General features: G+C 35.3%; 1 protein-coding gene across 1 annotated transcript; it reads right to left on the reverse strand.

The window, feature by feature from the left end:
• Positions 1 to 28,868: 28,868 nt before the first annotated feature.
• CCDC172 (coiled-coil domain containing 172) lies at positions 28,869 to 83,914 on the reverse strand. Its single transcript, XM_074374465.1, has 8 exons — positions 83,800 to 83,914; positions 83,527 to 83,612; positions 60,079 to 60,195; positions 58,646 to 58,811; positions 49,739 to 49,840; positions 49,284 to 49,386; positions 29,959 to 30,046; positions 28,869 to 29,135 (listed from the first exon to the last, which is right to left on the reverse strand). The coding sequence occupies exons 1-8, from the start codon at positions 83,876 to 83,878 to the stop codon at positions 29,094 to 29,096; spliced, it is 783 nt and encodes a 260-aa protein (XP_074230566.1). The 5' UTR covers positions 83,879 to 83,914; the 3' UTR covers positions 28,869 to 29,093.
• Positions 83,915 to 108,584: the final 24,670 nt, after the last annotated feature.

Below are 108,584 nucleotides of genomic sequence, written 5' to 3' on the forward strand. Positions count from 1 at the left end.
TGTACGTAGGCTTCATAATACACTTTAATGTAATACAAATTTGCCTTTTTGGCTACTCCATTAACTTAAAGAGATGAGCAATTCAATTCACAGTTCCTCAATTTTCAAATATTCACAGAAGATGGCTGAAAAGTATTTCTTGGTTTTTCTTGATTTTTTACTCTCATAATAGCATTAAAATTTTAAAGTATTTATGAGGCATTCAGACTTTTCGTATAAACCTTGTTACATTATGCAAGAATCAGACAAGAGAGATCATGAACAAGAGCAGTTACAGGTCTCAGGTGCTTTTTTGGTTGACACAGTTCCTGGAATTCATAGCAGTCAGTCCACCCTGGCATGCAGGCACATGGTGATTAGAGAGCAGACCCTCCAGCAGCACTGAGCTCAGAGCCTGGCACACTGGGTGTCCAGTAAACCCGCGAGAGAAAAGGCGTGCTCTAAAAGCTTCACCATTTACAAGTGGTCATTTTTCCCAAGTGGCATTTCAAGAATCGGTGTTTTCAGCCACATATGTGAGATCAGCATGAATAATATAATCATCAGTGGCAACTCTCAGAAGACTGCATCTTACTCATATCTGCATCCCAAGGGACAAGCACAGTGCCTGGAACTTAGCAGGTTGCTTAATAAACATGTTTATATGGAAAAATACAAAGATCTGCCATGATAATATAGGAAGTTAAAAAAAAAACCAAAAACATCCTCTAGTCCATGTTTTCACAGCTCTTTTCAATGAATCTGCTGTAACACTTAGCATATAGTAGATCTGTTAGGCAGTTACCCATTAGTCTCCCCAGACTGAACCATTCTGGTACATGGGCTGGTTTTTGTTCCTCTCTGGGACCCCAGCATCTAGAAATAGGTCTATCATGGTAGACATACGGTCAATATTTGTTGAAGGAAAAAAAATCATTAGATTTCATTGATCTCATATCATTCAAGGAAACGCTTACTCTAGAGAGATTATCATTCTGAGAGTTGAAGACTCGTTATACTTTAACAATTATGTTTAACGAGGATCAGATATTGGTGAATCCATAGATGCTTACTGAAAGCATGGCAGTCCTGCCTGAAAAATGTCACACAGAGGAGTTAACAATAGCTTTTAAAAGTTCATCACAAAGTCAAAGCTGTGCTTATATATGACAGCACACAAAAAGTAAGGAAAAACAGCAAATCAATTGAATTCATGGTTCAAGAGTAGAAAATAATTCAATTAATTTTGTCCCTGATATGACAAATTATTTTGAGAATTCAGAAAGGCAGAGAACCTTTTAAGACGTCATGATGAATGTTTCAGTACTAATTTTAGAAGCCCTGAATAACATGCCCAGGCTATAATATTTTAAATAACTTTTCAGGTTATTTCTCAATGCATAGCTCTTTAAATTATCCAAGATTTCAAGGAGGCTGGCATCATGGCCATTTGGGGGAAGCAAAAAGAGTGAAATAAAAAGACAAATGCCTGAGTAATCTTAGCACTCATTCATTTATTTACCAAATATTTGAGGGGCTACTATGTGCCAGGTACCATTCTGGTTTCTAGTGATACACCAATGAACAAAACAGATACCAAAGACCTTGACCTCTTGGATACTACAGTGGGGAAGCAGCCAATAAGAACAGCAAACAAGTAAATTATAGAGTATGTGAAAATGTAGTTTAAGTATTATGGGGGGAAAAAAAAGCAAAGTAAAGGAGATTGGGGCATTTGGAATTTGATTGGAAGAGAAGGTTGCTATTAATTTGGGTGGTCTAGGGAGGCCTCATTAAGAAGGTGGCATTTGAGCAAAAACTTGAAGGAAGTGAGGGAGATAACTAAGTAATTCTCCAGGCAAAGGGACAGGTAAGCCCAGGTCTTGAGGCAAGGGTGTGCCTCACATCTTTGAGGAAGAACAAAAAGGCCAGTGTGGCAGGAGCAGAGAGAGAGCCAGATGAGTAAAGGATGAAGTCACAGAGGGGCCTGGAGGTCAGAGTGGGGAAGGCCTTGCTGGTCATTGTAGTAACTTCAGCATTTCCTCTCAGAGAAAAGAAAACCAATGGAGGCCTCTCTGAGCAGAGCAGGGACCTGGTTAGACTTTGGTTGTAACGGGGTCATTCTGGCTGCTCTGCTGCCAATAAACTGTAGTAGAGGGAGGGCAGAAGCAAGAAGGCCAGTTGGGAGGCTTTGCACTGGTCCAGGTGAAGATGATGGTGGTCTGGACCAAGAAGGCAGCAATGCATGTGGTGAGAAGTGGATCTACTCAGGATACAGTTTGAAGGTAGAGCCAACAGGGTTTCCTTTGTTATTATCTCTATTCTTTGATTTAGTGCTTGAAGTTTGCAATGATATAGGAACATCCTCAGTGTATTTTGAAAAGGTAGAAAAATTTTTTCATTTTTTTCCCTGTTTTATTCTTTAAAAATGGATTTTCTTTCACGAGTATTGTCAGAATATTTCTTATGATGTCTGATAGGACAAAAGTATTTTAATGAATTTGTTTACCTTGATTGGTTTAAGGAATATAATTTTTCTCTACAAATTTTTGAAACTGTGTTTCTGAAACAGATTATGCTTCTAAAGCCTATTTTTTAGCAAGGTTTTATTTGTATGCACATTTTGTAGTAATACACCACTTGTATGCAGACATAAAACAGGCATCTCGTATGCATGTATAACCTCTACTGAGGAAATATTGTTGTAAACTATTACTTTGTGAACTATAGACTATAATTAGATAGTCATCACATACTTGTTAAGTTATACACAATAAAAAATGCACATAGCATCAACACAATTCATTATAATTACAAGTTACTTCAGGCTACTTGAAGTTTCCAAGTAGCACACTTTCCATAATAGCAATTTACCATACTAGGAAATTACACTTACAAAAATTAAATTTTTCCACATTCAGCAAAGAAGTCAGAATAATATAATATAGAAAAATATCACCATCAAAGAGGCAACTGAAAGGAAAGGAGAGGTTGGGAGGATTTATACCTATATCTAGAATTGGCAAATCATGTGTGGGATTTCAATACAGTCTGAAAATGCCTAAATTCTAGAAGCAGGCTCTCATGGAAGGAATGGTGACATGGAGCCTGGACTTCAGAATTGGACGTGGGTTCATAGCCAGGCAGGACTTCTTCAGCTGCATCATCTTTGACAACTTACTCAATTTTCTGAGCCTCAGATTCCCTCTGTACATTGACTAAGTAATATGTCTCATTATCTTGCTTGCACTAATTTTATTTTGAATGTTAGTAAGTTTGCCTTTTATTCTTATTCAACGATTCATTTCTTTCCCCTTCCCCCAGCTTTACTGAAGTGTAACTGACAAAACTATATGTATCTAAAGCATACAGTGTGATGATTTGATATACCTGTACATCATGAAATGATTACCACAATCAAGTGGTATTGGGATTATGTACCATGGAGTATTATTGTGAAAATGACATTACACTCATAAAAAGCTTAGCTGAGCACCAGGCAAACAGTAAATACTCAATAAATAAGAGCTGTAATAGTTATTATTACTTTCGTAGGTCCAACCCAGTCTCCTGTGATGGGTGGAGTGGCACTCAGTGGTACTCAACAACTGCTGTTCTTTGAGTCTCTGGCTGGACACATCAGCTTTGACACACTCAAGGCTCCTGGCTCCCACAGAGTCCTGGTGGGCCCTGTTGACGTTTCCTCTTTGGTGATTCCCTCATTTGTTTTCTCTTTTCACAAGAGAGCCAGTATTTGGACTGTTATAGACAGAATGACATGCTACTATTTGAGGTCCATTGAATATATATTCTTAAGCTCCTTACAGGATAAATAACAAAACACATTTTAACCGAAGCATGTTCTCCCTCTTGAAGATTTTATGTTTAGATTTTACATGTCAGTACATGATATAGAGAAGACAACTCAATGTGACATCTGAAGAGGGTTATATGAGAAAGCAGTCTGGACACAGAGAGACAACAGAAATAAAGGGTCCTGTTCTTTACTTTCCACGCTGCCACTAGCTAGCTTATTTAGGATAATACACTTTTTCTGAGTTTAAGTCCCTTGTCTATAAAATGAGGAAGCTGAACTTTAATATAATGTCCTTTGTGGTTCTAAAACAGTTTATGCTTTGAATTTTAAGGTTCATATTCATAGACATTTGAGTAAGCTCTTCTCCTGAGAGGAGGGAGGAACCTGACCAATTTGGCTTCCTCTCTCACAATAATTCTAGTGCTGTAACCAGAAAACCATCCTAAAGTGTGACTATTTCTTGCCATCTCTACTGACTCAGTGTTTATCATAGTCAGGAGGTGACATATGGCACCACCCGGAAAGAAGGGTGATGACTCCTGGCACTATGTGGAAAGGAGCTCTTCTCTTGGAGCAGGATATCATGAAGTAATTTTAAGAATGGAGAATGACTTTAATTGCAACTAAACAAACAAACACCCACAAAGAATCAGTGTGCTTTCGAGAGTAAAGGGATTGATTTAGGTCCAGTCAAATCTGAGACCTTGCAGTGGCATGAGGAAAAGTAACACCACTGTTATTAAAAAAACAACAACAACAACAACAACCACAAACCCAAAACCCATAAACTGAGATACACTTTCTCCCTCTTTGAGGAAGAAATAACAAGGAAGCAATAACAAGGAACAAAATACCTTAAAGCTAAATACCTTAAACTCCACCTTAAGGATGAAGCCCCACCCTTGGGTTGGGAGACTCTTCAGAAAGGAATGATCAGTTGACAGAAGTTGAAGAGTTCAATTTAAGTGGTAATCTTCTAATAAGTAGAATGTCCACAAATTGGTACTCATTAATTGATTACTCCAACAACACATTTCAGAACATTATTACAGGGAAAATACTTGTCATAAAAAGGATATTAGGGATTTAAATATTGAATCTGCCCCTCAAGGAGACTACAGTCTAGTAGAACTCATACAACGTATACATAAAGAACTCTAAAATCAGACATAAGTTAAAATTTATGAACTGAGTAGAAAGGTAATAAATCCAATGTCAGTGGCAATGTTCAAGGAGAGGCTGTATGACCATTTGGGATGAGGTAAGAGAGATTTATACATCTGGTAGGAAGTTAACTACATGACCTTCAAGATCTTTTCCAACAAATGCTTTGTGGTTTTATTAAAACTATCACTATAGTACAGATTTTTTAGAAAACAGGGTTGTCTGATCTTCCGTTCTACTCACAGCTCAGTTAGATGTTTTTAACTTGCAGAAATGTAAGAAATCACTTTTCCACACAAGCTCTTAAAATAAACATTCTTAATTAATTTACTTAAAACATGTCTGAGAATTCAATCAGTTAGAAAAAGCCAATAAGGGCATATTTAAAACTACTAGAAGGCAGGTACCAACATTTTTTCCAGTATGGTCATGATGGATTTTTTTAAAGGAAAACCTAATGATTTTATATAATACAAACCAGAAAAATGGGACTAATAAACTTACATACATCCGTAATTTCCATTCACTCTTCATACTATTTTAGTTTTAAGATTAATTGTTCAGAATCTTATTTCACAGTCACTCAACTTTTATTGGTTTCGATATTGACAGTCTTGGTACAAGTTATAAAGCCTTATGTGGCGTGATATATAATTAAAATACTTTGTCTCATAACTTTTATTAATGAGTGCCGATTCTCTCTGAGAAGAATGTAAACCCACATTAAATAATTTGTTGTAGAAAAGCCTATCAGGCCATCACCCTCTTTGCCTGTCCCCTGCCTAGTGAAGTGCTGGCAGTTGCAGGCCGTGGCTGGAAACCATGCAGACTCAGCCTACGATCGTCCTTAATGTGACCTCTGTTAACAGTAAGTTCATATTTAAGTAGCCCACTAGGTACATTTTTCAGAATGTAAAGCCACTGGATTAGATTAAAATAAAGAGAAAAAACCCCAGCATTAGCAGAAACATCTTTTCCTGGAACTAACCACTAGCAACTTTGATTAGCACCCTAAATAGTCCCAAAATGTCTCCAAAAGTCTTCACCAATGCCTGAGTGCGTTCATTTTAGGTGGGCTTTTGAAGATTAATTTTATGTTTAAATTATTACAGTAAGGCAGCCTCTCACTGTTGTTCCTAAATACTCATACACAAATGCAGTGGAATGGTAATGGGTATGGTCCAGCCACTTTTAGAATTCTGAGCTAAAAGTAAATAAGCAGCAGGATCTGGTCCATTGTTTACAGGTCAAGATACCTACTCTGTTCCTGCGCCCAAGGGTGATAAGGCTCCAGCAACTGGTTTAGCCACCCAAACTGACAAGAGGCTGCTATGAAGACTGGAACGCAGATTTATTCATGTGTAAGGGGAAAATCCATTTCTGAGGGGAGAAGATACTCTGGTGCCTGGTAATCACGGTCTCTTCCCCAGGCCAGATCAATAATGTTCCTGAGCTAGCTGAATGGTATTTATGGTCACTAGGAGGAGACTGATGCATCTGCCTCCACAGTAACAACATTCCTGAGGCTGCTGGGTGGGTACATTTTCCCCCTAAACAGTGCTGGAGACACTCTGACAAATTCATGCTCTTTGGAATCTCTGTTTATACAAACCATTCTCTTTAAAATAGTCTTTCTTTCATCAAAGGATGATGAAGCATCACACAGAGCCTTAGGTCAAGGCGGGGGTTACTCATTCAAATGCCTACACGGGCCAGCCAGTCACGGAAGTAGATGAAGCAGATGAGACGTGACAAAAGTCAAGTGTCAGAAAAACAACCAAATTTACTTTGTATTTCCTAAACGTAGTATAAACAGGTATGTCTGGTATTTTTAGAGATATCTGAAATTTTAAAATAGCAAACAACAGTGAAAAAATATAAATATTTCATTACTTAAGTTTTCTCTCATAATTTAGTACTTCTAGACATGTCATTGAACCTAAGATATCACCATCAGACCATGTAAACCTAAACCACGAATTCTGCAACTGGGGGCAGTAACTTCAAAAGCCAAAATGGAATTTACAAACACCAGGGCTACTTAACATGTGTAAACTCTCTTTACATGAGGGTTATTATTAGACACGTATTCAGTTCTGGCATTCTAACATCATTGAATTTAATTCTCAATTACTTATTGCTTTGCAGTTCAATACCTTCAACTGGTAGCTCTTTTTTCATATTATCAATATCTAATTATAAAGGTAGGCTTTCTAATGTTTCAATGTTACTTTATTTTCATAAAGCTTAAAATCAGAGAATCTTTTCAGAATTTCAATTCTACAGCTTTGGTAATGTGGTTCAAGCCATGACTTTCATTTCAGCAAAATGATTTCCGTGTAGGATAATGGGCCAGATTATTCCTTGCCAAATTAGTTTCTTAAAGACACAATTTCACTTTAAGTGAGCAAACTGAATTATACATTGGTGTAGCTGTTTGTGAAAGTCTTTGCAGAGACCTATTCAAAGTTGACAGGTTCTAACACCAACCCAAAAAGCCAAGACTTTAATCCACTTTTTATTGTGAGATATTGCATAAGGATTTTCTCTTGGATAACATAAAAGTGTCCAAAAATACCTCTCAACACTCAGCCACATAAATCCATTTACTACAACAGGCCACCACAGCTACATCTAATTCATAAGAAGCAGCCTTGGTGTATATGGATTTCATGCTATGGGAGTTTATCTAGCTCACACTGTTAATTACTGCACATTCCTGGTATTTTACATTTTAAGTTCTTTAGCACAAAGCAATTCCTGGCAAATGATCTAATCAGAAGACCTAAATTCCTTGTCTCTTGGAAAAATGTTACCTTCTTGAATTTAAATTTTCACATTAACCTTGTCTGTTTCAGGAGTTGAATCACATTAACTAAATTTGACTAACTGCATTACATTTTGCAAATTTTCCTACAAAGAGAAGTCATTTCCTAAACTCCAATCAGAGCCTCTCATCTTCTGACATACAAATTTTTGTCAATATCATCAATTTAATATAGCTGACTATGTGGTATCATTTATATCTGTGCTCTCATTATCTGTAATTGAAAACGCTACAACCAATTTAACTTTTTTATACAACTTTTCTGTAAGTGCTAAGACACGAATTTAATTTGCTGGTCAATAGTATTTCCAGTTAAGACTTAAATTTACAAATGCTTGTCTTTGTGTAGAACACATAATTTCTTCTGTATTCTATGAAGCTCTTTTATAAACCTGCCATCTATAAAAGCTCTTGTTGTCTGGGCAATTATTTTTTCACTTAATATATAACTTCATTTATAGTAGCATCAGACATTTTAATCATATTCAAAAACAACTGTTTGTTGACATTTCAGTCCTATTTCAGGTTAAGTTTTTTCATTTCTCACATTCTCCACATTGTAGTCCTAAATCTTATTATGGTTTATTTCCTGTGGTTTGAAATGGTTTATTTCATATTTCATGACCTTTGAAGTTGTGGCTCTTTCAATACAGACATCATTTCTTTGCATATTACATATGGGAGAATTTTTACTTATTCAAAAAAAGATACTCTCTTCCATTGTATCTGAATCAAGCATCTTTTCCCCACATTCAGTGGAATCAGGATATATAGAAGCTATTCTCTATTCTAGGAGAAACAAGTGCAAGTGGCAACTAAAATCAACTTCAGTGTTAGAGAGACAATAAGGAGTAGCAGTGACTGTGGCTAATGAAGGAGCAAATGTTCCATCCAAAGTGAATAGTTGCTGCCGCTCCATATAAAAAAAGGTGGCTGATTATTTTCATACAGGGACACTGGTTTAGTATTGCCAAAATCAGTTTTTTTTTTTTAAAGAGAAGCTGCAAATCATTGGCTCAATTAAGCAACAACAAAACAACAAAACACTGTAAGTCAATAGGCTGGACAGAATAGTTCAGCAAGATGAATTAGCCCCATAAGCAGTCAGTATGCAATCTCAGTGTTAGATATTTTCATGAATTTTACTTTTCTGAGACTACATGAACCATCATGACTGGAGTGCTATAAATTCCTCAACATTTCAAAACATCTGCAAAAAGTTTTATATATGTGAGTATACAGTGTTAATAGTGTGAATCTTTTAATTTTTGTTATGCCAGCAAGTTCTCCCTACTGGTGGGGATGTCTCTACTAGGTGGACGTACTGCATCCACCATCACGGAGAGGGTGTTACGTGCTACAGCCTAGCCACAGTTCTGAGATTTATGGATGAGCACATGACCCAAGCCAGGACAGTCAGAATCCTTCCCAAGTTTTTGTTTAGACAATTGAGATACTCTCTTTCCTTGGGGCTCACTGTCTGAAAGTACAATGAAGTCTAGAATTGCTTATGGTCACTTTTGTCATCACACAGGAAGAGGTGACTTCAAATTATACCAACGTGGAGGAAGATATCAGAGCCAAAAAAACTGCAAGAGACAAATTGGATAATATCATTTGAACTGCTGAAAAGTTTTCACAAAAAATACAGTCACATCATGTATTTTGGAAAATCAGTAGAAATTACTTAAGATTTAAGGAACTTGAGAAGGTCACGTGTCAATCTAGTTCTCTGGTCTCTTCTTTGTCCCTCTCTAATCTCTTTACAACAGTCACTCCTGAATTGTCCCAGGAACCCTCAACTTTTTCTCCTTCTGTTGTGCACATCAACTTTTTCTCTTTACAACTTTGTCCTCAAACTTGCGTATCAAAACCAATCAAGGTATCAGATGAACAGAGGGATCTGCCTTCCAAGTCCCCAACCTTCCAGGACCCATTAGTGATGTTCTCAATAGGTCACTGGTCTCAGACAACACACTTAAGTGCTCATTTTTTCATACATAAAATGGAGACAGTATAACCTACCAACTTCACATTTTTTCGAAAGTTTTACATGGATTACTGAATATATAGTATATATTCATGCATATACATATAGATAGTGGAATATATACATAAGCTCTTAACATTCTTAAAAATTTAAAACATTATTAATAAAGATTTTAGCAGTGTTCATGATAATATGTGTAAGGAATGTGATGCAGCCTGCTTTGATCAAATTTGTTTTAAAAAAGTAGTCATTTTAATGAAATTTCTCATCTTAAAATAAACTAGTTCAAAGGCTTTCTAAGAAAAAAACAACTACAACCAGGATACTTTTCATACTATATTTTTCTTAATTGATATTCTCATATTCAACTAATTTCAAACTGTTAATGCATGAAAATGAAAAATGATGACGTCTAAGTTTTAATTATATAAAAATAAAGAAAGGAACTCAGCCCATCTAAACTCATGAAATATGAAAATGTATCCTTTCGAATGTTTTGCTCTATAGAAACATGGATATTTCAGAACATCTTTTAAAATGATATTTTATTCTAATGGAATCTTTTTCTCTTTCACTAACCTGGAGGATAAACCTAGACTTTTAGTTAAAGTTAAGCATCAAATGAATAAAACAGCAATGTATTATCAATACACAACGCAGCAATCTTCAGTAATAGTATTCTAAAATTTTTAAGTCTTTCATATAACAATGAACAGGTCTCTTTTCCTCAAAATCATCTTTAGTGTGTTGCTTAGCTACTGTTGCTAAGAATTTTTCTTTTTCTTAAAGAAGAATAATACGCCATATAACCTATGGGCTCCTCTTTTTCTGCCTTAACATCTGCTATTTTATCTACACAAAACTAAAAATCTACACAGGTGGATCTTTGCTTGTGATCAATGTAAATTATATAGACATAATTGTAGACATAATTCTAGAACTTCTTGACTCTGAGACAGGATCAATCCCTTATTTGATCCCATTTTGAAGATGACATTGTCCTTTAAGAATGAGCATTTGCTCCCTCAGCACCATCTGACTTCCTAGTGTGAAGCAGAAGAAATTATGGCTTGTGCTTGTAATGTTCTGGCACAAATTCAAGCCTCAGTACCTGCTTGCTATTCTAGAAAGCATCCCTGTGATGGTGAATTTGGTATCATGGAACAATGTTTTTTTCTGGTGGGCTATGAAATAATTCAGCAATAATTCACATTTATGGAACAAAATATGGTAAAAAATGAGTAGCTTGTAAGCACTAAATATAGGTGCTTAGGTTCTTATTTGATGGATCACTGGTGGTCTCTCTACATGTTCCTGTAGTTTTATGTTCGGGACCTTTTTGAAGGGCCTTAGTGTAGTCCACAGGGGTTGTCCCACTAGCCTGAGACCCTCTTTTTTCATTAACTTAACTGGCATTCAATTTTTTTTCCCCTTAAAACAAGAGATACAAGGTTTTAGTTTTCAAGTACTGGCATAACATTTGAATCTGGGTGGATTATACAGGTTTCTTTTTAAAAGCTCCCTGGATTATCTTTTAGAAAATCTGTCAACAACTTGCTGAGGCCATGCTATCAGTTTATTATACCTGGACTACAAGAGTCCTTTCGGAAGTTTACTGATTTATTTTCCACACACTTCTGACTTGTGTGAGACTCCTCCCCTCACACACCGGTCATGGAGAACTATTGCTTTACCACCATGTTCTGCTAACAATTTAACTACAATAACAAATTCAGCTAAATTTAAATCTCCAGGAAACTGAGTTTTAATTACTCTAATCCAACTCACAGTAAAACACTGATACCATTTTTCATGACAAGCATGAGAAAATAATTTAAAATCTTATGACTCATCCTTGAGAACAAAATGTCCTCAGACAATGGAACACAGCTGTAACAGGTGTTGGTTAGCCTTGTAGTCACTGTCTCATACTCCCTAGATGAGTGTCCCTGGACAAGAAATGATGACTGTTGATGCAATTCACTGAATTTCCTGTGTGCCTTCTGCCACAAGGAAAAAATTTTGGTGACCTATCTTGCTTGGTTTGATCCAATAGGCTTCAATGATAAAAAGAACTTCTACAGGTGTCATTAGATAAGACAGACACTTTTTAAAAAAAAAGGAATCATAGGTTCTATATGAACCTAGATGAAAAAAGTGGTAAAGCTCCCAAGAGGAATCAAGAGAGTGTGAGATCTGACAGTTAACTACACTTGCAAACAGGCCTTTTGGGGGAGAGACTCTAATCACTCCTGTATACTCTTCTAATAATTCTTTTGCCTACCAAAGACACCTTCCTTTGGCCCAGAATAATTAAGCCCAAACCAGTTTTCTATCACTGAAATTGTTCGGCCATTGGGAGAAGCAGAAAGCTAGGGGAATAGTGGCCATACAATGATGTGTGTCATTACATGTCTTATCCCATCTTCAAGCAGCCTCATCTAAATTTACAACAAAAACAGCTCATTCAATTACTCATTTATTCAACAAATGTCTATTAATCATTTACGAAAGGTTTTTAGTACCTAGTACTGAGTCTGACACAATTATTGATGTTTAATAAACATTTATTTGACAAGTGAATGAATAAATGAATGAATGAGATTAGGTGCTGGGCAGTATAGACACGTTTTAATCCTTACCCTTCTTGACAAGTTGAAATAGTTGTCCATTTCCTCCCTCTTGAAAGCTCTACCCCGAGGCTCCTCCTGCATTCCTCCGGTCCCTCAGAGCAATCCTTGCTGTTCTTTGCTGGCTCCTCCTCCTCACTTGATCCTTTAACTTTGGTAACTCTCCAGAGTCTGTTACAGGCCTTCTTCTAGGCCTGCTCGCTTTCCCCAGGCCATTTCAACCGTGTACTCGGACAACACACTACTGTTTTGTTTTTAAAGCTAGGTTGAGTCAAATATCTGGTCTTTTGCAAGTAAAAAGTATCCTAGCTTATACAGTGCCATGGATAGCTCTTAAGATGTATATAAAGTTATCTGGCCGAAAATATAAGACAAGGTTCCAGGTCAAAGGAATAAACAGCACAAGGAAAGGAAGAAATTAAGTTTTAAACAGCTAGACAGCTAGATGTAACTTTTCTTAAAAATGGAGGAGAGTATAATATTCTCAGCAGCCTGCAGATGCAAGATTTTTGATGTCCCTTAAGGCCCCTTAGGCTCCTTCCTCATCTCTCAAATTGTCATACCTAAGAATCATGATACATTATAAAGGAATGATTTGTCCAGTCTTGTTCAAAAAAAGGTCATGCATTTTGTTCATGTTTGAACAAAAAGACTCAAGGTAACATTGCATAACTCATTTACTGTATCTATATTGAGCTTTTAGAATGAAACCTTACACCAATCATTATGATGTCATTCTTCTTGACAAGCATTAGGAAACAATTCCTATTCTTAATTTACAACCAAAAGATTTGCATAACCTGGGTTCTATTCAAACAACATGCGTTTTGACTAGAGCACTGCCAATTCATGATGACATGACTTCACTACCTCTTCTGCATTATCAAATTACACATCTAATAAATTAGATCTTCTCAACTTGTCTTCTGTAATTTCGATGTTGGCGAATTTTGTGTTGCACACAAAACCTCATTTGTTTCTTAATATAATTCAAACAAAGTCTGTCTCAGACAATCTTGTTTCCAGTATACCTATCTTTTTTTTCAAAATTGGAAATCCAAAATTAATACTAAAGAATTCCTATAACAAAAATATACAAAGGGTCACCAATTAGCTTTTGTAGCCTAACGTTTTACTAGGTTCTAAGTTAACTTCAACAGTTGCCAAAACGCACTCATTGACAGAGGTTCATCACAGACTTAATCAATACTGGTGCTCAAATTTTAGTTATACCTGGGGAATCCCACTAAATTTAAGCAACATTTCTGCTATAATCTAAACAGTTGACTAAACATAAAATTTGAAAAATAGATATGCCTCACTTTAAATGTAGCCTTGCCTAAATTTCCCAGTCATAGTCCCCAGTACCCTAAAATATCCCATATTGGGTATAAATGCTCTAATGTAGTGAATAATAAGTGAAAATTGAAGTAAGTTTTCAAAACTTATAAACTAGCTTGATAAATGAGACCTCATGGACTCCCAGTTAAAATAGTTAATGTGGCCCAATGCAAATTAAAAAAGAGCCTTCAAGGATAAAAACTTACAAAACCTTATTAACGCAGGGGTGATCATTCCCACTGCTTCTCCATTTAACAGCCCAATTTCCCCTGTTCTTAAACCTGGAAAAAAATAAAAGACATCCCAAGGCGGATTATTACTTACTGCTGTAGCCCCATCCATTAAGGCCCCATACTCAATATTCAGTATTATTCAACTTCTGACTTAATCAGTCAACAACTATAAATAGATTTGGCTATAACATGTTCTGCTTAGTGCGTACTTTAGCAGACTCTTGTCTTTACCTCCAAAGAGACAGCATGCCTTTTCCAGGCTCCCCATGAGGTACCTCAACAGCTTTGCCATAGCACACAGTCTTTGCAGAAAAGGTCTTAACTACATCTACCTTCCTCCAGGAGCACAGGTATGAGATTACATTGATGACATCCTCCTCTAAGGAGAGTCATTTGACACACTCACCTTTCTTTAATAAGAGATAAATTTGGGAGGGGTTACTGCAGAGGCCAAATGCAGGTCAGGATTCCAGGGCCACAGCTGCTACTGCTATACTAGTACAGTTTTTTTTTTTAATCCTTCCATACTATGAGGAACAAAAAACTTCATTCCTTGTTGTAATAGGTAAATGACCCTGACTAACCCTTTATCACCTATCACTAGTTACACCTAGCCTCCAGCTAAACTAACTAATCCCTTATCTTCATTTATCCCATGAAGCTGGGCAGAAAAGATCAAAGGACAAATATATCATGCTTTAATATTTTTCCAAGTTTTTAGTATGGCTGCATATTTAGTCATCCAGTCATTTTTTCATTCATTCACTTACATAATCACTCACTGATGCTGACAGTGCCGGGTCCAGTGCTAGGCCCTGGATTATGAACCTGGACGAGGCATCATCGATCTCTCTAGGAACTCAGCTTCCATTTGAAGGCTCTTCTCAAAAGACGCAATGAAAAGCAGACACGCTGGTTGTTTTTCCCTCAGTTTTTAGTTTTATCCAAATTAGAACTTAAAAAGTGAAATTCTTCTACACACTTCTGCTTCTAGTCATGAGAGAGTAGTGGGCACTGAGCTTGCTTTCCCACTGAAAACAAGGAGAAAATGGGACAAAATATATGAGACAGCTTTTCAGGCACTGAGGACAGGCAGGCAGGATCACCGCCTCTGAGACAGGAACCACAGGAGGGTTAGTCCAGGAAGGTCTTGCTTCTGTTGCACAGAGAGGTAAGCCTGAAGTGGAGGCAGGTGAGATGGGTGGTCTTCCTGAGCTGAGAAGGCATGGAACCAAGTTCCAGGAAGCTGAAGCAGCCGGAATTTGTGGGGCAGCTACCAAAGAAAAGGCTGCTACCCAACAGGGTGGGAGTAGAGAGGCCTGAGTGGGGGGTGCAGGGTGAGGAGTGGGGGTGGAGTTAAGATCCTCAGAAAGGCCATTCCTCAGTATAGGAACTACGCCCTAGAGTAAGAGGTCTGCCTTAAAACCAAGTTCAGAATGAAAACAGAACCACCCAACCAAAAAATACAACCAAGACTAACAGGATCAAAAGAATACTCCAGTAATCTAAAGGACCGTCAGGATAAAATGAAACACTCTTCAAAGGAAGATGTCAGTTCAAGTTCGTTGAACACGGCATCATCCACAATATCCAGCATAAAATCATTAATACCAAGGAGTATATACATCAGTGAAAATACTTGGGACACTGAATGACTGAACCACTGTGAAATACAACACAGGTGAGATCACAGATGTTGTGTGAAGCCAGATTCAAATGTGTATATATTATATATAAAGTTTAAGTACAGGCAAAACTACAGTAAAAAAATGATCAGAACATTGGTTACCTGAGGCAGAGGCAGGGGTAGGGGTACGACTTGACTGCAAGGAGACAAGGGGAACTTTCTGGAGTGATGAAGTTGTTCTATCCCTTGGTTGGGGTGGTGGTCACATGAGTGTTTACCTTTGTCAAAACAAAAATTAAACTGTCCACTTAAAATCAGTGCATTTTGTTGTATATGAATTATATCTCAAAAATTGATTTAAATTTAAAGGAAAAACAATAAAGAAAATATAGAACCATATTTTACATGGCAACACTGAGCTTTTCATGCAAGTCAGAGAATTTTTTTTTACTTAGGAAAAACACGGATATTTACTGAGGTCTTTATAAGCTGATTTACACTTCCTTGAATCACTTGAAGAGCTGATTGTTAAATTTTAGGAACTTTGCAAGCCTGCTGTTTAACTATTGTTAGCTCGAAACTGGCCGTGGAGGAAGTCTTTACAACACATTACAAATCAGGCCTCTTCAACCCACTTCCAGCCCAAGAGCTGGTTTATTAGCTCACCACTGGATTTACGATTTATATTAAAATAAACATCTGCTTTGCATGTCATGTTTAGAGTTATGGTCAATAAACAGAGCAAACTTTCCAAAACATAGTTTCACAAAGATTACTTGTATTAACAGAGACTACCAACACCTCTGTCCCTGCTCCCCTGTTGTTCCCATCACTACTTCCAGGCAATAATTTCATCAACTCTTTTGGCTGTTTATATTTGGATTTGCTTTCATGTCACTAAATAACATGTTCATGCTGCTACTTATTTTTTTCTGTTTGGCATTATCTACTGATTTCCCACTATGGATAATGTAAATTTAGTCTTCTTTCCCACAAAACATCAGCCACCATCACAAACACATTTCACATCACTCCAATCCTTCCAGCATTGTGTTATACTTTGTTAGACTAATATTCAGTGTTTGCACTAATGGTTATGAAAATATCCACAACTGAGTTGTCTAGTATTATGATTAATGTTACTTTTCCTTCCTTGCACAACTTTTTTTTTTCCTTTGGAGTTAGTGATACTCTTTCAGTTTGTTTCTTTCTTTTGCAGTTTTCATAGTTTATCACTGATTTATACCAAAAATTCTATCTCAGTTGTTTAAAATTCATCTCAATAGTTCCAACATGCCAGGTATTCACGCAATTCCATCTTCTAGGGAACATGTCTCAGAAGCTGCTCTCCTTTAGAATGGCTGCTCTCTAGGCTGGTACACAGTTACAATTCTGGAATTCATCTTACTTACATCTGTGCAATTCTCATCACTTCTCTCATGAATTGTTAAACCAATTGTTGGATTTGTTCATCCAAGTATTGTTGTTTAGAAGTCCAAAGCATTCTGTCTCCTGATCTCCGAAAGGTGACCTGTTTCCACCTTGGAAGTTTGTAGGATTTTACCTTTGTCGACTGAAATAAATGCGCAGCCTAAAAGTTGAGAGTGATGTTTTATTTGGCTGGAGGACTGGAGCTGGATGACAGCCTCTTAGATCGCTCTGAGGGACTGCTTCGAGGAGGTAGGGGAGGAGCTAGGATATAGAGGAGCTTTACAGAGCTTTACAACAAAGACCAGGTAGTTGGAACAACAAAAGATTACTTATTTTCTAAAGAAAACCAGGCATCTCAAGTTGCGAATTTAGTGCTTTTCTATGTATGAGAGGAAGCAAACATGTGGGCTCATTGAATTCATTCCTTTGACATGCATCTAGCTATCTAGGGCCAGTATCCTGTCCTTTATTATTCTGAGTCCCCTCAGGGTGCATTATTGTGAGCGGCTGCAGAGTCTGGGCTGCAGGCTTGTCTTCACTGGAGGGTGGCAGCAGCTGCTGATGACTTGATGGTTTCAGCATTCATTTACTGATATGGTTTGCAGTATTTTTCGTTCACATCTTCATCCTCCATACTCTGAAATTTTGTAATGATATCACTTGGACAGGTCTTTCGCATTCATTCAGCTGGGTCCTTAACTGACTCTTTTTGATCTAGAATTTAGTTCTTGAAACTTTTCTAAACTCTTATTTAGATGTTGAACAAAATGAACTGATTCTCTAATATTTCCCATTTTTCTTCTGTCTTTTTGTTCTACTTTCTGGGAGATTTCCTCAATTTTATCTTTTAATTTTTTAATTTTTCTTAAAAAAAAAACCTGCTAACACATTTTAATTTAATTTATTTGCATCCTATTATGGCATCTCATAAATACCTTCTTATCTTTCTGAGGATATAAGTGATTTTTTTAAAAGTTTTCATCTCCCTTCCTTAAAAAACTAAAAACAGAGCTACCATATGTTCCAACAATCCCACTCCTGGGCATATATCCAGAGAAAACTCTAATTTGAAAAGATAACGTGCATCCCAATGTTCATAGCAGCACTATTTACGATAGCCGAGATATGGAAGCAACCTAAATAAATGTCCACTGACAGATGAATGGATAAAGATACGGTGTGTGTGTGTATATATATAGGATATAGGATACACATACACACACAATGAAATACTACTTACCCATAAAAAAGAATGAAAAATGTCATTTGCCGCAACATGGATGGACTTAGAGATTACCAAACTAAGTGAAGTAACTCAGAAAGAGAAAGACAAATGTCATATATCACTTATATGTGGAATCTTAAAAAAAAAGATACAAATGAACTCATTTACAAAACAGAAACAGACTCACAGACACATAAAACAAACTTTTGGCTACCAAAGGGGAAAGGGAAGGATGGGATAAATTAGGAGTTTGGGATACAAACTACTATATATATATAAAATACATAAAATGAAAACAAAAATGTGTATATCTATCTATCTATATATAATTGAATCACTATGCTGTTCACCAGAAACTACCACAACACTGTAAATCAACTAAACTTCAATTAAAAAAAAAAAGTTTTCATCTCCTTGCACAATCTCTTTCTTCCAAGTTCCTCTTTCCCTTATTTGTTTGGATAGGTCCTCCTCATGTGAAAGGCATGTCTTGTGAATATGGACTGTGTCTATTTAAGAGTGAGGATATAAAAGGTTAATTGAAGCCCTGGATGCTTGGGTGATGCTTGTCAACTGTGGGCTTCACTCTGGGCTCATCTGGCACTGTTTGATTAAAAATGTTCTTCCTTTAAGACTTTTCTTTTGAGCTGGTGAAATGCCTCAGAGAAGGATATTTTAATCTTTTGCTCAGAGAAGTGTGGTTCTCAAACTTGAATGTGTATCAAAATCACCTACAGGGCTTACTAAAACATTGGCCTCTGGGCCCCACTTGTAGATTTTCTGATTCAATAGGTCTGGTTACAGGGCCCTAAAATTTGCATTTCTAACAAGTTCCTAGATAACACTAATGCTGCTGGTACTTCGAGAACACTAGCTAGTCTGGAGGATATAAATTTGACTGCCCAAAACAAGAACTGAGTTGAGTAAAGGGTTGGGATTACAACCTTCAGAATGTAAGCTTTTCTTAATCCCTCCATTTCCAGTAATTATACTCTGTCCTCAACACTGTCTACTTCCCTCTGTCCAGAGAGCCTTTGTTTTATAGTCTCCAGAAAATAAGCCTTAAGTATTTTGTCAGAGTTTGGGAGGGGATGTTCCCTAGCTTGAATGGGGAATAGGACCCGAGGATCTGTTTCTTAAACATTCATTCAGTCAATCCCTTTGTTTTCAGTCCCACCTTCACCTTCACTTCCAGAGGTCTGCAGCATTGCCAATTTCCAAGTGTTTTTACAATTCTTCAGGAGTAAATCAAGGTGCTTTTCATCTTTCTCCCATGAAATATCTTTGTTATAGGAATATAGGATCCTGTTTCCTGGGAAAGAAAAAAATATAACTCAACTACATTATGTTTTTACTTTATTGCAGGCCAGGAGATGGGTCTGAGAATCATAAAAAATAAAATATCATTAAGTGCTACTGAATTGTTCACTCAGTTTAAAAGGGACTTGTTAAGAAAACTAATACAAAATGTGCTGCACAATTTACAAGACAGCTTAATCTGCTTGAAGATGACAAATATTTCAACTACATGGTTGACAAAGATGTCCATGCCCTAATCTCCAAAGCCTATGAATACGTCCAGTTACGTGGCAAAGAGGAATTCAGGGTGCAGATGAACTAAGTCTGTTAATCAGCTGAGCCTCCAGAATTGCAGCCCTGACAACACCTTGCATTTAGTCCAGTGACTCGCATCAGGCTTCTGATCTGCAGAACTGGTAAGATAACAACTTTGTGCTGTTTTAAGCCACTCACTGAATTTGTGGCAATTTGTCACAGCAACAGCAGGAAACTAATACAACTGACTAGCCAATGTATGTAAACTCACTGTTAATCTTATATTACTCTCTAAAGCAAGCCAGCAGACCCTCATTTAACTTAGTGTGCAAAGTGAAACTAAAATCATCACATTTTTGTTAGAGCAAAAACTGACTCCATTTCTCATTATTTCAAATAAGTATATTCCCAGTTAAACCTAATTAATGAATCTTCACAAAAACAGAAATTAGAACTGAATTAAACAAGTATATTTATCCCGTTTAGCACAACACCATACCTGCAGAAAGAACACTGTTTCGGTTTGGCCAAGTCTACTTTCTACACTCGCAGAATGAAGGTAACCAAAACTTCCTTTCCCAAAAAGAACTTCTTCCATTGGTCCGTATGTACTCATTAATTCTTTAAGTCTGGCAATCTGCAATCAGCTATTCTTTCAAGATGCTTCCTCCAATTTCCCTTTTAACACTATCAACATGCTACCGTGAATAACAAACAGCAACTGGTTGTACTGAGTACAAATTTGAGTTTGGGGGTAAGATCACCAGAAGGTGAACTTGAGAAAGAAATAAAGGTGGGCTCCTAGCATTCAAAAGTTAATGTTAATTAGGTTATTTAAATCTTAGCAAACAACTTTTCTCACATGGAGTATTGAAAAGACTAGGCTTTAGGCCAGTCTGTAAATTCTAATAAAGCCATTAAATATGTGAAGTAGAATTAGTCATACGCATGAAGCCTTCCACATTTACTGGGTATCTGCTTTGTGCAAGGCACTTTGGTATGGATTCAATATGCAAAGGCAAATGAATGAAAATTCCTGCCCTCATACAGTTCACAATCCAGAAGTGACTAGTAACTATACCACTGCTGGATAATGCTATAATGCACCTTCGGAAAAAGTTCTATGGTGCACAGAGGGCATACTCAGTTTGCCTGGTGGTACCAGGAGACACTTGGCAGGAGCAGGAACACTTGCGCAGTATCTGAAAGGAAAAAATATTCCTATTCCAATTATCTCCACACTCAGTGGGAAGGAGGAAGCAGTGGCTTCCATCGGGGAAAAGGCAGTTTAAACATCCTTCGTACCCAGCTAACTGCTTTCTGAATCTATGAAAGAAATGGCTCTTTGCCGCCTTTCTAAACCCAGGCAAATCAGTCCGAAGGTATTCTGTACTGGGAAATATAGCATTTATTAGAAAGCAATGAATTTGGGTAGTCCTGGGTTTAAATCTGCTTTGAAACTGGCACTGTATTATCCTGGTAATTTGCTTAGCCTTGCAGCCTCTGTTTTCTTGGCTGTAGAACACTGATCAACATTCACATCTTTTAGGACAACGGTAAAAATTAGAGATGATTTATACAAAGGACCTAGCATGAGAGATCAAGGATGGAATTCTAAATTCAGACTCTTTAACATTAATATACATACAAGTCAAGTGTTTACACATCAGGAAATACATAGAACTCACGAATCATTACCAGGTTTAATGCCCTTCAGAAAAATAAAGCAAAATACAATAAAAAAATAAACCAACTCCTAGTTCACTGAAGAATAAATCTAGCAGCTCTGAGGATGAATTATTTTGTTATTTCACAATAACCCCTTAACAATCCTCAGGAAGAAGTGGTATAACTTCCATAAGCACAAGGACCACATCTTAGTCACCTTTGGTCCTAGGCCACAACTATCATGATATCCTGGTTTAGAAGGTGCTAATTTTTCACCGTAAACTACAGTGAGAGATAGTCAACCTGAGTGTATGTAAATTATAAGAAGGTTATACTTATTTGGACATTTTAATTTAGAGTTGATAAAATCTTCAAGAGTATGTCTTTACTAATGTAACAAAATATTTTCAGGAAGAGGAAAATAACTCAAAGCAAATCTATTTGTATAAAAATTAAGCTACATGGGTATATACTATGTGTCATGCACTGTTCTAGGCACTGGGGAGACAGCAATGAACAAGAGACAAAAATTCGCTACATTCTAGTCTGAAAGATAGAGAGTGAATATGACAGAATTCATAAATAAATAAAATACATAGGGTAAATGCTAAGAGACAAATAGAGCAGAAAAGAAAGACAGGAAGTATCATGGCAGTAGCAATGGTGTGATAAGAGGTTCCAGATTCTGTCATATTTTGAAAGTACAAACAACAGGATTTGCTGATGGTGGACACACGAAGTACTGTCAAATATTCAACTGTTAAGATATTCTTGGAGTCAACAGACATTCATCTCAAATTTTCCTTCATCAATAGCACTGTACTAGGAAACACCTCAAATCACTTAACTCATGAAACAGTATGAATTCTGACATCACGAATTCATGTTGTTTCATGTTAAATGATAAGGAGATATGAATTTTTAAGAAAAGCTTTAAAGAAAACTCAGACCTGGTGATAAAGCTGATTGGCAGGTCAATTACCAAAGATCCTAGGTAGAATGACTTTACTGTATTTGATGGATCAACATTCATGAATGAATCTTTGAAGACTAAAGATAAACACTAAATGATCAAGGTTAATACACTCAGAAGTTATATAAATAATCAACAACTTAAATTAACACCAACTTTTCATGTAGTCTCAGGGTGAAAGTCTGTTACTTATATTTTTTAATTTAAAAATAAAGAATATGTATTGATTAAACCAATAAGGTTTTTTAAGTTTAGCAAAAGTGAAAACAGTACTATAATACTACTAAAATTTCACTTTTACATCCCTTCAACTTTGTATTTTCTCTAAGGGTACATGTAATACTAATTTGAAAATAAGTATCAAATACATAGTATTTGAGAATTATCTATGAAATAACTAGAAATTATATAGAGAGAAATTTTAACTTTATACCTACCTAAATGGGGAAGGAAGGAGGGAAGAAGAGAGGGAAGGAGGAAATGTTACTCTTGTACAAGGATTTCTTATTCCCAAACTTCCTTGAATTTTGTTGTATCATCTTGTTCCAGGTGGTACCAGAGAAATCCAGCAGATGGCACTCATACATTTTTCTAAATATGATGCTGACTAAAACCAGAATTGCTTAAACTTTGTATTTCAGACCAGAAAGATTGAATAAATCATAGTCGGAAGCAAACACATTTCAAAATTTTCTATTACCATGGAGAAATAATGCTTATAAGCTGCTCTAATGTACATTCATAGCTTGCAAGCAACTTACAATTTTCACTTCTTCTTCTAGCAGCTGGTGGAAAGTAAGCATTCATAATCATTACCTGCCAATCAGCAGCCTGATAACAGAAAGCTGTAAGTTACCACTGAGAGACTCACAAACTTTTTCCATGATGGGATGTGGGATCATTACTTTCTTCTAGTTTCCTTTCAATGCTTTTATTGGTTGTCTATACAGATGGGTTCTGAAATTAGCAAACATTATTACTACCATTTTCAACTAAATGAACAGAGGCTCAGAGTAAGAAAATTAGGGAACAGGGTAACTCAGCCAAGAAAGAGGATCAACGATAAATGAATACAGTTTCTTTAACTGGAGAATCAATAATTTATACTTAATCCTCAGTTAAAAAATCTGGGTTAAATGAACAAGTTAATTCAAACCATACTTCAACACACAGTTTTGGAACACCTTCTACATGCTGAGGCTGTTCCAGGCTCTGAGAAAAAAAGTGGCACACAAGACAAATAATAACCCTGCTCTCATGGAACTCATGGTTTAGTAGTGATAAACAGAAGCAAACAAGTAAGAAAGATATCCGAAATCACACACAGTACGAAGAGAATTAAAGTAGAGTGTGTGATCATGTGACCATGTGACTTTCTTAGACTGACTGTTTAAAGGAAGGCTTCTCCCAGGAGGTGACATTTCAATGGACACCTGGGTGACAGCTCAGACAGCCAAATGGAGACCAGGAGGAGGAGCATCCCAGGCAGAAGGAAGACAGCCTCTGAGACGATCTCAAGGCCAGAGTGAGCTGGGCCTGTTTGGGGAGCAGAAAGAAGGCAAGGTGGCTGGAGAGTAATGTCCAAGGATGACAGTGTACAACATGAGTCCCAAGAGGTAGCCTGGATGGATAGACGGATGGAGGGAACAACAGAAGGGGAAAAGAAATAAAGGGTAAGAGTGCTAATTTTAGGTTAAGGAAAGATTCTTTTTACACGTTGATCTTTCTGGAAGTTCTCCATTAGTCCATATTCCTGCCTTAGCAAGTACTGAAGAATGAATATAACCCTTATTATTTCATGTTTTAAGAAGATGCCATCCCTCAGGTTATCACCTTAAGTTATCAATGACCACAGGGTAGCACTGAAAAAAAAAATCTGCAGAAAGTGTAACAAAGTGGGATGATTAGGTATTAATTTCAAGAGATACCCAGAAGGTGGATTTTCAGTAATACTTGATTTGAGTCTGCTTTGTGCTGATTTGCCCCTTTCTTCTCATAGAATATAAAGGATATTCTGAGTTAATTAAAGATTCACAGTCACTGATTCTGATTAATCAATGTTTTCTGGTACCAAAAGAGTGATTTAAATGATTCTCAAATTTCTCTTATCTTCTAATATTTATCTGTTATGTAATATTTTATTATACTCATATTTTCAAAAGCAATGTATTTTTATGGTTGTTGGAACTGAAAACTAAGCAATTAAATAGTAAATAATGAGGTCCACTGCCCTCTGTGACCTCACGGAAATCAGACCATCAATCAAAATTTCAGTTCCTCCTGCAAAAACTGGGATACATCCTTGGTCTCCACTAGAATCTCAATAAAGAGCTTTGATTTTATTGGACAAAGATATTTTTATAATTATAACCTTTATTTTAAAAATTTAAATTGGAGCCAGATTTTAAAGCTTACATTACACTGACTCTATGATTACTCTCATGTCACCCGTTCCCAACCAGCAGCTTCTTTGTCTAAAGTCCGCAAAACTGTCAACAACCACATCATGTAGCGGTAGTTTGAATTCACACACACTTTCTCTCAACAGTCACAATGCCCTGTCCAGAAATATTCATTAGTAATTGTCTTTGCATCTATCAAATGTAGATTAAGAGGATTTGATTTTAACAAGATTTTATTTACCAACTAATTAGAGTGACAATTTATTACAAGTATGACAATAATTAACTTAGAATTCATAGATCAGTATAGCTCTTCTGGTTATAAGAAAAAATCATTTTTCTCCCTTTCTATGGGCCTTGTTTTTGCACAGCTACTTATTATCAGTCATTGCTATTAATTTCACATTTTTACTTATTCTTTTTTTCCCCAGACATTTGAATTCTGCTGTTGTCAATTTCACAAAGGTCTTTTAAAGATAATTTCACTATGGACCAAAAGCAGTCGTTTAAATAAGCATTTGGTTCTGACAGCTTTGCTCTTGATACTTTTCACATCAGCAGCTAGGAGAGCATTTCACCATCAGTCTTTCTTTGTTATGCTTTCTTTTTTTCCTCCAATCAAAGTAAATATGTTCTTACAACAATTACCCTGCAAAATTTTCCTCATGCTTAATGAATGTGACCCTCAGTAAAATGAACAACAAACCAATGAAATCCTGATTCTCCCTTAAAGAACAGAAAGTTATTACGCTATTTCGTTCATATATTAGTCAATGCTGTCTCAGTATTATTCTTCTGTCAAGAAACTAAAGCTTCTTCACTGACATGATGATTTGATCATTAGCAGGCCAAGCAGAAACTTACACTTGAAAATGCAATGTTTAGAAAGCACAAATGCAACTAACTATACATTTCTACCTCCAACATTTTCAAAGATAACTTCACTCTTCTTATTCTTCCATTAAAAACAAAAAAATCTGTTGTCTTAAGATAAAAGGGCCACAAAACTCCAAGACTTAATCCTTGCTTCAGGCTAATGACAAAAAATATTTTTCATTTTTAGTTCATATCTTGAAAAAAATTCCCTTGACAGAAAATGTTCTGAACTAGACTCTGAAAGGCAAATGTATTTGCTTCATTTATGTTTTTCAGGATGACAAAGGAGAGAAGAGAAGTCAAGAAGAAACATAAAAAATTGAACTAAAATGTATCTGCCTCAAATATTAAAATTTTTTTTAGCATACTGAACAACTTCAAATTTCAAATTTTAGTAAATATTTGAATGACAGAACACCTTGCTGTTTTACACCCAGGGTTAAAAACCGTATCATATTTATTTCCAATCATGTCACTGAACTGCTACTGTTTTCTGGACTGCAAATAAACGACCTATTCATAATAATGTGACATAGTTATGTATGATTGATTGGTATGAAATAGAAAGGGACTTTGTCCTCGGCATGGATTAGAACAGGGCCTGTCCAGTGCATGCTGTCTGTCCATCTGCAGCTAGCCAGCTAAATTACTGATTGCCCTTCTGGTAAAAGACTCAACAGATTTTTCTCAGCATAATTTCCACTCTTCAATAAATTACCAATCTCAATTGACTCTGTTTTACGACATTTCTAGATTCCAATTCATTATAATACAATGACTTCAACCTTATCTTGAACTTTAATCTCATCATGGTTTTTCAAGTATCAGGGAATAAAAGATAGGCAGACAAAGTGCTCCTCAATTTCTGCTTCTTTTACAGAAGAAAACACTACTATTGACAAACCAACGAGTAGTTTAGAAATCTTCCTGACTGCACAAACCTTAAAGCTTTTCCTTTCCTTTGCTTTTTCCTCCCATTTCAATAATTAGGCCAGGGAATAAAGAAAAGAATTTCTAGTCCAGTAATCATGCTCCACATCCTATAATTTTGTTGCTGTTTCTCCCCTAGCCAAATAGCTCCATTAATCAGCAGGAAAAACATGCAGCAAACTATCTATACATCCTAGTATTATCCCCAGTGGAGGGCTGAGAATTAGAAAGTTGCTTCTAAAAAAACTCCCATTACAGTAAAGAACTATGGTAGCATGCCAGGGACTTCAGAGCTGTATCAGTGTTACTTTAGGTTAGTTGGGCTTTGGTTATAACTAAGCCTAGGGAAAATTTAGTGAATTTACCTAATGAATGAGCTTTCATTTAAAAATTGCCTTTCTGTTCAGCCAAAGTCTTGCTTCCAGAGTAGTTAAGGTCAGTCTGAGACACATTTTTACCTAGATAATTTCAGTTATTTACCCTACTTTTTTATAAATTACTAATTCTTAAAAAAAATTAAAAACAGATCTAATTCACTAATATATTGACAATGCACTTTATTTTGCACACTGCAATTTCTATTGATAGTTCTATTTCCTTTGTTTCATGAACTCGTCCTTTTGATCACATTGATTCTAACAGTCCCATTTTTTTTTTGATTAAGGCAGTGCTTTGTATTACTCTATACGAAGTGCTAAAATAATCATTCAGTTGTTTGAAAATTAGTTTAAATCTTAATATATGCATTTTAAGCATTTTGAAATAATGAAAATACATTCTGAACCTTCCATTTTTTCTCAAATTCAATTCACAGGAATTCTGATTTCATTACTGAATAATCTAGATATTCTATATGACAAACACATGAAAAGACTATTGTATCATTAAGAGTTTGTTCTGCATGTATACCATTATGTGTTAGTTATGCAAATAACTGGTAGCTCTCTAATTCACATTAATATTTTAGCTACAAAACCAATAATGAACAAAAATTACTAGTAAGTGAAAAAAGCTTTACTTGTAAACTTAGCCTGCATATTAATTGATATGATACACATTTAATAATAAATATTCACAAGACTTAGAACTTAGAATGTGGGTAAATAAATGGACTAAAATAAGGCAGAACTGAAGTGATGACTAATCCCAATAAAAATTTCCCACTCTATATCTGCATATAAAATAGATTGTAATTCCCTGGTGTCATTAGTTATTTTCTTCTTAAGCAAAAGTAATTTACTATTAAATATTTAAAGAATCAAAATAAAAATCAATTCTGAAAATGCAAATTATTTAAACAGATGGCAATTGCTACACATCTCAAAGGAGTTTTAACTTTGCTACTTTTTAAAAAATAAAGCTGTAAAGCAACTTATACAAATCTATGCCCAAATAAGACTTGATTTGAACCTAGGCTACCTTAACATCAGTAGATCTAAGACATTTGTATACATTTCATATTTGATTTTAAACTAATTTAACTACAACACAGAAGAAAACATTTGCACTCAGTACTTTGAGATATATCCTTCAACAGGTTTTGTTCCTCTCCCCTACCTACCACAATTTAGGGCCTTATTGAACAGTTTCAACACACTTTTCTTAGAAACTGATGAAAATATACCTTTCTTCCTAGTTAAGACTGCTAACAGCAGGAAGATACGTGATGTTGGAAATTTGGTGACAATACCAAGCTTGATCTAAACATGAGTACACTGTTTTCAACCGCAATATTTGAGGCCACCAGCAAATATAAATCCTGATGGTCATAAGGAGACTGCGTACCTCCCCATGTAGAGGACTTTCTTCATTCTAACCAACACTGGCAGTAGGAAGAAAACTAGCAGGCACAAACTACTGGAATGCGCTGCAGGTGCCCCAGACTTAACTCTATAAATACATTTAGAGAAAAGTGGAGAAAACTGGCTTTTGCAGATGAAAGGCCTCAGAAGGCCTCTGTCAAAAGACATCTTATGATTAGAGAAGGATTAAAATGAAAGTAAGCATCTTTGTTGGTGGAAATGGGCACCGACAAAATTGGGTCAATATTCTGAGCTTTCCTCCCTACACATGTCTCATTGGATCCAAGGTAAGCTGCAGCAAAGAATGAACAACATCAGAAAGTACAGGTCAGCTTATGGGTCAGGGGGACATAAGAAGCCCAAGAAAACAGTATCTATTTCTCTTTTTTTCTTCTTTTAGAAACACAATCAAACCACATAAGAACCCTCAAATTTCAGCAGGTAACAAGACCAAAAAAATTATTTTTTAATGCTAATATACCAATTCTAGATATCAACAACTTTGAACATTTTGGACCTCAAATTTTCCACAAGAATCTGTTGTAACGGGTATCATTCACGTATCTATCACAAAGACTTGATACTAAGATGCTCTGATCAAATCCTGGATAGATGATCAATTCTCTACAAGTCATTTGTTTCCTGAAGATCTTTCTGTGCCAATGTCTGAAATGAAAACATATATTAGTCATGAGAAAAATAAGATTCTTAATAAAGGGGTTATATAAAATTCATGTAAATTTAGTACAACAATAACTGGGCATTTCAAAATTTTATTTTTGAAAGTTTTTATAAATATATATTTCTTATAAAATACAAATCCTAACAATCTATTGGGAAATTTTAAACAAGAAAATGTTTACAGGAAATAAACATGGAACTATATCTTAATACACTTTAAAGCTAGCTATTTATGTCTTCTATTAAAATAGAGCATGACAAATACTGTGTTCATTTTATGAACAACCAAAGTAAGAGGTTAAAAGCAATTTAAAGTGCTCCCACACAATCTGAAGATAAGTTTCCAATAATTGAATCCAAAGTTCCTTAGATCATAAAAATCAGTAATAAGAAAGTTGTAGGATCAAATATAATAAAAATATAATTTATACTTACCAAAAACAAAAAGCTTTTAAGCACTATGATAGTTAAACTGTTTCAGTGCATTAATCCTCTAGTAACAGTTTTAGTCAAGGGGATGTTGTGAGGTAAGGTTTGAATTTTTTTTTAACTTAGTTTGAAATTGCACGTATTTTCTTTAAGTACAATTTGCTTTATGTAGCATCTAACTCTCCAGGACTCAAAACATTCCACAGATTTATATCCTGACCTTAGTTTTGTTTGTTGCCACTGTTTTGTGTTTTGTATCTAGTGCAAATCCATGTGAAAGGCAGAACACTAGTTCAAAGAGACGTATACCAGTAAAACCATTCCTACCGGTAGGTAAAAAAAATGCTGAACCAATGTTAAACAATCAATGATGGCTTACCAACTCCAAAAATTCTATTTCTGTTTGGAGAGCATCATAAACACTTCGCATGTCATCTTCCTTATGAAGTTCTAATTCTTTTTTAAGTCTGTTTTAAAGGAAAAATTCACACTATTAATTAGCTCAGCAATAAATGTTTATAATAAATTCTTTATTACATGAATAGTGGCAGACTTAGAGTTTCTATTACCAGAATTTCAAGTGAACATTTAAGAATTTGGAAAGAAATGTTAATTGTCTATAATTCTGTAAGGTCTATATAAAATTCTGAAAAAAAAAACCCTCTCATAAAGAAAATAAGGTAGACTCAATAAATAATAGACACAACAATTTTAGTTAATTAAAAGAGCAATATAATTTAGTGGGAAAAATACAGTATTATCTAAAAACTTCTGCTTCAGTCCTGGCCACTGACAAACAAATAACCTTGGCTGAAGTATCTAGTGTCTCTGAAGCTCACTTGAAAAATTTTAAGTATAGAAATAAGTGACTTCTTGAGATTTCCTCTTGCTCTAAAATTAAACATTAACTTTATGATACACATATATAATTAAAATATATTTTAATTTGAGAGTGAGAAAGTAATATCAATGCTTCTTTCCCCCAATTGTCTTTAACTCTTTGAATATTCTGAAATTTTTTTTCAACAATTATCTCATGCCTAAATTTAATGTAAAAAATAATGAGTAAATAGTCTTCCATTTTTAGCATTTTGACTAATATCCTTCTAAGAAGAAAAACATAAGCAAAAGCCATGAGCTGTGGCTGGAGAGGTAGAGAGCTAGGGCCTGAGATGGGCAGCTAGGAAGGTGAGGCTTCCCTGAGGGTAGATACTAAGAGCAGTATTACTCCACAAACCTAAGCAAGTTGACCCAGCTACCAGGTGAAAGTATGAATAAACTTGAACCTCAGCTACGCCCTGACCCTTAAGGAGTGGGTGAAGGGGTCCTAGGCCAGTGGCATTCTCCAAATGCTAGCAGAAGCAAAAGGAAATCCCCTCTGAAAGAAAGTTTAACATATTTAGGCCCATAGGCTTCCCACAGATTAAGAACAATGAGCTCACAATCAAAGATCACCAAGCACCCAATAATGCAAGCCACTGTAAGTAAAAATCAGCAGAGACAATAAACAATGGATTATATCCATAATATGAAGAACTACAAGTCAGTAAGAAAAAGACAACACAAAGGAAAATGGGAACATACACACACAAACACATTCACAAACTCTTATTAGATTATTCACAAAAGAAGATATCCAATGGCTAGTAAAAATACGAAAAGTTGCTCAACTTCATTAGTTATCAAGGAAACACAAAGGAAAAACACAATGAAGTGCTACTACATACCCACCAGAATAGCGAAAATGAAAAACAGGCAACTCCCAGTATAAACAAGGATATGAATAAACTAGAACTCTCAGACACTGCTGGCACAGGACATCGTTTTCCATTCTTTTACTTTTAACATATGTCTTTATGTTTAAAGTGCTATTTTTTGTAGAAACCATATATTTGTGTTTTACTCTTATTTAATATGATAATCTCTGTCTTTAAGTTGGTGTGTTTAGACTATTTACATTTAGTATAATTACTTATATGGCTGGATTAAAAACATAGCATTTTGCTAGTTGTTTTATATATGTTTAATCTGTTCTTTGTTCCTTTTTCCCTCTCTTTATGCCTGTTTTGGATTAAATTTTTTAATGATCGTATTTTATCTCCTCTGTTGACTTAATTTTTATACGTATTTTAAAAATTGTGTAATGTGTGCACTGGTTTTACTACTATGCACTCTCAAATAATATACTACTGCTGAGTTTACATATGAGAACTTTATAAATGTATATTTCCAATTTCTCCCTCTTGTTATTTGTTTCATTGGCATCACAAAATTTTCTTTTACATATACTGTAAACATAAAATACAATGTTACAATTTTTGCTTTAGTCATTTATCTTTTAGAGCAATTAAAAATGGAAAAAATAAGGCTTTTATATTCTCCTTTATTTTAACCACACTGGAGCTTTTATTTCCTTGTGTAGCTCCAAGTTTCTATCTGGTATTATATTCCTTCTTCCTGAAAAACATACTATAGCCTCTTTTTTTTTGTTATGTAGTCTATCATCAGGAAGAAAGTCTATAAACTCATATTTGTCCAAAAATATGGTCCTTTAAAATTTTTATAATAATCTTTATTTTGTATTTTATACAATTTTTAAAGGTTAAACTCTATTTATAGTTATTACAAAATATTGGCTATATTCTCCATGTTGTACAATACATCCTTGTAACTTATCTTACACCCAACAGTTTGTCCCTCCTAATCTCTTACCTCTATATTGTCCCTCCTCTCTTCACCAGTGACCTCTAGTTTGTTCTCTATATTTTTGAGTCTGCTTCTTTTTTGTTATATTCACCAGTTTGTTGTATTTTTTAGATTTCACATATAAATATCATACAGTATTTGTCTTTGCCTGTCTGACTTATTTCACTTAGCATAATGTCCTCCAAGTCATTTTTATGGCTGAGTAGTATTCCATTGTGTGTGTATGTGTGTGTGTGTGTATATATATATATATATACATATATATATATATATATATATATATATATATATATACACCACATCTTCTTTATCTATTCATTTGTCAATGGACATTTAAGTTGATTCTCTGTCTTGGCTACTGTAAGTAGTGCTGCTATGAAAACTGGGGTGCATGTATCTTTTCAAATGATAGTTTTATCTGGATATATGCCCAGGAGTGGGATTGCTGGATCATATGGCAACTCTGTTTTTAGTTTTTTAAGGAAACTCCATACTGTTTTCCATAGTGGCTGCATGAATTTACATTCCCACCAATAGTGTAGGAGGGTTCCCTTTCCTCTGTATACTCTCTAGTGTTTGTTATTTGTATTGTCTAAAAATATCTTAATTTGCTTTCCTTTGTGAAAGATTCCTTCACTGAGAACTAAGTTGATAGCTCTCACTTTCTATCTCCAAAGATGTCATTCCCTTATATTCTGGCCTGTATAATTTCTGATGAGAACTCTATTGTAATTCTTATCTTCATTCCTTTGTATGTAGCATCTTTGCATCTTTTTTTCCTTCATGATTTTCTCTTTGTTTTACAGACGTTTGCATATGATGTATATAAATGTTTGCTTCTGTTTTTTAATGTTGACTGGAGTTTTCTGAGCTTCTTGTATCTATGCTTTAAAGTATTTCATTATTTTTGTAAAATTCTCTGCCATTATCTCTAACATATGGAACAGTATAAATGAATCTCAAATGCATTATGCTAAATAAAAGAAGCCAGACATTAGAGACTACTTAAAGTTATAAGTGAACATTTAGTACCTGTTAATTAAAGGTGGCACCTCAAATCACTGGGAAAAAGATGGACTTTTTAATAAGCTGTGTTAGAAAAACTGGGTAGCTATTTGTTACGTGGCTATAAATGGACAGTCAAAGCTAACATTGGATCTGTATTTCACAGCATGTACCAAAATACACTCTAATTGGATCAAATATTTAAATGTAAAAAAATGGAACTATGTAAGGACAAAGTGAAAGCACAGGTAAATACCTTTATAAGCTGGTTGTGATCAAAAACTTTTTCAAAATATAAATGATATAAAAGAATATTAGATTCAATTACATTGAAAAAATTGCATAGAAAACACATGAGTAAAGTCAAAAGATGAATACAAGGGAGAAAATATTTGCTACAGATATCACAGATAAAAGCCTAATCTTTCTAAAATATAAAGAAACTTTATAATCAAAGGGAAAAAAAGACCAAAATTCTTTCTTAAAAAAATGAGGAAAAGTCATAAATAGGGAGTTCACAGAAAAAAGTTTATCATCCCTATACATATGAAAATGCTAAATATTACTCATAATAAAATCATGTTCAATTTCACTCATAGTAAAAGCCTGAAAATTTACTATATAGGGATATCATTTCTCATCTATCAGATTGGTAAAACTCCAAAAACTGGATAACATAGCTTTTTGATAAGGTTGTGGGTAAACTGGTGTACTCAAACATTGATAGTGGGAATTTAAAATGGTTAAATCTCAATGAAGAATTGGCAACAGCTAATAAAACTACATTTATATTTTTCTTTTGACTCTACCTTTCCACATCAGTAATACACCCTATGAATACAAAAGAATACATGCACAAAGTTATTTATTGCATTATTATTTGTAATCACAAAATCCTGGAAACAATCTGTGTCCCTTCTTATGAGACTTGTTGAATAAACTATAGCTCACCAATATAATGGAGTATATAATGGATAGAAAAAGCATGAAGATGATCTCTTTTAACTAACATGGAGTGATTTCTAGGATACATTGTATATATTGCTAACTGAAAAACAAGATACAAAAGATTATATATAGTTAACACATGTGAAAGAGAAAGAGATACAAGAAAAAATATATATATATATTTTGTAAAAAGAAACACAGAAAGGATAAACCAGCAACTAGTGAAAATGGTCAGCTACAGCAGTGAGTGAAAATGAGGTGGAACAGATATGAAATGGAATGAAACTCCTCTGGATGTATCTTTTTATATACTTTTGACTTTTGAATCATGCTAATGATTTACATGTTCAACAAATAAAATTAAATAAAGTTGAAGAAAAGAACCATAGTTTGACACAAAATAACACTTGAGTTAAACACCAACAGAAACAAACAAACCTAACTGCATTTCAAATTTATAATCACAGAGAAAAATAAAAAAGAATAAATTCAAGTAATTTTCAAACACAGTAGTCTATGCACCCTCAGCAGGACATGTTATAAGGCAATAAGAATTACAAAGGAGTCTTAAATTTTATTTACTACTTTTGTTGTTTAGTGTAGGTACACAGCTAATAATTCTAATGTTATTTTGCAATATTATACAAAATGGATAATTACACTGATGTTGTTAGGAACCAGAGTATTCACTAGAAGAAGGAAGATATGCATAGAAATGGAGGGAGGAAACAGAGAAGCCCTGACATTTTGGATTTGAATGGAAGGGATCAATATAAAAATCATAATTTTTAAAAAATGTTATTTTTATTTCTGTCTATTTAAAGTAATGGACATTCAGTAGCAATGAGCACATCTAGTATGCTAATCTTAGTTTCTAAAACCAGCACCAACTAAAAGATACCAGGACTCCTTGAAATAATTGGTCCCAAGGCTGAGGTAGGTAATATACAAGGTGAGCCTAGAATATTTTGCTGCACAAGAAGGAAGGAAAGTGACCAAAAACTGATGGAACATGTCAAAAGAAACAGAAATTGAGTTCAAAGGGCTGCCTCTAGTCAAATTTGGGAAAACGTGAGCATTAAAAATAATGCCAATAATAGATTATAACACATGAAATAAAACAGAAATCCATGAGTTCACAGGAAATCTTAAAAAGGAGAAATTAAAAGGGTGGGATGAGAGGAAGGGGAACTTTTGCCTTTTTCCCCCCAGAATTTTACCAACTAATAAATAAACAGGGAATTCCATTAGAGAAAGTTACTATTTTGCAACTACCGATGTAATAGTTGATTCAGGGAAAAATCATTACTGGATGCTAAAATGACTGCATGAAAATTTATTGGGGAAAAGGCTATACCCAAGGTCCCACAGTCACCCCTATATCTCTCAGTAAATATCCATGGAAAAGAATATCTTCTCACTGGAGAAATCTGGCAGACACCATCTTATCTAAGGGATCAAACCTAACATGACTGAAAATGAAACAAACCGACATTATATGCCTTCTGAATTAATGCTCTGAGAACAAAATATCACTTATGTATTATTCTTGCCCCAAAATATTTAACCTGAATCTAATCTCAAAGGAACAGATAAATCTAAATTGAGGGATATTCACAAAACAAATGGCCCAGACTCTTAAATTTAAAAAAAAAAAAGGTAACTATAAAGAATATACAAAGAATTCATACAACTCAACATCAAAAAAAGAAACTCTATTAAAAAATGGGCAGAGGACTTGAATAGACACTTTTTTCCAAAGAAGACATACAAATGGCAAAGAGTAACATGAGAAGATGCTCAACATCACTAATCATTAGGGAAATGCAAATCAAAACCAGAGGGATGTATCACCTCACACCTGCCAGAATGGCTATTATCAAAAAGACAACAAACAGTAAGTGCTGGCTAGGATGTGGAGAGAAAGGAACCCTCACACACTGCTGACGGAAATGTAAATTTGTGCAGCCACTATGGAAAGCAGTATGGAATTCTTCAAAAAATCAAAAATAGAACTACAATATCATTCTGAATTTCCACTCCTGAGTATTTATCTGAAGAAAATGAAAACACTAATTCGAAAAGATTTATGCACCCTTATGTCCACTGTTGTATTATTTACAATAGCCAAGATATGGAAGCAAACTAAATGCCAATCAACAGATGAATGGATGAAGAAATTGTGCTAAATATATATGGTATATACACATATATGGTATGTATATATGTATACACCCTCAGCCATAAAAAAGAACGAAATCTTGCCATTTGCAACAATGTGGATGGACGTAGAGGGTATTATGCTAAGCGGAATAAGTCAGGCAGAGAAAGACAAATATTGCATGATTTCATTTATATGTGGACTCTAAGAAACAAAACAAATGAACAAACACAGCAAAATAGAAACAGAGTTATAGACACAGAGTAAACAGGTGCTTGCCAGAGAGGAGGAGGCAGTCCAAAAGCTCCTACAAAGAAAACACTAGGTCCAAGTAGGTTTAGAAATAAGTTCTAAAAAATGTAAAACTTTCAAGGAAAGTTCTAATCTTACACAAAATATTCCAGAGAATTGAAAAAGAAATAATATACCCATACTCATTTTATGAAGCTTGCATAGTCTTGATACTGAAACTATACAACAAGAGTACAAAAAAAAAAATCATGTCAATCTCATTCATAAATATAAATGCAAAATCTTAAAATTCTAGCAAAACAAAAGAGCAGTACATTAAAAAAAATACACCATCACCAAGTTGAGTTATCCCAGTAATGTGAGAGTAGTTTAATATTTATATATTTATAAATGTTATTCACCACATTAACAGATTAAAGAAAAAAATACGTACCATGTTCTCAATACATGCAGAATACATTTTTTGATAAAATTTAATACCCATTCATGATCTTGGCAAAAACAACTCTTAGCAAACTTGGAAAAGAAGATAATTGTTTTAATCACATGAAGTATATTTATATAAAATTCTCAACAAAACATTCATAATAGGGAAAAAACAAAAGCTTTCCCTTTAAAACCAGTTATAAGATAAGGATCCTTTCTATTACTGTTCTTTTTTTTTTTTTTCCTGAATATCTAACTCATTGCTTTGGTGATCTCATGTACTCTTATGCTTGAAATACCATGTATGACTCCCAAATAGATATATCCTGGCCTGACTTTACCCCTGAACTTTGCACATCAGCCACCTGCCCACTCAATATCTTCATTTGATATTAAATAATTATCTCAAACTAAGATGTCTACAAAAATGAATTTCCCAACCTGCTTCTCTTTTAGCCTTCCCTCTTGGTAATTCAACATCGTTTTGAAGTTCCAATCCACCACATGAAGGCAAGGAAAGACGTTAAAGGTATAGTAACTATAGAGAACAAACCTGTTACTTACAGATATCACTGTAGTAGATGGTTTGCTGTTCAAGTATATTCAGTGTTCATCCCTATAGGATGTTACATTTCTGCCCTACTGAAGTCAGGTTTAGCTATGCGACTTGATTTCACCAATAAAATACGAACGTGCATAATTTATTTATCTTCTAATTCTAAGCAGAAGATTTAAGAGCAGATGTATGCTTCAATGTGATCTCTTTTATTTCTGCAGTGAAATAGCCTACACTCCAAATAGGGGCTGCTCCTTCACACTTAGTCACAGACTGAAGATAAGAAGGAAGAGCATGGCTAACTCTTCATGGACATGTAGTATGAGCAAGAAACAAATCTGTTGTAAACCACTGAGATCTGGGGGTTGTCAGCATCGTAAGCATAATTTAGTCTAGGCCATACTAAAAAGCATTAAAAATAATTAGAAAGTCACTAGGAATTGAGCATGAATGGCCATTAACATTGAAAAAAGAAAAGAAAAAAGAGAGAGGGACTAAGCATTATAATCCTAATGAAAAAAGAGACCACTACCTTTGATAGTTTTGCCCAAAATTTTCAATCTGAATTTGATCAAGCCTCTAGATTTAACTACCAGTTTATAGAAAATACAAGTGGAACGAACATGTTTAACCATAAAATGGGAACATATAATCAACCACATCCAAACTGAAGAACTATACTATATAGGATAAAAAACCTAATTTTCTCAACAAATAAATTACAAGTTAAAAAAAAAAAAAAACCAAAGGAGGAGGAGGAGTCATCTAGATTAAAAGAGATTTAAAATATCAGCTGATTGTCATGTGTGGACCTTACCTGGAACTTAATTCACAGAAACCAAAAAGATGACATTTATAAATGATTGGAAATTTGAACACTGATTGGACATTTGATGATATCAATTAATAGCTGTTAATTATTTTATATGTAATAATGAACTCTAGTTATGTTTTTCAAATTTTCTTTTTATAGAGATATAATAAGATAACAATATGATATGTATGATTTGTTTCAAGTACTACAGGAGAAAAACAGGTAGAGCTATAGATGAAATAAAACTGGCCATAAATTGGCAACTGTTAAAATTGAGTGACAACTACATAGGATTCATTATATTTTTCTCTTTTACTTTTGTATGTGCTTTTAATCGTCTATAATAATTTTTTAAGAAATAGAGTTTAACAAAGATAGTGGCCAAAAAAAATCAACATACAAAAATCTGTTTTATTTCCATGCACCAGCAGTAAATAGGACATTGATGTCATTTAAAAAAACCCCATTTACAGTAACATCTAAAACTAAAAGGTATCTAAAAATGAAACTCACAAAAGATGTGTTAAGACTAATAAACAGAAAATTATAAAGTTTTATTAAAAGATATTAAATAAGACAAATAAATCAACACAGCCAAAGTTCACAAAGGGAAGCATCAGTTTAATAAAGATACAAAATCTCTTAAAAGTGATTACAGGATGAGTAGAATCACAACAGATTTTCATGGATATGTAAGTTGATTCAGAAACATACATATAAAAGCAAAGGGCCAAGTATAGCCAAGACAATCTTGATGAAGACAAAGAAGGATAAAAGAAGGTGTTCTGCATTACATCGATTCATTATAAAGTAACAGTAATTAAATAGTTAACATTGCATAGTATGCATTCAGTAGTAATTAAGACAGTTTTAAAAGAAATGAATGAACTGACCAATGAAACAGAATAGAAAACAGAATCCTGAAATAGATCCACAAATATATTACTTTTAAATAAAAGATGTGGTATTGTAGATCACTAGAGGAAGGAGAAACCATTCAATAAATGCTGCTGGGACAACTACATATCACGTGGAAAAAATAAAAATGGATCTTACTGTGCATATAAGCAAAAATCAATTCTAAATAAACTAAAGACCTAAATATGAAAGGCAAACTTTAAAAATTATTAGAGAAAATATGGAGGAATACAACCTTCTGATCTTGAGTAGGGAAAGAGTTCTTAAACAAGACACAAAAATGATGACCATAAAAAGAAATGACTGATAATTTCAACCAGTAAAAGTAGGAACTCTATTCAATCATAACAGCATAAAAGAACACCAAACAAACAACAACAAAAATAAACAAATGAAAATAACCCAAACCTCATAAATTGGGTGAAGATATTTTCAATGCATAACAGAATCAAAGATCAAAAGCAAGAATTGTCAAAAGACTAAAAATAAAAAACTTCTAGAAATCAGTAAGAAAAAGAAAAATTACCCAAACAACCCAGTGGCAAAATAATTAATTTTACAGAAAAGGAAACACATGGTCCATAAACAGATGAGATGCCCAATCACATAGGCAGTTAGGGCAGTGCAGATTAAGATCACAAACACCATTTTATGTCCACCAGATTGGCAAAAATTAAGAAGTCTGAAAAGAAAGCATTGAAGAGGATGGAGATCAATAGGAATTTTTATAAGGTGCCAATGGAAGTATAAATTGGTTTAATCACTTTGGAAGATAGTCTGTTGCTATCTCGTAAAATTCAACATTTATATGCCTTATACCCAGCAATTCCGCCAGGCATATATCCTAGAGAAACTCTTGCACAGGTGCACCAGGATGATCATAACAGCACTGTTTGTGACAACAAAAACTGAAAACAACCCAAATGTGCATTAAAAAAACAAAAAATTGTGGCATCTTCACATATTTATACTGAACAACATGGATGAATTTTAGAAACAATGTTGAATAAAAAACAAGTCCCAGACAGTATGATTTATGATACCACTTTTACATAATTCAGAAACAAGGAAAAATAACCATTATTTTGGCATATGTATATATATGACAGGCATATCACATGTATAAATATGTGAGATAAATTTTAACAATTCATAATGTAACAAAGAAAATTATATATAAGCCAGAAATGAATCACGTAAGTCATATCTCACACACACACACACACACACACACACACACGAAAATGAAACACAATGTAGGACAGCACTTATATCTGAGGTAAAGAAGGGAGTGGAGGAATGCTCTAGTTTAGTTCACAGGTGCTCAATATATTGTAATACTTTAGAACTTACACATAGTTAGGGAAGAAACGCATAATAGTTTTCAGGATGGATAGGGTAACAATATCTTACATATGTGAAGTTCATTTTGTTCTGAACTTTTAGGAATTTAATAGTGAATGAAAATTCTGAAAGAATGCTCAAGTTGGAAAGATAGAAACAAGTTATTAATTTGGAGCATTAGATGTTTACATAAGCATAAAATCCCTTACAATAAATATTTTAAAAAATAAGTGGAAAGTTAAACGGAGAGTTACAATATACTGTGGATGCTGGTGTACAATGTATGTAAGGCTTCATTTTAACATATTTATCTTCTCAAATGCAACAGTAGGGATCTTTCTTCCCACCATGCCATCAATACTTGCCCTTCCCCCTTTTCAGTTCAAATAGACCACAGGTTCTCTAAAGCTTTCATGCCTATCAGCGTTGGGCAGTGACCACTTCCCCTTTTAGTTAGCAAACAATAAGAATGAGAGACTCCTGAAATTAAGGACAGCATTTAGAATGAATTATAGGAAGTATTTCACTATTCAGCATATAATCAAGCTGTAGAATTTAGAGCTGCACTTAAAGAAAAGATTACTGTTGCTAGCTTTAAGAGGCTAGATGCTAATGGTATGAATATTAATACATCTGCAGCTAGGCCAAAGCCATATAATTGTAAGCAGATCTCATGCTTCAATGCATAGACTGATTGCCTACAGGAGTCAAGAAGAATTCCTTCACCTATTGCACAATAACTAAAGGCAGTTTGCATTCGTTATTGTCACCTTTTTCTGAATCATCAGATAATGATGAGATGGGCCAACACTGCTAGTTGGTTTAGCAAAACTTATGTTCCATGTATTTTTATGATTTCCTGTACCATTCCATTTTTTACAGTTATCTCTTAAGTGTCATAGAAAAGCCTTAACAAAAAGAACACTCTTTTTAGCTATAGAACTGTAACCTAGTACTATTTAATTAGAAAGAAAGGTAATTTTCACCCAAAGTCCTAGTACACAAACTCAATGCTATTAAAATTTAGGTATACTTCCATCTAGATCTTTTGTTTCCATATAACAGTGACTATGTAATCTTGCCTCCTAGATTTTTCTTTTGCTTAATGCTCTCGTACACATTTCTCCCAGTTAACTACACATGCCAATTAACACCATTTAAGATAAATATATGGTAGTCCAAGTGGCTATACCACAGTTAACTTATTCATTTATGGTACAGCATTTCCGTTGTTCCTATTTTTTTCTACCACAAATAACACTTCTATGAACACTTTTGTGCATTAAGTTCCCTGTATACTCAGAATCATTTCCCTTGGGGTAGAGCTCATAAGCAGAATCATGGGGTTAAAAGGCATAAACATTTTAAAGATGCTTACAATAATGTATATGTACCAAACTGCATTCCAAACATATGCAACATTTACTGCCATAGCAATGTACGGATTATTTTTGTACCACACACTTGCCAATTTTGATTATGGTCATTTAAGAATGTCTTTCAAAATCTGATGGAAAATTGATAATCAGTAGTTTTTAATTTGCATTTAATTGATAGGCAGTATAACTAAATTACCTTGTCTTATTCATCTTGGTATCCCTCGTAACTTCCCAAGTGTATGGAACAAAGCAGGCATTTAATACATATTTGTTGGATGAATACATGAATGAAAAACTACTGATTTTTAGTGTTCTCTTATTGACTTTTAATCCATTAGTTGTTTGATAAACTATTATCCTTTGTTTGTCATAAGTACTATAAACCCAGATTATCATTCCAGGTTCATGACATTTTTGACACATGGAATTTTAAATCTTATGTGTTAAGTCTATTAATCTTACCCTTTTTTGTTTCCTTAATCACACCAGTGGTTTAATAAATAGTCCTTCCTACTTTTCACTAGTTTTTTCATGGCATGACTTTATATTATTCTTCTATAGTAATTCATATGAAAATTATTTTAGTGCCATTTAAACACAAAATATGATTTTTTAAAGATACATCTGTCACTTTTTTCATACACAATTTATTTCTGAAAGTAGCTTTGACAGTTGATTTTGTGAAAGTAGAATTTCAATTTTCTAATGATGCCTTTCCTCAGTCCAGGCTACCAGCTGACAGGTAGGAACCCTCACAGGTATGTAAGGCTGAACTAGAGGTCTGCTGAGAAGGAGGTAAACGAGAGAAGGCTCCTGCCAGAATCTCCATTGTTTCAAATCCTGGGTGACTGAATTAGACATCAACTTTTACCACACATTTTCTATCATGTTCACCACCCCCACACCAAAAGGGGTTGTTTATAAAGGTAAAAATATGAAAATTAAAAAATCTGTATTATGATATCAAAGATACAAATGAATTTTGAAAATAATTAATATTATATGTGGCTTATATAATAAAATGATTTCAAAGTTTGGGAATTTACAAATAGGCATGTTTACATCAGAATATAACACTTAAAATAATCAACTGATTCTACCATAAAAAATTTCCTTTATATTTATTTAGAAGCTTTAATAACTACCGTGTGTGCCAAGAATTCACAAAACAGAGGATCTCTGTTAGCTTGAAGGCTACATAATCAATGCTGTAGAGGCACTTCTGTTAGTGAATAAATGATGAAGTTTTCACAGAAATGATGCAGAGTAAACAGAAATATTCAATGAAACACATAGCTAAGAACGATCCTAGAATTAAATGGGGATTTTCATATTTTATAAATGTTAAAAAAGAGAGGTGATATGGGTTGGCTACAGGTATATAATTTTTGACTAGTGTTTTCCTGAAACTTTAGAATGGAGATCTTGTTACATTTATCCACTTTGAGTTCACTCTTGTTGATAACACAGAGTACTACAAAGTAAATGTGCATTATTTTCTCAGTATAGCCTGGATAACAATTCCTATTACTTTGCTAAATGATGCTTACCTTAAATGACATTACAGAAACACTCCCACAAGTATTTAAAGACCCATTTATAAAAACATTTCTAATTATGAATACTTAGGAACTCTTAAACAGCCATCAGTGGGAGAAAGTTTACAAAATATGCCACCTCCATACACTGGCATTAAAAAGAATGAAGTCCATCAGTATAAACTAGTTTGACAATGTCTATAATGTTTTCTTAGCAATAAAGCAAACTTAGACCATGAAGTGGGATCCCATTTTTTTGCTAAACACACTCATGTGCACACGCATGCACATACACGAAGATACATAAACTCTGAAAGGATATATGCCAAACTTTTACCAATGGTTACATCCCAAGGGTTTCTGGAGCAAGGCGATGAGGAGACTGATGTTTTACATTTCTGCAGTGTGTGAATTTCTTACTGAATCAACATAGCCTACTCTCATAATTTTAAAATATCTATACATATTTGGTAAAATAAAAAAAAGTGTAAATATACATATTTATCTGTATTTATTTAGAGAGGTTGGAAGAATTTTAATACTATCATGTGCTTATTTATACCTTCTTGTATATCTAAGGACCATCAATGTGACCTCTGTGACTAACTTAACTGGATGACTTTTTCACTGAAGAGGAAACAGCACTGATTTACTACTTCATATAAATGCATTTAGAGTCTCTCAGTAGCAGGTGTATATTAACTTTTGTGCAGTTTCCATTGCAAATATGCTCTTCATAAAAACCACACTATCTTCAAATGTTCAGAAAGAAAATCCCATGCTGTTGACTTTGCAGCTTCATTTCTGAAACAAACTTCCTGTTGTATTAAACAAGTACAAACACTGGTTATAAAAAATGTAAAACAATTCTAAGAAGGAGTATCATGGGTAAGGAAAATGCCTGAAATGTTCAAAGTTGTCTGGTATGTTGCTATTTGGAGTAAATAAAAAGTCATGATCAAGAACTGTATTTTGGTGACCCTGTTGTTGAGCAATGATAAAAAAATAGATGTTGGGAGTTTGAAAGGGTCCAATACACAACAGTATTCTTTCCTGACTGAATTCTGCCCAACTGAGAAATAAGAAAGGCAGAAGGAAGGCCCAGATGTCACATTTATTACTAACATAGCAGACACGAGAATGTGGCTTCTATCTGCACGCAAAGGATTTACTAATTGAACTCCAGAATTAGACTAATCTAGCTCACACCATTAAAGGCAGAACTGGATGCCACAAGCTTTCTCTCAATGAGTCCTATCACTGTAAAACTTAAGGGATAGAGGAACAGAGTAGAACATACACTCCCTGAGGCCAGCCCGCAAAGAGATAGGGAAAGGGAGGGGCTGCGCTCTAGTTATCCTTCCAAACTCATCAATAGGATTGAATCAATCCTCCTGCCCCTTAGAATAAGAAAGGAGGAGTTTTTGGGGGGTCAGCTAGGAGGGTTAAACCAGTAAAGCTTTTTTCAGTGGATCCATCCCAGTGGTTAATATATACCAAGTCTTTGCAAATAACATCGAAAATATAGGAAGACATTTTATCTTTGTAATAAAAATAAAATTATATGTAGACTCAATCACTGGAACAAATATTTATTTAACACTATGTGTCCTTGACGATGTTAGATGCAGACACTGATAGAAATATGTAGTTCCCAGTTCAGTGGGATAGACTGATACACATAACTATCATAGAATATAATCAATGATGTAACAGAATTATAAGCATATTCTCTATGAACACAGAGAAAGAAACAGTAGAGGAAAGCTTTCCTAATTTATTATGCTCTTCTACTCCTTCATTTATTTATTCAGCACTTACTATATGCCACACTCTGTACCAAGATATTAGACCATTAAGTATAAAGTGGTAAACCAAGCAGACAAGATCCTTCCCCTTACTGAGCACATGGTGGAGACAGATGTTAATAAAATAAAGCACATAAATATGTAGTTACAAAGTGGAATCTGTGCTATAAAGGAAAAATACAATGTTTTATTGAGAAAAATAAGAGGTTACAAAATTCAGATCCCAGGGATCCTTCTCTGAGGAAACATTTCCAGTACGATCTAAAGGATCAGATATGTCCCACCAGGTAGGAGACAGGCAGGCAAGGAGCAAACACGTAACTTGAGGAGAAGAAAAGGCATAGATAAAAGTCTTAGGCAGAAGAAAGCTTGGAGTGCTTAAGGGAGCAGAGTAAGAAGGGGACCATGGTTGAAAATAACACCAGGGAGGTGACCATACACCTATTGTGACAAGTCATAGACTTTAGGTTTTATTACGTTCATTATGAAGCCACTGAATTTGATTTGAATAAGGGGGATGACACGATTCAATTTACAATGCAATGAAGGCTGCAAACGTGGGGAGGGGAGAGCAGAAGAGATGGTTACTGTAATCCAGGTGAGACAGCGTGGTGCCAGAACTAGGATGTTAGCAATGGAAAGAGAAGTGGAAGGATTCAAGAAATATTCTGTAGGTAAAAGTAACAAAACTTGATGATGGATTGAGGTAGGGAGAGAAGGATGAGATTTGTGAACACATCAAATGTGCTTGCTACACTCTGGGTTTGAGCAATACCCAGAAAAAAATGACATGTGAGCTGGGCCTTGAGGACTGCATCAGATTTTAGCTAATGGAGAAGAAAGGGAAAGACACAGAGGTCTGAAGTCCTGTGGCATATTTGGAATTGCAAAATTGTATTCTGATGCACTAGCAATAGAGGGTATATGGCAGAAATGCAGGGAGATAGTGGATTATGCTTTTGTTTTTGTTTAATTGAGGTAGCATCACTTCAGATCTATTTCTATGTTTATATTAAATTGTTGGGAATTCAGGACTGGAATATAGGAAGGAGGTATTAGGGACAAAGATTTGGAAATTATCTATAGATGATAACTAAAACTTTAGATCAGATGAGATAGCCCATGGGGAGTACAAAGTAAGAATACAATCAATGAGTAACCTTTAGGAAGCCTCTGCATTTAAAGGACGGGTGGAAGGAAAAATGAGAAAGAAATTGAAAGGCATGAAATCCACATGGATAATATGAAATAAAAATGAAATCATAAGTAATTATACAATTATAATTATGTCTAATAATTAGAGCATTTACTGTGTACCAAGCACTGTTCTAGGGCTTCATATATATTAAGTCGTTTCATTTTTACTTTCATTGTGACGTAGGTGCCATTATTAACTTCATTTTATAGATTTAGAGAACGAGGCATAGACAAGTTAAATTTCTTGTCCAAGGCCACTAACCTAGGAAACAGCAGAGTTGGAATTCAAAGGGGTTTGTCATCTTAACCTCTATGCTTACTGTCTCTTGAGGCCCTGAGGTTTATCATTTCTGTCCTCCCTGGACTATGAGAAAAAACTAGCTTGGTCAGTTCTACAACCCACAAGGAGGCTTCTTAGAAATTAACTCAACCTGCAGCTTAGGTGTTAATCATAGCTTAGGTGTTAATCATGTTAATCATATAAGTTAGTTGCTTTAACATGTGTTAATTAATGACCTCATAATCTTCACAACAGAATCTTTTAAATAAACAAACATCTTATAATTTATAAACAGGGAAAGAGCACCTAAAGCTGAGACCATTAAGCCACCATAAATATAAAGTACTGGTTCTCTACAATGACGGAAGGCATCAAGATAGAGTCCAACAGGTAACCTGGACTTGGCAGAAGCAGATTAACTTAAAAAATCATTATTATAAAAGAATTTCAATAATACAGACAGAATTAAATATGTATCAAAATTTTCTGATTACTAAAAGTAGAAACAAGAAGCTCACAGAGACGAAGTAATATTAATTCTTTTATAACTGCTTTCTTACTGGCTAAAGTTAATAAAAATAGAAGTACAATTACAATAACCTTAAAATAAAACTGGTTCTGAACTAGGGACATTTTGCCCACCTATCTCTGAGCAGGGGACATTCAGCAACATTTGGAGACACTTTTGGTTATTCACAGCTAGGGGTGGGTGGTGCTACTGGCATTTAGTGGGTAGAGGCCAGGAATGCTACTAAACGTCTTACACTGCATAGGACAGCCTCCCACAACAAAGAATAATCTGGCTCAAAATCTCAATAGGACCAAGTTTGAGAAATACTGCTATAAAAATAGCATCTAAAAATAGCATCAATAAAAATACCAATAGTAGTTAATTCTGAAAATTTAAGAAAAAGGCAATTATAGGACACAGTATACATTTGAACACACAAATGAAGAAGACTATTCGATGCCAAAATGTATGGTTAAAACCAACTTAATTTGCCCTTAATGATGCTGAATTAATGTCATATCATTTCTCATCATCACCAGCTCCTTGTTATTGTGCTAATTATAACACTGATGGCCATCTTTTCTAAAATCTTTATACTCAGTACTTTGACACTGATCTTCACACTTGAAATAATTTTTATGGAACATACCAGAAGGGAAACTAAGCTACACATATTAAAGAATTTAAAGTGGCAACTGATAAATATTGGCATTCTGTTTAATAACTGCTAAAATACAAAGAATGGCCTAGGTAGAGAGATTGATGTTCCTTTCTATCCAAATTTCCTCTGTCACCATCTGTGAAGAAAAAAGCTCTCTCTAACAGACTTTGTGTGTTTAATTTTAACCCAGGGCAAATTTTTATGACTAAGTGATAAACCCACCAAACTGGAGTTCATACTGGAGGCCCTTATACTACTAACCATAATGATACCAGCGGGCATTACCATTTTTAAAAGTGTAAAAAAATCAATGAGCAGATTGTCATTACAGAAACTCATTCTGCATCAAACATATCACCCAAGAGATTGATATTTCATGCTTATAAAACTTAACATAAAATTAAATTGCAAATATTTTCTCACAATCTACTAAAATTATGGCCTAAGGCAATACACTGCTAATATGAAGCATTTGTTCAGCTCTAGTGGACATATTTCCTATATGATTTATGTGAAAGAAGGCTTCATTTGCCTCTTCATAGATTCAGTAATGAGGTTTCTGTTTCTTACATTAAGCCTAGGAAATATATGAACTTCTCAAAATTAAGCCAGCAAATATAACAGTGAATTATTAATAAATAGTGAAATTAATAAACTAGGGGGGGTTCTCCTTCTGTATCTGCCTATGTCATTTCAAACATCAGCCATTCTTTCATTATCCAAATACAGGAAAGCACCTAAATATACCACACAGAAAATACATTTTCATTCTTTAGACACAAAACCAGAGTGACAGATTTCAAGTAAAATAGTAGATTTTGATTTTTTCCCTGAAATCTATAAAGATAAAAAATAAATTCAATCATTCCCGCCCCAAAAGTTAGGAATAACAGAAAGGAGAGTTGTGGAAACAATACTTTGCCTTAATCCATTAGGATGTGAATAATATGGAGTCCATGAGGTATAGAGAAAGATAAAATTGATTTCAGTGTTATCGACTTGATGCATCGTGAAACTTATGTGTAGCACTTTCTAGCCAGTAAAGTGTTTGCTTATTAGCATGTTTCAGAATGCACATAAAAGGAAATAACTTCTTCACGTGGAACTTAAAAAACTATGCGTTTAGCTTTATGCCAAAATCTACTTGATAACTTGAAAAACTACCATAATTTATTTCAAAGTATAATAGGCAATTCTTACCTTAAGCATTCAGCATCATTTTGAGGCTTTTCATTGATTTTTATTTTTTCTGCCTCTAGGTGTTTGGTAGTACAAATGGCTTCATTTTTTTTATCTTCAAATCCTAAACAATTAAGAAAATTCTTACAATCTTTAAAAAATTAAACATAAAAGTTATCTTCATTCGTAAGAACAGTATTTTGGTTTCTGGTGCTTCATATAAAATATGTGTAGTAATGATTTTTATTTTTTTTTACTTTAATATAGCAATTAAAGGCATAAAAAGAATCTTAACAAAATTTGTGACATTAAAAATACCAGATTTAACACTCATCAATTTGGGGTTGCACTTATTCCTTTTTACACCAAAAATTGCACTATATCCCAATAGGTTAACACATTTTTAAAGAATATGACCCTATAATGTGTGTACAACTATACTTATCAGCAAATAAACTAACTCATAAAGATAATACCTTTAAGCTTTCTCTGCAAAGTACATAATTCCTGTATTAATTCACTCTTCTGTTTTTGAAGTTCATTTAACTGGCCACTATCATGTTCCATTGACTTCATTTCTAGAAACAAATAGACAAAAACACATTTTAACTATTTTAGGCTTTGCCTTATATGTGTCAGCAAACTTAACCTTCCCTGTGTAGTGAAAATTTAAGCAGCATATGGCCAATTTTAAGCCCCAAAGGCTTCCCTTGGCCAATTAGAAACTGTTCCTAATAAACTGACCAGGATTAGGTAAGCAACAACTGGATACGAAAGCAAGAGTTAGCTGATAGTTAGAGAATTCAAAACTGTGTAATGCCACTAAGTAAAACAAGCTTCTCAAAGAAATAAGAAAGCTATTCTTCATAACTAAAGCATATTTAAAATGACATTGCATAGTACTCACTATATGGCTATAAGATTTCAAAATATTGCTAACATTATTTCTTCTACCTAAATGCCTTTCCACCCTTTATTCCCACAACTAACTCCCATTCACCCTTTAAGATTCATCTTCTAATTTTTCAAACGTTTTTTCTCTTCCAGCATACCTTCTGGGACTTCAATTACACATTTATATGGACTAATGTTTATGCCCTCTTCCTGCCCCCAATCATATATGGAAGCCTAATCTCATGTGATAGTATTTGGAGGTAAGGCATGTATCAGTACTTCATCCATTTTCATGTCTGAATAAATGTCTATTGTACAGATATGCCATATTTTACTTTTTGCATTCTTCAGCTGATAGATATTTAGGTTATTTCTACTTTTCGGTCACCATGAACAATGTTGCTATGAACTTTCATGTAAAAGTTCTTATGTAGATGTATATTTTCAATTATCTTGAAATACTTAGGAGTAGAACTGCGGGTAATACAGTAACTTTAGCTTTAATATTTTGAGAAACTGCCAAACTGTTTTCCAAAATAGTTGTATAATTTTACAATCCTACCAGCAATGTATAAGATTTCCAATTTTCATCACCTCTGTTAACATTCTTATCGTCTAATTCTTTTATTACAGCCACACTAGTGGCATCTCATTATGGTTTTGATTTGCATTTCCCTAATTATTTTGAGCATCTTTCATTTGGCTATTTGTATGCCTTTTTTGGATAAATGCCTACTTACATTCTTTGTCTATTAAAAAATAATGTTTTTTTTTATTGTTGTGTTGTAAGAGTTCTTTATATATTCTGGATGCTAGTCCCTTACCAGATATATGATTTGCAAATATTTTCTGTAATTCTGTGAGTGGTCTTTTCACCTTTTTGATAGTGTTCTTTGAAACACAAGAGTTTTAATTTTGATGAAGTCCAATTTATCTATTCTTTATTGCTTGTGAATACCTAGAAAACGATTTCCTAATCTTAGATCATTAAGGTTTGCAACTGTTTATTCTAAAAGTGTTATGTTTTTAGCTCTTACATCTAGGTCTTAGATCCATTTTGATTTTGTTTTTGTGTACAGTATGAGGTAGATGTCCAAATTCATCTGCTTGAAGATATCCAGTTATCCTAACACCATTATTTAAAAAGACTATTCTTTTCCAAATGAACTGTCTAGGCATCCTTGTATAAATAAACTGACGATACACATATGAATTTATTTCTGAATTCTCAATTATATTCCCTTGATCTATATGCCCAAACTCAAACCAGCACCACAATGTCTTGATTAGCGTAGCTTTGTAGTTAAGTTTGAAATCAGGAAGTGTGAATATTTCAACTCTGTTCTTTTTCAAGTGATTTTGGCTATTATTGATCCTTTGCATTTCCATGAATTTTAGGGTCAGATTGTAAATTTCTGCAAAAAGCTAGCTAGAATTTTTGATAAGGGTTGTATTGAATCTGTAGATCACTTTTTGGAGTATTAACAATATTAGATCTCCCAGTCCATCAACTCAGGATGACTTTCCATTTACTTAAGTCTTCTTTAATTTCCTTCAACGGTGTTTTTTGTTTGTTTGTTTGTTTTTTGTAGTTTTGGTGTATAGGCTTTGCAATTTTGTTATATGTATTCCTAAGTATTTTATTCCTTTTGATTGTAAATTAAATGTTTTAAATTTAATTTGCAAATTGTTCATTGCTAGTATATAGAAATATCATTGATTTTTGTATATTGATCTAATAATCTGCAACCTTGCTGAACTTGTTTATTAGCTCAGTTTTAGGATTTCTATACACAAGATCATGTTATCTTCAAATAGAGATAGTTTTACTTTTTCCTTTCCAATTTATATGTCTTTCTTTTTCTTGCCTGATTTCCCAGACTAAAATCTCTAGTAAAATGTTGAATAGAAGTAGTAGGAGTGGATATTTTTGTCTTTTCCTGATCTTAGGTCAGAAATTTTCACTCTTTCATCATTAATAGCATTCATTACGGGTTTTTCATAGATACTCTTTATCAGGTTGAGGATGGTCCCTTCTATACCTAGTTCATTGAGTTTTTTATCATGACAGGGTGTGGGATATTGTTAAACGCTTTTTCTCAATCTTTGATTATATTAATATTTTTTATTTATCTCATTATATTCATGGTCTTGAATATATTTACAGTATTAAAAGAGTAATTTAAAAAGCCTTTTTCTGTGAATTGCATTATCTCTATGATTTCTGAAAATGTTTCTATTGACCTAATTTCCTTCTTGCTATGAATTACAATTTGCTTTTTCATGTGTAAAGTGACTTTTGATTGGATACTAGACATTGTGTTTACTATTTTGTTAAATAGTTTGAATTTTGCTATCTTCCTTTAGGCATGTTGATTTTTGTTGTTTAGCAGGCAGTTAGGTAATTTATGATTAAGTTCAAATCTTATTTTTAAGAATTTTTTTCAAGAGCGTGTCCAGAATAGCCTGAAGTCGAGGCTAATTGAATCCTACTACTAAGGCAGGACTCTTCTGTTTAATGAGAGCTTTCTATTCTGATAGAATGGAACATGAATGTCTCCCAGTCCTGTGTGAGCTCTTAGAATTAACTGTTGACCTTATGATTCCTCAGCAGTTTTTCTTTACTCAGCCTAGTGGACTTAAAAACATTCCTGAGGTAGAAGATATACTATCTTCCTTAGTCCTGACTTTTTGGTCTAAGTGGAAAAGGCATAGTTTCAAGACTAATTCTCCCAAGAAAAAATAAGACAAGCATTATCAAGTCCTTATGAAGCTTACAGAATAGAAAGAATAAATACTATGTTTGTAGTAATAACTTTTTTCCCACTTTTCTACTGCCTCATCTTAATTTTGTTTTTTTTTCTTTATTTTATAGCATTATTGAAGTATAACTGATGTGGTGATAACTTTTTACTTCCTCCCACTGCTTAAAACCCACAAAGTTCTAATCAATAGCTAGGTTTTATGGCTATGAATAGTAAACCAAATTCAAACAATGAAAACTCATTCCCATCTTTTGACATGTGAGTTGTCTTTCTCATATGATTGTATAGACATTGCCTATCTTTAAAGGATGCTAGCAAGCAAAGAGTGTAATATGCTTCCTCTTATCTAACAGCCAAAAAAATGAATTCAATAACTGGAAGAAATGAGTAAGTGGGACATCTGGAGAAAAATGTTATGACAATCATTATAGTCATTATTCTGAAGCCAAAAGTGATGGACCCTTTTCAATTACTTGATGTTCAAAGCAAATAATTACTAATTTTGCAAATACACATTGAATACCAACTACTAATACTTCTAGCTGCTCAGGCCAAAAAACCTGGAGTCAACTGTTAACACCTCTCTTTCTCTCACACTCTACATCTAACTCATCATGAAATCCTGCTTACCCATCTTCAAAATGTACCCAGAATCCAAACACTTCTCACCATTTCAATTCCTTACAGTCCTGAACTAAGGCAACGTTCTCTCTGTTCTAAATAACTGTCACTGTCCCTTAGGCTTCTGTTGCTGCCTTTACCTCCATTAAGTGTGTTTTCAATAGTGACCAGAGAAATCCTGTTAACGTATGTTAGACCTTTCACTCCTTTGCTCAAAATTCTCTAGTGGCTTCTGATCTCACTCGAGTAAAGGCCAAAGTTCTTAGAATGGCCAACAGGGTTTTAAATGATCTGGATTCTTGTCACTTCTCTGACCTCCCGACCTCTCCTACTCTAAAGACTCTTTGCTTTTCCTCAAAATCAGAGTAGGCACAATTTCCCTTTGTGGCTTTTGTATAAGCATCCATTCTGTCTGAAATGCTATTTCCCTAGAAATTCATGTGGCTCATTCTCTTACTTCATTCAGGTCTCTATTCAAAACTCATCTTATCAATGAGGCCTTACCAGGACATATACATAAAATTTTAATATATACACACGCATGCTCACAAGCACATGCGCGCACACACACACACATATGCACGCACACACGCACGCACAAGCACAGCATACCTATAAGATGGAGAAACACCAGGTTGTGTAGGGATGGCAAAACAAGTTGAGGAACTTGGTTTGCTATGTTTATCATGGTATTTTTAAACATAATGTAACTAAATTAAGAGGTTCATTGTAATAGTCCAGTACTAATAATTCCTTCTAAAAATATATGGGTGTTAATATTTTGGCAACTTTAAGGGGTGAAAACAGACCCCCAATTCTGAGGTTTAAAACTAACAAATCAAAGAGGATGTTGGGCGGTGGAAAAAACACTGAGTAGCAGAAAATAATAAAATAGCTACGGAGAGCTGAAGATGAAGATTATTCAAAACTCAATCTAACTGGCTGACTAACCATAGTTATGGGCAAAAAGTTCAATGGGAAAGGCCAGAAAGAAGAGCCAATGGAAGAAGAAAGAAAGAAGAGAAAAATCAAGTGTCAGGAAGTAACAGATGAGGTGGTACAAATTAGAAGAGGGAATGGAAGAGCAACCACTGATGGGACAGAAGACGAATGGAGACTAAAACTGCTCTGGGAAGAAAATGGCTCTGTTACCTGTTTAAAATTTTAGTAACTCCTTTCTCCACCACTGCCACCAGCAGGGAGAAAAAGTCACCATAAACACTTTCACAGGTGAATACTTTTGAACCTTGAAGGGATAGATAATTCCAGCATTTACATTTTTTTCCAGCTATAGAAAGAAGAAAGCTTTTACATTCTTTCTGTTAAGCCAATAGAACACACACAAAAAAGATTAATCTCACTTGTAAATATTGATGCAAAAATCTTAAAGAAAAAATGATCAAACAGTATTCAGTAAAAGATCAGAAGACTACGAAACCACAGCTAAGTAAGGTTAATGACAGGATATTTATTAATAATGTTCACTATGTTAATAGATTAAAGTGGGAAAAGCATATATGATCATCTCAAAAGCAGGAGGGTGGAAAGGAAGGAGAGAGGGGAAAAAAAAGGGCAGAGAGGGAGAAGGAGAAGAAAGAGAAAGCTTCAATCTGGAATCATGATTAATAGTAAAACTCAAGAAGTATTCACATGAAAATTAGTAATATCCAGTATTATCACTGCTTTAGACTGAATATATGTGTCCTCCCAAAATTCACTTGTCAAAATCCTAACCCCCAATGTGATGGTATTAGGAAGTAGGACCTTTGGTAGGTGATTAGGTGCTCTTATAAAAAAGACCCTGAGGAGCTACCTCTCCATCCCTTCCAACTATGTGAGAAAGAACACAGTCTATGAAACAGGAAACAGGTCCTCAACAAACACTGAATCTGCTAGAACCTTGATCTTGGACTTCCCAGCCTCCAGAACTGAGTTAATATATTTCTGTTGTTGATAAGCATCCAGTCTGTGGTATTCTGTTATAGCAGCCTGGACAGACCAACACGATCACTATTATCTTACAATATATCAGCCAACGATATTAGGTTTTAAAATGTAGTAAGTATTGGAAAACAAAGACAAAACTACCATTAGTTGAATATGACACAATTACATATAGAAAAACCAGTGAACTATAAAAAATTCAGTCTGGTACCATACTAGAAAATCAGAATATGAAAAAAAGAATTTTATCTGTAAATAACCAGCACACAGTAAGAAAAAATAAAAGGAAAATATCCCATTCACAATAGTTAAGAGTAATATTAACAAGAGAAAGACAAAGACTTAATTGAAATACATATTTGTTTTTGGACAAGAAGACTCAAGATTGTGTTATCAATTCTCACTAAATTCATCAATAAAATTAATGCAATTCTAATTAAAATGCAAGATTTTTTTAAACTTGGTAAGACAATTTTATCTAGGAAAATAAACACAGTAGAATCAATAATGAAGATTAAAAAGAGAGGATTGCCCTGCTAGATATCAAATCATACTATGAAACTAGAATAATTAAAAAACAAAGTAAACAGAGAGGATAAGAGTACAGAAAAACACATAAACACACGAAAACAGAAAGTATGAATTTGTATATGAGAAATGTAGAATTTCAAATTGGTTGGAAAAAGATGAATTATGTAACAAATACTGTTAAATAACTGAACAGTCATTTCGAAAAAGGTAGAGTTGGATCCTTGACCTCTTACACCAAAATTAATTCTCAGGTGGATATAAATGAGAAAAATGAAACATAAAATTACCACAAGTAAACATGGGTGGATGTTTTCAAATTAATGTTATACAGAGAAAAACTTTCTAAGCTAGAGACAAAATCCAGATGCCATAAAGGAAAAGACTTTCTTTGAATTTATCTTGTTTGGATTTGCTGAGCTTCTTAAATCTGTAAATTAATGTTTTTCAGCAAATTTAAGACATTTTCTGCATGATTTCTTCAAATACATTTTCTGCCCCATTCTCTCTCCTCTCTCCTTCAGAAACTCTAATTACTCGCATGTTAGACCCTTTGGAATTGTCCCACAGGTCCCTGAATTTCTATTTTTGGTTTCATTTTGTTTGGTTTCAATTTTCCCTCTCTTCTTAAGATTGATCTAGCTATCCTATTGACCTGGCTTCTTGCTCTTTGGCTTCTCTGTCAGTTCCATTCAGCTACTGAGTTTCAGTGACAATTTTATTTCAGAGATTATATTTTTCAGTTCTAAAATGTTCATTTGTTTCTTTTTTACATTTTCTATTTCTCTGCTGAGATTACCTATCTTTTTACCTTTTCAAACAAGCACATTTTCCTTAACTCATTGAGCATAGTTAATAAAGGTGCTATAAAGTCTTTAATAACTCCAATAATTAGATTGCTGTGGGTTTGGCATCTCATGATTTTCTTTTGACACTAGGTCAGATTTCACTGATTCTTCACAGGTTAAGAATTCTGGATTGCATCCTGGACATTGTGAATATCATGTTGCAAAAATTTTAAATTTTTAGAACAACAGTCATCCTAAATGGGTGTTAAGTGATATTTCATTGTGGTTTGGATTTCCATTTCCCTTATGACTATTTAGGTTGAACATCTTTTCATGTGTTTACTGGCCATTTCTTTAGGGAAATGGTCAATTCAAATTCTTTGCCCATTTTTAAATTTTTTGTTGTTGTTGTTGAGTTATAGTCTTTTTATATTCTGGATATTAATCCCTTATCAAAGATATGATTTGAAAATATTGTCTCCCATTCTGTGGGTTGTGTTTTTACTTTCTTGATAGTTCCTCTAACGTACAAAGGATTTTAATTTTGACCAAGTACAATTTACCTATTTTTCTTGTGTTGCCTGTATTTTCAGGATTCAAGAAATCATTGCCAAATCCAATGTCATGCGGTATTTCCCATGTTTTCTTCTAAGAGCTTCATCATTTTAGTTCTTAAGTTTAAGGCTCTGCTCCATTTTTCATTAGTTTTTGTATATAGTGTAAGGTAAGGGCCCAACTTCATTCTTTTGCATGTGGTATCCAGCACCATTTGTTGAAAAGACTGTCCTTTCCCACTGAATGGTCTTGGCACCCTTCTCAAAAATCATTTGATCACATACACAAGGCTTTATATTTGAGCCCTCTATTCTACTGCAGTATTCTATACGTCTGTCTTTTTCCAATATCACACTGTTATGATTACTGTAGCATTTTACCAAGTTTTGAAATCAAAGTGTGAGTCCTCCAACTTTGTTCTTTTTTTCAAGACTGTTTTGGCTATTTGGAATCCTTTGGGATTCCATATGAATTTTAGCACGGGTTTTTCTACACATGAAAAAAAAAGCTGTTGGGATTTTAACAGAGACTGCATTGAATCTATGGATTATTTGGATAATAATATCATCTTAACAATACTAAGTTTTCCAACCCATAAACATGGGATGTCTTTCCATCTATTTAGGTCTTCTCTAACTTCTTTGAGTAATGTTTTATAGTTCTCAGTGTACAAGTCTTTTACCTCCTTGGTTATTTTTTTTCCTAAGTACTTTCTATATAGCTGTTTATATTAATGAGTGATAGAGCCCTGTCATTCCTCCTAAACATCTTTTTAATTCATCTTCTCCTCTCTTTGGTAACTTCTTTAGTTCAGAATCTTATCACAGATTTGCAATAACCTACATACTAGAGTTCCTGAAAAGAAATTCTCCCCACCCCACTGTATAACTGTGTTTCCTAGTTTAAATCAAATTGATGGTAAAATGAGGATCACAGCAACAGTATTACCCCAATATATCATCTATCACATTGTACTATAAATACCTGCTAATGTATTTGATCCCTCCATCTTTTAGTTTTGTATCTCTGGGACCTTGAACAATGCCTAATACATAACAGATAGTAAACAGAGTCTGATTTTTAAATAAATAATGACCAATGCTTATGTCACATCTACTTCTAATTTGAGACTGCTCATGATAAAAGATACATATAAATAAAATAAATGTAAAAGAACAGCAGTGCAATAATCCAATTTACTTGTAAATAAATTAAATTTCTGGAAAACCCTTAATTCAAAGTAAGTTATTATCATTAATGCCAGAAAAAAAAATGAGGGAATTCATACCCCTTTTCAGAATATTTGCCTGGTTTTCTAAGTCAGATATTTCAATCTTGACATTTTCTTTCATCAAATGCTCTCGTTTCTTTGTTATTTCATACTCATTATTGAAGTCTGTAATTTCCTTAATAAATTTTTCCTCCTCCTCCGTCACTTTTCTCTTTGTAGCCTCCTGAAAAACAGAAACAAATGATCAAATATAGCTGCTAATTGCAGCAATATTTTTCTTTAGTGATTTAAAATGCAATGATTTGGAAATGTTAACAACAAAATATAAAATTACACTTCCTGCTATTAGCACAAAAATGTTATACTCCTCCAGCAATATTAATTAAAAAACTGATGTTATTAGATAATAACAACCAACTATTTTCACATGAAAGATTTATCCTTAATGTTTCAGGAAAATCACTGATGTAGAAATTCAACCACTCATCATTAAATATGTGTTTGCTTGTGTATTAAACTTATAGGTATATGCTGTTTTCTCATTGCAAATGGGTGGCAAAATAATTAAATGACCAAAGTTGAAAATGAAAATCTATACTCAAAGGAATTACATTGCAACTGGGTGATAAAATTATTAAATGACCAAAGTTGAAAATGAAAATCTACACTCAAAGGAATTAATGTCTTACAGAATAAAAAAGAAAAATGAACAAGAAAATTCAAGAAAATCTTTTAAAATGTAGACAATAAAGGTAAAATTACATATTCATTTCAAAATCACTTCTAAATAACAGTTTACATTTCATGAAATATCAATACGATGTAGAAATAAGAATTTCAAAAAACTTTAAACAATGCTAGAACCTAAACTTTTTGACAATGGTAGAACCTAAACATGCTGGTTTCTATTTCTTCAAAGAAATGTAACTAATTATCAGCTGGAAACCGGCCATGCCATTCGTAACCATCTGGTGGTTAATTTTGTTGATCTAATTTTTAGTATTTTTAAAAATGTATTTTTTTCAAGATGTCAATTAATACAAGTCATATTTCTAAACTGGCCCCGTCATTTAAAGCTATTGAGTCTGCTGGCTCTGACTTATGATAAAAAGGTAAACAAAATCTATCTCTTCACCCACATCCATAAGTATGTCTAAAGTGTGAACGTCTCTGCCTTTCAAAAGCATTGAAACCAAGGTCTTGAAGCCTGAGCAATTCCAATCAGTTTCACTGTTTCTTTTATGCTTATTACAGTTGCAAATAATTTCTATATTGCATCCTGCCAATAAAATTCTTTCAAACTATATCACTTTACCAACTGGTTTAAAATAGCACTTAATAATTTTCCATATCTGAACAGGACTATCTGCCAATATGCATACGAATAATTTTCTAAAAGTACACCTAAGTATATTTAAATACTTTCTGACACTTAAATACTTTTTGACACAGTTAGTGAAGTAGAGTTTTCTAAGTAGCTAGAGACTTACAAAGGTTTGGAGAAGCATATTCCTTTGGTTTGTAATTTCACTGCACTGTCTTTCTAAGGCACTTTCATGAGTTTTCAAAAGCTGTAAGAGGAAGGCTTTTTCAGAAAACTGCTGAACCTTTAAAGTAAAAAAAAAAAAAAAGAAATCAGAATGAAACAATTAGACATTTTAGGGTACCTTAGTTAACAGAACAGATCTGTGTAGTATAAACATTTTCTATATTAATCTTTAAAATGCAAAATAAAATTCACATTAAACATCTTACTTTATATACTCTATATTATACTATTTTATAAATGCTTTATAAGTACAATTTTTACAATCTTTTCCCCCAATAAGACTATAGGCACCTCAAGAACAAAGAACATGTTAGCTTCTTCCTTTCTAATACCTAGCACATTTTGTAGCTTAGGTACTGAAGCTTTTTGACAACACACTGAAATCTGCTTCTAGTTAGAAATCAAGCTGTCCAGCTTGTTTTAAAGAACAAGTTCTTATTCTCATCATTTACAAGGAAGATATGGATGAATAAATCATGTATACAATATGACTAATAAAATAATGACATAAAATCCACAAATCACAGACAAAAATTCAGTCCCGTGACTATAGTTAAAACAAATAAAACACAAACCTGCTAAAGTCCTCAAATGGGTTTTGAGAACTCATTTTCTATTTTAGTACCTCATTTGGTTCTAACTAGCAGAAGATATAATAAACATTACTATTAGATATGTAACTGTTATTTCATTTGGGCTGTAAAGAATAGCATCTCCTGAGACCATAAATACTGAAATGAAAATCAGGAAGCTTTAATATATAAAAGCTAAAAATGAAGCCAGACTGGAAATAATCTTTCTACCATTGGCCCTCATAAGAAAGCATCACTTCAAGTTTGGGGCTGTTCCTATCTCCACAGAGAAAAGAAAAAGGAAATAAATTCAACTTAAATTGCAGAAAGCAAGATTTATGTTAGCTATAAGAACCTCCTCAAGGTGAGAGACAGGTTGTGAAATCTCTGTCCCAGAAGATATTGAATAGTAAAGAGCTTGAGAATAGTCTCATCCAGAGGCAAAGGGTTGGCCTAAAAGACATTTTGAAATGATATGGCTAAAAATCCCTAGAAATATTGGCATTAAAAAAAGCAGCTGAAATAAAACAGGAAATATGATCTTAAATTTATAAAATATCATAGCACATCTGCCCACACCTTCAGCACTTGGTGATGATTTCATCAACTCTATCTTAAGAAAGACATCAACAGAGAAAGTTAGAGAGGTGCAATCTACATGATCAAAGGAATTCAGAAAATACTTTCAAAATTGGGGGAAGGGAGAATAGGGCAGTTAGTATTTTACTGTCTGAGAAGACAAAAATTAGAAAACATATGGCCTGATCTATAAAATCACATAGAAATTGGTAACAATGGTGAACAAGAGGATGATCATGAATTTTATCACATTTATTTTAAGTAAGAAAATACTTCTGAGCCATTTAGTGTTTATTATATAAATGAGAAGAAAATGAATTATATAATCTTAAGGTTATATAATTAATTAGGTGCAAATTCAGGACTAAAATTCAGGTCGTTTGACTTTCTTGCTTCTAAATCATGATGTTAACATGGAAATATCAGAACTATTTCAAAGTAATAAGAAGATATGTTTGGAACTAAAAAGGGACTTTGGTTTCTGACAATAGTATAAATTAAAAGGATATCAGTTTAAGAGAAAGAAAAACTACCAAATACTAGGTCCATCAGAACTTACTGAGAGAAGGTTGCCTGCAGTATATACCTAACTCTCAGAGTTGCTATTATGGACAATAACCATGAATGTCTACAAAAATGCTTTCAGACCAAATAGTAACGAAATAAATTTTGGTTTAATTCAATTAGGTATTTTGGTAATATGTCTTTCAAAATCAAAATTTCTGAATTCTGATTCTGCTTCTACCACTGATCTAGAGTCAAAACTGTGTTGAAAATCAAAAATGGAGAAAAGATTATCAACTAAGGAATTTTATAAGAAGACTTAAGCAAATTTATTACTCAAATTCATAAAAGTCTTATGTTAAGGACTTAGAAATTAAGGTGTTCTGTTCTGGCTGTCACTAAGGCCTAAAATTATTACTGAGTTCATGTTTTCTTTCTTAAAATAACAATTATTAAAGAGCTATTAGACATCTTGGCATTTAATTGGAATATTTTACCATAACCTGAAAAAATGAAATCTATATACCCCAAATGAAAATTAGACAACTTTTCAAAAGATTTATAAGAAGGGTAGAGCTATAACTTTCCTCTTCCCAAAATTCTACGTAAGTTATCCATTTTGAGGTCTTTTCTACTTCTTTGCTTTAATTCTTATTATTTCTGTAACTTCATTCTCACTTTCTTTTTTACACTCTATCTTTATCTTTTACTTACACAGTTTCCTCTTTTAATCAAGATCTAAAAAGTCCCAGAGCATCAATAACTACAGAAAGATTATAGTAACATTAATTTTTAAATTTACTTAGGATGTGTGGTGAAAACATTTAATACATAAAGGAATTGACAAGTAGGGGAAAGAGAGTAATAGAGAAAGAAGCAGGACTTTGGAAAAGCTCAATAGGAAGGTCAACAAAGAATAATGTCTCCAATACACTGACTCACAAATTGAGGACAGCAGTAAGTTTGGGTTGCAGAAGCTACATAAGGTCAAACAGTGTTAGACCGCCATATTTTTATGGAACTAACGGGACAAATGCCTTAAAATCCATCCAGCTTCTCTGTACCAAGGATAAGTCTTTCTTTTTTTTCATTTTTTTTTTCAATTGAAGTATAGTCAGTTTACAATGTTGTGTCAACTTCTGGTGTACAGCATAATAGTTCACTCATGTATATACATACATATATTTGTTTTCATATTTTTTTCATTATAGGTTACTAAAGTATAAGTCATTAACTCTTTACTATTAAATAGCTTTTCAGGGCCACCTATTTGCAGACTGTGTTTCTCATTGTTCCTTTTGTTCTTTCTATCATCACAACTTATCTCTTAAATTACTTTTCACATTCTTGCATTTGAAAAGCAGAACTACTGATATGTAAACATTCCAAATACAACCCTGAAGATATTGATAGGATTACAAGATGAGGTCATTTCACGGAATAAATTATTACCGTTACTCATTAGAAATCTCTCTCACCTTCCCTTTGTTGCAGAAGTGATGGGTAGGAATCAGAATTAGAAAGATACTAGAAGAGATGTAAAAGTGGGATTTAAAAATATATTTTTGAACTTCTCTCTGTGAGTCAGGTTTGAATTGAGGCACTATCTTATATCCATGGTAACTTGGGCATCCATGATAAATAAAAACTTTAGAAACTACTGGCTATATCTGCTAAATTACCCAGGGATCCCAAAGGGCTACAAACAATAAGAAGAAAAGGGTGGAAAGTTCCCAGGAGCAGCAATACGAATTTCTCTTTCTCGTTTCCTTCCTCTGACTACACACGAAATGAAAATATTAGCATACAGCCTTAAAGTTATATTCTAGAATCAAATAGCCAAGCTTTGTCAGAAAATATTTCTATTTTAGAAAATTTTAACTTACAACAGTGCCAACACTCTGGTTAATTTTACTCCTCTCAGCAATAAAGATTTTTTTCCTTTCCCTGTTTTATTCCTCCTAGGATATTAGATTTTTCAACAGAGATTATAGTTTTCCCAGTGAGCTAACTTATCTGGTCAACTAGGTCAGTTTTCAGTATAGTCATGATTAGCGACTCTTCACTACTCTTGCTGCTTGGGCGCCTTTAAGTATTTTTCTATCAGAAGAACTTGAAAACTGAAAATGACTGAGGATTTTAAATTAATGTTTGGGTCCAAGTAAGCATAGTACAAAGTATAAGCTACTCTTCATTGTGGGTGCTGTTGTTTAAAGAAATTTCAGCCTTTAGGAACTGACATTTTGCTGATTAAGTGCTCGGCCCAACAGTAAAATAGGCAACATTACATAAGAAAGCACAATGAAAGAAGATTTCACATTCATTAAGGTCATAGCGAACAAACTGATCACTAGAAATGAAGTTGAATTAGCAATAAAAAACCTCCCTACAAATAAAAGTCCAAGACCAAACGGCTTCACTGGGGAATTCTACCAAACATACAAAGAAGAACTCATATCAGTCCTTCTCAAACTCTTTCAGAAGATTGAAAAGGAGTGAATACTCCCAAACTCATTCTATGAAGCCACCATCACCCTGATACCAAAACCAGGCAAAGACACTACCAAAAAAGAGAATTATAGGCCAATATCACTGATGAACATAGATGCAAAAATCCTCACCAAAATATTAGCAAATAGAATCCAACAACACATAACAAAGATTATATATCATGACCAAGTGGGGTTCATCCCAGGGACACAAGAGTGGTTCAACATACGCAAATCAATCAATGTAATACATCACATCAACAACAGAAAGGACAAAAACCACATGATCATCTCAATAGATGCAGAAAAAGCATTTGATAAAATTCAACACCCATTTATGATAAAAACTCTCACCAAAGCGGGAACAGAGGGAACATATCTCAACATAATAAAAGCTATATATGACAAACCTACAGCCAGCATAGTACTCAACAGTGAAAAATTCAAAGGCTTCCCACTAAAATCTGGGACAAGACAAGGCTCCCTACTATTACCACTCCTATTCAACATAGTCTTGGAAGTCCTAGCCACAGCAATCAGGCAAGAGAGAGAAATAAAAGGGATCCAAATTGGAAAAGAAGAGGTAAAAGTGTCACTATATGCCGATGACATGTTACTATATACAGAAAACCCTAAAAGGTTCACACAAAAACTACTAGAGCTGATTGAAGAATTCAGCAGGGTAGCAGGTTACAAGATTAATGTTCAAAAATCAGTTGCATTTCTTTATACTAATGATGAATCAACAGAAAAAGAAAGTAAAGAAACAATCCCTTTTAAAATACCACCCAAAATAATAAAATACCTAGGAATAAATCTAACCAAGGAGGTGAAAGAATTATACACAGAAAACTATAAACCATTGATGAAGGAAATTAAAGAAGACTTTAAAAAATGGAAAGATATCCCGTACTCCTGGATTGGAAGAATCAATATTGTTAAAATGGTCACAATGCCCAAGGCAATCTACAGATTTAATGCAGTCCCTATTAAATTACCCAGGACATATTCCACAGAACTAGAACAAATCATAATAAAATTTATATGGAACCACAAAAGACCCAGAATTGCCAAAGCATTACTGAAGAAAAAGAAAGAGGCTGGTGGAATAACTCTTCCAGACTTCAGACAATACTACAGAGCTACAGTCATCAAGGCAGCATGGTATTGGTACAAAAACAGACATATAGACCAATGGAACAGAATAGAGAGCCCAGAAATGAACCCACAAACTTCTGGTCAACTAATCTTTGACAAAGGAGGCAAGAATATACAGTGGAATAAAGACAGTCTCTTCAGCAAATGGTGTTGGGAAAACTGGACAGCAGCATGTATATCAATGACACTAGAACACTCCCTTATCATATGCAAAAATAAACTCAAAAATGGATCAAAGACTTAAACATAAGACAAGATACAATAAACCTCCTAGAAGAAAATATAGGCAAAACATTATCTGATGTATATCTCAAAAATGTTCTCCTAGGGCAGTCTACCCAAGCAATAGAAATAAAAGAAAGAATAAACAAATGGGATCTAGTTAAACTTACAAGCTTCTGCACAGCAAAGGAAACCATAAGTAAAATGAAAAGACAACCTACGGTATAGGAGAAAATTTTTGCAAATGAAACCAACAAAGGGTTGACCTCCAGAATATACAACTTGCGCATACAACTTAATAAGGAAAAAACAAACAACCCAATCCAAAAATGGGCAAAAGACCTAAACAAGCAATTCTCCAAGGAAGACATACAAATGATCAATAGGCACATGAAAAAATGTTCAATATCACTGATTATCAGAGAAATGCAAATCAAAACTACAATGAGGTTATCACCTCACACCAGTCAGAATGGCCATCATTCAAAAGTCCACAAATGACAAATGCTGGAGAGGCTGTGGAGAAAAGGGAACCCTCCTACACTGCTGGTTGGAATGCAGATTGGTGCAGCCACTATGGAAAACAGTATGGAGATTCTTCAAAAGACTAGGAATAGACTTACCAAATGACCCAGGAATCCCACTCCTGGGCATATATCCAGAAGGAACCCTACTTCAAAATGACACCTGAACCCCAGTGTTCATAGCAGCACTATTTACAATAACCAAGATATGGAAACAGCCTAAATGTCCATCAACAGATGACTGGATAAAGAAGATGTGGTATATTTACACAATGGAATACTACTCAGCCATAAAAACCAACAATGTAACGCCATTTTCAGCAACATGGATGTTCCTGGAGAATGTCATTCTAAGCAAAGCCAGCCAGAAAGAGAAAGGAAAATACCATGAGATCGCTCATATGTAGAATCTAAAAAAAACAAAACAAAACATAAATACAAACAGACACAGACTCATAGACATAGAATACAAACTTGTGGTTGCCAAGGGGGCGGGGGTTGGGAAGGGACAGACTGGTATTTCAAAATGTAGAATAGATAAACAAGATTATGCTGTATAGCACAAGGAAATATATACAAGATCTTACGGTAGCTCACAGAGAAAAAATGTGACAATGAATATATATATGTTCATGTATAACTGAAAGATTGTGCTCTACACTGGAATTTGACACAACATTGTAAAATGATTATAACTCAATAAAAAATGTTAAAAAAAAAGATCATAGCAATTGGGGAAAGAATGTTTGTTATGACTATGATAAAAAAATTTAAACACTAGAGTACATTAGTGAATATTGTATGAATCGTAGATATTAACTTTTAAAAAATCTATTTTTTATAAATACATTTCTTTTCTTGTTGTTATAAATACATCTCTTAACCACAGATGCAATGCTTAAAGAGTAACTCACTATGACACAGTAATCCTAATATAGTAAGCAAGGAAGGCTCAATACTAGTAATCCTTACCACGGCTTACAAGACTTTACATGATTGTACTCCCTTATTCTCTTTCTGATCTTATCTTCTATCAGTCTCCTCCTCATCCACTCCTCTCCAGCCACACTGGCCTGCTTGTTATTCCTCAAACATACCAGGCACACTATCTCCTCAAGGCCTGTGCATGGGCTGTTCTCTGCCTGGAAATCTCTTTCCCCAGATTCCTCATGGTTTGTCCCTTCACCTCAGTCATGTCTTGGTTGATCTTGCATCTTTTCCCTTTAAGGATTATCAGGATGCCTGATAAGACCACTGCTATTTAGTTTTGTTCTAGTTCTTATTAATGCAGTATGTCAAGAAAAGTAATGAGAGATAATTATTTTAAAAGCTGGCATACAATTCTCTCTCTCCTGTTTGGTTGGGCAAGTGCGATTATTATATATCTAATAAATCCAAGAAAATCTACCGAGAAACTGTTAGAAATAAAGAAGAGTTCAGTAAAAAGACTAGTAACAAAATATATGCCAAAAACTAGTATCTTTTCTAGTTACCAAACATAAGTAGGAAACAGCATGGAAAAGGTCCCATTTACAACAGCAAAAACAAAATAAACAAAACACAATTAAACTTAACATGAACTGAGACCTATATGAAAAAGCCTCTACTGAGGAACACAAAAGAAGATATAAATAAATAGAAAGATATGCTGTATACCTGAATGTGAAGATTCAGAGTTGTAAATATATTAATTCTTCCCCAATTACCACATGAAATTAGTATAATCTTAATTAAAACCCCAACACTTTTGCCTTGTTGGAATTTGACAAAATGATCTCAAATTTATCTAGGAAAACAAACAAACAAAAAAAGAAATATGAAAAGAATCAGGAAAACTCTGAAAAAAGAAACTGTCCTTCTAGAAGGTCAAAGATATTTAAAGCTAATGTAATTAAGTGAACACTGGTGCCAAAACAAATAGATTAATAGATTAATATAAAAATATCTAGAAACAGACACAAATACACAGATATATATAAAGCTATATCATAAAAATGGAGCTTCCAATCAATGTGTGACATTTGCCCAGGTGAAAATGGCGAATCATTTTTATTTTAAATGTTAAAGAAAAAAACCTATAGAAGTACTGGAAAAAGATATTGTTTAAACAATTAATTTCAGAAGCAAACAAACAAGAGGATTAAAAATTCTAGTAACATAAACATTCTAAATTTTGACTAAAAAATTATACAATAGGAAACTACAAATAATAAAATTAGCAACAAATGACAAAGAAAGGATATTACCTATAACACATAAAAAGCTAGAAATCAATGAGAAAAAGAGGAAAAAGGGTATGATTAGGCAAATCATAAAGTAAATATGAACAATTTGAACAAATGAAAAATGTAAGTAAACAAAAAAGCTCAAATTAAAACCATAAAAGATACCCTTTTTCTTATATTTGAAAAAAATCACTAATTTCTATTGTACAAGTTGTGAAATTGTGGGAATATAAACTGGAACTTTTCTGTAGGATAATTTAGAAATGATCAAAAGCTTTAAAAGTACAGTTGATCTTTGAACAATGCTGGGGTTAGGGGCACCGATCCTCCTCCATGCAGTCAAAAATCTGCATACAACACTATACAGTTGAGGGGGGAGGGTATAGCTCAAGTGGTAGAGAACATGCTTAGCATGCATTAGGTCCTGGGTTCAATCCCCAGTACCTCTTCTAAAACAAATAAATAAATAAACCTAATTACCTCCCTCCCCCACCAAAAAAAAAAAAAAATTAAATAAATTTAAAAAAAAACTAATGTTAAAAAAAAAAAAAGTTGGCTCTCCATATCCACAGTTCCAATCTGGGCATTCAGTCAACCGGATCATGCAGTATTGTAGTACTTAGTGAAAAAAATCTGCACATAAGTGGACCCATGCAGTTGTTGTTCAAAGGTCAACTATATCTACTTGACATAGCAACTTAATTTCTAGAACTTTATCCTAAAAAAATAAGTCCACAAAAATGTATGAACTAAACTATCATCACAGTGATATTAATAATAGTAACTACTAATAGTAATAGTAAATATTATCGATAGAAAATCAGCTAACTAAAATAGGGTATAGTCAGTTAATAGAACACTACGCTACCATTAAATATTGCTTATTTAGATATGTATTTACTGATATATCCAGGATATAGTACATGGAAACAAGCAAATCATTTAAGAAAAATATACATGAACTTAATTCTGAAAGAAAATCTATAAAAATATTAACTATATGCCATAACTATCAGTGGTTTTCACTCTGCTTTTTGCCTTTCTCTATTCTTGGAATATTGCAATAAGCATGCATCACTTTTATGAAGAGTTAAAACAACAAAGCTAGTTCAATTCTGCAAAAAAATAAAAACAAACAAACAAAAACTGCATGTTTACCAAATATAATGGTAGAAGGTCCTCAAAATTTCCCAGGAATATAATCCACTCTTTCAGTAGGGACATGAACAAGCACTCTTAATAAAGGCTGAGAGGAGCAGGAGCTCATAACGAAGAGGAAAAGAGTAATTTATAGGAACAATCTGATCTATTTTCCCACTGTGGTGGTCACAGATCTCCCATTCCTTCCTCTTTTCCACCTTCTCTTGGGAGGAATTAATTGGAATTTTAACCAAGAGAAACTAGACTATATCTAAAGCTATGAAACTAGTTTGAATCAAAGAAGCTGAGGTAAGCAGCCTTTCAACTTACCTTGGCTTATCCTGAAATATTAGTTCAGGCAGTAACAATTCCTAAGGCCACACAAGCACCAAGGCTAGGTGAGAAATCCCTCCCAGCAGCTCCGAGACCACAGGCACAGCTGTAAGTAGCCAATTTGCCTTTGGCAGGATTCCATTTAACCTTTTTTCAGTCTACCTGGTGTTCCTAACTCCACAGACGATCTAAATCTACTCTTTTCCAAAAAACCCCCATTCTCCAAAATTTTTTTCTTCCCTTTTTCCTCAAATAAAACTCCCATTCCTAGAGAACTGCTGATTCAGCTAGCTATTAATCCGATTAGGGAAAAAGCAGCAAAGCACAAGTACTGCCAGGCCAAGAGCATTTTGTAATGATGCTTCTCAATCTGAAAGACTCTTGCTGGGGAGCTACTATGAAATAAGGTGACTTCTGTGCAAGCTGACCTCTTAGGAAGCAGACCTGACCTTACCTATCACTACATCTTCCTATTTCATCAGGATGCAAAACAATGGAATGCTGAGGGTAGTGATTTTTCATGTACTGCTTTTAATGGAAGAACTATAAAATGTCACAGATTCTTTAAAACATACATTTTCCTCCTCATAAGAAAACCTGGCACGTAAGCAAGAAAAAAAAAATCACACCTCAGTCAAGAAAACCACAATAGCACTAGAAACTGGGTTGGGAATATTCACATCAACTTGTCAAACAGCAGCTTTAGTTTCAAGAAGACAGTTCATTCTTCAAGAACTCGAGAAAGCAAAAATGGGACAAAGAACAATTTATATATTATTACTGTTGGCAAACTGTAAGTCTGAACAGTTTTCACAGAATAACAACATAAACTCTAAAAAAATGATGTAACAGAAAAGAAAAAGAGAATTACCTAAAAGAATTCAGTGAAAGAGTACTGTATATCTCTATAATAATTTTACTACAGAGAACAAAAAAGTCTTTTTTGTTAAACTACTTGACGTCCTCAAGAGGATCCACTAAAAAACAAGATCAAGTAAGGACATAAGAGAATAAGGTAAAAATACAAGATGATATAAAGACAGAAAATTAAAGGAATGTAAAAAAGATGGCAACACAGAATTTAAATTTGCAGAGTACTAAATAACAGACTAAGTACAAAAGATGGAATAAGTCATGTGAAGTATTAAAGAATTGTCCAAGACTGCCGAAAACTAGCAAATATCAGGAGACCACAGAATCAGAGAACAGAGAACATAAGTCCAAGCTATAAGAAACAAGGGTACTTGAAAAACTAACCAGAATATAAAGGTTAAGGTTAAAATGGAAGGCTCACCCTTGTTTCAGACAAAATCGATAGATACATCTGTACATAAATTTGGAATTATGAGGATAAATTTCTATAGCAAATACGGAAGAAAAAAGAAACAAAACAGGTTACCTAAAAAGGATTTTAAAAAATCAGGCTTACTTTTAATACCTTTCTTCTTCATAAATAAATTCTAGAAGATAATAGTGCTATATCTATAAAATTTTCTAAAAACAGGGTTGAGTCAAGAATTCAGCATACAGACAAGTTTTCATTCAAGTGTGAAAACAGAAAGAAATTTCAGATATTAATGACTTAAAAAATCCATCATGCACATATTCTTCCTGAAAAATTACTTGAACAATTATACAGATTGACCAAAAGATAAATAAAAAATAGGAATTCAAGAATGACGAAGTTGAGGCATTAAGGAATTTTATAGTGAAGAATTCTGGTTAATGACAATCTAAGCAAATATGGGAAGACCCACTTTCTACTTAATGATAGAGAAATGCTGGATAAAATGTAACTAATTTAAAATATATATCATTTACATACTTAAGCCAAAAGCAAGAGAGAGAGCTCATCATGCCAGAAATCATTCTGCTAGAATTCAAGGCCAAGGGATATCTTTGAGATTGGATATAGGCAACAGGGACTAGGGCTTTAAATATCCACATAAGACCCAAAGTCAAGGCCAAAGAGAGCTGAAACTGAGCTCACTGGATACAGTTAGGAATAAAGAAGTGTCTATGCCAGCTAAGCAAGTGGAGTAACAAAACTCCATCTACTGGCTTAGGGATGCAGCATGTAAGTGAGCTGCCTCCATGGAGCCATCAGTGGAAGAGGAGTCATACCCGAGAGACTCCAAACCGAAGCTTGAATTGTTCATGAATATGACATTCAAATGTTTCTCAGCCATGCAGTGCAGAAATCCTGAACTCAAAAATTAAAATGAAAACTGGCCCTGAACAAGTGACATTTGCAAGGTCCTGGCAGCAGGGGTAAAACTGCTCCTTAGGGACATCTTTTTTATCAAGAGAGTATGTAGGACTCTCAAGAAAGAAAAGTCCTGCTAAAGATACATTCACAATAAAAAATTTTAAAGCTTATAAGAAAATGCACCATCATGTAACAAAGTCAACAGATGAGAAAAACAGAAAAAAAGAGAATTCTAAGAGAAAAAAAGTATATTAATTTACTCATCCAATAATATTTATTGAACACACACTGTGATTCAGGCACTGTTCAAGATACTGGGAATAACAGTAGTGAACAAAATAGATGAATATATATTCCTTGTAAAGCTTACATTCCACTCGGGAGAGACAAATAATAAACAGATCAATATAAAATACAGCAAGAGAAATTAAGAGCCACAAAGAAGGGGAGTGGGTACAGCTCAGTGGTAGAGTACATACTTAGCATGCACAAGGTCCTAGGTTCAATCCCCAGTACCTCCTCTAAAAATAAACAAACCTGATCACCTCCCTTTCTGCCAAACTAAAAATAATTAAGTAATACAATAATAAACAAATAAAATATTTTTTAAACTTTTAAAAAAAGGTTTGTTTTTTTTAAAAGAGCTACAAAGAAAAATAATGCAAAGTTAAAGGACAGAGATGAGATGGGGCTGATATTATTTTATAGAGAGAGCTAAGGGAGGGTACTCTACAGCAGCCATTCCCAAACTTTTTGGTCTTACACCTTTCGATCTTTAAGACTTCATAATCTTAAAAACTTATTGAGGACTTTTGTTTAATTATTTTTGTAAGTCATATCTATAAATATTTTCAGCATCAAAGATTAAAGCTGAAAAACTCTGAAAACATGTAATTCATTTAGGAATAACAATAATAAACTCACTGTATGTTAAACATATTTTTATAAAAAATAATATTAAAAATAAACAGTAAGAACAGTTGCATTTATTTTTTTTGCACATCTGGCCTCATACAGATGTACAGTTGGAAATGAATAGTTGGAAATGAGAGGGGTATTTTAATATCCTTTCTGAATAATTATGCATATTATTTGATATTACACTCAAACTTAGCAAGTGGTAGTTCTTTAAAGGTTACTTGTGATGTGGAATCTGAAACCACTTCAATAAACTTTCATCCTCTGTTACAATAAAAACCATTGGTCTATCTTGTGCTTTGAGTGAAACTTTTGTATATGCACAATTTTGTAACATTATGCCCTGGTCATTTGGAAAATACTCACTGAATTATTCAGATTCTCCAAATGTTGATGCATTTCATAATACGATATTAAAAAGTAATACTTATTAATATCACCAACAAACTCATCAGAAAAGTCTTTAAGTACTGTGAAACTGTTAAGCTTACGATGACAAATTCAAGTCACCCAAAATTCTAATGTTTGAAAGGTTGAATATTATCATTGACAAAACAAAAATAATAATAATAATAATAATAATAATAATAATAATAATAATAATAATAATAATAATAATAATAATAATATCAGTTATTTGCCTTGAAATGTCAGGGTTATTGCCTTTATTTTTGAGAAAATTTTGCCAAATGCTCAAGTTTAAATAACTACACTTGTCAATGATTCAAGTAAAAATGGTGTTCGAGAAAAAGAATAGGTAGTTCATACTGCAACTCAAATGACTGTACAAATACTCTTCCTTGAGACAATCACCACATTTTGGAATACAGAAGTACTTTATGTGAACTTCCCATTTCATCACACACAACATTAAAGATATACACAATGGACAAAGTAATATTTTTTATACTTTAATCAAGGACATACAGTAAAACTGGTGGGTTTTGTTTTTTACTGTGAGCGTGTGCCAATGGAGAATATAGTAACTGCTAGTAGTTTGTACCACTGCCTTGATTTGTACTAAGGTGTCAACAGTTTTACTCACCGTTGCCTTTGCACCACTGATGTACATATCAGTACAGTGAAAAATGGCAAATAATAGCTTTGCATTATTAAGAAAAGAGCTTGACCTCACAGAGCTCCTGTAAGAGTCTTGGGAACACCTATGGATCACAGATCCCACTTTGAGAACTAAAGCTCTAAAATTGCAATTGAGCAATGGTAACCAACTATTGAGATTTGCATGGGACTGTCCCAATGTTTGAACTGAAAGCCTCACATTTTAGCAGAATGCTTGGCCACCCTACTGGGAGAGAGCGAAAAGAAGGGAGCTATATGTATAAAACACTAACAGTGAGGAAGAAGCATTTCAGGCAACGGAGACAGCGAGCACAAAGGCCCTGAGGTCAAAAATGGTTGGTATATTAAAGAATGAAAAAATGATAATAATAAAGAATTGCAAAGATACATACCCTACCAAACAGATTATCTCAAGGCAGGTGGGCTACTACAAAGTGACCATTGCTACATTCAAAGGATATTTGGTGAATTCCTCTATTTGTCCACATTTTAGATAATTATTCATGACAAATGTGGTAACAGATTCTTTATAGAATTACATAAAGAAAATTAAAAGCAATTACACAATTTAAAAAATGAGAACATCAAGAGTTTTTAGTTTACAGTTAGGTTTATATAGTTGAAGTTGCTTGGTGTCAACCTTCTAATTAAGGCAGAAAGTTGTTATACAATTTATTTGCCAATTACTCTTGGTGTGATTTAGGAGTTGCTCAATGAATGTTGAGTGAATGAATAGAAGTGAAGAACATAGCTAACTGATTTTCCAAGAAATCACAAATCAAATGGTAAATTTTTTAAAAGGCATTCTTTTGTGCTGTATATTCTTACAAGGCTAGCAAACTAAACGTTCATGGCATGCTTTTTGCTTATGAGCCACAAACTTACTGTCTTTAATTAGAGAACCATTTTCTCAGTTCCTAGAAAGGAAGCATTTTTTCTGTTCAAAACATTTCTAACACTTCAGGATAAACAATTTATTTAGAGTAGCTCTTTGCAAAAAAGAAAAAAAAGGGAATAGAGGCATCCTGGTAGATTTTACCATTAGAAACAGTGCAGCAGATTTTCTATTTAGTGGACTCAAGCCAGGGAGTGTGCAACTTTTGTGATTTATAAGCACTTGCAAATAGAAAGGCTATCTGGCATACTGTTACACAGTTTGCTCTAAAGTGCTATTACCATGAAATATTCTTCAGATTTTCTTAAGATCATGAAAACAAAGTTTAGGAAAAGTTGTCCAATAAATGCTGTATGTAATATTTTTTACTTCATTTGGAAATATAATCATTTCAGTTTTATTTATATGAAGAGAGATCACTACTTCTCAGAGACAAAGCCCCTCCATAAAAGCATTGTAACCAATTACATGACCATTAATCAAGCAGCTCATGTTAAGAATAGATGTGCCAAAAGGCCAATAAGCACCTGAAAAGATGTTCAACATTCATTTCATTAGGGAACTAGAAATATAAACCACAATGAAATATTACCTCACACCCGCTAAGATGGCTATAAAATAAACAAAACAACCAAAAACTCTCAGAAAATAACAAGCGAAGATATAGGGAAACTGGAACCCTCATATATTGCTGGTGAGAATGTAAATCACTGCTGTCACTATGGAAACAGTCTGACATCTCCTCAAAAAGTTAAACCTGGAATTATCATATGACCAAGAAATTCTACTCCTAGATGGAAGATCCAGGAGAACTGATACATATGCTCATTTGAAAACTTGTACACAAATCTTCACAGCACCATCATTCATAGTTGCTAAAAAGCAGAAACAACTCAACGCCCATCAACTGATGGAGAAACAAAAGTGGTACATCCATACAATGGAGTATTATTCAGCCATAAAACATAATCAAGTACTGACACATGCCACAACATGGATGAACCTTGAAAACATGCTAAGTGAAAGGAGACAGTCATAAAAGGTCATTATTGTATAATTCCACTCACATGAAATGGCCAGAGGCAGAAAGCTGATTAGTGGTGACCCAGGGCTGGTGGGGCTTGAGGGGGAAGGAGGGGTAACTAGTACAGGTACAGGGTTTCTTTTGGGGGTGATGAAAATGTTCTGGAATCAGACAGTTATAGTTGCACAACCTTTTGAATGAACTAAAAGCCACTGCTCTGTAACTTATAGAATGTATCTTTATTTTTTAAAATAACCTAACAGCTATGTCCCCCAGCTTAAGAAATAAAACATTACACAGCTGAAGTGCCCTGTATACCCTTCCCTGATTACATTTATCTTCCACTCCCATCAGAGATAATCACTAACTTGATGTGCTATTTATCATTCTTATGCACGTCATTATACTTCCACTATATATGGATAAATCCCTCACAAGATGTATTATTGTTCTGTGTGTTTTTAAATGGGATCATACTTATGTACCTTTCATAGGTTTTTTTTAATCACAGTATTATGTTTCAGTTATTTATGAATTTTTTTACAACATCATTAAGTGGCTTTTTCACAATGACACCTAGCATTTAGAATTCTGAGGCCATATTCCCAGGAATAATAACTAAATTGGTTATATGGCTTTGTGTACTTTTTTTTAATCAGTTTAACCAGGTGATTTCTCCAAGCATCCCCAACTACCATTAATTAAGTTCTTGTTCAAAATAAAGGAATTTAACATGCATTTCATAACATGAAAGGCTTTCCAAGGACTCTGACATAAAACAACTCCTTTTTGACTGAGGGATAACTTAGAGGGGAAAAACCTGCATTATGATCCATTATGTATTATAAATCATACTCAGATTAAACAATAATCAATAATTAACATGAAATATTACAGGAACTCTCCACACGGCCACTCTGGTTTAACCACTAAAACCTTTGTTGGAGATACTGTGGTTGTCTCCCTCGTGCACATTCCTCCTTTCCTTGGTAACAAGTTAATTATTTTTTTGGAAACCTGCACCATCCCTAGACAGCCCACTGAATGTGAAAGAAGTTACTACCCCTTGATCACAGTTATCGGTTCAGGGATAGTCAAATGTCACAATTTATGAAAATGACATGAAAGAAAGTATCTGACTAGAACAACACTTTTCAGAGAAAGCTTCTGGAAACTTCTTTCTCCCTCTCCCTGATTTTAAACAAGCAAGCATGTGACTGTAGGGATTGTTGATAACAATTTGGGGAACACAAAGACAACCAGCCATTCTACCAGTCTTCTTTACTAATAAAATTCCAATCTTGTTCACAGCAGTAATGTATCCAATTATAAATATTCACATTCCCAGATTCCATTTCTAGGGTTGACCATCTGACAAAATTGTAATCTTTGAGATGCAGGCCCAAGTCCTTGAAGAGGACATCCCTCCCACAAAAACACTGATAAAACCGTATGAGAAGATGCCTTTTGATTTTCATCCTTTCCTCTTTTTCCAGCTAGAATTCAGATATCATGACCAGGGATGGGGCAGCACCTGTTACTACGAGGGTGAAAGCCACATGCTAAGGATGGTAGAATAGAAAGATAGAATGTGCTGGGGTCTTTTAGGATTTCTTTGAGCAGCTTTAATAAATGGCCTTGTATTGCCAACCTCCGCCCATTATATGAGGAAAAATAAATCTCTATATTTGGTAAAGCCACCATGGCTGGATTTTTGTTATAAGTAACCTGATGCAATTCCAACTGATGTCACTATTGAATCAAATGTTACGTTTTCAAGTATACGTCAACTGTTTCCCAATATCATTTAAGGCATTTTTGAACTGAATTTCTGTGACCTGCAATCAAGAGCACCTTACACTGACAGAGCCTCATCTCTAACAAGGGGTAATACCTCTGATTTGGCTCTAAGTCCCTCAAAGGCAAAGGCTATATATATTCTTCATCCTAAACTGCTGCCTGACTGATATGGATCTTTAGCAATGATTACAGGGAAACTTTTCCAAACTCAAGGCACTACCTTGCTTGCAAAGGTCATCCAACTCGTAAAGCAGAGGAACAACAAAATGAAACATTAATAACTTCATTAAACACATATAAAACATATTCATCAAATTTGTTGGAATAATAAAGCTAGGAGACTACGTGAATTATGCCTTCGGTTTCCTGTTACTAAGTCTTCAAACTTTTCTATACTCTCATTCTTTCCTTCTTCCTTCCTTTTATACTGTACTATAGTTGTTAAGAGCAAGGGCTCTCTAGTTAACCCAATACAGAGTCAAGCCTGAGATCTATCACTTACCACTGATGTGACTTAATGAAAGTTAAATTTCTGAGTCTTGATTTTTCTCAAATGAATGAGAATACTACTACCAATCTCATAGGGTTTTTGTTAGAATTAACTGAGATGTTTGTATAATCCTTAGCATAAGGACCAATACGTAATACTTACTAAATGGCACCTATTATGTTTAGTTTTCACAGCAGAATAGGTACCCCTCCTCTTGCCTAAGGCTAATTCTTACTTTATGCTCTGGATCCCATCCTCCTTCCACCTCCTATCCTCCTTCTCTAGTCTTTATCTTCAACCTCTCTCAACAGGTCCCTTCCCGCTAATACGAATAAAAACAATACTAGTTATTATGATGCTGATGATAATAATGGTGATACAGATGACAGACCTTGAAGCATAGGTGGAGAAATTGTCCACTGTCAGAAAAAACAGTACCTCCTCCATAACAGGAATAAAAGGGGAGAGGAAGAGTTTTCACTTAGGTAGATTTAGAGATCTATAGGTGGGAATATAAAAAATTTTCTTTTGAATGATTTCTATTTTCTATTTGAAATAAAATGCAAAGTTATCACCTGAGAGTTAAGTAGTTCAGAAGAGAGGATAAAATATATGAGAAGAGTGAAGGTTTAAAATAGTCACTTCAGAGAGTGAGAAAGAGAAATGCAGCAGAATTCCAGGCAGAGTGGAGTTCTCGGTTGAGGCTGAGGCTAACATCCATATATGTGTATACTGAATCCAATCTCTCCCGCAACTGACTGAGTGCTGGCATTGTAACAAAAAATTGGTTCACCCAGAGTATGATTATGGAAATAGGTGGATGAAGCAGAATGAAGAAAAAGGTCATTGAAAATGTGGAGACCAAAAAACTAATATGCCAGAGTTGTAACTGAACATCACATACAGACAATGACATTACCCAAGATGATGGCAAGAGCTGAGACAGACTGGAAGCCTGGGAGCCAGATGCCAAATTCTAAAGAACAAGGGAGAGTATCCAGTGAGTTAGCAGGATGACAGAAGAGGAGGCGAAAAGTTGGTAGAGTCCACGATATAGCATTAACTATCACAAACAAGTGGAGAAATAACGTCCTGGAAGCAGGACCGGGGAGCGAAGAGGACATCCACTGAACCCCCAACTATGAGGTATCTTGGGTGTGAAAGAAAAATCTTCCAAAGGACAGACTCCAGATTCAGATATATATTGACTGGCTATGGAACTGTACATCTGACCAAGGTGAATGTAAAAGGGGCAATATACCTAAACTGCTGTATTACAACTTTAAAAAAATCAGCTGTACATATTCAAGATAGGAGTGATTTGGCTTAAAGAAATTTCACATGAAAAAAATTTCACATGAAAAAGTCACAGAAACTGCAAGCAATTAAGTGAAACTACCCTCAAAAGAGTCTTGTCATAATTAATAGAACCATAGGAATGTATTAAATTGGATAAAGTGAATTTCCACTTTATTTTCTAAAATTAAGACTAAATAATTCACATGTACTATTATTTAAATGAATGTTAGAAAGGAAAAATGCCTTTCTCTTATCTATGTTTTTAAGCAACTTTTAATCAACAACAGAATTCAAGTAGGATATACATTTTTCTTTGATTAAAGTTTTAAAAACAGGAAAAAAATCTCAATTACAAAACTCCATTATTATAAATTATAATAATTTATGATTTTTATTCTTCCCCAAATTAGGTAATAGAGCACTAACTATTGATAAAAGTTAGGAACCCTTCAAAACTGCTGGAGGGTTCCTAACTTTTATCAATTAAAAAAAAAAGGAATGTGTATATTTTGAAGTAAAGAAGTAAATAAAGCCACGTTAAGTTACTTGTTTATTTATTTTTCATACACATTAACTTTTTAAAAAAAATTTTTTAGGGGCAAGGTAATTAAGTTTACTTAGTTTTTTGTTGTTGCTGTTTTGTTTTGTTCTTTTAGAGGAGGTACTGGGGATTGAATCCAGAACCTTGTATATGCTAAGCATGCCCTCTACCACTTGAGCTATACCCTCCCCCCTTACTTGTTTATTTCATCACTTTCCTTTAAAAATTCATGGAATATTACTTCATTAGTATTATGTTTATGCAGTAAGTTAAAATTAGGAGAAGAGAAAAAGAAAACAGCCTAAGATTTTCCTCCATTTACTTCCTCTTGAGGGAGTATGGTTTTATGTAACATGTTTATAAAGATTAAGTGCCCCCATTTTAAATATATACTAGTTTTTGAAAGGAAAAAACTCTTTTAGATGCTTACAAGAAACAATAAATGTTCTGCGAGTCTTTAATTTTGATTTTTTCTGTCATTGATACTATAAAACCTTTCCTTGAGGATCAGAAGTTTAGGTATACTGGTAAGCATTAACGCAAATCCAGGGCATGTTCTTGTCTTTCTGTTTTCACATTACCAAACCTAACCAGGCATACTGTAGCTCTCCAATTCACAAAGTACTCATACTATATAATCTGAGACTTCAGCAATCATATATTTTAAAGGATTCATTGAGCTCTGAAAGGCAAATGCTATCATTCAAGTTCTAATTACATGCTACCTGGGCTTTACAGAACAGAAAAAAATGAATACTGTACTTCCTCAATACATTTTTTGACCACAAGCAATTTCCAAAATAAATGCCCAAAATATTTTCTGAATGTATTGCTGTGCAAATAGCGCAAGCACTAGCCTATTCAAATTATGTCCTAGTTTCTCTCATGCTGCTTCTACTTGATAAATTGGTCAATAAATACCAAGTCAAATCTTCAAGGAAATATATTTTCATTGTTATTGGCAGACATATAATTAACTCTGAGAATAAAAGAAACAAGAAATCAATTTATGATTACTTCTTCAGTTCTTCTCATTAGTCATTTACATTGTAATTGTGTCTCCACTTTTAAAATCTTTATACACATATACATACACCCCCCCATGCTGACTATATTATACATCAAATTATTTCAATTACAAATTAGTACTATATGAACTGTCAACCTCATGTTAGTTTTATTGGTAAAAAGACAGTTGTATAATTACCCACACATACGAGCTGATTAAAAAGCAATGTGTATTTATGAGCCCATATTAATTAGTAATTTTAGCAAATGTTTCTAAACAATGCTGGGGATTTGCTCTGTCTTCTCTCAAGTATAAATACATGAGTTAACTTTTTAATGTATTTATTTGTATATAACAACAAATTACGTTTCCATTTTCAGCAAAAAAATAGACTGCTAATCAAGAAAATATTACAAAGATTAAATGTATTTTTTCTTAAGAAGCTATTACAAGGGTTAACCTTTTTTTTTTTTTTAACATTTGTTATCTGTCAAGTCAATACCTTCACCAATCCAGGAAAAGTATATTTGTACAAAAACTTACATAAGTGACCTTTTAAAAATATTGCCCTTAAATTAGATGCAAAAACTTCAGATACACTATTACATGTGAATTTCATGAAGAAAACGTTTAAGATGAGTGCAAAAAAAACTGTTTTAATAAACTATGCTGTCATTACTAAACTGTTACCTTCATTATTGTAGTTTGTTTTTAAATTATTTACCATTTAACTTCTCATTTTCCTCCCCTAAAAAGATTCATGATGGTGTCTCATCACAGGATTCCTGGCAGGATTAACGGGGTTAATACAAGTGAAGCATTCGGAACCGTGCACAGCATACAATAAGTGCTCAAGAAGTGTTAGTTATGCATTACCTAATTGAATATGTTTTGCCTATTACTTCTATTAGCTTCTAGTTACCAATCCTCAAAATATCTTAATTCTTCTTTAAAAAAAAATGTAAGCTATATCATGACATTCTTAATACTTTGCCCCTGCCATCAGCTTCAGCACTGCTGCAAGTAGCTAGTTTATCTGCTACTTACAGATAAAAAAGGACCGAGGGTCTCACTGAGTAACATTTCCAAATTTTATTTAAAAGACAGCACTCTCCCTATTATCACACTATTAGTGCTCATTAACTCATTCAAAACACTAATGTATACTCTGTGCTGGGTACTGAATACAGACTGTGGGAATAAAAAATGGTTAAGAAAAAAATTCCAAATGCACTGCTCACAAAAGAGTAAAGGATACAAACACAAGTATACATTTCTGTTTCATTGTAAGATGGTACCCTGAAGGCTACAATAAAAAGTTTTTCAAGATGTACAAGGGAGGGCTCACAGGTGACCTCTGAACAAGACTTGGAAGGAAGAACACAAGAAGCCTGCCAGGTGGAGAAAGAATCTGTGATTATTCTATCCAAAAAGAGAACTAGAAATTTCTCACAGTGCTAACTCTAATTGACTTATTTTAGCAAACAGACTTCCTCAAACAGATTTCCCATTGCACACTGCTTACACAGTTTATCTTTAGAGCTGAATAAATATTTTTGTATAACTGTCCACTCCCCCACCCATAGAGAAGCCTTCACTGTGACATATTTGGATGATGTTCTTAGCTCCCATTCTCCCAGAGCTCAGAGAGATCTTTCTAAAACTGCTTTTACCACACCGTTCCCTGATCAAAAACCTGCAACAGTTTCCTCCTATTCCCGGATATCAGCCCTCTGCTTTGGGAGATTTCTCTCCCTACATTTCTTGGCCGTGTGTCCCTTTTGTTCACATTCTCCACCTGCCCCAAGTGCTTTTCCCCTACTACTTCTCTTTGCCTCTCCGAAATTCTACCCACAGTTCAAAATCCTCCTTCAAGGAGCCATTTAAAATAACAAAACTTTACAAGTGTTGCAGAAAAGAGTGAAATGCTAGTAGAAAAATTATCCTTTTGGATCAAAAACATGTCCAAAATGTGGCAGAGAACTGAAAAAGACCGAGACTCATCTGAAAGTTACATTCAATTGTAACATCAACGTAGTACGCTTCTTAAATTATTTACTATTCAAAATTTATATCTGGCATCAACTACTTACTGAACAATTCTTTTTCCAATCACATTGTGCTCTTTTAAAACGGTAACCACCCCCACAACACGGACAAAGAATTCTTCATTATTCAAACTGGGTTCTTTAGGACAAATTCATGTTAGGATGGAAGATGTCACCGGATTCAGAACTTTAAATATTACCCGGCATCATGGAATTACGCAGAGTGCTTCATAATTGAAGGACATCTACTTAAACAGTAAAATATCCTCAAAAAGTCAACTGAAAACAGACTTGTTCGGGAGATAATGATCATGTTCAGTACGTCAATACCTTAGATTCCAACTTGATTTTCTCTTCATTCAGCTTCTCTGTTGCTTTCTTAATTTTTTCACGACATCCGTTTATTTCCGACCTTACTGTAATACAAATTAAATGCTTAAACACATGCGTCTTTTCAGTCCCGACTTCTGGGGCCTGTGGTAAGACATCTTTCAGCTGTCCTTCCCTCGACTCCCCTCACTGCTCTGCCCCCTGCCTCGGGCATTTGTTCCTGCTCCAAGCCCTCAACTCGAGAAAACAAGAGACCCCAAGCAAAAGCCCAACCTTCTCGCATCAGACGGCGACTCTCCTCTGCCCGGTGCTCGGAGAAGATGATGTGCTGAAACAAGGACTCCAGACTCATCTTTTTCGCCCTTAAATATTTTATCACCGAGTCTGAGGATCCTGGAAAATACAATGAAGAAGAAAGATTACTCCAGGACTATTCCCAGGTCGGCCCCAGCCCCCGGGCCCCTGCCCGGGCCCCACGCGGGAGGGGGAGGGCCCCGAGGCGCGGGCACCTGGGACCGCGCTGCTGGACTCTCGCCTCTATTATGACAGACAAACCCGCTTTTTTCCCTCCCCAGTGCCCACGTTCCTCCTGTGACCTGTCTCAAACTGCCTTTCCCCCCTGGCTGAAGGCAGCTCCCCTCAGCCGAGGCCGCGGCCCCCGTGCGGGTTTTCTTTCTCTTTCTGGCGGCAAATAAAAATGGAGGCCCTGAGGCCCCGGCTTCGGAGCGGTCTGGGCAGCAGCCCTTTCTGTGGTCGGCCTGTTCCTCTAAGACCGCTCTTTTTTAGGGAGAAGGTCCTCAAAGTGCTCTCTTTTAGCAAGAGCTGCACTCGTACCAATGCTGGAGACCTTCCGGAAGGCAGCGGCCCGCGCCTCGGGTCAGCCTGGCCCAATGGGAACTGAAACTACGGCGTCTCATTGGGTCCATTCTGCGTTCACGTGTCTTGCTTTGTTTCCGTAGTGTTTGCTCTGGCCACGTGGCCCCAAGGGTCTTAGGTCGTGCTTGGAATTGAGGTGATCTACCGCCAAGGCACAAACCCAGAATTATAAAGTAGAAAGTGTCCGTGATTCTAAATATAAACTTTTGCAAAGTCTTATGCTTTGACTATGGGAAAGACTGCTATAAATGTGCAATGTCTGACATTCGCCTTAATCATTCCTTTGTAATCAGCGCATATCTTTTTTGTCTGCTTTAAAATTAATCATTGCCTTTTGTAATCAAGCTGCAGTAATATTAACACTTCAATATCTGCGTAATGTGTGTCAGAGACCAAAGTGGTTGCTAATTAAAGCTTAAACATGAAAGGCACCTTTGGGACTTTGGTATGGGATTTTTTTAATTAAAAAATAAAATATTTTTAGTTTTAGTCAGTCAAAATGTTAAGATTATAATAAACATTTGACTTTATATCTGAATGTTAAATTGACATTGGCTACACTTTAAAAATGTTTTTTAATATTAAGTAAAAAAGGTAAATGTATATTCTGTCACATCATCTGTATAATAAACTTAATATTTCATTAATGCTGTAGTATAATCGGTTATAAATGTTAACCTTTTCCAAATTTCCATCAAACCATGGGACTTAATTTTTAAACCTTGTTATAAAGGAATATATATACTGAAAGTGTAATGAAGTAGAAAAGAATTGTCCATAAATATATCAATCAGCAGCAAATATTAATACCATTTTGGTTATTGCCCTCCAGGTAATCCTCTTCACCTTGCAATTTTTCTTTACAAATATACTGTGAATAAGTAATAATAATAGTTATTATTTATTGAGTATTTTCCAGGTACTATACTGAACACAATGTGTCCTTTTGAGATGATTTTTACTAGAACCTTCAAAACATAGTTGAGGAAACTGAGGCACAGAAGTTCAGTATCTTGCCAAGGTTGCATATTTAGGATGTGGCAGAGCAAGACCTGAAATCAAGAAATCTGAGATCAGAGGCTATGAATTCAATTTTGGATTCTGCTCTTTCCCCTCTTATTCTATCATAAGCATTTTACCATTTCATTGAAAACTCTTCATGAATACATTTTTACAACTTCATAATCCTCCATCATATGGATGCATGTGTAAAATTTAGATATGTTGAGATAAATTTGACTCTTTTATCTGTTCAAGGATGAAAAACAAAGCTGAAATTGTGGTTTGAACCATTTTCGTTGAGCACTTGTTTGGGGGCTTATAAACTGTGCCACAGCAGCCATCAAAGGAAAGGGCTTCCAGAAGATAAATTATATTACTAATTAATATCACTCCCTTCAAAATTACTTCCTGTGGACTTGCACAGGGAGTATCCTCACAAGGAAGCTGGCTTTCAAAAGCATGCTGCTCTTTAACATTCCAATTTTATTAGTTACATTCAAGCTCACATTTATTATTTAACATGTTCTTTCTGTACTGAAACTCGGCAGAGTGAAATTTAGGCAGACTTCAGGGAGCCCAGTCGCCTCACTCACACAGGAGTATAGAAGAGAACACTGCTGGAAATTTTGGAAAAGGGTTATGGGGGAAGTGGCTTCTTCATCTTCTGCTGTCTTCTTCACATCCCAGAGTATTTTGGTGCTCTTAAATCCCAAGTTTGAGTTTCCTTAGAGGTACTGCAATAATAGGTATTAGTAGGTTTTTAAATTTTTATTTATTGAAGCAAACATGGTTATGCAAGGTCACAATTCAAATTTTAAAAGTGTTTCATAATAATGAGTAGAAGTAACATATTAAGATATTAAGATATTGCTGTCATATAACTAGCTTTATTCTTAACAGTTTCCATAGTGTTAAGATATTTTTCTTGTAGATATACATGCTGATTACATTCAAAATGTTCAGAGCAAGAGTAGCATTACTTAAATTTATGTCAAATAAAATTGGTATATGACATGGTAAAACTAGGGCATTCTACTTTCTGGAAATGTATCTTATAAGTCTAAAAAAAAAAGAAATGATTCATTCAACAACTGTTTAATGAGTCTCTGCTATCCATTCAACAAATATTATTGAGCATCTCCTATGTGCCATATTAGAGAAACAACAACAGGATTTAATAAAAGCAGAACTACATAAAAAGTATTTTTCTTCCCCCGGATATTTCTAACCTCATTGGAGAATTATTACATTTTTCAACATTTTGGCAGCAGTATAAACAAGTGCTTTCAGATGTTTCAACAGATGTTCTTCAGAAAGAAAGCCAATTATTTGCATTATGATACCCACATATGATTCTCAGATCTAAACTTTCCATCTGTACATGTTTCATTGAATTGCATACCTATGGAATATAAAAGTTGAGATCACTCATTGTCTCTCAACCTCAGATTTTTGTTCATAATAACACCAGCACCTGGGTTATTGAGCCATCGATAATTGCTTTGCTAGAAGGCCTTATATGAGGTTATATTGCTCTTGTGATTTAAAATGCATTTCCTTTCCTTTCTTAGATTGATGACTTCCCTAAGTTCTAAACCAGGCTTGCAAATACCCACTAGCCCAGGGCATATATTGCAATGAAAAGAAGAAAAGTAATTCATTTACTTTATGATTTTCTTAGGGCATCTGCCAAAAAGAAAAAAAAAATGTGGGTTCAACCAAGTTTAACAACCATTTATTGAGTATCTACTAAGTATAAAATCTCTGATAGGTACTGTGGGGGATACAAACTTGAAAGATACAGGCCCTACCCTCCTGGAGATCAGAACCTATCCAATGGGACATAGCATGCACAAATAACTCCTAGCAGGCTGTGTATAAGAGCTTCACACTGGTGCTATGGAAATATGACAGACAGAATGAGTAAGTCTGATGTAGGTGATCTGGGAAGACTTTTCAGTAAAACAAAATATGAGCTGAATTTTAAAGGAGGGTGGGACTTCAGTAGATAGCAAGTAAGGGGTAAAAAGTGCATCAAGTTAGACGAAGCCAGCATTTGTGCAGTGTTTAGCATTCTCACAATGGAGGACCATGTAATGTTTGCTAGCTGGTGAGTAGCATGTAAGAGTTGCTTTATGCAATCAATCTGGAAGTAGGTTAGAAGCACCAATAAGGAAGAGACTAGCAGTTAATATGTATTAATAGCTTACTATGTGCCAACCACTGTCTGAGACTTTGACGTGTCTTCATTCTTTAAATCAACCTAACAATCCGACGAGATCAATGCTCTTACTATTCCCTCATTACAGTTGGAGAACCGAGGCAGAGAGTCACCTACAGTAACTAGGAAGCAGCAGAATCAGGAGCAGAATCTGTCACTCAAGGCTTAACCACTTCATTTACTGCCTCCAAAAATGAGAGGCAGGAGAAAATGAGATGATTTCAGCAGCTATGTTGCATTTCCTTAAAAATGCTCATCACCAACAAATTAACATCTTTTTTGAAGACATTTTCAGGCTTCTAGAATTTGGATTAGTAACACAATGCATTTACAAAGAATTAAAATCAAATGTGATATAAAGAAAAATAATTGAGAGTAGATCATGCCTTGATGTACATGCTTATTTAACCAGCTACATCTCTAATATGTAGAACTAAAAAATGAAATTAGTTACTAATACATATGAAGTATTGTATTAGTTTCTTAATATTTTTATTCATTTCCTAGGGCTGCTATAACAAAGTACCACAGGTGGGTGGTTTAAAAACAACAGAAATTTATCCTTTCCCAGTTCTGGAGGCCAGAAATCTAAAAATCAAGCTGTCAGCAGAGTGGGTTCCTCCTGGGCTCTCCAAGGGAGAATCTTTCCTGTGTTTCTCCCTAGCTTACAGTCCTTACTGGTTATCTTTGGTGTTCCAAAATCTTTGGCAGGTGCATCGCTCCAATCCCTGCCTCTGTTGTCCCTTGGCCTTCTCCTCTTCTTATAAGGACACCAGGCATATTTGAAATAAAGGCGGCCCTCCCTACTCCAGGATGATCTATTCCATCTGTAACAACCCTGATTCCAAATAAGGTCACATTCTGAGTTATTGGTGGGTTAGGACATCACAAATCTTACTGGGGATCACAATTCAAACCATAACAACCCTTAAAAGTTAAGTTGTGGGAAATAGTTAATGATTTTTAAAACTTTTAAGATTTATTTCTATTATAATCAAAGCATTTTTAGTGGTTTAATGGACTTCAGAAAGTATCTTGCACAATCCTTTTATTTTATAGATGTTAACACTGAAGCCTGGAGGATGATGGAGTTCCCCAACATTGCACAGGCAGTTATTGTCAGAGCTAAGTCTAGAACTCCCTCCTAATTCCTTCTTCTCCAATAGAAGATCTTTTTTTTGTTCACCAGTGGCTTTCAACTATTTGAGTTAAAACAACTTCTCTTTTATTTTTTTCCTATATTGAACTTTCTAGTAAGAGTTCGAAGAAACAGTATAACAACTAGGGTACAGAGCAGCCCTCGGGCAATTCATCTACTGCAGGAGTCCTTCCCCATTAAAGAGATGAGATAGATAGGTAGGTAGACAGGTAGTAGATAGATAGATAGATAGGTAGGTAGATAGATAGATAGACATAGGGAAAGAGGCAGAGAGAGACAGAGACAGAGAGAGACACACAGAGAGATAGCTAGATTAAGAAAACACACATGCATACATATACAGAAAGAGAGACATATATATGATAATGTCATATATAATATAAATTCTTAGAGGTATCCATTTTATTTTCAGTCAGACACTTCTACAATAGAATTGAAAGTAAACTGTCAATTCTTAATTATTAATTAAGAAAAGCAAACTTCTTTTTTTTTTTTTTTGGTGTGAAATATACTGCTTGAAGAAACTCCATTAACACATTTGGAGTCATTAAAAACCAAAGTCTTTGGAAGAAAAGAGCTGTAGTGTAGCTAGTGAACTCGATTTTCACATGGTCAGAGCCCAGAGCCCAGCACAGGGTCCAGGAGGGCTGCTCCACCACGTGCCTTATCCGAGAGATGAGCTTGTTGGGCCCAGAAAACAAAAATAAAACAAAGCTTAGAAACCAGTGTTCTCCATCTTGTAGAATTCATTTGTTTATTTAATAAATGCTTATTGAATGTATACTATAGGTAAGGCAAGTAAGAATTTGGGATTACAAAGAAGAATAAACAGGGACTTGAAATCTGATTATGTCAAGTTTTAGTTTCCATGACAATAAATGTAAGTGGTTTGGGGTAACATAAGAAGAATTAAAAGAGAAATTTCAGACTTTTTGTTTGTTTGTTTTCCTACCAGTTACTTGTTTTAGTCATTAACACATTCTTTGCCCACCTAATGAGCACATGACTACTTAGTAAATAACTGATCCTTTAGTTCTTGAATAGGTCCAAATTTAAACCAATAATCAATATATTCTACTCTAATCTCTTTTTACAATTTTAATGAAAATTTCTGTTAACTTCAGTGAATTAGTCTAGTGACTATTTGGAAATGTGGGGTACACTTCAATATTTCTATTATTTTCTATGAATTATTCACAGAGACTCTTTGGAAAGTTTGAAAAAATGTACATATATGTGTATGGGTAGAGTGAACCATAAATCCTATTTCTTCTTAAAACAATTTGCAAAATTGCTCACTTATCAGGATAAAATTACTCTGTTTCCAATGTTTAAAATGACTTTAGCGGCTTTAGAATAATAGCATTACATTATAAAAGCCAGACACTGCCATTATTTCCCTTTCGTGATGCCACAGACAGTTCAAAACGTTTTATCATGGTTTATACGGCTCGTAAACCTCATCTTTTATTTGACATTGCAGGTGTGTTGATAATAGAATATGGGGACTCTGTAAGATGGTTAAAGGAAACAATTAATTAGCATTTAAATAAAAGCGCTCCCTAAGAAACATTTAAAACAGGGAATTAGCTGATTATTTAATAGGTAATAGTAAGCAGTTCTGGAATAGAATTGAAGGGAGTGAATAAGAGAGTGAGGGGAATTTCAATATCTGAAAACAAATAAGGAAGTTATTGCAAAATATTAGAATTACTGCAGTTGTGTATATATCATCATTTGAAATTTAACAGTCTCGTAATTCTGGGCTTGTTATATCTCATTATCCTGCTTATAAAATGTGTACATGCATGAGTTTCCTAAACCATTTGATCATCTACCTTTACTGTTTTCTTTTCAAGGTGTTAACACAGAGAAAAGCAGGAAACAGCTGAGATCCTGCACTCTGCTGTGTCTTAGCCTCAAGTGAATAAATGCAAGGATGTGCACACAGAATTCAAACACTGGCATAAAGGATCCATGTTGTTACTCTCAGAAGAAATTAATAAAGCCTTAGAGAACTTGTCAGCAGCATGTCCCAAAGATGATTTTATTTTGGTAATTGTATTTTAAATGCTTTCCTGTTATCTTACTTACATATGCTATTACTCATAAAATATGATATCTCAGTCCAGAAGGCTGTAGCTGTGAATGAAACGTAATACTCTCCTCTCGAAGGAGATAAGAGGATTCAAATCTCCTGCGTCACAGTGCAAGCTGATTACTGCAGAGGTCACAAAGCTGGTTTCCACTTCCTTTCAGTACCAGCTATGATCTTTTCTATAACTGACCAGACATCTTGCCTTTCCTTCATTCAGTCCCAGCAGTGGTCTGTCTGGGTGGTTGACAAGGATGGACTAGGAATTCTGTGGCTTGAGAGTGGTGGCAAGACTTGAGGGTGAGGCCATGAGGAATGACCACGAGCATCATTCACCAAGTGTTCATTGAGGAACTTACTGGTCTTGAACTCTGCCACAACAATGAGCAGGATAAATGAGCTCTCAGCTCTCGTGGAGCCCACAGGGGCCCCAGGGAACAAAGCGTACACATTCATTAGTTCAATACACACAGAGTAAGTGACAACTTAATACCTATCAGCGTGGGGCAGAGACCTGCTGCAGGCTGTGAGCAGCACATTTATATTTCACAAAGTCCATCAGGCTGGACCGAGCTGGCATCTGAAGAACAGAGAGGAAGCCATGGGACAACAGCACAGCTGGGGTTGGTGAAATTGTCAGGGCTCAATCATGCAGGGCCTTGAAGACAATGGAAAGAGTTCAGATTTGATGCAAAATGCAGTGGGCAGCCCTAAAAGGGCTCTGTATGGGAATGATTGCATTTTAAGTATAAGAAGACCACTAAGCACTGTTCCCTTGGCAGAGGCGTGATTAAATATCACTGGATGGAAATGGAGAGGGCTCACCTAGGTCCAGGGCTCGATTTGGCTAATAACTGGCTATGTGACCTTGAGGAAGTCACTGATTCTCTTTCTCTTTGGTTTCACTTGTTTTCAAATGGGGGTAGGAGAGACAGTAAAAGAAAGGAGGAAATAAAAGAGATGAAAAAAAAAAAACCTCAAATTCTTACAGATGGAAATTTCAGATTGCAAATTGGAGAAACAAACAAGCAACTAAGAATTTAGTAATAAAAGCTTTAAAGCAAGAAGGAGTCATCTCAGTTCCACACTCTGGAAAAGCTCAAAGTAAGACACAGAGAAAACAATCTAGAAATCTTTAAGACTCATACCCTTAGTCCTTTGGTTAAAGGTTAATATACTTAGGGCCCTAGGGAAGAAAAATTCAAGAATAATGCTAGAATCCACTCTATTTTCTTTAAATTTAGTTTGTACATAAGTGTGTACCCAGCAGAAATTTACAGGCACGTACTATTCAGACTGCAAAAATATTGAAATACTCCTGCAGCAGTTGGTAAATAACCATGTCCCCAGTCCTCCAGTGCTAACTCCCACCTCCATGATCATGCAGGTCTCCCACAGTCTAGTAACTGAGAGTTAACACCTGGCTTAGCAAAGGGCCTCAAGGTCCCTGCTTAGGGCCAGTTTTGATTTCTCAGTGCCTGGGCCTATACGTATATTGTCTTGTTGCTGTTATAACAAATCAACTGAAACTTAGTGCATAAAGTAATCTAAATTTGTTATCTTACAGTTCTGTGGGCCAGAAGTCCAAAGTCAGTATTAATGGGCTAAAAAAAAAATATCCTTCAGTCCTTCTGGAGGCTCTAGGAGAAAATTTATTTCCTTGCCTTTTCCAGCTTGTAGAGTTTGCCTGCATCCTTTGGCTCCCAGCCCCTTCCTCCATCTTTAAGCCAGCCATGCAGCATCCTCAAGTCTCTCTCCTTCTCTGACAGTCCTGCTGTTCTCTTTCAAGGACCCTTGTAATTCCACTGGGCCCACCTGGATAAGTCAGGATGATTTCACTATCTCAAAATCTTTAACTTAAATCACATCTTCAAAGTCTCTTTTGCCATGTAAGATAATATAGAGGTTTCAGGGATTCGACGCAGATACCTTTAGGGGCCTTCATTCTGTCTGCCACAATGGTTATATATTTTAAATAGCATACTTGAATGTATATGATGTTACCTAGAGTGCTCATAAAATAAAAGTGAGTGTGTAATAGTCAAAAAGCGAGATATGAAGGGAAAGAATCTGCTATGCAGATAAAACTTAACATAGGTCCATATCTGAAGCATTTTCTGAAATATTGCAGACTTTTAATTTTCCCATCTGCTTTAATAGTTCTTGGTATCAAATAGATGAAAAAAATTAAAAGGAAAAAAAGTTGGGGGCAGTACAGAAAGATGGAGTAAGGAAGAGAGAGAAAGAATGCAAATGTGTGTCTGAATCTCCTGTGAGGGATGAGGGATGAGGACCATCAATCACATAGATGAATCCCAGCCAGGGCAAGAGGAGACTCTGGACGCTGATGGTGGGACTGCACTAGGTACTGTCCAATCCTTTCAGGTCAGCTGTCTCTCAATCTGGTAAACTGAACCACAAAGGAAGTGAAAAATGACAATTCGAATTTCCTCTGTGATTTAATGCCCATGGAACTACATGGGATTGGTTTGATGAGGTCTGGGGGAATTTTAAGATGGGTAAGAGACAACTCATCTTAGAGGGCAGGACCATATCTGATGGTTCTTTATACATCAAAATGCCTTGTATGCAGTGGGAGCACGTGTCCTGAAATAAAATCCAGGAGCCACAAGGGACTGTTAATGCCGAGACAGCACTTCTTGGTCTTGTTACCACTAATTCCCAGCTCCTAGAACAGTGCCAGGCAAAGAGCAGGTGCCCAATAACTCTGTGTTAAATGAATAAAGAAAAATGAATGTATGAAAAGGTTTGGTGTAAACAAAAATTTTTAGTGTAGACAATGAACATTTAAATGTTCTTTATAATAACCAGAAAATGCTTGAAAACAATACTCAATTCAATGCACTGACATTTTGATATATTGTATCAGAGCCTAAATGATCAAATGAATGAGGGAGCTTGTATTCGTGTCTATAAATAAGGTTGCCAGATTTATCAAATAAAAATACGGTGCCCCAAAAAGGGGTGCCCAGTTAAATGTGAGTATCTGATAAACAATGAGTAATTTTTTAGTATAGCACGTCTGTAATATTATATGACAAACTAGCTATAAAGTCATGTTGTATCACATGTTAGATAGATTGTAACTTTGTAAAGATATTATGGTCTTAATGATGGTATTATTAAGGAAGAACAAGGAAATGCTTCCACTGCATTGTGTTCAAAACAAGGGTAGAAGGTGAAAACTTGCTGTGTTGTATTGTGCTGTTTTAAAAACATGCTTGTCCCTGAACGAGTCCCATGGAAAAGGACTGAAATTCAGCTTCTCATAAATTCTGCAGAGCTACCAGGGAACAGCAATCAACAAGGATAAAATCTGAAGGGAAGGTCAGTGAGGCAGGTAAGAGCTACCGCATCCATATTACCTCAAGTGCACACAGCTCCACAAAGCAGGACCAAGCAGGACCAGGAAAGAGCAAGAGGGAAAAGCAGAATCCCCCCATGCGAGCTTTGTTAGATCGCTTTTAGGAAAAAGCCCCCATCAGCCCCCACAGCCACTTTAATTTTATGTGCATGTTGTGCTTTTTAACCCACGAAATGGAGTTGAGCACGTTCGATGTACTGAGTAGTCTGTCTACATAACACCCTGTTGCTGGTGAGGTAATTCACTGTTTTTTTCAGAAAGGACATGGTGTTGCTGTGTTCATTTGTGCCTGATCTGAAGAATCTCTATCGAAGCCTTTTTTTCCGCTAGGCATTTAGATGCTACCTGGCTGTTAGGCCTGAAAATACCAGATGGAGCTTGGGAGCAGAGCAGACACTGTTGTCATAGAAACGAGATGCTATCCCAGCTCTATGCAGCTGCCATCTTTTTTTTTTTCCTTTCACTGTGAGGAGTTCTGATAGGAACAAATACTGATAAAATATAGAGATTCCCCCTCCCCCCGATACACTCACCTACCTCTGAAAATAGAGCTACGTTTCAAATGTTTTACAGGTAATTCATTAGTGTGTCCCTCAGTGTACCAAGAGCCTCAAACTATGGGAAAATGACTTGATTTCCAGGTCTTCTACTATACAACTGGGAAGTCCATGCTTTGACATCATCTTCTTTCCTCTAAACAACAATGATGCATTTGTATTATCCGCAAATGAGACAATATCCTTTGTAACCAGGGAGCTCAGCGTTGACATTCCTGGAAAATGCAACCTAAGTGTTTGTAATCACTCAGCAGTGTCTGTACTCAGCAGGAGAATGGGGAGTGACCTCTCGAGGTTCAGAATGCTGACACGTGGGAGGGGTGTGATGAATCCTTGTGGCTTGATATCCAAGCTTGAGGGTTGCAGTCATTGGCCAAGTCCCACACTGATGCCTTTTCTCTTTTGGGCAACTCCGGCATCCTCAGAGCCAGTGAGGGAAGTGCTCAACACAGGTGGGAAAAGGGGGCAGCAGGATTTTCTAAAGACAAGTTTGCTTCTGTGTCCTTCCACGCTTGGGAACAGCTTAAATCCTAAGACCTTGAAGCTCTGGCAGGAAGAGTTGTGTTTAGCCTCAACGAACTATTAAAACTGACAAAGTTTAGGGTAATGATTCCTGTATTTGTACCCTACTGCCATCACAAAACACACACACAGTGGCTTAAAACAACACAAATATATTCTTTACAGTTTTTAAGGTCAAAAGTTCAAAATCTGTTTCACGGGGCTAAAGTCAAGATGCCAGTAGGGCTGATTCCTTCTGGAGGCTTTGGGGGAGAATCTTTGTCCTTTGCCTTTCCCACTCCTAGTGCGTTGGCTCCCAGCCCCGTCTCCATCTTCAAAGCCAGAGGCCTAGCATCTTGCTCCTACCATCATTTTGCCTCCTTTTTCTACAGTCAAAGCTCCCTGTTTGTCTCCTTCTTATAAGGAAAGTTATGATTATATTCACAGCCCACCCAGATAATCCAGGCTAATCTCCCCATCTCCAGAATCTTAATGTAACTAGATCTGTAACCTCCCTTTTACCATATAAGGTAAAATTCACAGGTTCCAAGGATTCGGACATGGATATCTTTGGGGTCTATGATTCCATCTACCCTAGTTCCCAAACCCAGATGACCATCAGAATTACCTGGGAAGCTTTTCAAAACTAAGGATTCCTAGACCCCGTGCTAGCTAGAGGGATCCCAGCAGAATTTCTTAGTGTGGGTGGGGCCTGAAAATCTCTTGGTCAGACTCACGTGATTCTGTTGGACACTTCTGTTAGAGTGTCTCTGGGCTCTTTCCTAAACACATGCAGTGAAGATTTAATAACACTGCTATTGGCTTCTTCAGGGTCAATGAGTATGTGGGAGAGGTTTTAAAAATGTACTTGTTTGGAAGCTTGGAAGCCCATCTCATCCTCTGAGGGTCACAGCATTCCCACAGAACGGCTTTGGCAAATGACCACCTCACGTGACCGGGGCCTAGCAACTCTTTAATTTAATGGTGAAAATACCAAAATTGTTTGTTAATGCCTCCCTAGTCCTTTAACCATATGAAATATGTATCTTGATAGCTGGCATCAGCTGTTGTTTCTTATCCTGCTAGAGACTTCTCCGTTTACTGCCTCAGAACATTCTCTTCCTTCAAAGATGCTTCCATGTTGTTCTCAGAGCTCTTAAAGGTGCCTATTTTGCCTGCTTCAAGAAGAATGGCTGTGGTAGAGGAAAAAACCCATATAGTATCTTTAGAAAAACTGTAAATATTTCATCGTTTCTTACTAAACATACATTATTTACTCCGTAATGTAAATATTTTATGGCCTGCAACTGGCAATTTTGGAATATATTGGTATGTTTGGAGAATTGCAGTTCAGTTAAAAATTCCTACCCTGCGCACTCAGCTCATATTTAACTTACACAACTCTTTAAAAGGCACTTAACTCTCAGAATTAAGGGAGTAATAGAATCTGTTTTTCGAAAGGGGCCTTGACAATCAAACTCAGAACCTGAGACAACACATTTGGGTGAAAAGAGAAAGTTGGAAGCTGAAACAGTCCCGGACTTCCCTCTGCTGCAGGATGGCAGCCTGATATAGTTACCCATGCCCAAGTAGGTCCAATTTCATCTAGCGGACAGAAGGGGCAGACATGCCCACAAACCAGCTCACTAGAATGCACACAGTCTGCTTGGGGGTGGAATCTGAGAAGAGTTTTACCCCACACAGAAAGGCAGAAAGTATTCCCCAGCTTTAGGAGACGTATTTGAAGCTGTGGATAGGACAAGAAAATCCTTTCATTAAATAAAATTGTTCCATGTCAGACATTTAAGCCAGATTTTCAAATATAAACCTAAACTGTTAGGGGAATTTTTTTTTTTAATTCCAGTGACTCTCCAATATAGAGGTCACAGGAGCCACCATCGTTCTAAATTACAGCCCATTTCAGAGGCTGGCTGTAATCCAGGAGGTTGCATTATTCCAAATTGCCTGTCAAAAACTGTCAAAACACTGCCATTATCAAAAAGTAGTCCTTTTAAATAATTTTCTCACTCTTTTCCCTGAAACTTTACTGGCATTGAGCCTTAATATCATAGCTTATAGGCATAGTAGGCAAAAGCCTTTCAAATGAGAAGTGGGAAGTAAAAAAAGAAAAAAAAAAAAATTCCAGGCATACAAACAACAACATATAAAATTCTGGACAGAAAATTGAGTCAAGTTTGGAAATGCTGTATTCCTCAAAGCAATAGCCAGTGCCAGTCGACATGTGAAATGATAACCAAAGAATACAGAACAATGGGTCCTAATAGCATCACTTTCCCCCCACATTTAACATACGGGAAAAATTCTAGAGTTAGTTGCTGGACTCCATACTTTTCCTTTTTTCCTCTCCTTCCATTCCATCTTTCTAATTAAAAAAAAAAAGTTGTATATTCCAGATTACTGATGTCTTTTCCTTTCATTTCACAAATGTGGAAACTGACACCCAGACAGCTGCCTGATTCACCCTTGGTTTCATGGCAGATCTAGACCTGAACGCTGTACTCTTTTTCATACACATTCCAACTCTCTTTTTGATTTGGAAATCCATCTCCTTTATCATCTCCATTTTACTTTAGACTTGACCCTGCAGAATTCTCCTGCTTGGAGTAGAAAAACCTACCCCAGTAAGAGCAATCTCTGCCACCTGCATTCTCTCTGATACAGACCTTGATGTAAAACTTCAGTTCTAACAAAGAATTCCAGCAACTCTTCTGTGTAAGACCATTTATCTTTCAAACAGTGTGAGATGACAAAATATTTTAGAGACACTGCTCTTTTTTTTTTTTTTGAGTCATTACAATTCAGGCAATGAATTAGGAAATCAACAGGGTGATTCAGTCTTGCAATCATTGTGACAGTCGTATTTGTCAACAACTAGTTTTCAGAAGAAATGGAACTCAAACAAAATACATAGCTTCCAGATTCAGGCAAAGAGATACACAGAAATATTTCTTTAAGCTATCAGTAGTATATTATATAGGAAATTTAATGTTCAGGTGAATTCTTTTAACAGAAAGACAATGCTTTGAACAAATGTAGCAGAAAGACATTTCAAAATAGAGCTGCAGCTTCTGAGGATGCCAATATTATATGTAATGGTGCTTCATCTCATTAACAAGCAGCTCAAAATCCTCAGCCACTGTAAAATACAAATCATGAGCCGCACATTCTCAGGAGCAGTATATCTGTCTGACCTGACTTCTGCTCCACAGTTAACAGTTTTGTTTTAATCCATAAAAAAGAAATTCTCATCGTCTCTAAATTGTGCAAATGATCACAAACTTAAGTCGAGTTTTTACAGTGCCCGTTGTTCTATGTTCCATGGCAATATCTAGGGTTGGGTGAATGTTCTTTTTAAAATCTCTGACAAGTCATAATTAACTCACCTTCAACAAAGATAACCCTAAGACCTTCTAGTGGGGACTCCATGAAACCACCCCCTACCCGCCGCCAAAAGAGCATTTTGTTTGAATACTTCTGGTTCTTTACCATGCTGTTGTTAGAAATTGATCAGCCTAAAATATCTGAACTTGAGAAAACTTATATTAAAAGGTATTTTCCAAGCTGTGCCTTAAGGAACCCCTAATATTCCTCAAGATATCATAAGCTTTCTTAAAAAAAAATAATGATTTTATGTGAAAATAATTTGGGAAACCGTATTCTAGAGTCTCCTAGAGATTCACAATGCACTTAGTTTATTGAAGCTTCTGAGACATCCTGCTATAAAGAAACCTGATTTGTATGGTTTAAAGGGATGATCCCAAAAGTGTTTGGCCATGACCCTTGTTTCGTGTAGCGTACTTAACCAGGTTAGGGCCAATGATTTTCTGCAGTTTACAATCTGGTTCAAAGCCTGGTGTGAAGTTCTATCTAGGCAGCCAAGGCCTTGGTCACGGGCTACTCAGCTCCTCTGTGGTCAGGAGTTCCAAAAGTTGTTTGGATCCTGATCTAGGCTAGCATTCCAGTAAACTGGTGTTCACCAGGGGAAAAGGATGTAAGTGTATGTTTTGAAATGAGTCAATCACCACTGATAATTGTGCTGCTAAAATGTAGGTCCCCCTGATGACAAAATAATGAGCATTTATTCGCTGCTTACAGCATGTAGAAACACCATTCTCAGTACTCTGGCTATAAACTCATTTAATTCACATGAACATACCCACATTTTTTTCTTTTCCCGAGAAGGAAACTAAGACACAGCAAGACTGAGATTGAGTTACTTGTTGGAGTTAAAAACAAGTAAGTAGGATTCAAAATTAAGCCATCTGGTTTCAAAATCCCTGCTTTTAACATATGTGCACACAAATTCACACACACACACACTCATTTTTATAACTGAATAGGTGGGTTTCTCAATACGTATTAATTATCATGATACCTAGGTATGACCAGGGTTTCCTTATGATCCCTCAAACTGGGAATAAATAAGATTACAAAAAATATATAGCACAATGCTATCTCACTTTTAAGACATTAGCTGCCTTTGAAGATAATGTGTCATCACCCTGCTTCCACGCAAGACTACATCTAAGCTATCGAAGAAGAAATTATAGCTGTAATTCTCTTTTAATTAATTGACGTTCATATGCTAATAATGGCAGCTCACATCTGTTATCTCATTTGATCCTCACAACAGTTCTGCGAGGAAGCAGAATAATCATTATCATTGTCTCTACTTTATAGATCAAGAAACTGAGGTTCTGCTTTGTCCAAATGTGCAAGTGACAGAGCTGGTGCTAGAAAAGTCCCCACTATTGGTTGCCTTTTTCTGAACTGAGAGGCCTTAAAATATACAGCTTCCTCGTCCAATTAAAAAAATTCTGTCAGCATCACACTTTTTTTAAGGAAGATGAAAAGTCACTGCAGACATAGCCAAAGACCATTTTAATGTCACTTGAAAGATTAAGAAATCAGTATTTAATTATGAATAGGAACTATGGTTTTTACCCATGCTGCAAAGTCATGCTGTTTTTCTTATTTTGCAAAATCTAACATATCTATTATGATTTTTCTCTTAAATATTTTTTTCTTAAATTTCATTATGAAAACAAACCATGGTGTGACCCATTCCTGTTATCCCAACTTCACATTACACTTTTTCTAAACTGTATCTTCCTTTTGTACTTAATCATCATTCAGAGTGATGGATGACCACAAAGAGCCATATCTTACAACCACTTGGCTCTTTCAATAAATCACAAACAGTTGACATATCCCTTTGGTGTACATATCCAGCTAAAAGTGAATTTAAATAGCAAGTATGTGACTAAAGTCATGGGAAATTCTGCCCACAAAGCGCATAGCCATAAGCACTCCCTTCCGTGAGTTTATTTTCAATTTGATATCTGCAGTCACTCATACTTTATTCCTTGTAAGTTAAATGAGATGAATTATAATGTTTTGAAGCAGTTAAGGTATAAAAGGTACAAAAAGGTCTATTTACAATGCAACCCACTGAAAAGTTTGCCACGACTTCTGTTTTCACACAAATTCATATTTTATTTAGCACCTTCATCAGTTACAAGTCAAAAGCCCAACAGGCAAATACATTTTAAAGACATGCAGCCCTGAATTATGTACCTAGTTCTGAGGTGTAACATAAAGGGAATATTCATAGTCATTTTTGAACCATGGACAACTCCACTGTTAACCACACTGCCCTCCAGTTAGAAGCTTATGTTTCCTTCTGTCTTATAAAGAGAATATGCAGCTCAAGCCAAAGATTAAACATAAGCAAATTCTGAGACTTAAATGCCCATGAAGTCACAAGTTGTTTTTGATGTGTTTTGCAGAAAACAAGAGGAAATTGTGCTGTGGGGGATGGAAAAAGCTTTGTGTCACGGCCTTTTGGGCCCAGGATTAACGTCATACTAGCATCTTGGTCTTCGCTCTCTACAACCAAACTCGTGTGGTGCCAAATGGCCAAGTTTTTCAGCAAAGGGAGTCCGATACCCTTCCCTTTCCTCTTTGCAAATAACAAGAGGGTAAAGAGCACTGAAGGTCATTCCTAGGCCCTCTGGTGATATTCAACATGGATCAATGTCATAATGACTGTTCCCAAATCTTGTTAATGTAACACCTTAATGAAGGGACCAACAGATGAGACAGATGGTGCCAGATTAGAATCTTGATGGAATGTCTGCTTCTGTGGTTAGTACCAGTTTGGGGGCAATTTTCCCTACTGTGTGCCAGGCAACATGTAAAACATTTTCTTCATGGCTTGTCCCTTCTAATACTCAAAAACAGCTCGACACTCTAGGTATTGCCATTATTCCAATTTTAAAACTGAGTCCTACAGAGGTTAGGAAACTTGTCCAAAGTCACACACTTAATAAATGGTGGTGCTAAAACTCAAACTAGGGTCCATTTAGTTTCTGCTCATTTACGATGCTTTTTGTAGGTTTTAAGCCAGAATTTCTTCCCTCTTCAGATTTCTGCATACATTTCTACCAAAAGACTTATTTTCACATAAATTTATAATCTCTTTCCTTGCAAGGCAAAAATTTAATGCTATTTAATCTTCAAAGGCTGTGTTGAATGCTAACAAGCTACCCAGACATTTGGGGAGATGGGATAATGGAGGACAGGGCATGGGAATCAATTCCTGGAGTTCTACTTTATTTTGATTTTGCTGTTAGTAAATTCTTGAAAAATTATTTGAATAATTACCATCATCCTACTACAACTATTTATTAAGCTTTCACAAGACATCAATTGCATATAGACACATGGTTTTTGATCAATGGATTTGCTCTCTGAAGTGAAACCTGCCCTCCCCGCTCCCCAAACCCCTGGGGAAAACAAGGAGGGAAGAGGAAAGAGAGAGAGAGAGATGGAGAAGAAAGGTTGTGTTTTCCTTTCTTATAAAGTCTAGTTTTCCCCCGTCGAATTCAGGCGTTCTGGTTTTTCTCTATCCTATCTAAAAAATAATTTTTCCATCGCTTAACATTGTGTGGTCTCTGGAATCAAGACTCTTTCTCTTACAAAAATACAGCAATGGCCAAATTTCCCCAAGCCAGGAGAAAAGGAAAGATTGAGACAGTTTTCTCAATAATTGCTTCAATCCTCCCTCTTGTGCTGGCTGTGGAAACTTGGCCAGCGACTATTAAAGAGATGTCGGATTGATTTCCCCTCCCTCCTGTTACTGCTTCCGCTGCCTAAAATGCTGTTCTCTGCCTTCAAAGTTATCACACTCCATCTCCTTCTGCAGGTCAGATGTCACCTCCCCTGGGAAACCTCCACTGACATCCCTCTCTCCCCACTTCCCTGATTCCTGCTCCTTCCCTCCGTCTCCAGCAAAACAAATCACCTCTTCCTCTTCGTTCCTGTAACACTCTGTTATACCATTCTCATATTTGCTTTTCCGTGTTCCCCTAAAAGCTATGAGTTTTCTGAAGGCAGGCAATTTTTAAAAAATTCACCAGTGTGTCCCCATAATGCCTGGTACATGAGAGGTGTGCAGCACCTCTTTACCTGACCAGGTTTGCACCAGACATGGCACAGTGCCACCTAAGCCAAAGTCCAGGGGAGGAGAAATTTCCTTTGTCAATGCCTCCCTTCATTTCCTGCAGTAAACACCATCTTACTCCACGGCCTGGTAACTCTTCCACATTTTGAAGCCTCGGTACGTGCATACAAGTAAGTTTTGAGCAACACATTTTTGGTGAGAATGAGTCCAGTGCCATAGCAGGAGGTAGAAACAAGCCTTCTTTTCCTCATTTACCTACCAGTGGCAGATCTCCACATTGGACTTACTTCAACTGGCTTTATGGGTCTCAACTGAATCAGAAAACTGAAATCAGGGAAAATCACATAAAACAACAAATCCTGATTCTGCAGTCGTTTCAGTAGTTGGGTGGAGGCTGTTTCTTACTTATGTGTGGGGGAGCACTTCCTGTTGGGGACTGTTCCCTCACCCCAGCTGCACATGTAAGTGGTGGAGCTGTTCATTAAGAAATGCTCCAACTCCCTTGGGGTTGGGATGCCCTTGGCCCATCAGAATACTCTATCCCACTGGACACAGTGATTGGCCAGGGTTGGGGGGGTGTGGTTACCTTAGTAGGACCAATTGGTGTCCTGTTTTAAAATTTGACATGGATTGGGAGGGGCATGGAAGGGAGGAAGAGAGAATGAGAGACAAAAACAAAGCAAAACAGAGACTCTTGCCTTGTGAAATTGTCATGGAAGTGCCTGAGTGGACCAATGAGAGGGGACGGAGTTGGGAGTGTGCGTGTGGAGTGGGGAAGATAGTATACGTTACGGGATGAGAGCCAGAAGAGCGACCTGGGCCTTGGTGTACTGATCAATACAAAACCAGCAACAGGGATTTTCAGACAGTTTACCCTTGTTGGGGCACCTGAAAAAAAATGTCCTCCAGGCCACACCAGCTCTCAGCGGCCCTGAGTGTCAGGGGCCTTCCATGTGGCTCCAGCCAGTTTGGGAATGAGTCCATTATGGAGGAAGCACAGCTGAGATGTAGAGAGAAACAGACACACTCCTGATGACATCATCTGAACCCCTGGGTCCAGCCTTACTTGAACTCTCCAGCAACATGTGCCGATAAATTATCTTCTTGGCCTAAGCTAGCTTGAGTTTGGTTTCTGTCATTTGCAACTGGGAGAGTTCTGACCAACAGATATTTCTAGTACATAAATCTGCATCCCATTTCCAGGTTATGGGAAGAGAATTTCAAGTGCAGTGATGCAGGACGACTGACTTAATTTCCATGCTATACTTGATTGCTACTTTTGGGAAGGTGTTACCTAAGGGCGATTTTAAAGGCGTGAGCGGGTTGAGATAGTTCAGATTCAGATTCTGTTAGAGCATGTCTCACCTGTACATCAGAAGTTAGTTTCCGATAAAATTTCTTGCCTACATAAATACATTCTCGGTCCCTCAAAAGTGATTGCTTTCCCTGTTAGCGTTTCCATTAAAAGATGTCACTGTCTATAGATTCTGCCCAAATGTGCACTTCTTCTAACATAAAGTGAGTTTATAGTCTAACTGAATCTCTTGGTACTTCTCAAACTATCATAAAGGTGCTTGGGAAGAAAGGTTTGACGTTAATGAGATTCCTCCTAGTTTGCATTTTTTTTTTTTTTCTGTAGCCTAGAAACAAAACCAAACCCCAAACCTTAATAATGTAAAATGACCATACCAGTCAAATAGTCCTCACATTTTCAATTTTCCTGTAATATATCATGTTTCCTTTGAAGTGGACTATTATAGCTGCCTAAAAAAGTATTGTTTGATGTCTGTAAGCACAGTCAGCAATCAATAATTTGAAATTTGTACCATTTGTACCTTTAAGTCCTGGCACATCATTTTTTTATTTCATTTAATCTGCTTACTGTTGAATAAAAAGGATTTTGAACCATTGCCACAGAGCACATTTATGTGTGAAACAGGGCTCATTTATATGGTGGGAAGTATATCGTTTTGACATTTATTTGCAATATTAATTGTATATATTGATTCCATTTTTTCAGAAATTGTAAATTGATTATAAATACTACCACTGTTGACCTTATTTTGGTGAGAATGTTCTTCTTCAGAACTTGAAAACATTTTGGAGTCAAGTCATGGATTTTTTTAATTCAGAAAGACAACATATGCTGTAATATTAAATTAAAATTCCATAATCAGTTGTTAGTTCAAGGACAAATTCAAACAGGAAATACATTTTTTAAATATGTTGTCTCTTAGCTGGTAGATTAAGAACAAATGACCTTTTGCAGTCATTACCTCCTCTTTACTCATTTCTTGTGTTTGATCTTAAGCCCAAATACAAATGTAGTGTGAAAAGTTATCTTTAGCCATTTCTAAGTTGTCCCCTGTGTTTTCAGTTAATAATTATAAGAGCAGCCCATCTCAAAATCCTTCTCTGCCCTCCCCAAGTCTACAATCCCCCACACAAACACACAGGGATAGGTTTGGGGTTGGAAATAGCTGAGTAATGACCTATACAAGGAACACCTGAGTTCAGCATGCCCAGGAAGAGAAGTCAGAGAGCTGCCACCCAAGAATCCTGGGAGCATCTTTGGGAAGATTACAGGCTCCTCACTAAGGATGAGATGCTCTCAAGCTGCTAAAAGGGTTGTGAGATGTAGGCTGGGCAGGCAAGCTTGTCCCTAAAGGATTACCACCAGCAAGAGAACACTCTTTAGACAGGATAACTACCCTCTGGGAGAGAGAGTGATAATCTGGGTTCTGTCTTTCACTCTCTCAAAAGTACAGGTCAGTTACTTTATTTTGCTGACATGTAATTTAAAAAAATTACATCAAGCGATTTAGTGCTTGCATTTTCATCAAGCACTTCCTGTGGAATGATGTGATCGGCCACCATGGAGAGGGGTGAGGGTGGGGGAGATGAAAGACGGGACCCCGGCAGCTAGGAGGCCTCTAATATGATGGGATAAAAAGTAAATGATAGAACTCTAAGATAATGTCAAAGGAGGTAAGTGTTTGCAGAGATGTATAGATAAAATGCTATAAATATTTACAAGGGGAAGAGACTGTCTCTTCCCTGGGGAATTTGAGAAGACTTCATAAAGGAGGGGACATTTAGGTTGAATCTTGAAGGGTGGGTAAAGACAGATGGAGAGAAGAACATTAAGCAATGGGAATCCACGAGCAGAAGCAGAAAAATATACAGTATATTCAGGAAACATTATCCAGTATATATGGCATATAAGATATATGGAAAGTGGAAGATAAGACTGGAAAAGCAGATTGGAGCCAAACTGTGGCTGGGCAGGTCTTAAATGTTAAAAACAGAGTTTGGACTTTCCTCTGCAGACACTGGAAGGCCACCAAATATTCTTGCGAAGGAGAGCCAGGATCCTATTAGAGCCTTGGAAGGCGCATCCCAGCACCATTCTGCTTGTTCATGAAAATTTGGGTGACTGGAGGGAGACGTCCAGGAGGAAGGCAGTGAGGGGGCTCATGGGGGTGATGGCAGTTGGAATGAAGAGGAGCGGAGCAATAAAGGAGGCATGGTAGAGGCAAAACTGTCAAGTCTCAGCACCTGCCTGAGTGGGGGATCCCACAGATGCAGGGAAGGGTGGAGCCTGGGCAAGGAGATGATGTTGGGAGATGATGAATGTGATTCCAGACATGTTGACTTAAAGTTTCCGGTGTGAGATGGAGGAGAAGAGCCCAGCAGACAGCTGGAAATGTGGTTGGGAAAGAGGATGGAGCTAAGATAAGGATTTGGGAGTCAGCCACAGAGAGGTGAGAGTTGACACCGTGAGAACGGATTAGATCACCAAGGAAAAACCATATGGAGGGAGGACTGGGATGAGCACAGAGGAAACTGAAAAGGGATGGGAAAGAAAAGTAGTTTGGAAGACTGGAGAGTGCCAGACAAATGCTATATAGTAATGAGGATTCATAGGATAAAAGGCTCTTATTTGGAGATGAAAGAGACCTCAGATCAGTCGGTCCAATCTTTTCATTTGACAGGAAGCAGAGGCTCAGAAAGGTTCAGTTACAGCCGGTGAACAGCTGCATTCTGGCCTTTACTTAGACCACACTGAGAAGTAGGTAAAACTTGTTTCCCTGTCCTCCCACCTCCCTTCCCCAGATTGTCCTGTCTTTCTTTATTATTTACAATAACATTCAGAGTAGCGACATTTGCTAAGCTCTTTCTCAGCCACGTATAGCGTTGTAGTTACAAACTTTGGAGACAGACTGCCTGGATTCCAGACTTGACCCCTCTACTAGTTGTATGACTTTAAGCAAACTACTTCAAATTTCCAAGCCTCAGTGTCCTCAGCTGTTAAGGGGGTAATAACAGTATTTGCCTCATAGTTAATATATGTAGAACACTTAGAATAGTACTTGGCATGGAGAAATCGCTGTGTAAGCATTAGCCGTTATTTTATGAAGCACTCTAAATTAGGGAACCGTATAATTTATTGTTCAAACTGGGATGCTTTTGAGCAGTGCCATGCGGAGCCATATGGGAGCCTGAGGCAAAAGGAAAAACCAGTGATAGTGATCCTTTTTCTGTTTAAATTTTTGGTATTTTGTTAGTCATGCATTTTTTTTTTGGTATTTTTAAGATTTAAAAAAGATATTGCCTTAAAATATAGTTTATCTTGATGACTGAGTTTTTCGACATCCCTTAAATTTTGTACTTGCCTCGTTTCCCTACTTTTAGCTCTGCTGTTGAGGTTGATATGGGTAACTTTTCATAATTATGCAGGGACAGCAGGCATAAACTAGTACTTTCCTGGGCACAAAGAGATATACAGTCCCCCTCATAGTTTTCAGTGTACCATCTGTGGAGCTCCTCTCTGTTTGTGTGTGTGTGTGTGTGTGTGTGTGTGTGTGTGTGTGTGTGTGTGTGTGTGTCTTCTCCCACTAGTGGACACACTAGCTTTCCCAGGGCATAGCTATGACCTCAAGACCAACTGGGAACCATGCATGAAAATCAAGTATGTTCCACACAACGCCACTTGGAATTGGAACCTGGGCCCAAGTCCCCGCCTCACTGAAGTTGTTTCCCTGTAAGGTTACGGCTTCCACTTTCAATCCTTATGTCCCTGAAACCACTAGGGCCAATGATAAGGTGATAAGGAGGTGAAAGTGATAAGCAACTCAGTGTCTATTTCCCACAGCATTTGCAAAATTTGAGGGATAATATTAGAACCTGCCTCGTAAGATTAAGTAAAATAATGTATATAAACTACTTAGCAAGATGTGCGGATATGGCTGATAATAGGTGGTGGGAGCTGTTATTGCTATTTAATGACAAATGATTATATGCTTATTACTGGAGTTGAACTGTTGAGGTTGTGGGTAGTCAACAGTATTTGACCTACAAAAAAATAGCAATCCCATATGGTTCAACCTACTACTATTACGATCATCCGAATAGATTGATAGAGTAGATTGAACTATATTAAAATGCTACTTGAGGGATCAAAAAACGGTCAAAGTTTGGCAATTTCATATGGCTCAACCTAGTAAAAACAGTATATTGTTGGCAACATTGAGTTAAGCCAAAGGGCCGAGTAATTAATGATTGTTGTACTGGGTAATCACTTCACATGGGCAACTACTTGCTTTATGAATTAGAAAGCACTTCCTAATTACAACTCCATATACGCTATACAATTATCTGCATATTCGTTGTATGCATTCCATTGCCCTCTGCAAACATTTGCGAAGCTTCCCTGAAGTGTCCGGTATTGAGAGGTGACTGAAAGGACGAGATGCCTGCTGTCGAATAGATTTTC

Source organism: Camelus bactrianus, chromosome 11 (genome assembly GCF_048773025.1).
Source record: "Camelus bactrianus isolate YW-2024 breed Bactrian camel chromosome 11, ASM4877302v1, whole genome shotgun sequence".
In the NCBI taxonomy this organism is placed as follows: Eukaryota; Metazoa; Chordata; class Mammalia; order Artiodactyla; family Camelidae; genus Camelus; species Camelus bactrianus.

Coding starts and splice junctions, on each gene's coding strand:
- CCDC172 (XM_074374465.1), bottom strand. CDS start 83,878: ATGAGTCTGGAGTCCTTGTTTCAGCACATCATCTTCTCCGAGCACCGG. Junction 83,613..83,799: donor TCGCCGTCTGATGCGAGAAG/GTTGGGCTTTTG, acceptor TTTGTATTACAG/TAAGGTCGGAAATAAACGGA. Junction 49,387..49,738: donor TTTGCAGAGAAAGCTTAAAG/GTATTATCTTTA, acceptor TTAATTGTTTAG/GATTTGAAGATAAAAAAAAT.